The sequence below is a fragment of the Pelobates fuscus genome, chromosome 9, assembly GCF_036172605.1.
Source record: "Pelobates fuscus isolate aPelFus1 chromosome 9, aPelFus1.pri, whole genome shotgun sequence".
Classification (NCBI taxonomy): domain Eukaryota; kingdom Metazoa; phylum Chordata; class Amphibia; order Anura; family Pelobatidae; genus Pelobates; species Pelobates fuscus.
Genome location: NC_086325.1, coordinates 76,359,121 through 76,503,299, shown reverse-complemented (window position 1 = coordinate 76,503,299; position 144,179 = coordinate 76,359,121). Strand labels below are relative to the sequence as shown.

At 40.5% G+C, this 144,179-nt stretch overlaps 3 protein-coding genes across 5 annotated transcripts; 1 reads left to right on the top strand and 2 right to left on the bottom strand.

Annotated features, from left to right (window-relative positions):
• Positions 1-8,854: 8,854 nt before the first annotated feature.
• On the bottom strand, positions 8,855-41,830 carry LAMP2 (lysosomal associated membrane protein 2). Of its 3 annotated transcripts, none has more exons than XM_063432093.1 (9): positions 41,722-41,830; positions 27,789-27,907; positions 24,801-25,014; positions 23,792-23,947; positions 19,502-19,686; positions 17,488-17,610; positions 16,668-16,722; positions 14,473-14,640; positions 8,855-9,269 (listed from the first exon to the last, which is right to left on the bottom strand). In XM_063432093.1, exons 1-9 carry the CDS (start codon positions 41,765-41,767, stop codon positions 9,127-9,129), a joined length of 1,209 nt encoding a protein of 402 aa, XP_063288163.1. In that variant the 5' UTR covers positions 41,768-41,830; the 3' UTR covers positions 8,855-9,126. The 3 variants fall into 3 exon arrangements, with proteins under 3 accessions (XP_063288163.1, XP_063288165.1, XP_063288164.1); XM_063432095.1 differs by lacking the exon at positions 8,855-9,269 and adding an exon at positions 10,906-11,334; XM_063432094.1 differs by lacking the exon at positions 8,855-9,269 and adding an exon at positions 12,242-13,758.
• Positions 41,831-83,208: 41,378 nt separating this feature from the next.
• Positions 83,209-125,809, bottom strand: LOC134572847 (cullin-4B). Its single transcript, XM_063432092.1, has 21 exons — positions 125,670-125,809; positions 123,396-123,791; positions 112,244-112,359; positions 108,526-108,629; positions 107,703-107,772; positions 105,813-105,886; positions 101,068-101,230; positions 100,168-100,257; positions 98,895-98,977; positions 98,041-98,108; positions 96,582-96,700; positions 95,450-95,642; positions 94,841-94,945; positions 94,539-94,649; positions 93,712-93,797; positions 92,818-92,925; positions 92,248-92,361; positions 89,822-89,927; positions 86,354-86,526; positions 85,371-85,523; positions 83,209-83,401 (listed from the first exon to the last, which is right to left on the bottom strand). Exons 1-21 carry the CDS (start codon positions 125,719-125,721, stop codon positions 83,306-83,308), a joined length of 2,580 nt encoding a protein of 859 aa, XP_063288162.1. The 5' UTR covers positions 125,722-125,809; the 3' UTR covers positions 83,209-83,305.
• Positions 125,810-129,156: 3,347 nt separating this feature from the next.
• On the top strand, positions 129,157-143,803 carry MCTS1 (MCTS1 re-initiation and release factor). The gene is made up of 6 exons (XM_063430978.1): positions 129,157-129,303; positions 130,763-130,915; positions 133,271-133,368; positions 139,743-139,876; positions 141,972-142,039; positions 143,619-143,803. The coding sequence occupies exons 1-6, from the start codon at positions 129,293-129,295 to the stop codon at positions 143,698-143,700; spliced, it is 546 nt and encodes a 181-aa protein (XP_063287048.1). The 5' UTR covers positions 129,157-129,292; the 3' UTR covers positions 143,701-143,803.
• The last annotated feature ends 376 nt before the right edge of the window (positions 143,804-144,179 follow it).

The window sequence follows — 144,179 nt, the reverse complement described above, 5'->3', positions numbered from 1 at the left end:
GATGAGGATAATCAAAACTAAATAATATATATCAAATTAAAGGGTAAGGGAACTTCTTATTAATGAATAGCATTTCAATGCCAAGTGAATCAATAAATCAAACAGTGAGAACATATTAAATTCATTATTATATCGTGGAATTTATAGTCTAATTTATAGACTGTGTCGCTAAAGTCTCATACTGAGAGCAGCTCTTCTGCTAACATATAGTGTATCAAATTCCATTCTATATATTATTGCATGCTCCAAGTGCAAAATATGTATGTTATTATAACCTAAGTGTGTTTCCCCATCCTAAGTAAAAGTGAAACAATTCTTATAATGTGTGATCATTAAAGGGGGGTTAAATCTCATGTTATTATAACCTACTAAAAAATGCTAAGTGTGTTTCCACATCCTCAATAGAAGTGAAACAATTCTTATAGTGTGTTATCATTCAAGAGGGGTTATGTATCATTCAATACACACCTTCTTGTATAGTGTACCCTAGGGCTTCAAAAGTGGTATGTAAGAACATTAGAAAGAAATTAATAAAAAATAAAAAATAAAAAATAAAAAATACAAAAATAAAAAAGAAGGATATTTTTGCAGCCCCTATATACCCTACTATCTTTATATACAGCCTTTGGTGAGTGTTAATTTGCCTATTTTGACCGATTATCAATGCATCAACTGAATTTATCGCTAAATCATAAAAGCAATTTTGACTTAAAATTACAGAGGCAGTTTCTCCATGGGTTCCCAGTAGGGAATTGTTTTCCCTATTAAGGTTCCCATGCGAAAAACCATTTCCTCAATCTCCAATATGTTCGAGGGTTATAACAATATGATCTTGATTATGAAGTTATAAGAATGATACAAAGGAACATTTTTCATTCAGGCCTTTAGGGGCCACAGTGTCCAACTCCACTATCCAATAGGTTTCTCTCTGCAAGAGAAGCTTTCCTCTATTTCCCCCTCTTGCTGCCAATGGAATATGGTCGAACGCCACGCATCGTAGAGCAGAAAGAGGATGTTGCTTTTCCAAGAAATGTCTGGCCACAGGTTTGTCCGATCTGCCATCACGGTAGGCAAGACGGATACTTGACCTGTGGCCTCTAATTCTCTCGCACAGGGCTGTCTCTGTCTTTCCTATATAACTCAGTCCACAAGGACATGTGAGTTTATATATGACAAATTCTGTGCGACAGTGTATCCTATGCGCAATCTTGTATGATTTACCCGTATGTGGGTGAGAAATTGTCTTGGATGGAATAATATGCCCACAGGTTACACACCCTAGGCATCTAATACATCCATTATTGATCTTCCCTTTTAAAGAGGGACTATAGCAGTGGATGGGGTCAGTCTTCACTAATAGATCCCTTAGGTTCCGATTTCTCTTATAACAAAACATCGGTTTGGATATCAATTATTTTGGAAGCGTCGAATCTTGTTGTATCATGTTCCAATTTCGGCTGATAGACTCCTTTATTTCCTGGCTGGCAGAGTGTAGTTTCATAGGGAATACCACTCTGTTATTTGTTTCTTTTGGAGGGATCCTTTCCTTGTTGAGATATTGTTGTTTTGCTTGGCATAAAGCTTTTTCCAGTATAGGACGTCTGTATCCCCTCTTGACAAATTTGGCATACATCATTCTCAATTGTTCTTCCCTTTGTTCTTCTTGAGAGTTGTTCCTATATACTCTTATAAATTGGGAGAACGGTAATGATTTCTTTAAATGTGGCGGGTGGAAGCTTTCGGCATGCAGGATGGTGTTCCGGTCCGTGGGTTTGGTGTATAGTTTGTATTCAAGTTTGCGATTAATGACAGAAAGTTCTATATCAAGAAATTGAACATTTTTAGAATCGATATGAGAGGTCACTTTAATCGGTGTTGGTAAGTTATTGATATATTCAATCAATGTGTCTGCTTCTTCATGTGTTCCATTCCAGAGTATTAAAATATCATCGATGAATCGATAATATCGTATTATTTGGTTCTGGTATTGTGCCAAAATGTATTTCTGCTCAAAATTAAACATGAACGAATTGGCATACATGGGGGCCATCGCTGCCCCCATAGACGTGCCTGAGACTTGTAAGAACCATTGGGTTTCAAATCTGAAATAGTTATTCCGTAATGCCAATGACAACAATTCCATTGTAAACTCTATAGGGGGTCCACAGTACTGTGCAGAACTGGTCAAGAGTTCCCTCATAGCCTCGATGCCCTCTTCGTGCGGGATAACAGTATACAAACTGTTAACGTCCATAGTAATGAATAGCCCATCAAACTCTTCAATTTGTCTCAGATTTTGTATGAGACTGTTAGTGTCCTTAATGCAGGTTGGAATCGCAGTGACAGGTTGTTTAAAAAGATGGTCAAGGTACTTGGCTATGGGCTCCAAGATGCCGTCTATTGCGGACACAATTGGCCTGCCTGGTGGGTTAGATGGGTTTTTATGGATCTTTGGAAGTGTATATAGCACAGGAGTACGGGGATGGGTTTTCTGTAGATATTCAAATAACTCTATTCCAATAAAGCCCGCCCTTAATCCGAATTGGAGTGTTTCCTCAATTTTTTGTGCAATATCATTAGTTGGATCTTTTTCTAATAGTTGGTAAGTTGTTTCTACTGCCAGTTGTTTGTGGATCTCACTCGCATATTGAGCATAATTGAGTACCACTATGCCCCCACCCTTATCTGCGGGTCGGATAATGATTGTTGGATCTGATGCCAATCGGCGGACCAAAGAATGCTGTTCCTTTGTAAAATTCCAATATAGTGGTTTATGTTTCTTCAGAGCGTCCGAGGTCTCGTTCTTCACCGTGGATAGGAAAGTCCTGATCGTGGGTTGGTTAGTAGGAGGGTCAAATTGGCTCGGTTTCCTAAATAGTTGTTGGTTAAATGTCAAATTTCGGTCCTCTGGCTTTCGATTTTTATTGAAAAAGTCTTTCAATCGCAGTGTACGGCCAAATTTATATAGCTCCACATTCCACTGAAATTGATTCGGAGCCTTGGTGGGTATGAATGATAGCCCCTTATTGAGGATATCTAGCTCCTGGTGGTCGAGTGGTCTATCTGATAAATTAAAGACGGGTATTATTTCCGCACTGGTGGCCTCCCTCTGAGTCCAGTGGGCCCGTCCTTTTTGTCCCCTTCTAGTGGCAAATCTTTTTCGTTTTTGTTTTTGTTCCGTGTGGAGACTCTTTGTGGTAGTGTATTCTCCGAATGTGCCTCCATTTCTAAAAAATCCCTCGGTTGAGATAAATGACGTCCTTCATTTTCTGACCCTGATTCACCTGAGGTGACATCTATTGTCGTCACATTGGGTTTGATGATCCGTTTTCTAAATCGTCTTGGTCGAGTCCGTTGTTCTCCCGACAACCATCTGTGGATTTTTTTTGGATTTTTTTTTTTTTGGATTTTTATATATATATATATATATATATATATATATATATATATGTATATATGTATATATGACTAGGTGCTCCTTTTATGTTTGTGTTTTTTTGTTTTTTTTAAAAGGAGTTTCTGTTCCGTGAGAGTTGTGGAGAGGAACTCAGCAGAAATGCTGTCAGGGACATTACCAGGAAATAACATTTTGCTCATTTTACAAGGGGATCAAAAAATGCTAAAACAGTGCTGTGAACAAACAGCTCGACACATTTCTTTTAATTTGAATACAGTTATTTGTAGAATTAAACGGAACAAAAAAAATAAAAAAATACATTAGATGTGACATGTGTAGCATCCCTACACAACCAGAGACATGCACAATTACGTGCATGTGCATATACATGCACATACTCCTTCACATAGATTGGTTTAGACCTTCTCCAGCTTACCTATGTCTGCACCAGGGTTGAGGAGAAAGCAGGAGACTGAAGCTGTCCATTTCCTAGTGGTGGATAAACAAGAGCTGTGCACGGGCTCTTACCCGCCTTCCTGCTCAGAATCAGCAGACACAACATATCACCAACAACTTGCTTTGATGTTGGTGCACACACACCGGCTGCAAGGAATCTTTAGTAATACCCAATTATAAGTTCTTCTATGAAGTCTATCATTCATTAAGTTTCATATGGACAATTTACTCTTAAATTATTTGAACTAATAATGTATTTTAGGCGATAGATATATTGTGTTTCATCCTTTAAGGTCAGTGAGATGGAGGGTAAATGAGCAATTTGCCAAACTCTGGTCAGGGAGGAGTAAATCAAAATAAAATTTAAAAAAAAAGTAAAGCTGTATTTAATTAAAAACAGTCATCATTTTGTTATTAATCAAACTAAAAGCTTGTATGCTTGTGTTAAGGCCTATTTCAGTTATTTTGTAATGAATGAACAGAACCCAATACTTCCTTTTAGTGGATTATGCTTCTTGTTGTACTCTATGGGGGAGGCCATCTTTAATTCCTTTTTGGTCAGAACCAGCACTTATTCTTTGAGACATAATTGGGCACAATTTGAACAGCTAAAACCATTCATATCACATTGTTAAGATGTTAACTGGATTGATGAACACACACAAGCTCTTGATTGCCTCTTAAAGATGGCTGTGCTCATTAAATAACTAACCCTGAATATGCAATGAAAAGTAGTTAAATATTTACATATATGCATTAGAAATTGCACACAGACATCATATATGCAATATTTTATCTTAAATAAAACAAAGCAATGGTTAAGATCCAAAAAGTGTTCCTTTAAAAAACCCACTAAGTCACAAGATCTTTGACTCTGGCTTGGTCCTAAGGACAGATTAGATTAATTACAAAACCTGTTTTTGTTTAGTTTTTAGTTTTTTTGTAGCTGTCTAATATTCTACATAAAATGAAAGCTCAAATTTATCAATATGTACTTTCAGTAATATGTAACCATAGTCAAAATATTCTTCAGTTGTTAAACAAAAAATTCCTGAGAATTCACATTTTAGTGTATTAAATAAGCCTTGTGACTTGTTTTCCTTCTTTTTTTAAATTAGATCGATATCTATCTCATATCCAAAAGCAGGACCCAGACCAGAATCTGTCCCCCACTGAAGCAGAACCTCTACTTTTTGACCTTTTATAGCTCAGATACAGATGCCTTAAAAACTAAAAACAAGTCAGACGTTTTTCTAAAGATTTTTATTTCACACTTGATGTACATTTAGAATTTAGACAGGAAGATTTGCATCTTGTTAATGTAAATGCAACATTTTAAGTTCTTTGATTCCCCATTCCAGTAAATGGTGGCAAGTACGGGGATCCTCCCAAACACAATTGTATTCATTCAAAAACAGTTTAACAAGACATGACACATGGGGCTTGAAAGGCACTCGTGGGCTTGCATTACAAAAAACACTATATAGTGTTCCTCTGCCCCCTGCACCCCCACCCCAGCAATGAAATGATAAAAACCTTACTTTTTTTACCCCCCACTTACCTTATTCCAGCGCTGAGGTCTCCACACCTTTTCTGACATCAATGCGATAGGAACCTAATGTGCAAGTTTAATCAAGGACGCGCCTCTAGTGGTTAACTGAAAGACACCCACTAGAGGCAGTCTTACACTGCAATGTAAATATTGCAGTTTCTCTTAAACGACAATGTTTCACATTGCAGGGTTAAGGGGACAGAAACACTGCATCCAACCACTTCAATGAGATGTTGTGGTCTGATTGCCTATAGTGTCTAACACCTTAATGCACATACAATTCATACAACAGCATAACTCACTACTAAGGGGTCCATTCACTAAACAGTGAATTATGGCATAAAGCATCTGAATTGCATATTCTTAATTTGATATTCAATATATCAAATACATATTGTTTACTCGAGAGACACTTTAAGTTAGTTCGCAAAGTTTAAGTCCGCAAAGGTGAGTTAACATTTGGCTCTTTTTTTATAGTGTGCCTATGCAATAAAATTTGGATAATACAACAGGCTTGCCAAATATTGAAAACCGTCAAATTATTAAAGTGGGCCTGTCACCAGTATAGTAACAACTTTTAAGATATTAACCCTGGAGTAGGTTAAATAAATAAAAAACAAGTCTTCTACCAGCCAAAAGACTGGGGAAACCTAAAACCCTATCCCCTAGTTAAGAAGGGGGTCACCTGGCTGTATTAGTATAACAAGGGGTAACCCTAAATCACTAGAAATAGAAAGAAAGAAAAATATCCCAGACGTCCCTCCAATGGAGATGGTGTATAGGAATTAGTACAACCTGAAATAGATTAGTAGCCAAAAACCAAAAAATAAAAACCTTTAAATCTAAAAGCGTAGAGCTAATTTATCTAATATAGGGTCCTAAATAGGAAACAAATGTCTGCATATCGGGTAATGGGGTATCAGCCCTACAGTGATTATGATAATCGTTTTGGGAGTCTTTTTGTTTCTCTTATATTCATTTTCTAATCTCCAATTGGCTGATATCCAGGAGTTCTTTTTGGATGAGATACAGATTATCCCTCTGTGTTCCCCAATCACCACTTATTAGGTTCAGCTTCATAGCAGGGTATCCCCCTTAAGTGGAATGCTTCATGTGCCCCTTATCTGTCTCGTAGGGCTAATACCCCATTACCCGGTATGCAGACATTTGTTTCCTATTTAGGACCCTCTATTACCGGGGTCCTCAGCCAGAACAACATCTGGGGGGCTGGAGTTTGAGGACCCCTGCTCGATTAGATAAAGTAGCTCTACACTTTTAGATTTAAAGGTTTTTTTATTTTTTTGGCTACTGATCTATTTCAGGTTGTACTAATTCCTATACACCCATCTCCATTTGAGTGGACGCCTGGGATATTTTTCTCTCTCTGTATTTATCTGTCACCAGTATAGCTTTTAATGTAATTAAAATATAAATAACTGCCTATATCTTGTAATTTCAGTTTTCAATCTAGGAACATTATTTAACCCCTTAAGGACCAAACTTCTGGAATAAAAAGGAATCATGACATGTCACACATGTCATGTGTCCTTAAGGGGTTAAAGAGAAACTATATATAGTGCCAGGAAAACAAACTTTCCTCTGATGTTCTCATGAAATGACATGGGACCCTCATTTGAATAGCTTAACTGAACTACAAATGACTGTCAGGTAAATGTCCATTTGAAACTTTAAAAAAAATTATTATCTAGCAAATGACCCCATTAAAGGGACATTTCAGGCATCATTTTTTTCTACTTTAATGCATTTCATAGGTTTTGGCCTCATCAATATGTGGTTTTGTTTTTTCATGCTCAAATCTTTATAATTTTTGCATAAAATATAGGTTTTGCAGTAAACACTTTTTTGTGCAAAGCTATAGGAGGTTTGAGCATGAGAAAAAAAAAAAAAAATTATATATATTTTTTTTTAAACCGCATATTTATGAGCAAAAATCTATCAATTGCAAGTTGTAATGGTGCCCGGAGTATCCCTTTAAAGATGTGTGAAATTTTACACAAAAATAGCAATTAACGTTTTGGCCTCATGTTCATGCTGTATTTTAATACATACACAAATATCTAATTTTGCTAATATTTTATGTGACATTGTTACATTGCCTCCTTAATCACACCTCAACAGCTTAGACATACTCCACTCAGCCAATAACCGATCAATCTAAGCTGAGCTACTGATAATTCTATGCCCCACAGCCAATCACTGCTCTTATCAGCCTTACACCAGACTGAAATACTACACGGATGATAAAAGTGCCATTATTGGCTGTTAGGAGTCAAGTAAGCAGCTAAGACCACACTGATCTGTTATAAGCTGTGCTATACAGTGTACCTTTCAACCACGAAGTTGGCTACAGAAAGCAGCACAATTTTCTCTTTGTTGTGTGTAAATATATATATATATATATATATATATATATATATATATATATATATATATAATTTTTTAACATGGAGAAAAAACACAGCATGAATATGATGCCAATACATACCAAATACACTTCAGTTGTTGGTTCCCAGAGTGTTCCTTTTAACATGTAATCTCACCTCAACATTTGCAGTGACAAAACAGCTGTCTTATTCAGGGCGCTATCCATTAAACCCCCACCCCAATTCCCACCCCCGTCCAAAAAAAAACAAAACACACACACACACACAACAGAAAACATCCCATCAACCTTAGATACTTCAAAAATGACATTAAAGTAAGACTTCAAGCACCACTACAACTCTGTAGTGGTTTAGGTGCCAGATGTGCTTTGCACCCTCCCTCCTCCCCCCCCCCCCATTTTTTGTAAGGCATCATACAGTTCTTGATGGGTTTGACTCCTTAGCTTGGATTCACTAGGAGCCGCTTCCAGTCTCCACTGTCATCGCTGAAAGTTTCCAAGTGTCCTCTTGTGTTACAGACAGACTGTTTTGGACAGTGATGCCAAAAAAAAATAAAAAAATCCAGCGCTCTAGCAATGGTAGCAGAGCCGGGGGAAACAGCATCTGGTGGACCCCAAGAATGTTCTTTAAGAAACGGCTTTCAACCAGGATATGGCAATAGGCCTTTAATCATACAAGTAATCCAACCATTATTAAAAATGATTTCAAAGTTTGCCTTTAATGATCCCAACTTATAACCTCTCAACTATATCAGACGTAAGTGCATCTTCCCTAATGTTTCATATATTCAGGATTTAAAAAAAAAAAAGTTTGAATTCTAACTTGAGTGAATAACTCTGATCATATCTGAGTAAATCTCAAACTTAAGGTCAAAATAGAAAACTTGGAACCTATGCCTTCCATTTCACTATACTCTAGCCTTAACTTTGAATTCTCACTTCAGTAAATAACCTGCCAGTGTTTTGTATTTAAAAGAGTTCATTAAAATAGTTTGATAAAGAAATGTCAAAACCTTTTAAACCCCAGCATAGGTAGGGGTATAGTCTAGTGTTAGGAATACAAACCTGCATTCACAGCACTAAAGTGTTCCTTTAACAGGTTTTTGCAGCACCAGACAAAAGCCCAGTGTCCATCACCACTGTAAGACTTACAAAATAAAATGTCCTACAACCAGGAACAAAGTCATTGTATTGTGCACAAACTTTTTGTTCAGAGAGTTAAACGTTTTAATTTCACGGTATATGGAGCAACCAGTGCTGTACAAGAATTTGTTTTAAGCGGAGATCGTAGAAAGGTAATATAGAATAGTTAAGATGTTAAACAGATTGATAGCCCGTGCGACTCTTTTTTCGTCCAATTAAATAGGAGATAAGAACAAGTATTATAAGAAATAAAAGCACCGCCCCAACTGCGATGGGAATTAGAAAGTTGAGATCAGAGTCAGCAAAGCATTCTTCAGCTGTTTAGAGAGAGGGGAAAAAAAAAAAAGCAAGAAAACCATGAAGAGAGCAAGCCATCAACATTCAGTAAATGTACAGTAAGTTATGTAAAGAACATTTCTTTCCCATGCGCACTATACATCCAAATTCCTTCTGAGTGGCAGGCAGCACTATTTGCAGTTTATTCACTTTATCAGGCAAGTTTCAATAAATGTAATGCAATGTATAAAATAAAATGGTGATTTGTGGTAACTTGTGCATTTCATCTTCCTCCTTACCATAGCGGCTTTCCATTCCATCCATTAAGTCCCTATCCCCCCCCCCCCCCCTCCTCACATTCCCAGTCACCTAGAACACTTTATAACGTTCTTAACCCCACAATAAATAGCCATCATATGTACCCAGAGGAAAAAAAAAAAAAAAAAAAAACGTCCTGTGTGTATCCTTGTCCTAGGTCTCTGAAAAATTCAACTTATCTGCACATAAAACAAGCCTTTGTTTCCTGCTTTTCAATAACATGGTGTTTTACTGCATTACAGGAGATACGTTAAAGTAACACTATCAAAAAAATAAAATTGAAATTACAAAGCTGCAATAAAAGATTTAAGCACCCATCTCCCCGCTGCAGCCTGGCCCCTTACGGAAGAAGGTATACATGCTTTGCACATACAAGCACAGCAATACGCCAATCGAATGCTTAGCACATAAAAGCGTTTAATCCACTGCTTTGGTGTCCATCGCTATGCTAATCTGGTTTGAATATCAACCACCATGACAACTTCAATGATCTGAAAGTGTCATGAGTATGTATGTGCAACAAAAAAAAAACTGCACCTTCCAGAGATACAACCAAGTTTGTGCCGGGGCTAGTTGCACGAGACTTGGGCAGCCTAGAATTCTCTTCTGAGCTGTCAAATATGAATTCAGTGCAAAACTTAAGTCAATGCTCTGGCAACAGATGCCATGTTTTTTATTCCAAAGAGGTCAAGGTAAATAAGTATAATCCAGAGCAAAACCACTCACAGTATTATGTAACATAGTCTGCTCCTCTGTAATGTAGGGGAGGCAGTCTGGCACTTCTGTTGGCTGCAGACCATAAGTAGCAGTTTTCCTAGCACGGGATAATCAGAGCAATGCCGCAGATTACCAAAGTCCCTGAGCTTGCAAGACAGTTACGCATGGTCTGTACCCAGTGGAGGGGCAGACCAGATTCAGACCAGCATGCCCCTCTCCCAACTAGGTAACAGGAAAGGAGGAATGAATATGAATATTTGTTTTTAAAACATTAATTTAAGAAATCCCCAATACAATAACTACACTCCTAAGCGCACACACACACTATACATGTATGACGGTGGGGCGGGGGCGATGTGAAGGTTTTTTGCACAGGGCACCTAAAGCCGGCACTGCATGCCACCATTGTATTGTATTGGACTGTATACACACAAAAAAAAAAAAAAAAAAAAAAAGAATCCTTTCAAAATCTGCCTTCATAGAAAACAGTTGGTGGTGGTGGTGGTGGTGGTGGTGGGGGGGGGGTTATCAAAGTGCTCTGCTGAGATTGGAGATTGTGGATTATACTAGATAATGGAACAAATAGAGTGCTGTAGAAATCAAGAAAGTCAAAACAATTCATAAAATAAAAACCACACCAACTTTCATAAAGTAGAAGAATGGTGATTTTATTTTTTCCCCTCAATGCGGTTTTAAGATAAAACATTAAAATGTATAAATGGGTTAGATTTACTTTATATAGCAGGTTGATACAAGTTAAAATTTTAGATCTCAAGTCAACATGTGAAATGTAATCAGGACCATTCAAAAGATACTAGATTAAATACATTTTAAAATATTTAAAAAAAAAAAAAAGTTTAAATATGCAATTACTTTGCAAATTTTTCTTTTTATTGCACAAAAATATTTCAAACTCCGTAGGACAAATTTCTTAAAAATGTTCATATCCAGCTGACTGTCGTCTCTTGCGACCAATGAAATAGGCCACCGTCACTATGATTATTAATGCTCCCAATGCGGCTCCCACGACTATTGGTACAGTGAAGTCCTGATCTACAAAGCAATCTTCAGCTACAAGTGGAGATAAAAATAAAAAAGGGGGAGAAAAAAACAAAAACAAAAAAAACAAAGTGGCAACAAAATAAAATTTATAAAATTACTCTGCAAGCCTATATAAAAACGGAGAAGGGAATGGAGTTCCACAGGAAAGGTGCAGCTCTAGAGAAGCTTTGAAGGCAAGCATCAGAGGTGGTAGTGCAGACAGTGGATATAAGTAGGTCTTCAACAGAGTGTAGGGGCTTAGATTGAACATACTTTTATATTAGTGAGGACAGATTGGAGCAGCATTATGTAGACACTTGTAAACAAGTACCATAAGCTTACATTTAATCCTATCTGAAGCCAATGTAAGGACTAACACAGGAGTGAAAGGTGCGGACAGAAAGGAAAATGAGCCTTGCTGCCACATTCATTATAGACTATAACGGGGCAAGTTGAGGCCACATAAAACCACTGAGAAGCGGACTGCAGTAGTCAAGGCAAGAGAGGACAACGGCATGGACCAGCACATTAGCCGCGTCCAGAATTAAATAGAGTTGGATACGTGCTATGTATTTGAGATAGAAGTGGCAAGATTTGGCTATCGACTGGACATGAGGGGGTAAAGGAGAGGTCTAAGTCAAATAGAACACCAACCTGACAAATGGGGACAAAAAAAAAAAAAAATGAAAAAAAAGCAAAAACCCACAAACAAGTTTTTCAAAACAAAATAAGCAGATTATTTATGTAAGAGTGCAGACGGAAACTAAAGACGCAAGTTGTGCAGTGTTTTTTTTGTAAATTTGCAGCAGTTTCTAAAATGTAGAATTTTAGCTTAATTTGGGGTTTGAGAAATAAGAGGGTAGAAAAAGAAAAACCTGGAATTGGATAAAACAGGACACCATATTTGGCTCCAATTGATTTATTTAGATAATTTGATTAAAAAAAATTGAATGTTTAATCAGTCCACAAAAAGAAAACATACAAAACCAAAGAGATTTAAATATGAGGGTAAACAATGGATTTTAGTTTTTCCCACCTCAACAAGCATTCACTGTGTTAAACACCTTGCCCACTTTCGTATTCGTGCAAAACTTTCAAAATGCATTGCTAGAAATTTGCCCAGTAGTCTTAAAACTAGAGTGCCACAACATGCTTTCCTGGCATTCACATGGCTAATGCACATTGGGAAAGCAAAAAAAACCTTAAAAACTATCAGACGGGCACTGTATTCTAGAGGAACTACTCAAGCAGACTTTGTATTGCTTTACTGGTGATAACTAAATTATACAAAGTCCAAGGTAAAGTTGCCACTGGATTAAGAAACATACCAGACTATACTGCTTTAAAGTGGTGTAGCTATCAAATCAATATGGAAGGATAGTACGGGTTTCAGTGTATGGAGTGTGATAGACCAATCAAAACTAACCTTCAGTCCAAGCTTTCAAAACCCAAATTGCAACAGTAGCAATATTACCCCTTTGTACTAGAGTGAATGTGCAGCCTAGTGGCAGTAACCACTTTGCTAGGAAAAGTTATTAAAAATTCCTTTACAAGTGATAAATTAATTTTAATAACTATTCTATATGGCAAAGTACGGTTTACACTGCATGTACACAAACCGTCACTGCAAATGCCATCATGACAACATTAGAAGCAATACTTTAAGTATTCATGTTCCTGACCAGTTATTTATAACAGGGTTGCCCAAAAGGTAGAGGTTTTAGAACTGCAACTCCCATGAGTCTTTGCATGCTTTAGAATGGCCAAGCATCATTGAAGCTAAAGTTTTAAACACATCTGGAGGGAGAGGGAAAGAATCTTCCTTTTGGACACCCCTGATCTAAAAAGCTTTAGTGTAGCCCTAGCAGATTTTGCTTGTCCTGACAGAGTTGCAGTTACACTCCCTTACATTTTAGGTCGCTGAAAAGTCTGTGCTAAATATCTGATGGTGGCAGCAATTAAGTGTCCATTCCCTTTTAATATGTCAGAACTCTAGCAGCATTGGTGTTGAAAAATTACTAAAAGTTAACAAAATGAAAAAGACTAAAACCAAGGATTAAAGATCACCAGTATATAGTATTTTACCATTTGGTCACATAACAGTCTTGTGGGCAGTTTCTCTCAACCCTCTCTCAAAATGTTTTTTTTTTTTTTTAAATACATATAAACCAAGCTTCCAGAACAATTGAAAATGACAGACTAAACATAAAACACACAAAAGAATGAGCTGATGAAATTTCAATGAAAAAAAACAAAAACAAAACAAAACAGGATTTTAAATAACAAGTGCAAATTAGTTCAAAATGGAGGCCCATTATAGTGTTTGATATCCAGCATAGCTTTTTCTTCTACCAATTAAGTATGCAATCACAATAATGACAATTAAGCCTGCAAGTGCAGCACCAACTACGATTGGAATTAGAAGGGAGTCACCGTCGAGTGAGCATTCATCAGCTGTAGGTGAAGACAAATAATATATATATATAAAAATAAATTTAAAAAAGTGAAGGAATAAAATAAATTTAGAAAGAAAAAAAAATAATGAAATCTCTACAAAGAATTTGTACACATTTAAAATAACTTCTTCAAATGTATGAAGTCATTTACCGATTCTTAAACTGATTTCGGATTAATATTTTGGACATTTTAAAAGGAATACATTTCCAACTCCCTATAGTTGGGACAGTGTAAGTAACAATCAGCTGTTATGTGCTCTTTTAACAGATGTAAAGACTTGCTGTACAGAGTCAAGTCATTTAAAGGGGCACTACTGGCACCCAAATCCCCTCAGCTCAGTGATGTGTTCTGGGTGCCAAGTACCGCTCGTTTAAACCCTGAAGTATAAAACATTGTTTGCGTTTAAGGGTTTAATGCCTCTAGTGCAAGGCTGCACAATCGGTAGATCCCCAGACATTGTAGAACTACAACTCCCATGATGCTTTAGAATGCCAAGGCATCATGGAAGTTGTAGTTCTACAACATCCTGGGGATCTACCTATTGGGCGCCCTGCCCGAGTGGTTGTTACTCTGACAGATGTGGTCAAGAACAGCAGATGAACTCACTTTAACTCATGCCATTTTGAAATTATAAGCAAAATAAATGCTGTATAGAGATTGCTGGCTGCATAAGAGTTGAATAAGTTGTGCACGAAGCAGAAGGAGTCTTACCTGTTGCATATGTTCCATTATGTACTCCAAAAGGCTGGACCCTCACATCAAACATGTTAATATGCAGGTTTCCCGACACGGAAATTACTTGCTCTTTGTGGCACAAATATGAACTTCCTACAGAAGCCTCCCAGAAACTCTGATTTTGTATCGCTCCCGACAATGCTCCTGAAACAATACGCAAAGCCATCAAAAGCTGAAACAATGTATTGTGCTATGCAGTAAAGTGGCAGTCACAAAATAATTTATTTTATTTTTTTTAATTAAAGCTATGGACTACTTTGCCTTACATTTTTTCCTACTCTTGACAAAGGGGTCAAACGATCGCTGTAAAGCCCTCAGCTGTCACTAGTGACAGCTGAAGAGAAAATGGCTGTCTATTGAGGTTCCTACACCATTAGAATGACAAAGCATCATCTTGTGGCATCCTCCATAGACATCAGTTTTGTGCTCTGGCACGTGGGAGAGTAGAGTGCTGATGTCTGCTCATGGCAAATGAAGAGCCAGAAGCTGAAGAGGACCTCACAGACAGTAGTGGGTTAGAGGGACAGATTTTGAAAAAGTAACCCAAAGACCACATTGTTATGGGCAAATGCAAATATTACAAGTTTTAGAATGAAATGTTGTATTTCTTAAACTGTGTACTTTGTCTTTAAGAGATATTGAAAACTGACAAGGTGTTAGAAATGGAACATATTGTTTTTCATAACTGTTTCTTTAAGCAATAACCTCAGTGCATAATATGTTTGCGCCATTTTGTCCCAGACGAATTATAATAACAATAATGCATAAACAAGCTTCAAGGCTATACTACGACTCTTTCAGTACACAATATACTGTGGTAACCCCAAGTTAATGGAACTTCCCCAAATCCGGGAATCTCCCACGACTGTGCACTTACGTCTTAGTAGAAACAACAGATAAGCTATTCAGACTTTAAGATGCCATCTTGAACTAAGTCAGGAAAATTTCCATGACGTATGCACCCTTTAGTTATTACCTTGTATGTTTGCCAAATTAAGGGAGGTCCTAAATTGATTTAAAGTAGACAAGTTACTTTTTCATATATGAACTATGGTGACTCTAAAATGACGACACTTAAGGTATAAATAAGTGTACTTTTAAATGTTAACACACAGAGGAGAGACTTGGAGACAGACGCTGCTCCATCTTAAAATGACTGAGAGGCTGACATGATGACATGTTCAGAAGGGTATGTTAACCTATTAATGATATTTGCAAGCATTTAATTTCATCTTATAAACTCTGCTATAATGGATTTTATATTTATATTTTTATATAATAAATATCCAAAAAGACAAAACTATTGCTTCCAAGACAATCCTTATTTTATATAGTATTCTCAATTATTTACATATGTTAAATAGAGGATCTCTTACTAACTATATAAAATTATGGCTAAGATATCTGTATGGTTAGCCCTACTAAGTTCTATGCTTTAAGACATTATAGTGGTAAAGTGTTGCGGTTACAACATTACTCGGGCCACTGATCCCAGGAGACAGTGGCATTTAGCTTAACGGATCTGCAACAAGAAATGACACTCCAGGAGATATGTCTATTGTACCATTGTGCCCAACCACCATATTTTTTCAAAATGCTCTATTTGCACCTTAAAGGTGAGCTATGACTTATCAAATATATAACTGTGGATAATTCGAAATACTGTGGGATGAACAAGAACATTAAATGTATAAATATACACCTCTATTCTGCAACCGAGTGCCCATCAGTAAGTGTTACAAGTCATACTTTGACTACTAAAAAATAAAAAAATTTAAATGTACACATACACACACCATGTGTATGGAAAGTGCAATTACCAAGATCTACTTTTACATGAGAAGATCGTAATATCCACACTACAACTAATACAATGCACTGTATATGTGCTTTTTGTAAATCATTTTTTTTTTTTAAATTAACTTTCTGAATTTCCAAGTCCAGTGAGCATGCTTGTAATTGTTAGATATACTTTGGCTGGAGTGCAGCACATGGCAAGTACCTCTGGTGATATTGGGTGCAATATTTAAAGCACTCTAAATGGGTATTTTGCTCCAGAAGTGCAGCAGCATGGATCTCTATAAAAATTTATTTTTAATACATACACACTGCTTGTGTCTGTTAGCATATAATCAAGGATTATCACTTCATGAACACAACATGAAACTCACCAAGCTCATTTTCCAGCGTGAGATTAACTTCTTGCAGGTAAAAATTGTTCTTTTTCTGTTGAAACCATACAAGAGAACACTTAGCAAACAAAACCAGATGACAACAATCACTAAAGTTATCGGATTTTAAAATGTTAATAGAATTCTGGAGACCATGTGCTTTATACACTTTAGCCTGCCTTTTACAGAGAAAATAACACCCGTGCATCTTGCTGTTCATTTTCGATCGTTAATTCTGTTACCTAGATTAAACGGAACATTCCAAGAACCATAACCTCTACATCCCAATGTCGTGTTTATAGTGCCATGAGTGTCCTGGCACCCTCCTAGAGTAAGCAGTCAAACTGCTCAACTTACCTCGGTCCCCAACTCCACTTCCGACCTAGGGAGCAAGTAGCTTCCATTAGTTCTACTGACCTGCTGGCTCATTGACAGAGTGGTCCAGCAACAAAGGTAGGGGAGGGCATTTGCTGTACCAGAGACAAGTTGTTAAACCAAACTATTTACTACATACGCTGAGGGAGCCAGGGTGCTCCTTTCAAAAACATTTAGGGCTGCAGTGCTTAAAAAGAGTTCCTTTAAAGAGGTCACTGAATATATATATTGTTGATAAAGGAAGACAGGGCGATTTGTACCATAACTTATGCAAAAAAGGAGCCAGTTAGTGTGTCCTGGATTCCTTTTCAAGTACAGTTTAGTATACAAGTCAAGAATACGTCCGCTTTTTGTATGCTAAATGTTTTATTCAGCAGCCTAAATAACCAATAATATATAACATACATATTCTACAAAAAGAGTTGGACCAATTGTAGTTACTCACAATTGCAAAATCAAATTCAATTGCGACCTTGGTATCGTTGAGTCTTAGAGTAGCAGTATCGTTACCACAGGTTCCAGTGCTGCTTGTAGTGTTTGGGTTCATGTTATACAACACAGATACATTCTACAGAGGAGGGGAAAAGGGCAAATAATTAAAATACAAAAATACCACTCTGATAAAAAAAATAAAAAAAAATAAGTAAGATTTGTCAGGAATTCAAAGAGACCAACATTTTAGACCAATTCTCTCTAGTCAAGCTACAATCTGATCTTGTTTTAGTTTAAGTTTGAAAAGTCCCTAACTAAATGAGGGAATCTTATGACAAAAGAGCCACCCAATACTTGAGGTTCATGACATTTTAGAAGCAACTAATAAGATATGTACCCCATTCACTCCTTTTCTTAATGAGAAGTAACAGACAGGGCGTAAGCTCTGGTGTAAGGTGTAATGTCCAGGTTTACTTGGACATTAAGCAGGGGGGCACAAAGTTTTTGGGTGCACGGAGTGGCCCATTAAGAGGAATAAATGGCTGTTGATAATGAGAAACTGCCCACTAAACTTGTGCTTAATATTAACACAAAGATAAAGCACCGCACTTACAGCAGCAGCTTAGTATCCAACAGCTTAAAATTCATAGTAAACAAAGAGAACGTTACCTGCGCTCTGGCCTAAGTCCCCATGTGCATTTAAACAAAATGGAGGCTCTTTAGTTTTATTCCAATGGCCATTTGAATATATAAGCTCACCAGCCACGTCAAGGCAAGCCTCAATAGGTGAGTTCCTACACTAGCCATTAGATATGCTGATATCAGCCAAGAATCTCCAGTGAGACAGGAAGGGGTATTTTATAAACCCTTTATAGGGCTTCTACACATACAATAAACTTTGCTGGTATCAGACAAAGTTTAAACATCTCTAATGAGACATGAAGGGGTGTTTTATAAACCCCTACATACTTAACCCTGAATAGGGCTATAACACATACAAATCACCTTGCTGGTATCAGCTAAAAGGCAAATTTCTCTGATGAGACAGGAAGGGGTGCTGCCCCTACATACTTATAAACTCTTAAGAAGACAAATGTGGGGAGGCTGGCAACAATGTAACATAGCTGTGTGATACAAAATTCATATACAAACACAAAGATAAAGCACCGCGCTTACAGCAGCAGTAGCTTAGTATCCAGCTATGTTACATTGCTGCCAGCCTCCCCACATTTGTCTTTTAGCGGATACCAGCAAGGTGATTTGTATGTGTTATAGCCCTATTCAGGGTTAAGAATGTAGGAGGTTTATAAAACACCCCTTCATGTCTCAGAGAGGTTTACACTTTGTCTGATACTAGCAAAGTTTATTGCATGTGTAGAAGCCCTATAAAAGGATTAAATGTGAAAGGGTATATAAAATACCCCTTCCTGTCTTACTGGAGATTCTTGGCTGATGTCAGCATATCTAATGGATAGTGTAGGAACTCGCCTATTAAGGCTTGCCTTGACGTGGCTGGTGAGCTTATATATTCAAATGGCCATTGGAATATGTAACGGATCCTTACAAGTTCCTGATGTCTGTTAGAAAATTCAAGGGAATTACAGTTTATATCCACTGTTCGGTAGAAAGACTTAAACTATGGGGATTCAAGCGACCACCGAGATTCGACTGGATGGCACGAATTTCATATCTTTTCACCGTACGAACGGAGACCGACCGCAAGGCCAAAACTTATGGAACTATTTTCGGCTAGTTGGTCTGTGCGGTCGGTCAAAACTTTGGAACCTTATAACTCCCGAACCATTTGTCCGAATAGACTGATTTTGGGATATGTTGGTTAGTTAATACATACTTTGAAACTGTATTAAGCATTTCTCAAAAACACTGTTAGGACTAGATTGAAATCACATTGTGGAACATCAAGAGTTCATTGGAAGGGGGTAGGGGGTAACTCTTGCTCCGTTTTCACATACCAGGTCTTTGAACAGAACAAACATGGAATATTCCAAAATACTGACAAAACCTACCTTGCCTTCTACGGTCAGGGACGCGTTGACCTGCAGACCCAGAGAAGCCAGGAGACATTTCCCAGTGTCGTCAGAAACAACATAATTACCAACTGATGGTTTATCCACTGGTTTCAGGGTTGGTGCAGGCGGGGTTGGTGCTGGTGTGGTAGGTACTACTGGTTTATCAGCATCACATATGACCTCTGGAACAAACAAACAAAAAAACAAAAACCACACCCCATTAACTCAGGCAGTACCATCACACAGAAGTGTGCAAAAGGCTTGGAAAGGGATTAAAAGAAAAACATTCAGCAACCACACATACTTTACAACCAGCCAGGGCAAGGAATTTTGACTACACAGACGAAGATGCATTTTGCTACCCTCTCCCCGCAAAAAAAAAAAAAAAATAAATAAAAAAAAACAGACATTTTTACTAATAAAACCATCTTCACCTGTGTGTGTCTTCTAACCCACCTTTTGACTAACTTACCCTCTTTAGTGTTTTATATCCCATCTTTAGGTCTCTCCAGCCCCTTTGTGCATCCTTCTCCCTCCCCCCCCAGCCCCTTTGTGCATCCTTCTCCCTCCCCCCCCCCCCAGCCCCTTTGTGCATCCTTCTCCCTCCCCCCCCAGCCCCTTTGTGCATCCTTCTCCCTCCCCCCCCCAGCCCCTTTGTGCATCCTTCTCCCTCCCCCCCAGCCCCTTTGTGCATCCTTCTCCCTCCCCCCCCAGCCCCTTTGTGCATCCTTCTCCCTCCCCCCCCAGCCCCTTTGTGCATCCTTCTCCCTCCCTCCCCCCCAGCCCCTTTGTGCATCCTTCTCCCTCCCTCCCCCCCAGCCCCTTTGTGCATCCTTCTCCCTCCCTCCCCCCCAGCCCCTTTGTGCATCCTTCTCCCTCCCTCCCCCCCAGCCCCTTTGTGCATCCTTCTCCCTCCCTCCCCCCCAGCCCCTTTGTGCATCCTTCTCCCTCCCTCCCCCCCAGCCCCTTTGTGCATCCTTCTCCCTCCCCCCCAGCCCCTTTGTGCATCCTTCTCCCTCCCCCCCCAGCCCCTTTGTGCATCCTTCTCCCTCCCCCCCCCAGCCCCTTTGTGCATCCTTCTCCCTCCCCCCCCAGCCCCTTTGTGCATCCTTCTCCCTCCCCCCCAGCCCCCCAGCCCCTTTGTGCATCCTTCTCCCTCCCTCCCCCCCAGCCCCTTTGTGCATCCTTCTCCCTCCCCCCCCAGCCCCTTTGTGCATCCTTCTCCCTCCCCCCCCCCCAGCCCCTTTGTGCATCCTTCTCCCTCCCCCCCCCCCCAGCCCCTTTGTGCATCCTTCTCCCTCCCCCCCCCCAGCCCCTTTGTGCATCCTTCTCCCTCCCCCCCAGCCCCTTTGTGCATCCTTCTCCCTCCCCCCCAGCCCCTTTGTGCATCCTTCTCCCTCCCCCCCCAGCCCCTTTGTGCATCCTTCTCCCTCCCTCCCCCCCAGCCCCTTTGTGCATCCTTCTCCCTCCCTCCCCCCCAGCCCCTTTGTGCATCCTTCTCCCTCCCTCCCCCCCAGCCCCTTTGTGCATCCTTCTCCCTCCCTCCCCCCCCAGCCCCTTTGTGCATCCTTCTCCCTCCCCCCCCAGCCCCTTTGTGCATCCTTCTCCCTCCCCCCCCAGCCCCTTTGTGCATCCTTCTCCCTCCCCCCCAGCCCCTTTGTGCATCCTTCTCCCTCCCCCCCAGCCCCCCAGCCCCTTTGTGCGTCCTTCTCCCTCCCCCCCAGCCCCTTTGTGCGTCCTTCTCCCTCCCCCCCAGCCCCTTTGTGCATCCTTCTCCCTCCCCCCCCAGCCCCTTTGTGCATCCTTCTCCCTCCCCCCCAGCCCCTTTGTGCATCCTTCTCCCTCCCCCCCAGCCCCTTTGTGCATCCTTCTCCCTCCCCCCCAGCCCCTTTGTGCATCCTTCTCCCTCCCCCCCAGCCCCTTTGTGCATCCTTCTCCCTCCCCCCCAGCCCCTTTGTGCATCCTTCTCCCTCCCCCTCGACCCCCTGTATGTCTTTGTGCCACCCAGCCCTCCTGTGCTTTTTATTTCCCCCCTCCTGTAGCTTTTATGGTCTCACCTCCTGAACCTTCCATAGTCCCTTTCCCTCCTGTGCCTTACAATGTCCCCTTCTGTCCATTTCATTGTCCCCCCTCCTGTATCTTTCATAAACCCCCTAATATGTTAATTTTGTCTCCCTCTCCCCACTCATGTACCTTTTATTGTACCCCTACCCTCCTATACCCTTTATTGTGCGCCCTCCTCTCCTGTATCTTTTATTGCCCCCTCCCGTACATTTTGTTGTCGTCTGTGTCCACGGCAAAGGATCTGGTTTCCTGTTGTGGTCTGACAGGAAGCAGTTTGTTGCATTTCCTGTCAGACAGTGAGTAGCGTTCCGCCCGTTCGGCCAAGCTCCACGTAGTGACCGACAGGAGGGGAGCGATGCTTATGGCAATCTCCTCCTTCCGGTCACCAGAGATCACGCCCCCCTGAGCTGGTGCGCTCTAAGGCAGCCGCCTGACTGTAGCGCCTGCCCTGCAACCGGCTTAAAAAGGAACACCTCCAAAAACAATAATTCCTGTGTCATCTGTACAGCACTGCTCAACATGTTGGTGCTTTATAAATTGTGTTATGACATTTACTTCTACACAGGGTGGATAGCATTTAAAGCACTTTTAAACCTAAAAACACAGTTTTTTGCTGGTTGCTATAATTTTATATTCGAAATACAAAATGTTCATCTGGTTAGAAATATTGACTCTCAGAACGGATTTTGTTACATCATTAGAAATACATAGATAATGAAATGTTTGCAATAGCTAGTTTAATCACTCATATTTAGAGAGCAACTTAAATAGTTTCAATTAACTAAAAAAAAAAAAAAAAAAAGTTCATGCATTTGCTTGAATCAATGTATGTGAGCCAAGATGGTTAAAGGTATACTATAGGCATCAAGATAGCTTTAGCTGAATGACGCAATTTAGGTATATACACATCATGTCCCTGCAGTCCCACAGCTCAATTCTCTGCCATTTAGGAGTTAAAATAAAAATCAATCACTTTTGTCCATGCAGCCCTAGTCAGTCACAAATAGGTGGGACCTTGCTTTAGAAGAAGTTTTATCTCCCACTCTGTACATTGAACTTTAATACCACAGGAGGCTCCTGTAGGGTCTAGAAGGCTATTAAAAGAACATGAGATTGAGTTTAAATTAAACTGAATTTGCAATAAAGGAAGCGTAAATATTAGATGACTCTTTACAGGAAGTGTTAAACAATACTGTGCAAGTCTCATGCAAGGAAATGTCACAAAGTGAATTAACTCCCAGATGGCAGAGAACTAAACAGTGAGACTGCAGGGGCATGATCTATACACCAAAACTGCTTCATTAAGCTAGTGTTTTAGTGCCTAGTGTCCCACACACCTCCAGTAACATTTCCGCCACATACAACTGATCAGGAAGTCAGTGCAAGATTCAAGGCAGCTCAAAATTAGTCTTTATCCTTCTATAAAATTTACTTTGGACAATAATTGCAACCAACTGTTAGCTGGAAAATTAACATCACATAAAAGATAATGTATGTTTAAACTGTGCTAAGAACATTAGATTACAAACTTTTCAGGAGAAAAAAATAAAAATAAAATAAAAACAATGCTCAACACTGAGGCCTATGCCATGGACTGAGTGACAAGAGGAACAAAAGAGCTTACTAAAGATTATGCTCTTCCTCAATCACAGCAACTACAGTGCACACATTGTACCTGCGAGGATTGCTTTTTCTCAAGCAAGCACGCCTTGTTCTTGCTAGAGAAGTATGGTGATAGAGTTACAGATCATTCAGATGAGATGCATAAAGCCATTTTATATAATCGTTCTGATAATTAGCTGTTCAATGTTAACTTGCCACGACAGGTTCACTTTAAAGCCCAATAAATTGTAACAGAACTGGATACAAGTGAGCCATACATAATAAACCTAAAACAATATAAGTAATAAAATAAAATGTATTTCTAGGCTACTAAATGGTAGTTTAAAGGAAATGAGTTGATGGATGTGACTGTGCAGAAGCCAATATTTCCACCTACATAATGCCAATTTAAGCACTGAAAATCATATACCCAGCATTTATAATGCCTTTTCAGTACGAGAGTAACATTTTGCAGTAGTACATATATGGATGTATGCAGCCAACTTTTCCTAACAAAATAAATACATACAAAATTGATCAGGGTAGAAGGAGAGAAATAGAATATCTACAGCAACATGCCATTACAACCACCATATAGCATCACTCTTTAAATACACATACCTTGGCCAAGTGTGTCATTCTGTACATACGCTTGTAGTGTTACATTCCAGATAACTTGGATGACATTTTCGGACCTTAAAATCTCATTGTGCATACATTTGTAAGTACGGTTTAAGAGAACTGGATCAAGGAACTTTGTGAGGGAACTTTTTAAACCTGAAAAGAAAGGGGATGTTATGGTTTTCCCTAGAATCAAAGAGGGGAGGATTATTATTAAACATGGGAGCCCTGTAATATATTACAAAATATGCATTAGACAAACAAGAACGTGTGTTTGAACACCACCATTTTTTTTTTTAAATTATAATTTTTTTAAAATACGTGTAAAAGACTAATTTGATCGTTATTAGTTCAAAGTTTAAATTTATGCACCAATTCGTTCGCTAACATGCGATCTTCGGAAAAGTCTGCCCGGGGCACAGCATTAACAAGAAATCACGTTTCCCCTACAACCCTCCTACATGGTCAGCGAGCAGTGACAGCCAACATGTTTCAAACAACTCATGCTTTTTGTTTAAAAGAATAGTTGTGCCGTTAAGGAGGCCTCAACAAACGTAGGATGTAGTGATCCCAAATAACCAATGACCTGAAACGAACCAAGGATTGTACAGTTTTGACTGTTTGGATCTTGTCAGCAAGATACTGGTTAAAGTAAGAATTCTACGGAATGCAAAGTGAATTTTAAAATTTAAAGGTCAAAAAAGTCAAATTGAAAAAATAATTCTCCAAGTTTTCAGTTTGGCTACTTTATCTTAAGTTTTAAAATCACTAATAATTTAACAATTCTCACTTAAACGAAGAACACGTCGCATATAGCCAAGTACTAATTAAGTTGAGGAAAACCAAACAGGATATAAAACAGGTTTATGCAGATAACCTACTCTTGTGCACACGATACACGCATGTTGCAGGATAGAGATACAATGTTGCTTGCCAAGTTAATTATATTGATGCAGCTTCATTTAGGTCTAATACAGCACACCACAGTAGACAAATACGAAGAAAATACCTTGTTTAAGTGCATCTGGGAAGAATGTGGAATCGTTTGTGTTGTAAGTAAAATTGAGTATATCCCCACTATACATTGTGATGTTCTTGGTAAAGTTTAAACTCCACGAGTTACCGTTCCCAAAGTGTACTAGTAGTAAAGGTGATCCACCATTTTCCCCACAATGGCTTCCGTTTATGGTTACGTTACTCGGTGCTGAAAAAGTAGAGTTTTTCTGCAAGACAAAGTTAGTTTAATATAAAACACATGATCTGATAAATAAGACCCTGTTTGTTTTTTTAAATGTTGAAGTAGGGTCAAAAAGTTAAATGTATCTCGATACCAATAAAATAAGACCTTTTTGCCAAGGAGGACAGAGGGAGAAAAAAAATAAAATAAAAAAACTTTAAAGTCACATGGTCATTGTAACAAGGGCTACACTTTCCGGTCATCAAAAATAAATACAAATTTGCCCATCTTTCTGAAAGTGTTGTATTAGATCTGCAATAAAACCATTTGTATACATACAGTTTCCCTACTACCCAGTAGTGGAAAAATTAAGTGTGTATACTCCCTTCTGGAACATTAGACAGATGCTCAAACAGTAAAATTAAGAAGAGAGCTGTCACTTCTGTAGACATTACACAATAAAACAATGTAAAATAAAAAAAAACCAGAGATAAATGGTGTTAACCTTTTTCATACCCAATGAGATACTCAATTTCCTTTTAAATCTTATATTACAGATTTAGCAAATTACATCATAGTCCAGCTCAGAAAGGGCAAAAATCGCTAATGAAAAGGAGAACGAGAAACATGGGGGACTATATAAGAATATGGCAAATGTGCAAGGGAGGGGGAATTGGATAATCTTCGTGCAGCTTTACAGATACCGCCCTGTGGATAAGTATGCTAGGACAAAGCGGTTTTCCTGGCACTGTAGAATCCAGCAGTGTCCCCATCCCTCACGGGCCACCTCTCCCCCCCACCCTCCTTTAAGTCAGCTGATGTCCCTCACCGCTGGTCAGGCTCGGCCCACACTCCTCCCCTGCCAATGTCAGCCAGCAGTGGAGACCTAATGCGCAGCAATGGCCACACTCTCATAAGGAGGGGGGGAAATCCAACACTGAGGTCCTCATGCATAGTGTGAGGATGTCCAGCATCAGATAACAGACCAAAAGTCCTTTTCAATTCTGGTAGACAGCCACTAGAGGAAGAGTTAATCCTCAGAGGTAATTATTGCAGTTTATAAAAAAAACAGCAATAATTACCACTGTAGGGTAAAGGGTGATAGGAGTTTGCACCCAGACCATTTCAATGTGCTGAAGTGGTCAGAGTGCCTACAGTGTCCCTTTAATCTTTCATAGGTAGTTATGCATACATATTTCCTATATGCTTTATTGCACAATGCTTGTTTCCAAGATTAGTTTGGTTTCAAAGAAAGGTAGATATAGGTAAATAAAACAGACCAAAAGGTGTGTTTAACAAACAATTTAAATTAAAATGTCTGTTCAGTCACCAGTGAACACACTATTCAATGTATTTGTTAGAATCAAGATTTCTAAAAATAGTTTGAGAAAACACTTTTATTAAACTCGGCAAACAGGACAATAGGTAGATGGAACACACACACACGAAAGAGCTACGGCCACTATATTTTTAAAAATATTGTTCATAAATACATTGAATAGTCTACTGTGCAGTTAGGCATATACTAACAAATTATGGATTGTATTTATTCCCCAAACTGGAAATTGAGGCGAACCGACATGAGAATTTCATATTTAAAAAGATCTCATGCACAAGAACTGGAAAAATATGTAGTTTGGGAATTGCTGAAAATTGACAAAAAGAAACTAAAAAACAGTTTAGTCAAAGACATTATATTCACATATAAATTGGTAAACCAGGTGAATAGCTATGGGCAAAATACAAACATTTGGATCCGCAGGGATATCACATTTCTTCATTTAGTGCTCTTTAAAGGGAAACTCCAGTGCCAGGAAAACAATCCGTTTTCCTGGCACTGCAGGGCCCCTCTCCCTCCCACCAACCAATCCCCAGTTGCTGAAGGGGTGAAAACCCCTTCAGTAACTTACCAGAAGCAGCGACGATGTCCCATGTCGCTTCTTCCTCTGCCGCCGCTCCTCCCAGTGATTGCGTCGGCCAGTAGGCGAGACTGATCCCGCCCACCGGGGAGACCTAAAGCGCATGCCGCGCATTAGAGCTCCCCATAGGAAAGCATTGAAAATGCTTTTCAATTTTTTCCTATGGGGAAATGAGCGACGCTGGAGGTCCTCACACAGCGTGAGAACGTCCAGCAACGCTCTAGCACAGTTTTCCTGTGCTAGGGACACGGAAGTGCCCTCTAGTGGCTCTAGGTGGAGTTAACCCGGCAAGGTAATTATTGCAGTTTATAAAAAAAAATCAATAATTACACTTGCAGGGTTAAGAGTAGTGGGAGTTGGCACCCAGACCACTCCAATGAGCAGAAGTGGACTGGGTGCCTGGAGTGCCCCTTTAACAGATTTTAATCTTTATACAGGTGTATTTAAAAAAAAAAAAAAAAAGAAAAAAAGAAAAAAAAAAAGAAATGAAGCCAAGAGGAATAAACTAAAGTTGCTGGGCAAAGCGAGGGGGGTTAATAACTTGAACTGTTCAAGCCCTTGAGGTCAACACAGGGGACCTACTGACATCATAACTTTATTGTGATGAAGTTATGTCATCCAGAGTGTCCCTTTACAAATCACTAAGGATCTAATTCAAAGCTTGTTTCAGCTTTAAAACTTTGCATTTATAAATTACTGATAAACATCAAAAACAGTAGATCATTCTTCTGTTAAAGGATTATTTGCACTTGTTTGAGCAGACTGTCAGAGTGAATGAATTTTTACCCAATAGCAGCTAAAAAGGCAGAGACGGGACATAGAGCCTGCAAAACAACTCACAAAGCCCACTTTGAACATTGTGTGGGCTACATGACTGGCATTCAAGGACAAATTGACTTACAGAAAATGTGGAGTTTACTTCATACTGTACTGTGAAGTTCACCATCAGGCTGGCATGTATACAAGTATGATTTGAAGAATCCTTTACTTCTATGTCAAAAGCTTTGGACTGCATGAACCCTGTTAGAAGGTAAAAAAATAAATTTTAAAAAAAAAGTGTAATAATTAAACCAATTAGTGCAAAAGGATAATATATTAAAAAGACACATGTGTACAAATGTTGAATACATGTTCCCCAGACACACAACCAACAAGCATGAGAGGAAAGGGGAGGGAAGCATCTTTGCAAGAGGATCATGTGAATGACTAGCAGTATGTTACTCAAAAATAAAAAGCCAGAAATAATTTGTCAAAACAAAGTTTTAAAACAACTATGCTACGGAAAATAAAATCAGATACAAAATAATGGCAGAACCCCAAGTAATCTCGATAAATGTTGGAACGGTCAACCAAAACAGCCGTAAATAAATGTGCAACAAACCAGGATTATAGCATAGGAGCTTTGTTATAGAATACCATTGAATAAGCTCATTCCAACTACCAAAACCAATTAATTAAATCGTATTGAAGTGATGTTGGTGCAAAAGGCCCTGTCACTGCAGCTTATTTTTAAGTACACACTTCAGTTTATGGAGGCAGGAATGTTCTGGCATGTTAAAGGTCAGTAATCAAAATATTTGTCAGCCTTTTAAAGAACTTACCTGGGGTCTTCCAGACACTGGCCACTTCCTTCATTGAGAGTTGAAAGCACCTGCACATTACCGGTTTTCATTAGCACTTGCTTATGTTATGATCACTAAAAGCATCAATGAGCAAAGTAGATAATTTCTGGCTCTCATTGAGTGGGTGATTGGCCCAGTGGACCCCAGTTAAATGGGCAAAGTGTTACAAGACTGACTAAGTGTGCACAAATCACTTTCAGCTGCATTGAATCAAAATGCTGGTCTATGTAGGAACTCATTTATTAGCTTGGCGAGATTAAAAAAAAAATATAACACCTATTCTTTTATCCATAGATTAACCGGCACTAGATAAATTCAACAAAGCTGAAAGGGATTTCATAGTTGGAGAGGACCAGAGCATTTCGGGAACCATAACCACAACAGCATGGTATAGTGGTTATGGTGCTCAGCCTGTGCCTTAAAAATGAAAAAAAAAAAAAAAAAGTTAACTCCAACTAATAACTAACTATGTTTAAACACTGTTTTTGGTCAGCGTAAAACTTGCTTGGCATGGTCACCTCTTCATAAAATGGGTAGGCTACCTTACTCTTTCCAGACTGGCCAGTGACACAGAGATGGAGTTAGCATTAGGCATCTTTAAGTGCAGCATTTCAAACCATAAGGCTGCCAATACAGACTTTAAGCACCATCTGCACTCCAGTGACCTGATGTTGTCATGGTGTTTGCCATGGCAGCTAGTGGGATTCAGCATAAGCTCTGGATTAAAGTTGCTATACCCGTCCTGATAACCTGTCAATGAGGAAGGTTGTTAAAATCCCTCGCTGCTTTTACAGCAATATTTACAGAAGCAGGGCATTTAAAATATTGTTCAGACAAATCTTGTGCTCTTGCTTTAAATAAACACTATAGGGACAGAAATACAGACATGTCCTGTCACTGTAATCACGTGTTAGCCCCATTGTAACCTATATAAAAAAGGCATGTTTACACACCTTTGTTCCAGCGCTGTGTGGGTCCACCAGTGATGGATTCGGCCCAATCCGCCTCCTTGGCAGAGATCATCAAAATTGACACTCATAGGAAAACAGAAGCTATTGCGCATGCGCAGCAAAAATGCTGTGCTTGCTAATCAGCATCTCCCCAGAGAGGCATCTCTATGGTGAATGTTCAGCATCTCCATGCAGCACTGACACAGGAAGCACCTGTAGTTCTGGTGACTATATTGTTCCTTTTAAAGGGTTACTCTAAGCCCCATGACTACTTCAGTGATTTGATATTTCTCTCACTCAATGTCAAACCAACTGTAAAGCCCATAAAGTTGGCCATCAGAAGTGTATGTCCTCTGCATTGGGCAATAGAAATCCCAATACCCAACTGTGGAAGACACTTTATTCATTTATAAACACAATGCTAAAAATAAAGTTACAATAAAATGTATTGCTTTGTAGATTGTGTAACTGGTTTTGAGTAAACACTGAGCTGTAGACATAATCAGAAGCACTAGGTGGTGCTACACACTATTTAGTGAGCAGTTCAGCTGGGTGAACTCATGTGATCTAAAACAAAATAAATAAAATAAAAATAAAAATTCCAAAAAAAAAAAAATCAGGCTGGAATAGGCTCCGCTGCAAATGGAGAGATTGAGGACTGTTTCCTCAGGCTAGATCTAGCGTACGGAGGAACTAGGTAGCACAGTTAGGGGATTAACTGGCACATATGATAGCTACTTATTTTTGGCCCAATTGCCTGAGTATTAGGTTCTAGGTTCTGACCCACGTTTACACTGTTAACGAGGACTAAGGTCTCCGTATGAGGGTTTGTAATTTACTTGGCCTCCTTTTTAGCCTAACATCGATTGTTTAATTGTCGAGTCGAATGTAAAATTATGTAAATACTAGCAAGGGGTACTGAGAAATTAAAATTTACAAAATACCTCCATGGCCGGCAGGCGCCATCGGTTTTGATAAGAGAGCTGAGGCTCATAATATTGTGATTGTCACGCTGTATTATGCCACAATGTCGATAAAGTTGGCTTCTGCGTAAGCCCATAAGCTGATGTGCACTGGTACATGCTACTGAGTGGAAAAAATAAAGAATTATTTAAAAAAAAAAAAAAAAAAAAAAAAAAAAAAAAAAACTAAACGTAACTACAGCTTAAAAAAAAATAAAAATCAGCCAGATGCCCATCATCAAGGGACCATAATAGCTGAGGTTTACTTCAGTACCGTAATTACAGGACTCCTGCTACATGATCTACAAAGTAACATATTACACCATTATTTTAGCAACAAATATGTACAAGGAAAAGATATTTATAATAAGCAGTGGATCACATGGGGGACAGTATGGATTGCAGTAGCTATAGCATCTCTAACCCCTTAAGGACGGAGGACGGTTCAGGACCGTCATCGGCATTTTTGCGTTGCCGACCGGTGACGGTCCTGAACCGTCCAATGTACTTACCCGATCGCCGTCGTTCCCCCGGCGGCGGTGCTCCCGGTGTGGGTAGACTGCCTGCAGCCCAGACAGACAGTCTCCCCATGGCGGTTTAGGACCCATGCGGCCATGTGATCGCCCAACAGGGCGACCACATGGTCACAATAGGTGTCCTAGTCTCTGCCTGCAGGGGGACTGTCTGTGCTGACAGGCAGTCTCCCTGCAAGTGTAAAATCAGAAAAAAAATTTAAAGTGAAAGTTAATAAAAAAAAATATTATGATATATGTGTCTATATATCATATATATATATATATATATATATATACACACACACACCGTATTTATCGGCGTATAACACGCCCCGGCGTATAACACGCACCTCATTTCCAGAAGGAAATTCCAGGAAATTTCCACCCCTCCCATAGTGTTCCCCCCCCCTTTCCATAGTATTCTCCCCCCCCAGTGCCCCCCCCCCTTTCCATAGTATTCTCCCCCCCCCCATAGTGTCCCCCCCCTTTCCATAGTATTCTTCCCCCCCCTCCCATACTATTCTCCACCCCCCATAGTGTGTGTCCCCCCACTCCCATAGTGTCCCCTAGTGCACTTTCCCTCTGTCCCATATTTACTTACCTGTCTTGAAGCGTGGGCCGGCTTCACAGCGCGCACCGCGGAACTGGAACTGGAACTTAAATTTCAGGTTCTGGTTTCCGGCGGGACTGAAAGGAAGTGTGCACACAATAGTGCACACAATAGTGCACACTTCCTTTCAGTCCCGCCGGAAACCGGAACCTGAAATTTAAGTTCCAGTTCCGCGGTGCGCGCTGTGAAGCCGGCCCACGCTTCAAGACAGGTAAGTAAATGTGGGATATCGGCGTATAACACGCACCCATGATTTTCTCCCTATTTTCAGGGAGAAAAAGTGCGTGTTATACGCCGATAAATACGGTATATATATAGTCATGCTAAGTGTATTTTTTTATTAATATGTACATATATTAATATAAAAATACACTTATAATTAATTTACACACGTATATATATAATATATAATAACTATATATATATATTATTATAAAATACGAATAATAAATAATTTAAAAAAATTAAAAATAATAAAAAATTATATATCTATACGAAATTTAATTCTAACTATTTTGATATTTATATCAAAATACACTTAGAATGAAATTGTATATATATATCTATGTATATATAAATAAATAAAAAGAATGCAAACTATTCATATGTCCATATACAAAATTACATAAATAATTATATAAATATACATACACGTAGACTTCAAATATATAAATATGTTTAAGGGCAATTTAAGGGACCTGCCTGCCAACCCAGGCCGAAAGTCCAGAGAATTTAATTTGCTATCACTGTATTTTTACCCTGTAACGTTCTACGACACCCTAAAACCTGTACATGGGGGGTACTGTTTTACTCGGGAGACTTCGCTGAACACAAATATTAGTGATTCAAAACAGTAAAACATATCACAGCGATGATATTGTCAGTGAAAGTGAATTTTTTTGCATTTTTCACACACAAACAGCACTTTTACTGATGATATAATTGTTGTGATACATTTTCCAGTTTTGAAACACTAATATTTGTGTTCAGCAAAGTCTCCTGAGTAGAACAGGACCCCCCATGTACAGGTTTTATAGCGTTTTTGAAAGTTACAGGGTCAAATATTTTTACATTGAAAATGGCCAGGTTGGTTACGTTGCCTTTGAGAGCGTATGGTAGCCCAGGAATGAGAATTACCCCCATGATGGCATACCATTTGCAAAAGAAGACAACCCAAGGTATTGCAAATGGGGTATGTCCAGTCTTTTTTAGTAACCACTTAGTCACAAACACTGGCCAAAATTAGCGTTCAATTTAGTTTACTTTTTTCACACACAAACAAATATGAACGCTAACTTTGGCCAGTGTTTGCGACTAAGTGGCTACTAAAAAAGTCTGGACATACCCCATATTGAATACCCTGGGTTGTCAACTTTTAAAAAAATATGTACATGTGGGGTGTTATTTAGCAATTTATGACAGATAATAGTGTTACAATGTCACTATTGATACATTTTAAAAATGTATGTTTTGAAACCGCAATATCCTACTTGTACTTATAGCCCTATAACATGCAAAAAGCATGTAAACACTGGGTATTTTTGAACTTAGGACGACATTTTGAATCTATTTAGCAGTTTTTTTCATTCGCTTTTGTAGATGAGTAAAATATTTTTCACATAAAATTCAAAAAACGTGTATTTTTTTCAATTTTCCATCATATTTTCTCATTTTTTAAAAATTAAATTACATGAGATTATATAAATAATGGTATGTAAAGAAAGCCCCTTTTGTCCTGAAAAAAAACCAATATATCATTTGTATGGGAACAGTAAATGAGAGAGCGGAAAATTACAGCTAAACACAAACACCACAAAAGTGTCAAAAAGATGCCTGGTAGCAAATGTACAACATCGCAAAAAAAGTCCGGTCCTTAAGGGGTTAAACTGATACAGCAGGCATCAAAACAACTTTAGCTTAACCCCTTAAGGAGCGGCCTGTTTTTGCGATGTTTGTACGTTAAGGACCAGAGCAGTTTTAACACTTTTGTGGTGTTTGTGTTTAGCTGTAATTTTCCGCTCTCTCATTTACGGTTCCCATACAAATTATATATTGTTTTTTTCACGACAAGAAGGGCTTTCTTTACATACCATTATTTGTATTATGTCATATTGTATTTTTAAAAAAATAAAATATGGTGAAAAATTTAAACAAAAAAAAACAAAAAAAAAACAAAACATGTTTTTGGACTTTTACTTGAAAAATCTTTTACTTATCTACAAAAGCTAATGAAAAAAACTGCTAAATAGATTCAAAATTTTGTCCCGAGTGTTTACATGCTTTATTGCAAGTTATAGGCCTATAATTACAAGTAGGAAATTGCTGTTTCAATATATATATATTTTAAATGTATCAATAGTGACATTGTAACACCGTTATCTGTCATAAATCCCGTTATCTGTCATAAATCCCCGAAACACACCTAACATGTACATATTTTTTTTAAAGTAGACAACCCAGGGTATTCAAAATGGGGTATGTCCAGTCTTTTTTAGTAGCCACCTAGTCACAAACACTGGCCAAAGTTAGCATTTATATTTGTTTGTGTGTTAAAAATGCAAAAAACGCTAACTTTGGCCGGTGTTTGTGACTAAGTGGCTACTAAAAAAGGCTGAACATACCCCATTTGCAATACCTTGGGTTGTCTTCTTTTGCAAATGGTATGCCATCATGGGGCTAATTCTCATTCCTTGGCTACCATATGCTCTCAAAGGCAACCTAACCAATCTGACAAATTTCAATAAAAAAAAAAAAAAATAAATAAAGTAAAATCAAGCCTTATATATATTTGACCCTGTAACTTTCACAAACACTATAAAACCTCTACATGAGGGGTACTGTTATACTCAGGAGACTTCGCTGAACACAAATATTAGTGTATCAGAACAGTAAAATATATCACAGCAATAATATCCTCAGTGAAAGAGCTGTTTGTGTTTGAAAAATGCAAAAAACTTCACTTTCACTGACAATATCATCGCTGTGATATGTTTTACTGTTTTGAAACACTAATATTTGTGTTCAGCGAAGTCTCCCGAGTAAAACAGTACCCCCATGTACAGGATTTAGGGTGTCATAGAAAGTTACAGGGTTAAACACAGTGCTAGCAAATTAAATGATCTGGACTTTCGGCCTGGGTTGGCAGGCAGGTCCCTCAAATTGCAATCATTAAAATTACTTAATTAAATAAATACGCATGTATAATTTTAATATGTATACATATTTATATATTTTACGTCTACGTGTATATTTATGAAATTATTTATGTAATTATGTATGTGGACATATGTATATTTCGTATTATTTTTATTTATACATAGATATATATATCATTACATTCCAAGTGTATTTTGATATAAATATATATATCAATATCAAAATACTGTTAGAATAAAATTGCATATATATAATTTTTAATTATTAAAAGTTATTTTTATTTTTTGTTATTTATTTTTATTAACATATTATTTGTATTTTATAATAATATATATATATATATATATACACACACACACACACACACCATATATAGTTAATATATATATATATATATATATATATATATATATATATATATATTCGTGTGTAATTTAACCCCTTAAGACCGCAGGACGTACTATGCCGTACTTATTTTGGTGGCTCTAAAAGCCGCAGGACGACATAGTACGTCCTGCGATCTTATGTACTTACCCGGTCGCCGGCGATCCCACGCCGGCGATCGCGGTATGGGGGGGACTTACCTGGGAGCCCAGGGAGTCCCCCTGCGTCCTCTTTAGCCGCCCAGGGCCATGTGATCGCGAGGTCCTTGCGAGGACCCCGCGATCACATGGACGGCATAGCCGTCCAAGGCATTGCCAGCAGGGGGAGTGCCTGTAATGACAGGTACTCCCCCTGCTGTCTGAAAAAAAAAAAAAAAAATGTTAAAACAGTGTAAAAATAAATTTTATATATATATATATATATATATATATATATATATATATATATATATATATATACACACACACACACACACATGCATACACTGTCTACGTGTATTTTAATATTAATATATACATTATATATATATATATTAATATCGAAATACACGTACAATGATATTGATTAAATATATATATATATAATTTTCATTATATATATTTATATATAATAAAAAATAAATAAATATATAAATACGTTAAAAAAAAAATAAAAAATATATTAACATGCGTAATTTCGTTCTAACTGTATTTTAAAATTAATATATATATTGATATCAAAATACATGTAGAACGAAATATATATATCTATATACATAAGTATATACGTATATATCACTATGTATATACCTATATATAAATAAAAATAATAAAAAAAATTATATATATACACACACACACACACACACACACACACACACATATATATATATATATAATAATTCTACGCATATATTTATGTAATAATTTTACATAATTAGGTCATTTTATTAATTACAATTTGCAGGACCTGCCTGCCAACCCAGGCCAAAAGTTCAGGGAATTACATTGTCTAGCACTATATTTAACTCTGTAACTTTCCAAGACACCATGAAACCTGTACATGGGGGGTACTGTTTTACTCGGAAGACTTCGCTGAACACAAATATTAGTGTTTCAAAACAGTAAAATATATTACAACGACGATATCGTCAGTGACAGTGACATTTTTTGCATTTTTCACACACAAATGGCGCTTACACTGACGATATAATTGTTGTGATACGTTTTACTGTTTTGAAACACTAATATTTGTGTTCAGCGAAGTCTCCTGAGTATAACAGTACCCCTCATGTACAGGTTTTATGGTGTTTTCAAAAGTTACAGAGTCAAATATAAGGTTTGCGTTTCAGTTTTTTCACATTAAAATTCGCCAGGTTGCCTTTGAGACCGTATGGTAGCCCAGGAATGAAAATTATCCCCATGATGGCATACCATTTGCAATAGTAGACAACCCAGGGTATTGCAAATAGGGTATGTTCAGTTTTTTAGTAGCCACTTAGTCACAAACACTGCCCAAAATTTGCGTTCAAATTCGTTTTTTGCATTTTCAAATATTAACACTAACTTTGGCCAGTGTTTGTGACCAAGTGGCTACTAAAAAAGACTGGACATACTCAATTTGCAATACCTTAGGTTGTCTACTTTTGCAAATGGTATGCCATCATGGGGGTAATTCTTATTTCTGGGCTACCATATGGTCTCAAAGGCAACGTAACCAATCTGGCGAATTTCAATGTAAAAAAACTGAAATATGTAACATGCTATATTTGACCCTGTAACTTCCCAAAACACCATAAAACCTGTACATAGGGGGTACTGTTTTACACGCGAGACATCGCTGAATACAAATATGTGTATTGTATTGCAGTAAAAGCAAACAGTATTATGACATTCACAGTTAGAATGTCACGTAGAACTAAAAAAAATTTAAAAAAATTCTTATTTTCTCCCATTTTTTAAATATTTTTTTCATATTAAATTATGTTCCATACCTAAATATTTGATGTTAAACGAAAGCCCCGTTTCCCCTGAATAAAATTATATATAATAATGGGGGGTGCATTTAATATGAAAGAGGTGAATTATGGTTGGACAGACATATAGCGCAAATGCCAGGTTTTGTTTACGTTTTTTTTGATCACAACTTGTACATTTGGCTGCGGTCTTAAGGGGTTAAATATAAGTGTATTTTTATATTAATATACGTATATATAAATATAAAAATACACTTAGTATGACATGATATATATACATATATTATATATAGGTACATATAGATATAATACATACATATACATACACACACACACATATATATATTTTTTTTACACGGATTGTTTTTTTTTCCCACTTTGTTTTTTTCCACTTGCAGGGAGACTGCCTGTCAGCACAGACAGTCCCCCTGCAGGCAGACACATGGACCCCTATTGCGGTCATGTGATCGAGTGATCACATGGCCGTGGGGTCCTGATCTGCCGAGGGGGGACTGCCCGGGCAGACAGGCAGTCCCCCTGGACCGGGAGGAGAGCTGATCGCCGCCGTGGGACCGACGGCGATCAGGTAAGTAGCTCCAGACCGTTATGACGGTTCAGGACCGTCAGCGGTCCAAACGCACGTTTTACCGCTGACGGTCCTGAACCGTCAGCGGTCCTGAAAGGGTTAATGAAGCAGTTTTGATGTATAGATCATGCCCTGTTCAATTCTCTGCCATTTAAGAGTTCAGTTACTTTGTTTACACAGCCTTAGTCACACCTCACTGCATGTGATTTACACAGCCTTCCAATGTAGAGTCATCTAATGTTTACACTTCCTTTATTGCAAATTCTGTTTAATTTAGAATTTCTTATTCCTTGAACTTTTAATAGCTTGCTAGACCTTGCAAGAGCCTCATGTATTTAGTTCAAGTTCAATTTAAAGAGCAGGAGATAACTTTTAAAGTTAAGACCTAGTTGAAAATATAAGCATTTTGTTTCCATGCAGGCTGTGTCAGTCACAGTCAGGAGAGGTGTGCCTAGGGCTACACAAACAGATACAAAAAAAGTGATTTGACCCCTGAAGGGTGGCAGGTGTTTTATGCAGTCCTTAGGAGGTGGCATAGAACATCCCTGCCATCAAGGAAACTTAAGTGGAAACACCAATCCCCCACCGGCAGTCTCCCTCCGACCAATCAGGCCCTACAAGGCCAAGTGATCATGGGGTCCTCGCGATCACATGGCCGGTATAGCCGGCTTGTGGAGTGCTGAGCTATATTTAACACTGTACTGTTCTACTCGGTAGATATCACTAAACAAAATTGCAACATCATAACGGTTTTGAGCTCTGGAGCCTCCGGAGGACTGCCTAAAAGCCCAGGCAGTACTTCCACGGCAAATCAGGCCCCCGGGGCCCATATGATCAGTCTCAAAGAGCGATCACATGGCAGACAGCTACCTGCAAGGGCACTGCTTGGGCTGGTAGGCAGTCACCCTACTCATGAATTAAAATGTATATATACACACACAACTTTATAATATATCTATATCTGCTTCAGATGTAATTACAAAATTATGTTAGTCCAATAAAAAAGGTATTACAAGATACACATTTTCTCTCTCTCAATGAAGGTGCACTCACAGGACTTTATAGATAAATCTTGAAGTTTTATTGTGCAATTATACACCAGAAAATGTGTAGACATTTCAGTTCTCCATGGGACTTTTCTGGTCTTGAGACATATGAGGTCAGCCAAGCAGGCAGATCAGGGGCACAGCCAGCACGAGTAGACTGGTGCTAGATGGTTTTTCAACACTATAGGGTCAGGAATACGTGTTTGTGTTCCGGACTCTATAATTTTCCTTTAAGCTAAAGTTGTGTTGATGGCTATAGTGTCCTATTAAGCATCCTTAACGGTGCAATATTCTTGTAGGAGTTAGAATTACCAGTAGGTTACCCCACCCCCCTCACCTCCAATTTAGACACTAGATGATTTTATTTACAGCTCAGATGTACCCATTACTGTTGAATTTCATATGTTGTGGTCCAAGCAACACTCAAGTAAGCCAGCTTTTTCAGGTGCATGCAGCCCAGCACAAGACATTTAAAAAAAAAAAAAAATCACAACTTAACTAGGACCAGGAAAACCTGCTTATTTCACAATATCATTAAGGCAAAAAGACTGATTCAGATCTAAGAATTGCAATGAGGAAGAATAGTTTAGAGTCAGAACGAGCTGAAACCTGCATTATGTTACCATCAGATAAATCAGTTTGACTTACAGTAAAATCCGATACTACAAGGTCCTGAAAGGGTTATTATTCCAACCAAAAGCAGTGCTTTAAAAAGGAACACTATAGGGTCAGGAATTCCTGACCCTATAGCATTAAAAACTGTATATGTGGCTGGCCAGTTGGCCTGCCGCCCCTTGAATAGGATTTAAAAACAAAAAAGAAATAAAAATAAAAACACACACACCTTTATTCTTCGCCAGCACTGCCCCCAATCCTCGCCCTTGGCTGAGATCATCAAAATTGATAGTCAGTTCTGATGATCTCAGTCAAGGGGGCGAGCGAGGCGTTAACTCAAGTACTGCGCTGGTCAATCAGCATGTCCTCATAGAGATGCATTAATTCAAGAGAGAGAATAAGAGGGTGCCAAACGCTTTAGGTACACCTCTGAGAGGAACCATTTAATGTTTTACTAATACCTTTATTAAAAAGGTCACTTCAAGCATCATAAAATCACTACAGCCTGCTGTAGTTGATATGATGTTAGGTGTACCCTGGCACCAGTGTAACTGGGCAAACCATTTTGCAGTGATTTGCACTATTTCCAGGTCCCGCTGTAATAGCAACATAATCGCTTCTCCAAAAGCTGCAGAAATTGGGTACCAATAATGCTGCTCATTCATTGGATGACTGGGTCTGTTAAAATGCTCTCAGCCAATAATGCACTGAGCACAGAATTGTCGTTACCCAGCCGGATCTTTTTCTTCGAGCTGGCTATTGATGCTACTAGAGGTGAAGTCACAAGCGGAAACACTGTATATACCAGCTCCTTACATTATGACCAAACCATATAAAAGTGACAGTATTCTTATAAGTTAGAAAGTTTTATGGATGTTACCTGACTATCAAATTCATACTAGCAAGGCACGTGCGCAATAAATGGCATCTCAAAGGAAGCACAGCCAGGGTGGAGGTTTCAATTATGGTTTTTCACACTTTAAACTGAAAACACATTTTATCTTGAAAGATAAGAAGCCTAGGTACCATTATTTTAGCATCACAAGCAGATGTAATGTGAACCTGGCCATTTGTTATGCAACAGCACAGGATAGGTAGGAGGGGACAAAGAATATGAGACATGATAAGTGAGCGAACAGCTTGCATTTCGGCCACAGCTTTAGCTCAAACATTGGCCTTCATCCAAAAACCCACTTTTAATATTCAACCACCCACAAAGTTTAGGTTAGTCATGTTTTTAAATTTGCTTTGCAGCCTTATGGAAAAGTGACAGTCAAGCATTACATTAAACGCTTAGCAAAGCACATCTTGGGAAGATCTCCATTTGCATTAGGTGACAAGTAACCGACAGGTTATTCACTGTGAGATTCAAAGATGAATTCAAACTGGATTTAAAGTTTAAGGACAAAATGGTTGAACAGGAAAAATTCTGTAAGTCTTTTATGCTTTCCATTCACCAAAAAAAAAAAAAAAAATATCACTTCGTATTCTCACTTCAGTAAATAACCCTGTAAATGAAGTTTTTGTATAGAAAGTTTGAATAGGGTTATAAGTTAAGACAATCACACCCACTATTAGTCAGGAAAATATCCAAACTAAAATACCATTATTTCTCCATCTTTGATATAAATTCCTGAAACATTGAAAGCAAGATAACCCCCGCACATTTAGGGTAGGCTACCAGCTGATTGAACATCTTGAGAAATGTCACCCATAAAAGCTTGACATCTGTTCAGATAGTAAATGTTACATATAAACATACGTAGGTGTAATCCTACTAAGGGAGAGAGAAAGGGCACATCATAGTGGAAACTGTATATAGATATAGTGAGGCATATATTTATCTACTCGCACGTATTGTGCCACAAAAGAGCTTTCAGATGGTATCTTCCCAATTCCTCAGCCTTAGTGTCCTATATGGCACATTATTTTGTAGTTGTGATTGTCACTGTATATATACAGATGGTAAACTTTGTTGGGGAGTCTGGTGTATTTCTACATAAAGGCTTTCAAACTAGAGCAAACAGCAAAATCATTCCACTCTGGCTCTAAAGTAAGAGACCCACATTTTCAAGATGTGTCCCAGTACCCACCCCCCCCCCCCCCCCTCCTTCTATAGGACTACCACTCCCATGATGCTTTGCCATCATGGGCACTGTAACTCTACAGTGGTCAACATAACCTGATTGCCATCAAATAGGAAGTAGCCTTAACCATAACAACCCCAACCCATACCTTCCTATCAACAAATAGCCATTGAAACTATTTATTTACTATGTGGGCCCTCATGCAAAAACAACCGACCTCACCCAGCAATTACACCTCAGCCTATCTGCTCATTGTTCGGATACAATGCCTGGGCCCAGCTTCCCTTCCCCCCCCCCCCTCCAAGCCAGTATCTCCATCCTTCACGGCCAGAAGCATCCTAACTCACCCAGGCTCAGCAGGCACAGAGCGAACAGCGATACATAGCGTTCCATGACCGAACACTACGGAGCAAACTCCAACACTGACTGCAGAGACCCACTGCTCTGTCACATGATAGCACTTGGCCACTCCCCCAATCATCCAAGCTGCGACGTCACCATTGTTCTTCTGTGTTAGCTCCATTCTACCTACAATAAACACGAGGGAGGGCGGTTTTTTTTCCTTTTTTTGCCAGGCTATGCATAGTATTTGTAATATTTTTTTATCACTATTAATAGTACTTAGTAGTTCAATTAATGGTAAACCTGGCTTAATGAGATGTAATATGCCAGAGGAAACAGTATTAAAACAAAGAAGAGGTTTTAACATGTAACTATGAGGGCCTAACCCAATACTCTATGTGGGTTATTTATAAATAATAATATTGTGGGAAAATCTACAAGTTGGATGGAGTTGTTCTATATATGTCTGTGCTTTTATTATTAGGTGAAGTATTAGACATATGCTGCTTAATCACTCACCTGAATACCTTACCAATGAATTGCACACTATATGTCAAAATATCTTAGCTGGAAAAGATGAAGAATGCTTTCAAAGTAGATATTTCAGCCCCAAATTTAAAATTCTCTAAGAAATTCCCAATAATTCCTGGTTCAGTTGATAATTCTGTCAGTGTTGTTGATAACAATTGTGCAGTTAATGTCAAATTTTGAAGTGACAAGCGTAGTATAACTCACACTCAAGCACGTTGTATTTCAAACTATCTTTGCAAGCGTAGTATAACTCACACTCAAGCACATTGTATTTCAAACTATCTTTGTATTTGATATATAATTTACTGTCAGTCTAGATAGTATACCCTTGGGTCAATCTTTATGACATACTTAGTCTAGACCTGTAACTCAAACTTAGAAGAGAATCTTCCATTATAAAAAAAGAAAAAGTGCACTGTATACAAAGCCGCTCTGTTGTTCACCATTGTTTTATGATATGATTGCACCAGCTATTGTGGCTGTGCAAATCTGTTTGTTAATCCATGCACAACTTAAATAAAGAAAATTAACATTAACACTACAGTGCCAGGAAAACGAGTTTATTTTCCTGGCACTATAGTGGTCCTTTAAGGACACTGCAGCAGACCAGTCTTTTAGTCAAAAGACTATGACTAAAACTAAATTGAAATTTGCTGCCACAATTAACACTGTTTAACACTTGTAATAACTAGAATGATGTTTGTTGTTTGAGGATGCTGGTAAATATAATCCACTAACATGTAAAAAAAAAAAAAAAAAAAACATTTTTTTTTTGAAGTGAGTGGTTTATTCAGTTAAACTTCGAATGGCAGAGAATTGAAATCTGGAAAATATGGTCTAACATGGTTATAGTCAAAGCTTAGATATTTTAGCCTACATTTTGCCACTCGATCATCAGTTTGCTATAATTCCATATCTCAGTTTAGTAAATAATCCCCAAATTGTGTTAGATTATTACTATTATTTTTATATATAGCACCAACTTTTTCCGCAGCGCTTTACAAAATTATTAAAAAGGGGGAAATTTTACAATAAATGAGACAATTACAAAATGTTACAGAAACAATAGATTGATGAACTCAAATGAGCTTACAGTCTAGAAAGGTTTGATTACTTTATCATGGTATATTTTAGTTGTACGTTATCACTACATACACCAATAACATTTTTAATTAGACGCCCTTGGCTTTTTTCTGCATATTATCCTCAGTTTCCATTCATGCGCATAGAACCGAACACTAGTTCCCTGGTGGCCGTTCGCATGGACCAAAACCGCAAATAGACTTCAGGGGGACTTGCCCTGGAACTTTTTTCGTCATGAAGACTTCGCGGCTCATGGTCGGTCCTCAGCGGCACTTAGCCGCCATTCTCTGGAATTGTTTTGGGCATGGGAAATTCCTGAATCCCTCAACTGATCTGGGTGATTTTTGAATATGTTGGATATGTTTGATTTGTGGGGATTTTGTGTGTTTTAAGGTATTTTCGGGGTTTTGTAAAAATCAGTGTTTTTTTGTGCCTGGAGTTTAACACAGTGCTTGACTCAATTATCTCCCAGGCATAGGGAAGGGATTGACCGTATTGACGTATTAGCCGCGAGGCAAACAAGGCGTTGCCTTGGGCGGCACTTTCCAGAGGGCGGCAAAAAAAGCAGCCCCCAAATGCCCAAGTGCGAGGGAGCACTGATTACTGATTGACGTCATATTCCGGCTCCCGGCATCACTCTGCGACGCGCGAAGGAAGCTGAACAGGAGGATCAGTGCTCCCTCGCCGCCTGCAGTCACCGGCCGGCAGCCCAGCAGCCCCACTGGAACCCAGGGAAAGGGAGAACCCCCTACCCCCAGCATTCCCAAAGGTAAGGAGGCTGGGGGGATTGAATTTTTTTTTTAAATGTTAGTGTGTTAACGTGTGTGTGTGTGTCTGTTAGTGAGTGTGTGTGTCTGTTAGTGAGTGTGTGTGTGTGTGTCTGTTAGTGAGTGTGTGTGCGTCTGTGAGTGAGTGTGTGTGTGTCTGTTAGTGTGTGTGTGTTAGTGAGAGTGAATGCGTGTCTGTTAGTGAATGTATGTGTCTGTTAGCTAGTGTATGTGTGTCTTTCAGTGAATGTGTTGTGTGTGTATTTAGAAGGTGGGGAAGGGGGGATGGCGTAGGAAGAGGGGGGGCTGGGTGGAGGGGTTGCCTGAGTTTTGTCATGCCTAGGGCAGCACAAAACCAGGATACACCACTGGTCCTGGACCTGAGAGCTAATGTAATCGAATATATGTTTTTACTGTAGTCCAGAGGGAGTGCCCTAAACAAAGTGCCATTAAACAGACTTTGCTTCCAAGGTTTTGTGTATTACCCAGATCACTATTTAGTGAACATTCCCTTATAGCAATCCTGTTTATATGGACTTAGCAGCCATTACTATGGTTGATTTAAGTCCCAATTGAGTATGGCTGCAGTTGTTGGCCGCTAAACAAGGATTGTGTGGTTGTAATATACATAACAATTATATCTGCTTCCCAGCATAAGTTCCATTTGTATCATTTTTTTCTCTCGTTTTTACCTAATAAAGTACTTTATTTATTAGATACTTAGGCATATATATATATATAGCTGAGGATATTTGTGATTATCTCCCCACAAATCTTAACTCTACGCTAGTTATTATAGTTGCAGTTTGAATTTCCCTTCTTTAAAATCCAGTATTGAGTCCCCTCTTGATTGGGGTGTATTCACTTTTTATCATCAAACAGATTCGTTTTACCCTTCATGAAGTCTAGGCTCATGTTTGGGGGATTGGAGAGCTATATTCACTCTGGGGATTGCTATAATCACTATACTCCCTTGGATCACAACGATTGCTCTTGTTAGAGCAGCCTGCTTTTGTCTCTGGACTAGGAGAGGTCTACCCATTGGAAGCTGGATCCTGGTCTTGGGTCAATGGTGGGTGGAGGACAGCGAGAGCCCAAGCTGTGGTGGTTTATAGGGTTTAGGGTGGTTATGGTGCCCGGTGCATTGCTTATGGTACTCAAGGATTACTAGGAAGCAGCGAATGACGGAGGTACCCAGTCGGGGTGCCAGACGGTCCATCACACCCCTTCTAAGCTCAAACTCCAAGTTAAAATCTGTAATTGCTATTCATCTCATTTTTACTTCAGATGCGACAGTATGTTATTGCTTAACTCAGCCACTATAACCACTACAGTGGTTGTGGTGCCTGCAGTGTCCCTTTAAACATCGTAGTCTGATGTCTTTCATGTATCTATATTCTTTCCAAACTATACAATAAAAAGAAAATTGAAAAAGGACACACTTTGAGAAATAAAGACATTTAAAAAAAAAATTTACATTTAAAATTCACTATACTAATTTTGTGATCACTTCTGCATGTCTTCTTGTATAGTTTGCAATCCAGGTTTACAGAAGGGAGTGAACTACAAACAAACTATTAAAACAATTAATAGTTAATGCTGAGTCAAAGGTGCTTGTGATTAGGTTCAAGAGTACATTTCTTTCACTCAGTCTAGAATATTATCTTGACGGAGTGCAACATCATTTCTTTATCAAATAGAGAAGTGCTTGCCTACTAGTTCCATTCTAGCTAAAACATAACATTTAATATATTGATTAAACCAAAAGAAAATGAAAAAATATATATTTCAATAATATAAAGCAAAAGGTATAAAGAGAAAACTATACCTGATTATCCAAAACATATGAGATAATAGGGGTTTATAAAAAGAAAATATGTATGTAAGTGTGACGGATCCCCCATGACTATGGCTCTGTGGAAAAAGAAATACTGTTTGTGCCCTTTTTTTGAACTGGTACTTTAACAAATCGAACTCCTAAAGTATATTGAAGTGGTCGCCAATCGAACACGTGGTGGCGACCATCTTGTTTAGTTGAACTCATCCAGCGGTGTTTAGTCATTGAGTGCATGGAACTCAAATCGGACACTCGATGGCATGAACACCGCTAAAACTTTACCTTCCATGGAGGTTCGGCTATTTGAACAGGAGTCGAGCAGCCACCCGGGATAACCGGCAACATCACCGGCAAATCGTGCTGGTAGACGGGCAATCGGCCCATGGACTTAGAGACACAGGAGCTACCCTGACTTTGGTACAGCACCAACTGATACGAGACAAAGAACACACTGGACAAACTGTGGCCGTCCGGGTAGCTGGGGGACCTGCCCGTGTTCATCTAGATTGGGGAGCAGTATCCGGCACCGTAAATGTGGGGGTTATGAAACCTGCAACACGTGTCAGCGAGTAAGAAAAGGGGGTGATCACCCTAAAGCTCGACTGCTGTCGATGCCTATCATTGAGGAGCCTTTTAGCAGGATAGCAGTGGACCTAGTGGGTCCCTAGCCAGGCCCAGTCCATATGGTAAGAAGTACATCCTTACCGTGGTGGACTATCCTACCCGCTACCCCAAAGCAATTGCTCTATCAAATATCCATGCAAAGACGGTTGCTGAGGCTCTAGTTTGGATATTGTCTAGAGTGGGGTTCCCCAAGGAAATCATTTCCGATCAAGGAACCCAATTCACCGCAGAACTACCCAAACAAATTTGGAAAGTCTGTGGTATCAAGCCGATATATAGTTCATCTTACCACCCCCAGACTAACGGTCTTTGTGAGAGGTTACGGACCTTTACAGATCCTTGCATAGACTGGGAGAAGTTCCTGCCTCATCTCTTGTTTGCTTACTGAGAGGTGCCGCAGGAATCTACTGGGTTTTTCCCTTTAGAGTTACTTTATGGGAGAAGGGTGCAAGGCCCCCTGGATCTCATCAGGGAACACTGGGAAGGGGAAACAGAACACGAAAGGACCCCCATCGTGCCATATGTCCTGGAACTTCGGGACCGCATGGAACAGTTGGCTAGGTTGGTAAAGAACAATCTCCAGGCGGCCCAGGGGCGACAGAAGGTTTGGCACAATCGGGGTGCACGCCAGCGTACATTCCAGGTGGGGCAAAAAGTTCTGGTATTAAAGCCTACCCAGCAGGACAAGCTTCGAGCAGCCTGGCAAGGTGGTGGAACAGCTCTGTGACACCACTTATATTGTCGCCTGCTGTACCAATGAGAGTATACGACGATCCTTTCATGTTAATATGTTAAAGCAGTGCCAAGAGAGGCAGGAAGACATAGCCGCTGTATGTGCCCCAGTTACAGATGACCCTGACAGTCTCCCCCTCCCCGATCTGCTAGAAAAAGATGAGCAAACCAACCAGTCAGGTGAAGTTAGGAGAGATGTTGACAGAAACAGAGAAGCGACAGGCCCATTAGTTACAACGTTAGCCCTCCACAAAGTGGAAACCCTGGGGCAAGCACCCCTTAGACAACCTCCTTACCGTATCCCTAAAGCAATCCGAGAAGGAATGCGGTAGGAGATACAGGAGATGTTGCAATTAGGCGTCATCGAATCCTCTAACAGTCCGTGGGCCTCTCCGGTAGTCCTCGTACCTAAGAAAGAAGGGACCGCCCAGTTCTGCGTGGACTACTGGCGACTAAACAACCGGACTATTACAGACGCATACCCGATGCCCAGAATTGATGAACTGTTAGATCGCATCGCTAGAGGACGCTATCTGACCACCATAGACCTTTGCAAAGGCTACTGGAAGATACCCCTGGCCGAGGAAGCTATCCCCAAGTCGGCCTTCATCACCCCGCTTGGCTTGAACCAGTTTAGAGTCATGCCATTCAGGAACGCAAGGAAGTCCTATTCTGTGACCCAGACTTTGGCAAGTATTCTGGCTATTCTTTGGTACGTTAAGTCCGGCCATTTTAAGGCCCGGTAAGACGTTACATTTTAGTCCTAGGTGTGATACAATTCTACGTTCTGGATCAACTAGTAATCCTGACATTATGTTGCCTTTGAGAGCGTATGGTAGCCCAGGAATGAGAATTACTCCCCATTTTTTTTTTTTTTTAGCCATTTAGTCATAAACACTATTTTTTTAAAACACAAACAAATATAAATGCACAGTGTTTGTGACTAAGTGGCTACTAAGAAAGACTGGACATAAATCATATTGAATACCCTGGGTTGTCTACTTTTAAAAAATATGTACATCTGAGGTGTGATTCAGAGATTTATGACAGATAACAGTGTTACAATGTCACTACTTGTACTTATAGCCCTATAACTGTCAGGGTACCTGCGGTCTCTACCTCCGAAAGAGGTAGAGACTTAGCTGTTCCTCCATCCAGACGGCCTGATGGCTCCCTTTCCCACGGTCTATCCGGGCATGCAAGGCCGGCCGCGAGGGAGTGACTGCCTTTTACAGCATCTAGGCAGGAAGTGGTCATCAGGACACTCCTCCGGAACGACCTGTCACTCAATTGCTGCAGGACCAATCAGGACGCCTCGGAGGCGTGGTTACTGCTCTGAACAGGGTATTTAACAGAGCTTCTTTCATTAGCTCATTGCCCTGTCGTGGTTCTAGCTTGTTCTAGTCACGCAGTGCTTGTGTATTCTATTATCCCTTTTGGTTTTGACCCGGCTTGTTTACCTTACTCTGCTTATCTCTGTTACCCTTGATTCGGCTTGTCTCTCGCTTACCTGTCTTCTGTTACCCTCGACCTCGGCTTGTCTTTGACCATTCTATACTGTACTACTTACGTTAGTCCGGCCATTCTAAGGTCCGGTATACGTATCTGGCTACTGTTTGTACTCTGCGTGTTGGATCCCTGTCCCGATCCTGACATTACGACAGGGCCAATGGATCCTGCGAGTACAAACAGTCAGCTTGCCTCTCCTGATCCTAGGTTTGAAGCCATGGATCACAGAATGGATCAGATGGCGCTTGCGCTACAGGCTCTATTATCTCGTGCCAATAACCCACCAGAGGAGATACGTAATACCCCTGTTTCTCCTGTCGGTTCAGGTCTAGAGGTAGCCACAGTGGGTGCTTCTTCTCGCATTACCCCCCCAGTACGCTATGGTGGGGCTCCTGAGAAGTGTCGTGGTTTCTTAAACCAAATTAGTATCCATTTTGAATTGCAACCTCGCTCTTATCCTACAGATAGGGCAAAGGTAGGATTTATTATCACCCTACTTATTGAGAAAGCTCTGAGATGGGCCAACCCATTATGGGAGAACGATAACCCATTAGTTTATAACTATAACGCCTTTGTAGCTGCTTTTAGAAGAACATTTGACCCTCCAGGTAGAAAGGTTAATGCAGCCAGATTACTGTTGCGTCTGAGACAGGAGAACCAAACACTGGTGGATTATGCACTAGAGTTCAGGTCTCTGGTGTCAGAGGTCAAGTGGAATGAGCAGGCGTATATGGATGTATTTTTGAATGGCTTATCTGAAGTAATCCTTGATGAGGTTGCTACCAGAGAACTCCCTGAGAATTTAGAGGATTTAATTTCGTTCATCTCTCGTATAGATGAACGTTTAAGAGAGAGACAGAACACTCGAGAGAGGAACCGGAGACCTTCTTTTAGGTTAGCCCCCGCTTTTCCAAGTCCTGACTCCACGGTATCTTTGCTTCCTAAACCTATGCAGATAGGGTATACCCACCTCTCTGAGGAGGAAAGACAGTACAGGAGAAGAGAGGGTTTGTGTATGTATTGTGGAGCTAAGGGTCATTTACTCTCGAACTGTTCTAACCGCCCGGGAAACGCTCGCACCTAAGTCTCTCTAGGGGACAGGCCTTGGGTGTTTCTATTTTGTCCTCTACTCCTAATTATAAAGATCACAGGCTTCTGCTACCAGTTTTCTTAACTTGCGGGAGGGAAGTAGTAAGGGCTATGGCTTTGCTAGATTCCGGTGCTGCTGAGAATTTTATCGACCAAGCCTTTGCTAGTAAAAACAATTTCCCATCCCAGCTAAGGGAGACACCCTTGGCCGTTGAGGCCATAGATGGTAGACCACTACTAGACCCTGTTATCTTTCGTGAGACCATACCCATTGAGTTAAATGTTGGTATCCTACACGTGGAGAATTTATCTCTTCTGCTCATTTCGTCTCCTTCCGTTCCCATAGTTCTGGGGTACCCATGGTTGAAAGAACATAACCCTATTATTGATTGGGAGTTAGGGGAGATACTCTCGTGGGGTCAGGGCTGCCAGGATCGGTGTTTGGGCAAGGTTTCTCCATTAGCTAATATTAACATACAGGAGAATCCTACTCAGTCCACAGAAAGACAAATACCAGACCTTTACCTAGACTTAAGGGCAGTGTTTGACAAGAAGAATGCCGATTCTTTGCCGCCACACAGGTCATTTGACTGTAAAATTAAGCTTCTACCCGGGACTATGCCTCCGAGGGGCCATGTATATCCTTTGTCTGTTCAGGAAAACTCGGTTCTAGAGGAATATATTCAGGAGAATTTAGAAAAGGGATTCATTAGGAGGTCTTCTTCTCCGGCCGGGGCGGGGTTCTTTTTCATTAAGAAGAAGGATGGCACGCTGAGACCTTGTATCGATTACCGAGGCTTGAATAAAATAACTGTCAGAAATGCCTATCCTATCCCACTGATTACCGAGTTATTTGATCGTCTTAAGGGCTCCAAAATCTTCACCAAGTTAGATCTCAGAGGGGCTTACAATTTGGTGAGAATCCAGCAAGGTCACGAGTGGATGACGGCATTCAATACCCGGTATGGCCATTACGAATACACTGTTATGCCATTTGGACTATGCAATGCTCCTGCAGTATTTCAAGAGTTGATTAATGAGGTACTTAGGGAGTTTCAGCATGACTGTGTTATTGTTTACCTGGACGACATACTAATACACTCTAAGGAGATTGAGGCTCACCATAGACAGGTCAGAAAGGTGTTACACAAACTTCTGCAACATGGTCTATACTGCAAATTGGAAAAGTGCAGTTTTGATCAGTCTCAGGTAGACTTTCTTGGGTACGTGATTTCTGGGGAAGGTTTTAAAATGGATCCTGGTAAACTCCAATCTATTTTAGACTGGCCTTTGCCCAAAGGACTCAAGGCTATCCAAAGGTTTATTGGTTTTTCCAACTACTATAGGCGCTTCATTAAGGGTTACTCCTCTATCATTGCGCCTATTACCAATATGACCAAACAAGGGGCTGATACTAAGTTCTGGTCTGAGGAAGCTCTTGGTGCTTTTAAGACTCTCAAGGAACTTTTTGCCTCAGCTCCCATTCTAGTTCATCCTGATACGACTCTCCCTTTCTTGCTCGAGGTCGATGCTTCTGAGACAGGAGTTGGGGCTGTTCTGTCTCAAAGGTTAGGGGTGGATAAACCGTTACACCCTTGTGGTTTCTTCTCTAAAAAAATTTCTGGGCCTGAGAGCAGATATGACATCGGGGAGAGGGAACTGTTAGCGGTCATTAAGGCTTTAAAGGAGTGGAGACATTTACTGGAAGGGACACTACACCCTGTTACTATCCTAACGGATCATAAGAACTTGTCTTATATTGGGGAGGCTAAGCGCTTGTCCGCCAGGCAGGCTCGCTGGGCTTTGTTCCTCACTCACTTTAATTATGTACTTACGTATAGACCTGGTTCTAAGAACTCTAAAGCCGATGCTTTGTCTCGTCAATATGAACCATCCACTATAACTGAACCACTTCTGTCCTCCATAGTTCCTAATGGGAATATCATCACGAACACGAATCTCAGGATTCACTCTCCATTGCTTTCTGAGATCATGAAGTTTCAGCATTTGGCACCCAAACAGACTCCTGGGGATCAACACTTCGTTCCTGCCGCTCTCCAACTGGAGGTGCTACGCTGTCTCCATAACAGCAAGGTGGCTGGGCATCCTGGCATCCGCAAGACTTATGCGCTGGTCTCTAAAGATTTTTGGTGGCCTGACTTACGCAAGGATATTAAAGAATTCATCGGGGCATGTGAAGTTTGTACCAAGACCAAGCTACCCCATTCGCTTCCATGCGGATTTCTGCACCCTTTAGAGGTTCCTGAAAAGCCTTGGTCCTGCCTGGCAATGGACTTCATTGTTGATTTGCCTATCTCTAAAAAGCAGACTGTCATCCTCACTGTGGTAGACAGATTTACTAAAATGGCTCACTTCATTCCCTTACCTAAACTCCCATCTTCGCCCGAATTAGCGGAGATATTCGCCAGGGAGATTTTCCGTTTGCATGGGATACCTTCCCAAATTGTCTCTGACAGAGGCTCCCAATTTGTTTCCCGTTTTTGGAGATCATTCTGCTCCCAACTAGGCATCAAATTGAATTTCTCCTCTGCCTATCATCCTCAGTCCAATGGAGCTGCTGAACGCACTAACCAAAAAGTTGAACAATATTTACGTTGTTTCGTTTCAGAACACCAGGACGATTGGGTCGGTTTGATTCCTTGGGCGGAGTTTGCACATAACAATCTCATTTGTGATTCTACGCATTCTAGCCCTTTTTTCTTGAATTATGGCTTTCATCCTTCCATCCTTCCTTCGGAGTCTTCTTCTCAAGGGATACCGTCGGTGGATGTTCATGTTGCCAATTTAAGAGAGTTGTGGGATCAAACTCGACAAATCCTTTTGCACAATTCTACGCTGGTTAAAAAACACGCTGACAAACGTAGAAGGGCAGCACCGGTGTTTGTTCCAGGCGATAGAGTATGGTTAAGTACTAGAAACATTCGGTTAAAAGTGCCGTCCATGAAGTTTGCTCCTCGATATATTGGACCTTACAGGGTACTGTCTCAAATTAACCCAGTTGCGTATTGTTTAGCGTTGCCTAATGCCTTACGCATTCCTAATTCATTTCATGTTTCCTTGCTAAAACCATTAATATGTAACAGGTTCTCCTCCACGATCGCCCCTCCCCGCTCAGTTCAGGTGGAGGGTCAGGAAGAGTATGAGGTCAATTCCATCGTTGATTCTCGAATCTCCCGGGGGAAACTGCAATATCTGGTCGATTGGAAGGGTTATGGTCCTGAGGAGAGAAGTTGGGTACCTCAGGAGGAGGTGCATGCCCCCCGTCTCCGCAGGGCGTTTCACTCTCGATTCCCTTCTCGCCCTGGTGTATTCCGCCCGGTGGGCGTATCTGAGAGGGGGGGTACTGTCAGGGTACCTGCGGTCTCTACCTCCGAAAGAGGTAGAGACTTAGCTGTTCCTCCATCCAGACGGCCTGATGGCTCCCTTTCCCACGGCATGCAAGGCCGGCCGCGAGGGAGTGACTGCCTTTTACAGCATCTAGGCAGGAAGTGGTCATCAGGACACTCCTCCGGAACGACCTGTCACTCAATTGCTGCAGGACCAATCAGGACGCCTCGGAGGCGTGGTTACTGCTCTGAACAGGGTATTTAACAGAGCTTCTTTCATTAGCTCATTGCCCTGTCGTGGTTCTAGCTTGTTCTAGTCACTCAGTGCTTGTGTATTCTATTATCCCTTTTGGTTTTGACCCGGCTTGTTTACCTTACTCTACTTATCTCTGTTACCCTTGATTCGGCTTGTCTCTCGCTTACCTGTCTTCTGTTACCCTCGACCTCGGCTTGTCTTTGACCATTCTATACTGTACTACTTACGTTAGTCCGGCCATTCTAAGGTCCGGTATACGTATCTGGCTACTGTTTGTACTCTGCGTGTTGGATCCCTGTCCCGATCCTGACAATAACTTGCAAAAAAAAACCCAACTAAGAACATGTTAACATTGGGTATTTCTAAACTCAGGACAAAATGTAGAAACTATTTAGCACGCGTGTTTTTTAGCGGTTGTGGGTCAAAGTTCGAAAAAGTTTTTTTTTTAAAGTTTTTTTAATCATATTTAATAATAAATATTTAATAATTTTATAATTGTTTTTAAAGTAAATTATATGATATGATGAAAATAATGGAATATTTAGAAAGACCATTTAATGTCGAGAAAAACTGTATATAATATGTGTGGGTACAGTAAATAAGTAAGAGGAAAATTACAGCTAAACACAAACACCACAGAAATGTAAAAACAACCCTGGACCTTAACAGTAAGAAAATTGAAAAACGGTCTGGTCACTACGGGGTTAATATAATGAATGAGGTTGTATATAATACTGACGTACTATTGCACTGTTTAACAGTGCCTAAGATGAGCATAAGATTCGCTACGTCTCGCTGCGTTATCTTATGATCGCGGTAGATTTTAGATGATTGAAGCGTGTTGTTGCACTGTTTTACAGTATCTTAAATTAACATAAAATTTATTGTATCTAGCTACATTGTTCTCATGATTGCGGTAGTCTTATTAAATCTTGGTATCGTATATCCATAATGCTACACCGCAATCATATCTCCATCATGATACACAGCAATCATGTCTAAATAATGGTTGCTGTGTACCATTATGGATATTTGAACCTTGGGTACCATTCATAGTGATATAATGCTATGTACCATTAAGGATATATGATTGCTATGTTAGAATTTCCTAATATGTACTTAACCCGTCACAACGGTCTCATCCACCTTGAAGAGCCGCCTGACCGGCAAAACATGCGTCGGGGCTCTGCACTAACCTCTGGCAATTACTATTTGAAGATTTCCTGTTTAGAAATTAGACCTTGGACATGATGTTTTACAAGAGTTGTAAAGGCAGGGCACCTTCATAATTTATTCCTCATGGTGCTTACTTCAGATTAGTAGATAGCTTTTTGACATAGAATAGGTGCCCTCGAAGGCACAGCATGATAGTTTAGAGCACCATTTAGGGGTTTAAGTTATCTACTCAGTGATTTAACTTTTTTTGCTGGTACTAGAAGGGACAACGTTGGCTGAGTTCTTTCTGTTAGAGTTAAGAACCTTAGAATAGTGATTCAAACAGTTCAAGGAAAATCGCAACAACTGTATCTTACAGACTGATAGCATTGTTATATATACTTAACTCAACACTTTGTGTCTCCTAGGATCGCCTGTTTTCGCTTTACTGGCATCTCTTAAGAAACACTACAGATTTTTATATCTGGGCTCAGCCTGCAATTCCAGCAATATACCAATTGATTATTAATCTATTTTCTTTTTATAAACACCTATCATCTTATAAGTTTTTGGATAATCAGGTATAGTTTTCTCTTATACCTTTTGCTTTATATTATTGATATTTTTATTATCGAATTTTCTTTTGGTTTATGTTTTAATAGCTCTATGTTCTAATAGCAATATTTTTAATCAATATATTAAATGTTATGTTTTAGCTAAAATGACACTAGTAGGCAAGCACTTCTCTATTTGTAATTCTGTACCTAGGGATACCCCCTTTCTCTTGCCTTAGAATCTAAGACCTTCCTTGTTCCTAAGACCCTTCCACCACAAAAGATGAAAATGTATTCATACTTACCGTAATTTTCCTTTCCTGGTCATAGGCCATGGCAGCACAACAATGGGTTAGCTCCTCCCTATCCCTAATTAGACAGGAACAGAATTAAAATCAGGGGTATAAATACCCCCTCCCACCAATGATCCCTTAGTCTTGTTAGCAGCAATATCCCAGGGCGGGATCTAAGTGCTGCCATGGCCTATGACCAGGAAAGGAAAATTACGGTAAGTATGAATACATTTTCATCTTTCCTGGCCATATCCATGGCAGCACAACAATGGGTAATACCCAAGCAATAAAGGGAGGGAATAAAGAAAAAACACAGACTCAAATTTTTTTTTAAAATGCTGGTGTATTAGAGATCACACGTGCAATAGAAAGCAATCAAGAAGAGTTGACTGCAGATAAGACTGATTTGCCAAAAGAGTCTGATTGGCTGGCTTTAACGTCAATCTGGTAATGCTTTATAAACGTGTTTGGAGAAGACCAAGTGGCTGCTTTGCAAATCAGTTCAGGTGACAAATTAGCTGCTGCTGCCCAAGATGAGGAAAGGGACCTCGTGGAGTGAGCCTTGAGCCCATCAGGAATTTTCATCTTTGAAGCTTGGTAAGCCTGAATGATGGTGGCAACAATCCATCTACTGATGGTCATCTTGGAAGCCTGAAGCCCTCTTCTGGGACCGTTGGGGATGACGAATAGCCTTTGAGAGATCCGCCAGGCTGAAGATCTTTGTAGGTAGACGGACAGACATCGAACAAGATATAACGGAGAAGGCAGAGGTTCAACATCCTCAGTAGAAGACTCCGAATGAAAACCCGGGAGTACTATTTCTTCGTTGATGTGAAAAGCTGACACCACTTTAGGACGAAATTCGGGAACAGTCCGTAAAATAACTCTGTCCTTATGAAAAACTGTAAAGGGCTCTTTAGTTGATAAGGCATGGAGTTCAGACACTCGTCTACCTGAGGCTAAGGCCACCAATAGAACTGTCTTAATGGTGAGTAACTGAGGAGAGATGGATTCAAGAGGCTCAAAAGGAGAATTGCTCAGAGCTTTTAACACCAAGGGAAGATCCCATGGTGGGGCGAAGGGCTTGATAGGAGGCTTGATTTTCAAAACTGCTGCCATAAATCTGATCACGTCCGTGTTCAAGGCCCATCTTTGATCCATAAGGGCCGAAAGAGCTGAAATATGTACCTTCAGGGTATTGTAGCTTAAACCCTTATCAAGACCGGATTGTAGAAATTCAAGGATCTCCTTGGTGGAGATAAACTGAATATTCCTGTGGTTGGATGCAGCCCAGGAGGAAAAAACGTCCCAGATTCGTTAGTAAGTGGAAGATGTAGAGCGTTTCCTTGCTTGCAGTAGAGTTGACAGAGTTGACAATGACAGAATGAGAAAATCCCTTGCAGTTCAATCTTTCCCTTTCAATTTCCATGCCATCAGCTTGAGGGAGGCAGGGTCTGGGTGGAGGACAGGACCCTGATGTAGAAGGGAAGGAATATTTGGAATCTGCCAGCAAAGGCTCAACAACAGAGGAAACCATGGCCTGCAAGGCCAAAATGGGGCTATGAGGATGATGGATACCTTCTCCTGCCTCAATCGTCTCAGAAGAGGAAAGATGAGGGGTGTAGGAAGAAATGTGTAACCTAGGTGAAATTTCCAATCGATTGAAAGAGCATCCCTTCCTGATGCTTGGGGATCGATGTTTTTTGAAAAGAAGCGCTTCACCTTCCTGTTCTTGTGTGTTGCCATAAGGTCGACTTGTGGCATGCCCCATACTTGAGAGATGTCTTTGAACACCTTGTTTGACAGACTCCATTCCCCTGGATCTAATTCCACTCTGCTCAGGTAATCTGCTATGGAATTCTGGACTCCCGGAAGATGAATCGCTGATAGGCCCACTAGATGCTTCTGGGAGAAGGACATTAGAGGCCTCATAATGGACATCATTTTTCGACTCCTTGTTCCCCCTTGATGGTTTATGTAGGCAACTACAGTGGAATTGTCTGATCTGATCTTGATCCACTTGAAGCGTATGAGGGGAAGGAGAACTTCTAGAGCTTTTAGAACTGCCAAAAGCTCTAATTGGTTGGAGGGAGTCTCTGTTACTGGAAAGGACCATTTCCCTTGGATAAACTGATCTTGTAGGTGAGCACCCGATCCCCACTGGCTTGTGTCTGTGGTAATAACTGTCCATGTGACGTTCCCCAATGGAAACCCTCGGAACAGGGATTTCTTCTGTAACCACCAAATCAGAGATTGATGGACCTGAGGGGGAATTTTGATAGGCTGAAGTGGATTTCTCGTTCTGAATTGTAGGGTGAAATTCTTCTGGAAAATCCTCATCCTCCATTGGGCCCATCTTGTCAGTCCGATGGTGGAGGACATTGTTCCTAACAGGCTCATGCATATTTCTGCTGAGGTCACATTGGATGCCAACATGTCTTTGACCTTGTTCATCAACTTCGTACCTCTTTCTGGAGACAGTCGCACTGTGCCTGCTAGTGTGTTGAATATGGCCCCCAAATATTTCATCTCCTGAGCCGGCTGTAATTGGCTCTTGTTCTCGTTTATCTTCCAACCATGCTGGCGTAGGAAACGTAGACAAACCTGCCCATGGGTCTGAAGGGTATTTGAGTCTTCTGCCAAGATGAGGATGTCGTCTAAGTAATGGTAAATGGCTATGCCCATTTTCCTGAGCTCCGCGATTAAAACAACCAAGACCTTGGAGAATGTTCTTGGAGCTGTGCTGAGACCGAACGTCAGGGCTCGGAATTGAAAATGCCCTTGTTCCAACGCAAACCGAAGGAATTTCTGATGTTCTGGAGCAATGGGGATGTGGAAATAAGCGTCTGCCAAGTTTATAGAAATCATCCATTGGTGTGGAAAAACGACCTTTATGATGGATTGAATAGACTCCATCTTGAACTTCCGGATGAGGAGATGCTGATTTAGTCTGCTTAAGTCTAAGATAGGTCTCCAACCACCTGAAGCTTTTCTGGTGAGAAACAGGTAAGAGTAAAACCCTTGACCTTGCTGTCGCTGAGGAACTGGAATGATGACATTTCCTTCCTGGAGTGTTGAGATGAAATCTTTTAAGGCCTGTCTTTTTTCTGCTTCTCCTGGCCATTTGGTCGTTTGAAAGGAGTAAGCTGGAGGGGGTCTGAAGAATTCTAAACGATATCCTCTTCTTATGATATCCAACACCCATTTGTCTGTGGTGGATAGTTCCCATACGTCTTGGAAGAGTAACAGACGTGCCCCCACACCTGTTGACTGGGGGGGGGGGACCAGTCATAAAGATCTGGGGTTCTTGTGGAAAGAGGCGCCTCTAGATTTACCGCCTCTGGTAGATGACTGTCCACCTCTCCAAGGCTGGGATCTTCCATGCTCTCTTCCTGGCTTGTAAGATCTGGCATCTCGAAAGGAAAAATAGTCTGGATATCGTTTGGATCGAAAGGAACCTCTGGGTTTACGATCCTGCGGGAGAAAAGCTCTTTTGCCTTCGGCTGCTCTTTTAATACATTCATCCAAGTTTTTCCCAAACAACATGTCGCCGTGGAAAGGTAAGGCACATAAACTAGATTTAGAAGAGGTATCTGCTATCCAGGACCTTAACCATAAGGCCCTTCTGGCTGAAACAGAGAGGGCCATATTTCTGGCAAAGGCCTTAACCAAATCCACCGAAGCGTCAGAAGTAAAGTCTACTGCAAGCTTTATATCTTTTAGACTGTCCAGAAGACTGGATCTGCTCATGCCTCTTTGGATGTCTGCTTCTAGATTTTCCATCCAGATCTTTAAAGCTCTGGAAACTGAAGTGAGAGCGACTGCTGGATGGAGGCCTGTGCCAGCAGCCACGTAAGCCTTGGCGAGGTTCAGATCCATTTTTCTGTCCATGGGATCTCTAAATGAGCCTGCGTCGTCAACCGGTAGAGTAGTGTGTTTGGCCAGTCTTACTACGGCCGCATCTACCTTAGGAGCCGAATCCCAACAGCTGGAGTCTTTTCTGTCGAATGGATAAAGACAAGCAACTCTGCCTTGAGATGTCAGTTTTCTACGAGTATTAGACCATTCGTCTTGAATCAGCTCCTTGATTGTCTCATGAGCTGGAAATGTGGCTCTCTTTTTCTTCAGATCAGCGAAATATCTACTGGAAGTAGAAGGTTGCTCCGAGGATATTTCCTTGAGACTCAAGGATTTGCGAACTCTGGATATTAAATGATCAACTTGAGCAGGCTCCATGAATTCCGGGTCATAAGATTCTTCTTCTGAAGAGGACAGCCCGTCCCTGTAGGAATCCATGGACTCATCTGAGGATTCCTCCTGAGAAAACCCGAAGGGTTCAGCGAATCTGGGCCTCTTGTGGGACTTCCCAGCTTCTCTGATGCCCTGGGAGACCGCCTGCTTAATAAACTCCATCATATCTGGAGTAGGGGCAGCAGTAGAAGCGCCAGCGGCTGTAGACAGGCATTCTGCGCAGAGACGTTTGCCTTCTAGTGGTTTATTGCTGCAGGCTTCGCATCTCTTCTCCATAGGCGACTTGCTTTTGGAAGTTCTGGATGCTTTAATTCCCGTAGAGCTGTCATAATAGGGAAATATAATTAAACCAGGCACTCTTTTGTTTGGTATAGATAGAGAGAGAGGAAAAAAAAATAATGGCTTACCTATAACCTTTGGATTGTGACCTTTGTTTATGAACGGATGCCTCAGAGTCTGATGAGAAAGATTTGTCCATCTTCCTTGCTATAATATAGGAAGGAATTGAAATATTTATACCCAAAAAAGTATAAAAATTCAATTTGTGAAAAAGGGGATGTGCCTTTAAGAAATAAAACCATACCTGAGTTACAGAAAACTGGAGGCTTGAAAAGAAACGAACAAAACTGGAACAAAAGATGCTGCAAGAGCTCCCCGGTGTCCAGGCAACCTGAAACAGGTAAAGAAATTCAAATTTGGCGCCTTTTTAAAGGCGGCGAATGACGTCACCGATGATGTCACCGCGAACCCGGAAGAATGCCCCGCGCATGCGTGCAATTACTCCGCGCATGCGCGGAAGTCCGCATGACGCGCCCCCTGATCCGCGCATGCGCAGAAACGTCTACAGACGCAGCCACCGGTCCGCGCATCCGCGGAAGAAGCCATGATGCGGCTGCCGGACCGCGTATGCGTGGGTACCGGGAATCGCAGGCGTAGAGCACCAAGAGGACGCCGCCAAGATGGCGGCAACCTGGAAAAAAGCCCGGTAAAATTAAAATCTTTAAAGGGAAAGGGGAAAGAATAAAAAATAAAAAATAAATACAAAATCCATATTTGGAAGGAGACTAAATGGCACATACACAAAGAGGTGGAAGGGGGAAACCTGACAGCCATTAGTAATTTAATACATAAAAAATGCATTTAAACTTACTGTGCCTGCCAGGTAGAGGTAAGAAGAATTTTCTAAAGATGAGGTTCTTCTGCCACTTCCTGCTACCGCTTGGTTACTGCAGGGAATGTTCCTTATTGGCAATTTTTTCCTTGCTACCCCTAGGGTGACTGCAAGTGGCTCCCGGTCACTAAAGGAGCATCTCCAGGGGGTTATCCTTTGCGCAGGGCCACGTACTGGAGACTTTCCAAGGAAGAGAGGCTGAACTCCCTTGAGACCGAAGGTAAAGACCCTCAGGTAAGCCAAAGAAAAAAAAGTAAGTTCACAGTCTATAATGACTGGAGTCCTATAGGGATAGGACAGGAAAAAAAAAGACTAAGGGATCATTGGTGGGAGGGGGTATTTATACCCCTGATTTTAATTCTGTTCCTGTCTAATTAGGGATAGGGAGGAGCTAACCCATTGTTGTGCTGCCATGGATATGGCCAGGAAATATAATTTCTTTATCTGATATCTTTATTTAAAAAAATTAGCAGGAGCTTTTGAAAGCATACTGGGTTTTAATTTCGATCATTATACAACTATTTGCTAAAATGTAAATTATTGGGTATTCAAAGTAAATTCAAAGTAAATTTCAAAGTTTAGGCAAAAATAGATTCAGTTTCGGCAATTTGGGCCTAAAATTTGAAACAGAGAAAGAAGTGCTATAAATTCACACTTCGGTAGATAGCGCTGAACTATTTTACTAGATTTGGACACCCCTAACCTTAACCATCAACAAAAAAACCAACATGTTCCTTGGCTGTTTTGGTGAATTAATGGTTATTAATTACCTAAGCTCTTTTACATTTTTATCATTTATATAGCACTAGTATTTTCTGCCTCTCTGTACAGTGAGGGTGTCATGTTGCTCTAAAACATAGATAATAGGTGTGCTAACATCTTCACCCCTTGTTCTCCTGAAAGACCTTGACAGAAAAACCTGTTAACCGGTCATATACAATAATCCTTTTTTACAAATGCTATTCGAAAATTCCTGTGCCAACAGCCCTGTTTTTGTAATCTTCCATTCACTTGTATGATCACATACCTCCCAAGTGTCCCTATTTAGAAGTGTCAGTCCCTATTTATTGAGCCTAAATCCATCCATCCCACTGTTCTATTCTAATGTCTTTCTTTTCTGGAAGCTCTATATTGTCATTGTGTCTGATGTGTATATTAGAGCTCAACAGCAATGACACTAACAGTATTAAACAGTATCTATCTTTATACTACAGTAAGCACGTCAAACTCAAAGTCTAGCACGGGCCAAATAAACAAGGTTTAAGTTTACATTGGCCGCAAAAAAACAACAACTTTAATTTTCATAGAAATGTAGGTTTATTTTGAAAAGTACAGTATAAAAGAAAAAAAAAAACAGCATTCCCCTCTACCACAGCACCCCCCTCTACTAAATTACCGTCCTCCCCCTCTACTAAATCCCAGTCCAGCCCCTATACTAAATCCCAGTCCTCCCCCCTCTAGCCAACAAGCAGACTCCACTCACATTGCCGCTGCCAGTATGCGACTCCGGAGACCGGCCTCTGGTATACCCCAAATGGCGCTGTCTGCACCATGTGCCAAAGTGGATCCTCCCGCTACTTCTTGAAACCCTGTGAAGGTGGAGCATGTCGAAGTCACGTCGGAATGTGATGTGGCGTTGCGTGCCTCCGTGCACCTCCAGGTACTTAACTGTCCAGCCGCGGCCATCGCAACACTGACCGACACACACACTAACATACACACACACTCACTGACAGACACACTGACAAGCACACAGACAGACACACTCACTGACAGAAACACACACACACACATTTACACATTCTTGCACACACTCACATCATTTCCTGGGGTCCAGTGGGGATCTTCTATCTGGAGCTTAGCCTTCCTGCTCCTCAATGCTGCCTCGCGTGCAGTTTAGTAATGCTGGGTGCCGGAATATGATGTCATATTCTGGCACCTGGCATCACTTCAGACGGCGTGCTCAAGGGAGCAGTGAGGAGTAGGAAGGCTGAGCTCCCTCGCTGCACCCACCTTCCTCTCTTCCCCGGCCGGGTAAAGTATAGCAGAGTAGGCACCTGCAAGTTGGAGAAAGCAGGTGGCTACTCTGCCTTAACATGAAGCATGTACATGCGGCTCGCCGGGCTGCAAAGAGGTCCATTGCGGGCCGCGAGTTTGACATGCTTGTACTACAGTAACTATGTTTAGTAATCAGTATGTCAAAATAAGATACATTGTTCCTGTTCTAAATCACAGTTTTCCATGTATTTTAATTGGTAAGTCACCTAAGCCCGCCCCTAATTAGATCCTACTTTACGTACATCCCTAAAATTAAAGTGTCCATTTAAAAAGTTGGTAGGTGCGCATGAGTGTAATTGATTGATATGTTTCTCTAACTGAAAATTTTAAATTGCAGTTGCGTTGCATTGTCCTGCTATAATCCAAATTTGTTTAAATCACTCTACCATAACTTCCTACTAAAACATTTGCAATACTGTTCAGAATAACAAGGAGCAAGGGGAACATGCCAAGCCAATGTTCCTACATGGTTTTTACTGAAGTGGAAATTGCTGGTACTTCAAAGGGAATTCAGGGAAAATTTAAAGTTTAAGGCCAGAGTAGCCAAATTGTAAGCATAACTTGACTTGGAGGATTTTTCTAGTTTGGCTATTTTCTCCTTCAGTTGTAAATTGAGTTTGAAATCCCAATCATTCTTACTTTGGTAAATTATTTTAGAATCCTTGACCATGGTTTCTGAAAGTGAATCTGTCATGGATACATAACTTGAAGCCTTATTCATGAGTAAAACTCACTCATACAACATGCAAACAGAATTGCTTGCAAATTAAATCATTTTCTTACAAAATGGGGAGAAGTCTTGAGGTAGCAGCATCTGTCAAGGCTTACAGAAACTTAAATAGCACAGCAATTGAGTGTGATAGCACTTTGGCAGGAATGGGACATGTGTCCAACAGGACCAGGAGTGGCTGTGTGTGTCCAGCAAATCATTGGAAATATGCACCAATTACTCTATAAAACATTAATTGCAGCTTTTTGTAGAAATATTCTGTATGTGGGGTAATTGCCTGTTTCCCATAGTGAGAAATAAGTATTGTGGCCTCACTGAACAGGCACAGAGTAAGTGACCTCTTGTAGGATGTCAGAGGGAGAGAATTTAGATGTAGTACAAGGGAAATGTCACCTTCTCAGTCTGCACCAACATATGTATCCATTGTTAACAGTGTTTGCTACCTATTCTGGGATACATGTGGAATTCCTTAAAGGGTTATTCACTAAACAACAGATTTCATCCAGATGGACACAATTTGGTTAAACTGACCAGATTATGACCAAAATTGCAACTCTCACATTAACAAAACCCAAATTTGGTCAAAATGTAATCATTTTGACCAAATCAGCACTAGCTGGATGCATTTGGTGTCAGATTTAAAAATCAGTGTATTTTGTAAGTGAATGGGCATGATGACACAGAATGTCAAGACTTTTAATTATTTAAAGTCTTCAGGAAATGCCTGTAGCGGGTGTCTGAGTGACAATGACTAAAGGCATACTGACTTACGAATGTAAACATCGTCATTTCCCAGAAAAGGAAATACTTACATTTGTCACACTATAAAGACAGGAACTATGCAGTAAAACAATGTTAGTGGTTTTGGTGGTTAGTGTCACTCAGAGTTCCTACTATGACTATAAAATAATTAATATTCTTGCTGTGCCATCAACTCACCTGGATAGTGACTCACTATTTTACACACATTTGTCTTACCACCTATCCTGTCGTCTCCCATCTTCACCATGTCACATACCATCCACCACACTTTCCACTCACACACACAGCCATATACCTATCTCACCACCCACCAGTCACTGACTATCCACAATATAACATACCCCTGACCTCCCTTTCACATTTCTTACACCAACCATGTGACAAGCTCACTCATCTTTACCTCTCATTAACACAGATCCAAAGCCACACTTACCTCCCCACCCACCCTGTACTTACCCACAACTCAACACCCTTTCATTAACACCCACCATGTACATACCATCAACTTAACTACCATTTATCTAAACCCATTTACGCTGTCACATCCACACAGATATGACATATTCTCACCTAGTCACACATTGTTTTAAGAATTTGCAGGAAACATAGTTCCATCTTGCCTTTTGTGTTCTGGCTGGGGTTGGTGATATAATGTTTCATGAAATATATTTGACCCTTGTTAGGCTCTTTAATAGGCTCTTTAAACTGAGCATTGATTTAAATCCTGCAGCCTGAGTATTGTTGTTGACCATGTGTTTCTCTTTATACCAGTAGTATCTTCTGATAGCTACTTCTAGAAGGAAAACACACTGTCACAAAGCACGTCAGCACGCAGGTTCCTCAACCATGACAATGAGTTCAGCGTTCACCAATGGCCTCCAAAATAACCTGGTCTCGGTTTAATAAAGCACTTTTGGCATGGTAGATTCACATTATGAATGCGCAGCTGACAGACTTGCAGTAACTGTGTAATGCTGTTACATCAAGGTGGAACAGACTCTCTAAGGAATATTTCCAAACTATGCGGCATCCATTTCACAAACATTAAAGCCACAATTCTCAGATAAGCTAGGATGCCGAACAAGGAAAACTTAATCTCTTCCACATTTGAAAAACGATGTCTTCCAAGCTGCTTTCACCTACATTGGTGGTTCCATACAATTAGAAAATTACAGGGGGGCCGGGCCGCCGAGCTGAGCGGTTGCAGGGAAATTCAGCTCCTGCAAAAACAACTTATTAAGCCTGTAAAAACACGATTTTGCTTACTCACTTCACCCATAACTGCGACCCTCGATGGGAAAGGGCTGCCTATAACCAGCGGGAACCTCCTGGCAGTGAGTGGAGAGGACAGCCGCCGATCCGCTATCCCGTCAAACGGAGCCCGACAACCACACTGCATCTGTGCAGACTCGGTCCCGGTCCCCCCCTACGGTCCTCACCCCACAGCCACACCCGGAGGCCATATCACACCAGGCTGCGGCGTAGGCCAAAACCCAAATCCAAGATGGCGGAAGCTACGAGTGGAAGAGCTGACCCACAGCGCCCGAAACAGACCACTGATCCGAGCCGCCCAGACACACGAGAGAATGGGCAGCAAATAAGCACCACAGGGCCCCAAATGGACAACTACCATCAGAGACCGATGGGAGAAGAGGAGGGGAGACGCAAAATAAACGGCGGCACCTCAAACAGCGCTACCGGCGCCATGCACCAAGCTACCTACCTAACGAAAGGGCTGAGAGGCTGGAGCCCGAGGCACAACGCCGCGTCCCCCACCAACACACCAAACCACACCTCCCACCCAACTGTGTCTCAGAAACAACACCCTGAGATTACGGACATGCAACAGTACTGTGAAATCCCTATGGAAGGCACGGAACGAGCCGCAGCACAAGGAGAAGACGAGCAGACACACCGCACCCGCACTGATTTACAACAATGTCAAATAGACTTACGAGAACTACATATTATAAACGACCCAATCTCACGGAATCTATTCATTATGAGGCAGCACACCGGCCCATTAATTAGGACTCTCTCAGGTCTAGCCGAGGCCGCGAGGCCATATATACTGACACCAACTGTCTTGGGCCGGTTCAGAGACACTCAGAGAAGCTAGATATACTTGATCAACTACAGTGTTCGGGTGTCCCTCGATGTGCCTGTGTCACTGAACGTTTGGGGGCTATTATTATTTTAATTGCTATTATTTTCACTGTTACCTTCCCTACTACCTTCTTTAACACTCCTCATACCACCGACAACCACTACTATACCCTCAAGCAACAGACATGTCCGCGCAAACACACACAGACTGGAGGGCACAGCTCACATTAAACAACTACACGAGACTCTGTACAGACACGTCACAGCAGACTACCAGACAGCTCAATCTTATACACGTGCAGGGGCTCCTACTTCTGATGGCCTGGGATGACTGACTTAAGCCACTGACCCACTCTACCTGAAAACAACACGTTTATACAACGACGCCTAATCGACTGTTATTCCTGACATAATAAAAATGTGCATAGTATCGTGTTTACCCAAGCTTGATATAAAAATACAAAAATGTGCGAATTTTCATGCCACCGCCTAACTATTGTAAATCTTGAAACACGCTGTTGTGGCATATACCAATACCCGGTAACCGCCTGCACATCAAAAATAAAGAATTAAAAAAAAAACCAATTACAATGCAGCACGGACTAAACATTGGAGGGAACCAGCAGGCTTTAATATTGACATTAAGAATTAAAGGGAAACGAATGCCCCCTCTCATTATTACTTAGGGCCCCCACCCATCACTAATAGGTGGGGTCTAGGGGTAACAATAGGATTCCTCCCTATTGTTACTGAGAGCCCCCACCTGCTGCTAATGGGTGGGGGCCGGGAGGAACCAATTTTGTTCTTTCATCTTTTTAGTAGATAGCTCCCTAATAATTGTGGAATTTAGGGGCCATCTACTAAACAACTGTGAGATGCAGACGCGGCCCGGATCGGAATATAATTTCATTGCCCTAATTAAATTCCGCACTGAACAAATGGGCTATCTGAAACTAAAATATTGTCACAGATTTTGTCTGAAAACTAATGAGGCAATGGACGAGATTAATTTTGGACGAAACTAAATTTCTCCCGTGCCCAAGCCACTCCTATGTTTTCCAGATTTCTCATCAGTTTTGAATGCAAGGCCATCAGTTTTCCAGTTGCATTGCTTTATCTTATCTTCTCAGCCCTCTTGCCTTTAAATGTTTCCAACCAGTGGACTTCTGACGGATGAAAAAAAAGCTATCCTAACTCGTTAAAGCCATTATTAACCAACTGTAAGTCAGCTCTAACACCTGCTACTAGATGTAGAATTTGAGTAATTTTAATTTTTTTGGTTCTTTTTTTCTAAACCGGACAGTATTATCTATACTATGAGACTTGAGCTTCATAATATGTTTTACTGCTCAGTTTTACTATATTACACAAGTGAATTGGATTACACATTTATTTCATATGATCAGCACATTAAATCACATACATTCTTACAGCTTATTTTCGGACATAGATAGCATTAATTACGGCACATAGTATATTGTAGCTTTCACGCATTTTTTTATTAGCCTTTCCAATAAAGGTTGTTTTAACTCACAGTTAAAGTTTGCACTCTTCTAGCATTTCTAGAATGTGGGGATGGGCAGACACACCACCTATTAAAGGCATGTTATTTTGGCAGCTACGGGTATCCAGTAGCATTTTGGGACAAAGGTATATTCTAAAGCATGCTCTGTTGTTAATTAAGAGGCATGGCACTAATTTTATGGAATGGCAAAAATTAAGGATATATTAGGACATCAGTTGTCTCTTGCTGTGCCTTGGTTTAATGGGGAACAAGAGCTGACACTCAAGACATGCTCTGTATAGGGCTTCTCACCTGGCCTTCCCTTTTGCCTCACTTTCAGCCATCCAGTGCTCCAAATCTGTTCCCAGTGGAGACTCACCAGATCCTTGACCTGGCAGGTTTAATCGGAGTGGGTGGGAGTCGTATTTGTCGCAGAGGTTAGCGGCTGAGAGTGCGGCTGAGAAGGTTTGCATCCACGCCGAATACTTCTATAGCCCCGTTTACAAACCCTCTGGACCAATGGGGGTGATCCCGGTCCACTTCTTCTTGGAGGCTCGACACCACTACGACGTTGCAACACAGTGCTGATCTACAGCTACACAAAGCCAGCTAGCTACTCTAATGGCAGACACCACTTGCTCTCAAGATCACTGCCATGAACTAGTGGATATACGTAAGGTAGAGATTAAAAACAGGTTGTGCCAAATGTTGGTGTAGAGAAGTTAAACAACACTAATAATAAGTAGCAAAATAGAAAACGCACTCACAAACAAGGAGCTATGTATTAGCTCTGTTCTTCCGTATTTATTCCATATACATATAGTAAAACTAGAAATACAAAAAATAGTGGTCTCTGAAGTGGAAATTTAGCTTAAACATTTCAATGAAATGTACTTACATTTAAAGCAGCATACACATCTGCTCGGTGGTATATTTTTGGTAATTCTTTCCTTTTCAGGAGAAGATTATATGCCCGCTTACTTTCTCCTCAGCAATGGGAAATGCAGAATGAAGTGACCCAGAGCTTACTGTCTATTCTCATGGAGGAGTGTGCTGTTTCATCTTGCGTGCAGGCCCAAAAATGACGGCTGAAATAAACGCGCCCATGGAGGTCACAGGCTGGATCATCCAAATCTCTGGGCTTAGGTCCTTGCGGACCATACTTGGGACTCCAGTACCTGGAACATCAGAAGGGCTATCTCCTGAGCTGAAGGGTCTACTATACCGCATCAACTTTGCATTGCAGGGGAACCCTCCCAAGCTTGGTGCTACAGACAGTTAGGGGTGGGAGATCTAACATAGTATTTCACACCACAATGAAATTGGGCCTAACACACCCACATCCATTGTGTTCTTGGGTTGACTGTTTTACAAATTAACCTGGTTCCAACCCCTTGGTTTTCAGTCAGACAACCAGTCCTATTACTGCCTGGTTTGGTTAGTTCAGTGGTGCTAAACTCAATAGGCAGCAACTGCCCAGAGCATCTGCCTTGCAAAAACATATGACTCATTGAACTGCATTGGGAAGGTTGTATAAGGAAAGGGTTGGTAAAGGCAGCAAATAAGAGAACTGCAGCTTTTTGCCAGCTGTTTTAAGATATATCCCCAATGTAAAATAGCATAATTAGGGGGGCGTGGCTTGGACGCAGAGTGTAATGGCCGCTTGAGCCGAGCGCTCTGTGCTTGGCATTTAGATATATGACCAGCAAAAACTGCACCTGAAACCTGGTCAATTGGCCTTCGATCTCCTGGCGATATAGGAAGACCCCAAGAGGGCACGGGAACTGATGTCCTCCCTGAAACAGCACCACAAACACTAGGCCTGCAGCCAGTCTGTTGAGGCCAGCATGTCACAATCTAATAGACACTAGTAACCCATGGTTGAAAGAGAGGCTCTTTAAAGTAGAGTCAAAAATCAATGGGGGGGGGGGGGGGGGGAGGAGCAAGGGCTGACACTCATGGCATGAAGACATGCAAAAAGCTTCTCACCTGGCCTTCCCTTTTGCCTCGCTTTCAGACATCCAATGCTCCAAATCTGTTCCTAGTGGAGACTCACCAGATCCTTGACCTGGCAGGAACACACTTCACCAGAGAATTATTACAATCTCTGACTGAGGTAAAGACTTACCTGGCAGGGGAGTAAGAGAGATCTGCAAGGGAGGACATGGCGCAAATCCAAGCTGTGGGGACCCACAATGACATATTAGAAAGATGCATGGAATCTGTGGTCATCACTCATAATGGAACTGCTACACTCACCAACACCTTACTAAGAGATGACAGTTAGAGATATATCAAATCGTTGGAGGAACAAACTGAGGATATGGGGCCTACCTGAAACGGTCCCAGACACAGATCTTACACAGGTGCTCCTAGGGTGCTTTAAGGCAGCTTTACCAGATATCACTGAGCGCTTTACAGTGTGTATAGAGCCCTGCACGCAAAGGACCCCAAAGTCAGACCCCTAAGGGATGTCAATACTACTCTTCCACCACTATACCACAAAGGACTAAAACATTGCAGAGATAACCCCTACACAGATGCAGGGATGATGCTACAATTGCAACATAGCACCAACCATGTTACTGCATAGGAGGGAAATGGAAGCCCATAATGAACTTCGTTAAAGTCAACATTCTTAAGTATGTATGGGGTTTCCCCCTCAGGATAATGGTCTTCAAGAGGCCACATCCATCTATACTAGTACCACAAACCTATCAACTCACATCCGTAACAGGTCAGGGAATAGAGGTAGAGGGGCCTGAGGGATTTGACTCCGGACAGAGGACCTAGAGGACTGGGTATGAATGCTGAGGCAGGAGCAACACCAATGAAGACGCCTCATGAAGGATCCCTACAATCATATAGCAGGAGGCAAAACTAAGTCTCTGCTGCAGATTGCAGTTCAGATCATTTGACTTAACTGTTTCGAGGACTAATTCTATGTTCTGATGTTTTTTTTGGTGGTGTCTGGTTCCAGGAAAGACCATGGATGGATATGGCAAGTAATGCAATGAGTGTACTAAAAGATAATAAAAAAAAATAAAAAAAATTCCTCACTAAGAGGCATCCTCCACAGTTGGGCTAATACTTTTATATGGCACTCTTATGCTCACTGTGGCGGTATACCCATGAGTAGCTGGGTTACTACCGCTTTAGTGTTCCCTTCCCTTAGTGTTGAAGCTCTAAAGTTACTAAGCTCTCTTGCAGAGGGTATATCGGTCTCACCCAAACACTAGCCGAGACTTCGTGAATGGTGAAAGTGAACTGATTTTATTGAGCAAAGGCACAGGAATATATACCCTGAGATAATTGAGTCAGCTCTCTGTTAAATTGTCTCTTGGATACAGACAGCGCAATACAAAATTACCCGAAACACATCATATAACAGAGCACACCCACAAGTCCTATATCCTCGGAAAGGTCTCTCTCGAGCTCCCATAACCCTGAAAAGGCTTCTCTGGAGCGTCCATATCCCCAAAAAAGGTCTCGGATGTAGCTAGCCCGAATTAAATGGAAGTGCAAAGTTCAGAGGGACGCGGCTAGCCTCCGATCCGGCGCAGAGTTCCAGAGTGCTGGGTTGAGTTCCCCGGTCACCTAAAAACACAGCACTTTCCATGAGTGCATGGAGCTACTCCACTGGGGTCATTCGATGCCTTGCCACCTCCTCCGTAAACCCTCCAAAAAGCACCCTGATTAATGGTCCTGGGACTGAGAGCGCTTTTATTTGAGATTAAAGTGCTTTAAGTGACTCTGTGGTCTGCTTTAGAGTTCCAGAGAAGATAAGTGTTATTCCCAGTCAGGCACGCCATGCCTCAGTGGCCCCCTGGCTGGTGAAAGGTGACTCCAGGGCTGATGGAAAGGGACGCTCTGCTGGGGGGGTTAACATATAGTGAGAGAGGGGTGGTGGTTGGTGAGACATGTATTCTGCTTAGGTGACCTGAGGGTTCATTACACCCATATCAGAGATACGTCAAGGCCCCTATCACAAGGGGTATACCTGCATGGGGCATAGGGTGGTTGGGGGGACACAGCCCTAGGTTACAGCTTGTAACAAACTGCATGCCATCTGATACGCTAATGTGCCTAGTATACACCTTGTGATTGGAAAGTGAAACACTTCATACCCTAACATATATAGAAAAAACAATATATGACAAATCTATTATGACAAGGGTAACTACAAATCTATTTCTGAATCAGTGTATATGAACCTTTATTGAGGTATGAAAATCATTGCAGAGATAACACATTTTCTTAAAAGAGTTTTGTGGATTGTTGGGCACAACAGTCCTTAGGATGCAGGGATGTATTTATAGAAGCTGGAATTGTATTGTGGGAATTGTCCTTGGGTGGACTACCGGGCCCCTCGGGAAGGTTATCCTGGGGGATATTGAGCCAGGGAAGGCAGGGTTGATAGCACATATGCTTAGCCTTGCACCCAGGATGGTCGGGGATACACATCTGGATTAGACAGCAATAAGAGAGGAAGGACCTGACATCTCTATAACCCCCTAAAAGTTTGTAATCACAAAAGGCTCATCGAAAATTACCAGAAGGAACAAAAACATGTTTCCACAAAATAGGTGTTAGAGGCGGGAGAGGGTTGGGGGGATAGAGGTTGAACCAGGATCATAAGAGGTTATTAGGCAATATATTGCAAAGATGAATTTTGTGTTACCGGAAGCTTTAAGAAGGGGAAGGTGAAAACTTCATATCTTGGGCGCAGCCCTCAGGGGCTGGGTATGCTCCAGTTGTAGGTCTGGAAGGGCGGGTCCCATTTCCCAAATGATCCAGCAGGGACGTGGTTTGATATGTTTCTTATGGTGTGTGCGCTTTTTTTCTTCTTCATATTTATACTCTTTTCACCGTATATCTTTCACTTTCCTGTCTTCACTTGCTTGCTGACGCACACTGCGCCTGGACATAAGCTAAAATACTGAGCCAAAGTCACGTCTAATTCTGATTCGGTTACTTTCTCAAGGAGGTCAGAGTGAATCAGGGTGGGCTAAATGTGAGTCCCATGTCATGCCCTCACAACACAAATTTGCATCATGACACAAGATAAAATCCCTAAATGCTAATGGACTAAATGTACCCAACAAACACAGATTACTACGAATAGAACTAAAAAGGCAGAGGACAGACAGTCTTCTTTCAGAAGACGCACTTACCCCTGTCCTCTAAGATACATTTAACAGATCACGTGTATGATAGGTTGTTTATTTATGATAGATGTTTAAGAGAAACAAAGTAGTCTTCCACAAGAACTGTTCCAAATGCAAAGTACTACAAGACGCAGAAGACCGATACAGAGCAGTATCAAGAACGATAGACTCCACATTGTATCAACTAGTTATCATATATGCCTTTCAGATGCATCAACCCATGCCTATTGGCAGGACCTCAAGAAACTCCTTGCCTCCTTAAGGAGTTAAGAGGGATAATTTTGCTAGGGGTGGAATTCAACACAGTGCAGTTTCTGCAGTTGACCACAGTGGCAGACAGGGCTTACCCAGATCACAAGTTCGAGGGTGACAGGACAAATGCAAGCCAAAAGGATTGATTGAAACTTTGAGGGCACAACATCAGGGCGTAATAGATTACATATTTTATTCTGCATCACAAAATTTATACTTCCTGTACAGATTTATTTTCCACCAACACAACACTGGGAATGCAGTGGGTCAGATCATCAGAGATCAATTTGATATTCTGGTCAGACCATGCTGACATTGCCATCCACTTTACATGTCACAACAGTAGACCAGCCTGGAATTGGAGGCGTAATACTTACCTTGTTCTGCAACAATCCAGAACCAAATAAAAAGCCAGATTATAGACTACTTCCAAACGATTGATACCCCGGATATATCATCAACTGTAATATAGGCGGGCCTCAGTCATCCGAGGTACATTGATAAAAAATAGCCACACACATTAACAAAAGAAAGGCAGAAGGGCTTTTGGAACTCCAGAAGACTCTTCGTAAGGCAGAAGCACAACACAAACAGAACCCAACTCCCCAGAAATTGAAGGAGCTGAGGGTCATCAGACACTTACTGAATGACACCATAGGCGTGCGCAGCCTATTGCATTAGGGTGTGCACCCTAAAGCACAAGCACACGCGGCGTGTGTATATATATATATATATATATATATATATATATACACACACACACATATATACACACACACAGACACAAAGCTGTGTGTGTGCTGTGTGAGGGTGCTGTTAGTGTGATGTGTGTGTGAGGGTGCTGGTAGTGTACTATGTGGGTGAGGATGTTTGTGTGTGCGTGCTTGTGAGGGTGCTGTGAATGTACTGTGTGTCAGGGTGCTGTTTGTGTGTGTGCACTTGTGAGGGTGCTGTAAATGTACTGTGTGTGAGGGTGATGTTTGTGTGTGAGGGTACTGGTAGTGTGCTGTGTGTGTTTGTTAGGGTCCTGTTTGTGTTTGTGAGGGTACTGTTAGTGTGCTGTGAGGGTACTGTTAGTGTGCTGTGAGAGTGCTGTTTGTGTAATGTGTGTGAGAGTGCTGTGTGTTTGTGTGGGTGCTGTATGTGTGTAGGTGCTGAATGTGTGTGGGTGCTGTGTATGTGTGTGGGTGCTGTATGTGTGTGGGTGCTGTATGTGTGTGGGTGCTGTGTATGTGTGTGGGTGCTGTGTATGTGTGTGGGTGCTGTGTGTGTGTGGGTGCTGTGTGTGTGGGTGCTGTGTATGTGTGTGGGTGCTGTGTATGTGTGTGGGTGCTGTGTATGTGTGTGGGTGCTGTGTATGTGTGTGGGTGCTGTGTATGTGTGTGGGTGCTGTGTATGTGTGTGGGTGCTGTGTATGTGTGTGGGTGCTGTGTATGTGTGGGTGCTGTGTATGTGTGTGGGTGCTGTGTATGTGTGTGGGTGCTGTGTATGTGTGTGGGTGCTGTGTATGTGTGTGGGTGCTGTGTATGTGTGTGGGTGCTGTGTATGTGTGTGCTGTGTGTGTGGGTGCTGTGTATGTGTGTGGGTGCTGTGTATGTCTGTGGGTGATGTATGTGTGTCTATGGGTGCTGTGTGTGGGTGCTGTGTGTGGGTGCTGTATGTGTGTTGGTGCTGTGTATGTGTGTGTGTGTGTGTGTGATTGTGGGGGGGTGGAGGTGGGGGTACATTACTTAATATCCCCCCTCCCTTCTTACTTTATGTAGGGAGGGGGGGATCTTTCCTTGCTGCTTTCCCTGGTGGTCCAGTGGAGGTGGGGGCAGATCAGTTATCCCCCCTCCCTTCTTATGCCTGGGAGGGGGGATCCTGCTGCTGTCATCCATCCCTGGTGGTCCAGTGGAGAGTGAACTCTAGCCCCGCAGGGCTAGAGTTCACTCACGCGAGATCTGAGCGTTGCCGCGGCAACGCTCAGATCTCGCGAGAGGAACCCGGCGGAGCTGCTGGCAAGAGCTCCGCCGGTCCTCTCCTGCCTCCCTCACTGCCTGTGAGCCGGTGAGGGGAGGCTGAGAGCAGAGCCGGCGCTCGGATAGCGCCGGCTCTGCATGAGCCAGCAGGGGAGATCCTGAGATCTCCCCTGCCGGTCTCAATACATAGCGAGTGCCACGGGGATTAGGGTGTGCCCAGGCACACCCGGCACACCCCGTGCGCACGCCTATGAATGACACAGCCTTAGAGGAAGTGAATAGGGATATCATTCGATCCAGAAATTTTCTATGAAAAGTATAACAAAATGGATAACTTGCTAGCGAGAGACTCAAGCATACACAGAAGATGAAATTAATCACAGCCATAAAAAAGAGGCATATGGTTACCTCTGTATTGGAAAAGTCTTCAAGATTATAATATTTTCTAAAGATTTATAATCACTCCCCTCACCTAACTCACGACAATGCAGGATATGTGGGAGGAATATTATATAAAGACCTGTTACAGTCTCCAGAGATGAAATCGATCTAGCTATATCCAGCCCCAAGGGAAACAAGGTCTCATGTGCCAGTTTATTTAGAATCTAGGTTTAGTGATTTTATGGAAGGAACACCACCACATCCTGGACATGCAACTAGCCAACATAATCCAACTCCCAAAACTCAGAAGACACAAAACCAAAGCTGCAAACTATAGATACATTTCACTAATCAATTTTGATAGGAAAATCTACGCAAAACTTCTAACCTCTAGACTCAATCCGGCATGGTCTACTATGACTATGACTGACCCGGATCAGGTGGGGTTTATCAACAGACAACTGTGTGAAAACACTCACAAGAAAGCAGTTTTGAATTGGTGGGCACACAAAAAGGGAAAGTCTTCTCTGTCGAATCATTGGATGCAAAGAAAGCGTTTGACAGGGTACTTTGGCCATATAGGTTTAGACTTCAAGAACACATGAGCTTCCTGCCTCCTTCATACGTGCTGTCAAGGCATTTTACGCTACTCCCAAGGAACTGCTTTTCAACTGTTTTCCCTAAATAATAATACCCGGCATAGGGCCCCCTCTCTCATCATCATCATCATCAAATGATGTTATGTTATGTTCACGCCTTCAGATCCAGTTGTATCACTAGATAACTTACTACTTATCTTAAACACCTTTAGCCACATTTCAAGTTATAAAATAAATCTGGACAAGTCTACTGCAATGCCGCTGAACGTGTCGGCTGCGGACGTGGAACTGTTGGGGGTCATACATGGGCTCAGGGTTACACAAATGTCTTTCAAATACCTAGGCGTAGTCCTAACAGCAGACCCTGACAAACGTTATCGACGCAATTACACCACTCTAATAAAGACCCTCTTCAATGATCTAGACCTGGGGTAGGCAACCTTCGGCACTCCAGATGTTCAGGACTACATCTTCCATAATGCTCTGACAGCCATAATACTGAAAGAGCTTCATGGGAAGTGTAGTCTAAAACATCTGTAGTGCCGAAGGTCGCCTACCTCTGACCTAGACACATGACACAAGAAACCTATCTTGTGGATAGGAAGGCTATCCACTCATTCAAAAAAAACTACAGCAAATAAATCCACTGACCACAGGCGACTTTTGCGGATATCTGCAACTGAAAGACTTTGCTAAATCTGATGTTTAAAAAAAAAAAAAAAAAAAGGCAGCCACTGGTCTGCCAACGATCTTTGAAAGGTTTTCTACTACAAACAAACACTCAGCAAAAGGGCTTCATCACAGCTATGTACACACACATTAGCGCTCCGGGAGAGGACCGAGATCTACCAAGAAATATTACACAATGGGAAGAGGACTTATAGCACACTTTAGAAGTGGGGGAGTGGGAAGACATATGGGAAGCAACAAAAACAAACCCTTGTATGTGTAAACCTACAAGAACAATCATAAGAACATGATGTGGTACACTATTCCTGTGAAATTGCATTTGTTGGGCAAATCCCCAACGGATGAATGCTTGAGGGGATGTGGACAAAAGGGCACCCATGTGGTGTATATGTCTTAAGGTACAACAGTATTGGAAGATGGTAAAAAGGCTCTCACTAGACATTCTCCACGGTCATGTGGATGTTGAACCTTGGTCCTTCCTCCACATCCATTGAGGGTATCCCCAGCAATGCCCAAAGATTATCCAACAAGATCCTGTTAGCAGCATGCAGTGCCCTGGCGCAGAGGTTGCTAGCTACTGAAATCTTCAATAAGGAGCACATCATATTAAAATTCAAAGACAACTATCTAATGGTCCAGGTGTGCAACGCCTTTTCTAAATTCAATAAGGTCGGCAGTTGTGGGAGGACTATGAAGAGACTGAAAGCTAAGAGGGTGTGGCAAGAGGGACTGGTTTGGATTTTATTCTCCTATATCTGGTTTGATTGAATTCTCTTCACTGTCTACATTGAGAGAAATAACTTGAGATTTAGACACAGGAAGTGCCAGACAGCATTAAGACAGAGTATGATGCACACAACCATAAAACATTATGTCTAATCAGATCTGTGCTCTTAAAATAAAACATTAAATACATTTATATTTTCAATGGGAGTATATACACTAAACACTGATTTATTTTGTAGTTGTGTCCCTTTACGTTAAATGAGTCACAGGGCTTTTGTGCCTCTGTTAATAGAGATTTTGTTTACCACAGACATTTTTTCCTGGATCAGCTCACTGCAAAGGGCTCACAGAAAGAAGAGTAGCAAGCACACTGAAAGCTGTCAAACCAAAAGTATGAGTCCTGGAGATATCAAATCATTTTTTGTACAGTATGAGGAAAAAAAAAAGGGATTTTGGTTTCATATGTAAAAAACGATCATGTCCAACAGATTGCTTTCCAGTAAACTGTGAGTAATCTGAGAGAAAGTGTTGTAACTACTGCCTGGTGTGTTCAGAATTTAGATCTGCAGAAATTACCTTGGCTAAGTGAAACATTTTTGGCACATTTCATAACACATTTCTCAATAGGGTAAAAATAATAATCAATAAACTTAGATTTGAAAATGTAAATGGATAGACAGAAATTATTTAGCAACACAAAAACAGTTTAATATTTATTAAATGACACAAAATACCTAGATAACAGATTCACTCTTCTTTGAAAGGACACATATTTACATTATTTATCAACTTAGAAAGACCTGGTGCCCTTGTTATACTTGTTTTATGAAACAATAAAAAGGTTTCACCTTTGTCGTAAAAGGATGTGATGACATCACAAATCCTTTCAAATCACATTAAATGTTTGATACAGTGAACATACACATTTTTTTCAAATCTACAGTTTCAGTGGAACTGCGCCCTTGTGGAATAGGGTGACATTTTCACTGTACATACTGAACAATTGTCATATGAAAAGTATATTACATTTCTGAATGCTGCTGTACTCTTCAAAGCGCAAACTCTCCCCATCAGCTTTAAACTCCTGTGACGCAAAAAAAAATATAGAAAAAACAAACAAAAAAAAAAACAATATGCACAATGGTACACGTTTTGTTCTAGCAAAAGGAAAAAACTAACAAAAAAACACTGTTAGAAATAATATTGTGCCGATGTTGAACTCTGATTGCAAATTGCAACATACCACTACACATCTGTCTATTTTGCAGTCAAGATACATAATGCATTGATCGCCACTAAATCTCAAATACGAGGGGAGTGTGTTATATTCAGGTGGAAATATTTTAATTTTTAACTCCTTTCTCAGATGAGTGGTCATGTTAATTTTGGTTGCAGTGCCTGTGGCAGTTGTTTGCTTCTACTCACAAAATACTAAATAGTGCCAAAGAAAGCCTGAATTAGTATAAGTAATGTCAACATATTACAAAGCCTTCAAGAACTAGGTCTACTCATACCAGAAACAGCAAGTTGTCTGGCACTCATGTTGCTGGAAATAATAGCATTTCAGATGATCTAGAGGCTATAATAGGTGGGTGCACAAAACATGACCTAGAGTGCAGTAATATTGGACTTCTTGTCACCATAACGACCAACAATGCAGAGCTGGTATGGTAGCTAAACCTACTTCTGCCAGTTTAGCAGTAGCTCTTTCACAGTGATTGTAGCAATACCAATCGATCTGGCTATATGTGTAGTTTGCAAATGGTGTATTAAACTCCCCCTATACAGGGTAAAAAAGCTCTCCCAAGAGGAGAATTTACACAGGTGCTCAATTTGTTTATTTTATCAAAGTAGGCCCCGAAATGTGAGTGGGGAATGGGTATGTCATTCAGTGACTAATGGGTGCCATGGTGTTGGTTGATGGTTTTTGAGTGGCATGGGTGTCATGGTAAGGGAAAGGACTAACCATACAATGTAGACAGGTTTCAAAATATTTGGGCTGGATGCAGATCCAGTGGTGTGTGTGTGTGTGTATGTATGTGTATGTGTGTGTGTGTGTGTGTGTGTTGGGCCTTGAGCATAACCATTTACTAAAGCAGAAAAAACAAAATAAAAAAGGTAAATGACCCTTATTACTCCATCAAACACTCTGACTAGCATACCATCCCTAATTCTCAGGCAAATAAAACAAATAAAAAAATTATGAAGGTAGTGCAGAAAATGCAAATATACCTTCATAAAACAAGGTTATCCAGACTAAAATATTTTTTTTTACTAAATGTGATCCCATTCATAAATATATATTTTTTTTATGTGCTGTACTTTGGCATCTTTGCGTAAACTATATAAAAACCCACATTATACAATTTTATGACTTCAAAGCATTGATATCAGCCAAAGGAAAACAAGATCGAGCAATAAGCTTTAAAAAAAAAAAAAAAAACCCTCAAATTAAAATAGCATTGGTTACCATTGTGGAAGGCTAGTAAAAGAATAACGCAAGGTTGGAAATGTTCTAATTTCAGCAAGAAAATTCACGATAAAAACAATTAGACTGAAAACCAATTATAGTGAATCCTTTCTTCTTTATCCTGAGGCTGACCAGGATTACAGTTACACATCTAAAACATCATTGTTGCCTTTCTGTCAGAGGCAATTTAAATAGTCTATGCAGGCACAAAATTACACATTCTGCTAGTTCATTTTCTAAAGCAGTGGTTCTTAAGCCCTATGAGTCAGGGTGCAAAAATGGGTCCACATCATATTTTAACAGGTACCCACAAGTAGCAATAGGCATCTCTTGACAATAGGTCTCCTGGAGTAGCATTGCAGCAATGCAAACATCTTTGCAGGTAATTATAGGACATGAAGAATGTGCCACTGCAAAATTTTCATTTGAAGAATGGGATGTCAAGTTACTATGTACTTAATGTATGCCCTGTCAAAAAGGGATAAGAACGACTGATTTAAAACCTTTCGTTCGTGTTCTGTAAAGACTATACTGAAAAAAGAAAAACAAATCTTTCTACTTCAGCAGACCAATAAGTAACTTAATGTAGCCACAACCAGAGGGATTTTCAAGGGTTATTGGAACAAGGATTTTAAGGGGACACTATAGGCACCAAAACAACTTTTTAATGAAATAATTTCTGTGTATAGATTATGCCACTGCAAACTCACTGCTCAATTATCTGTTATTTAGGAGTTAACTCACTTTGTTTATGCATCTCTAGCCATGCCACCTCTGCATGTGAGGTACACTGTCTCCCTAAACATTTACTGTAAATAATGATTTAATGTTTAAACTTTATTGCACAGTCAGTTAATTTTAGAAGTTTGTAGCTCTGTTAATAGCATTTTAGAATCCACAGGAGTCTGTGTTTGTTTTTACAGACCTTGTCACACCTCAATGCATGTGATTTGCAGTTTTTCTAAACACAAGCTGAAAAAGAACCTAGATAGTCTAGGTTCCTGTATTGCACAGTTTGTTTAATGTAGAATTATTTTTATTTTTTTAGCTCTTGCTCTGTTAATAGCCTCCTAGACCTTGCAGGAGCCACCTGTGTGTGATTAAGGTTCAATTTATAGAGGAAACAAAAAAACTGAAGCAAAGTTAACATCTGATTGAAAATGAAACTTTTTTTTCCTGCAGGCTGTCTGAGTCACAGCCGGCTAGGCTAGGGGCATGATTTATACACAAACTGATTCATTCAGCTAAAGTTGTTTTGATGCCTATAGTGTCCCTTTAATGTTAAGCAGCAAAGGGCATTTTTCATGAGTATAAACAAAAAAAAGTTTTAACACATTAAATGAACGAAATGGTATTATTCCCGTGCTGAATTTTACAAGTGTGAAAAGTGAAAGTGATCTCTCATGTTGTAATTAGTACAGCATATCATCCGGATTTTCAATCAGAAAATAGTCTCAGACAGAACCTCACCCCATTACTTTAACGCCACATTTTGCGAAAGGAATAATACAACTTTGCAAAAAAAATTAAAAATTTAAAATAAAGAAGGCAACACTGGTAACCCTGTAACATAATTGCATTTGCTTCTGGCTCTATAAGAGCAATACAAAGGTACATCTCCTGCAAAACATACTGGGGACCAGAAGCAAATACAATGAACAGTTAAGTTATGCTTCTAGTTGATAGCTGACCTGCTTCATTCCATTTAGGTTCATAAAATGACAAAACAGAACATGTTTCCCTAATTTCTCTTTCGTTTGTTATGAAAGTTCAAATGAAAAGACAAATATGTGTCCATAACATGTAAATCCATTTTAGTCTTTGATAAAAGGCACAGAAATATGTAGAATCACCTATTATAGTGTATAATTGTCATTCTCTATAACGCCTGAGAACCTACCTACTTCATTCTAAAACCAAAACGGTCTTATTAAAAAGCCATTTAGTGGTGACCAACAAACATGTTTTAGAGTCCAGTTAATTATGTTTTAATACCAGTTTGCTCCTGAGCCCAAAAAGCATCACTGAACGACTGGCACAAATACATCAAAAGTCCCAATAAGAAGCTATACCAATTTCTAATTTAACTCCTTCAGCTGTCTTTATGCTATGTGGCTGTACCAAACCCCTACATATTTAGGATACAGCATCCATAACTCCATTTGTTATTCTGAAGCAATGCATCCAATCATCAGTCAGAAGCCAAAAAGCTAAGAAGAGCTATGGAGAATCCCTTTATGAATTCCCAGTTAATGCCAACTTGGTTAACACTAATTAGTAGCCTCCTCAAACAAACGAGAGATCATTTACGCAGTAAAAACTTGAATGTGAGAGCACACGTTGGCATTTCATCAAAAAAAAAAAAAAATTTTATATATATATATATATATATATATATATATATATATATATATATTTTTTTTTTTATTATTTATTTCAATGCCTTCTGTTTTGTTTGGATATAAGTGCCAAAAATGTCCATACTGCAGTTTCATAGCTTATTTGAGAAACACGTTGACACAAGCGAGTCTCTGATCGCATCGTTAAGATAGTTAATTTTGAAGAACAGTTTGCATGCAGCCCAAAGGCGCAGTGGGGAAATGAATTTGTCTCACCAAATGTGCCATATTCCTGTTTAAATAGTCTTCACTTTGTAAAGTGGATAAAAACATGGAAAATAATACTCTGGCAGGTGCTGTGCACACCATTCAAAACATGCAGAGTTCAACAGCATTCTTTTAAAATGTAAAATGTACTCTTTAAATGGGCGTATGAAATCATTGAATTAATCTGCTCATGTATTTCTTCTTTAGGCAGTTTGCATTCTGTTATGTTCGATGTATCGATGTAAAAACAAAAGAAAAAACAAAAAGGAAAAATGTTAACTTAATGGGACCAGAAGGCTATTTTATTATCCACTAGTAACCCAGTGAGCTGGAGCCCATAAAATAAGATAAAACGAAAAAAAAAAAAGCTGATATTTCTATGCCACATAATTGTACTGATTTGGATTTTCTTTGTCTCTTTCCATGTAGTCCCTGTCTATTAAGGATTCTATTCTTTTCTTCAAATCCGCAGGCTATAAAAAGAAGAGGAAAAAAAAAAAAAGTTCAAATATTCACTATTTATTGACAAGCCTGCACTCCCCCCCACCCAAACAAATTAACACATTTAAATCCTAGGTACTTTCATCACTGCATGACGGGTATCCAACAATATTATTAAGGAATTCGGCACTGAAAGGGTTTATTAATATTGGTTACATAAGATACCCCGAACAAAGCTGGATAATATCCAGTTCAACACTTATCCAGTCAGACTATATTACTAGGGTATACATATCAAATAGATCCAAGATATCTTTGTTCAACACCTTTCGTCGGTTTTATTACTTATCCTGTCACAATCTGGTCATAATGATATACAGAATTTTCATTACAGTACTAGATTTTTATTGACACTCATAGAGACACTTGACACCAGCTATCAATTCGTCATAAGATAAAGTACAATGCTTTTAGGCACGCTAAGTGTTAATAGACATTGGCAATGACGTCAGAACTATAGCAGCGTGATTGGTAGATACTGCTAAGCTCATTAGCATAATGAGCGTTCAGCAGTCTGGCGCCCAAAGTGATTATCACGCTCGCTTCTGATAGATCCAACCTTAATAAGTAGCTAGCTGCACACATATAAATCGAGACCAGAGGTCAGTCTCCCTTCAGCCCCTGACGAAGGTGCATCATTGTAAGCACCGAAACGCGCGTCGGGCTCCTTTCCGCTTTTCATTCTTTTCACTTGGGCACTCTGTCACTATGTGCAGGTAACCAACAACCTAAGTATGGTTCTGCACATTAGTACACTTTAATGTCTTATTATCTGTCCACCTCTATAACTGGTCATCACTTCTATGTGAAGGTTAATTTACTTTTCAGGCTGAAGCTACATAGTTCTGCAAACAATATAACCTTATTTTAGATTGCTACAGTCAGATACACTGCAACTGTGAGGGATGTAATTAATCCCAATTAGGTGTTCTTACTGAACGTTATATAGATGTCTGTAGCAGCTATGGTAACTACAAGCCTGTTACGCTACCTATAATAGTTGAACATTGGTTTTCTGAGGACGTCTAGGCTCAGTCTTATACTTCTATAAGAGACACAGCTAGCCACTCAGGAATATATCAACTTTTCATGTCTAGTTCAGTGACCAGCCGCCTAGTTCTTTAAGACAATTAGTGCCGTATATCAAGATACTGTATTCTCTGAGCTTCTAGACTTGACCCTATTTTATAACATTAAAGTCTGTAGTCTGTCGCAATTCAGAGACTCAGTAGTTAGCACTTCAATTACTAGGATATTTAGAGGTGTGCCATTTTTGTTTTTTTTTGTTTTTTACCACTACCATTGGATATCTATGCTGTACTATTATTTACTCTTTATTAATTTAAGATTATTTTGAAGATCCTATTTAAATAGTCCAGGTCATACTCCCTACATCTGGTTATTTTATCCAGATGGTCCGAGTAATTTTTTAATTTACCTTTAAAGAGTTACTCATCACCGGAATCCTGGCAAGTTCATGACATTTCTAATTCAGTTACTAGGAGTGAATTTCTACTCATCAGGGTCAGATTTTCACTAGCCAGTGGATAGTGGAGAGTGGAGAGTGGAAATTTTGAGCTCAGTTTCTATGAAACACATTTGTATTTATAGTGAAGAGGAGGACTTGGTGACTTGGGAGTAGCGCCTTAATAAAGTTTCTGATGGTATACTATACAAAGACAGGAGGACAAGGAAAACCAATATAGTATAGTATGTAAAAACTCTTGAATCAGAATATTCATAATACACTATATTAGTTTTCCTTGCCCTCTGGTCTTCTTGTTACATATACTATCCAAACTCCTCCCTCTTCACTACCTGATTCTTCTTCCGGACAGAGACACTCCAGACTGGGTTGTCTGAGCTGCCTTACCGATACTTCCAATATCTTTTCAAGGGCTGAACCCCACTCTTTGCTGTTTTCTACATATGTATTTATACCTTCACTGGGAACTTAAGCTGGTTGTACACCTCCGAAACCAGGAGATTGTGAGTAAGGGTCTTCCTCATCTTCATTATTCGAACAATTGCAGCATCAATTTGGTACTGCCTATCTTGAAATACTCTCTCTGTAGTGCTTGCTTGCTCCTCCACCTTAAACAAAAACACACCGAAAGAGAAAAGGTAGGAAATAGTCATGAAATGGTTTAAGGCATTTCAATGTCAAAAAGGGATAAAATATAAATTGAGAAATGAATTCAGGCATCTTGGATCAATCCTTTAGATAATTCACTTTGAATTGGTCTTCTTCAATTCAATGCAAAATTGCATGATACCAACACATAGATATAAAGATATCAAAAGAGCTATTTTGTTTAAAAATTATTTTCCGTTATTACCAATTGTGTGAGGTCCCATATAATTATGTTTATATAAAGGCAACATATATTGCAGCATACATTTAAATATATGATATAGTCTGATATACTGAAAAAAATGTAAAGTAGACTCTACAAATTTAAAGTCTAATGGAAGTAAGGAGATGGCCAAGTCAATATGCACATTGTTCCATGCATGTACTCTTTTTGTGGGCTACTAGAATAAGATGTAGAGAATTAAAGAAATTGTTATATGTTGTTTTGTAATATTATGAAAATATGAAATTAAAATGAAATAAGAATCAAAAAAGGTAAATTTAATTTCTCAGTGAAGAGTAATTACTTTCATTACAACGTGGAAAAAGCATTTTGGTGAAATACATGTAGATGGCTGCAAAGAGGATGAATGGTATTCTATTTACTTTTACAATTCCCTGAAATACCAGGCTTTAAGAGCTTTTCTTCAAACATCTCATATCACAAATGGGGATATGCCAACTCAGACATCAAAGAAAACAATGCTGCAATGTGTAAAACTCCCTCTCTCATGCATCATTGCTTGTTCAATGGCAATACACATGCTGATTTTTAAAAATAAAAACATACCGTTTCCTTCATCTGAATTTGATTAATTCTTATTCTGAAAAGCTGATGTCTGAAATCATCATTAAATGTGAATTTGTCTCCATCATCTACATCTTTACTTTTAGGGTACTTGACAAGAACTCTAGCTCTTCCACATGCCAAGGACTGAAGTGTTCTTCTTAATTCACTGTCCTCTGAGGAAAAGGAAACATGTTTCATAAAAGATTAGATTTAAAGATATACTTGCAACACCAAAACAACTTTACACACAAAAAACTGCTTCATTAAGCTATAGATCATGCCCCTGCTTTCTCCCTGTTCAATCACGCGTGTTTCGATTTATGCAGTCCTAGCCATACATCCTCTGGCAGTAACTGACACAGCTTGCATGAAAATAATGGTTTTATTTCAATCAGATGTTACTTACTTTAAAAGTTTTTACCTCCTGCTCGCTAAATTTACATTTATTTATATATAGAAGGCACCTGCAGGGTCTAGCAAGTTATTAACAGAGCAGGAGATAAGAAATTGTAAAATAAACAGAATTTGCAATAAAGGAAGTGTAAACATTAGATGTCTCTTTACAGGAAGTGTTTAGGAAGGCTGTGCAAGTCACATGCAGCAGTGAGGTGTGACCAGGGCTGCATGAACAAAGTGATTTAACTCCTTAATGACAGTGAATTGAGCAGAGAGACAGCAGTGGCATGATCTATACATCAAAACTGCTTCTTTAAGCTAAAGTTGTTTTGGTGACTATAATGTCTCTTTAATGAAGCAGTTTTGGTGTATAGATCAGGTCACTGCAGTCTAACTTTTCAATTATCTGTAATTTAGGAGATAAATCACTTTTGTTTTTGTTTATGCAACCCTAGCCACACCTCCCCTGGCTGTGACTCACACACTCTGCGTGAAAGAAAAGGTTTTCATTTTCAATCAGATGTTAACTTATTGTATACTTTTTTTTTTTTTTTTTTTTTAATTCTTTATTTTTGTTGTGTGAAGAGATGAACAATATGCTTGCAGCACCACGACAGCGCTAACAAGCAGTGCATTATCGTACAGAAATATACAGAGTCATGGTATGAGATAGTCACACACATTTTTTTTTTTTGAACAAGAGAGAACATGCTGATATATGGTTCACTTGTAACTTATAGAGAGGGCTCATTAGGTAATTACTGCATACATTTTTAAGTTAGCTTGTGTAGTCACAGGTTTCTTCAACGTGTCTTACGTAATAATACAACAGGCTTATCGGAACATGTCAGGAGTATATGAGGCGGTATCCTATACTATAAACTGTGGATGGTTATAACAAAATAAATAGAAGAAATAAACATGAGAATTAAACATGAGAATTGCCAGGCAGGCAGGTATGTCATCGTTATGTTAATAGGTGACAAGCTATTTGGGAGCATGGCTGATGCGTGCAGTAAGGCGCTATGCAAATGTGAGATGAATATTGTGAGATTGCTAAACAATTAACAAGGATAAACAGTGGATGTTTCGTGAAAGTTCTATGTAGTCGGAAAGTCTCTGTTCAGTGTGGTTAAGACAGTGTCTATTGTTTTAGAGGCTTTGGGCTTGTACCTCTATGTGTCCCAGTCAGTGAGTTCTCTGTCAGCCGATACCCAGCGCTTTAAAGGGTGTTGGAAGTGTTGGAGAGTCCTGCTGAGGCAAAGCAAGGTGATAATATTAACTAATAAAAATAATGTGATGTACAGGAAAGAATGTCGATATGACTTGTCAGTCAGCTGATATGTGTGCCACTGAAAACGAAGCCGGGGTGATTGATGCAGGCAGGGGGTAACGTAACTCCGTGATGCCAGGCAGCAAGGTTGTCCTTCAGCCTACACCTCGCAGCGGTTCTGGCGGCTTTGAAGGATAGTCCTTCCTTGAGGCAGACAGGGTGCCATAATCTTCCACCTCGGGACCCGACCGGAGACACAGGTACTCCTGACAGGTAGCTCGGTGTGGGGGTAGGTGCCGAGTTTCTTCTGCTGCTCGTGGAGCTCGGGCTATGGCTAGAGCCATCACGCTGCATCTGTGGGTCCCTCTGCTGTATGCGATAGGACTCGGGGCCTCCCCTTGGGTGCGGTGAGTGATCGGGAGTGGGTGGGGGCGGTTGGTACCTTGGTGCCCTCGTGGGGTCGTCCCTGTGGCTGCGGGTGTCTGGAGCGGGCCCTTGCTTGATTTCTGCAGTGGGATTGCGCTGTACGGGTGAGGTACACGCTTTCCTCTCCGGCGCCATTTTTTCTTTGTTGTGCGTTTCGCTGGCTCAGCTCCCCGCCGTGGAGGGTCAGGGGGTGACTGTCGAGGAGGATGGTTTGAGCTGGGTGGACGAGTATCGTTTAGTTGCAGTACCTGTTCGAGTTTCAACCAGAAGTCCATGAAGATGCGGTCCAGATTGGACTCAGAGACGGGCCTGGTCCCCTGATTGCCTGGGGAACTCGTGTTCTCCGCCATTGTGGGTGGGCCCTTCGTCTCTCCGGTCGTTCTCACCGGCATAAGCGCTGTGTTGGGGGGGACCCCCTGGGGTGGACCGGGATCACCCCCACCGGTCCAAGGGGGGGGGTTGCGGGGTGCCCGTTCGTAGCTTGTAGTCTCCGGATGGCTCCAGGTTGGGAGGTCGGCCGCCTCTCCCGCCCGGCACATACCAAGCCGCATGCCCTCGCGGGTATATTCTGTTGCCCAACGTCCTCTCACGGGCCGCTTTATCGGTTCACCGTGGGAACTTGGAGGTGGTAAGTCGCTTGGGGTCTCGTGTGGTGAGTTAAAGAGTGCCTTTGTAGCCATTTTTCCGATTTTCACCATTGTATACGTTTTTATCTCCTGCTCTGTAAATTAAACTCTCACACAGTAAGCTCCTGATGGCCCTAAAAGGCCATTAGAGCAGGAGATAAGAAATTCTAAATTAAACAAACTCTTTACAGGAAATGTGTAGGGAGACTGTAGGTCACATGCAGAGGTCGTGTGGCTAGAGTTGCATAAACAAAATGATTTAAGTCCTAAATGGCAGATAACTGAGCATTAAGGCTGCATAATCATGATCTATACACCAAGACCACTCCATTAAAAGGAACACTATAGTGTTTAACATACAAAAGTGTATCCCTAATGATATAGTGTCACTATGCACTAAACAAAAAAAATAAAATCTTTAATCACTTACTTACTCCTCCTCCGATGCCGGCAATCCAAGGAATCTAATGCAAAAGCACGGCGAGCACTATGCGCTCATTAGGCCTTTCCTATAGGAAAGCATTGAGTAATTGAGACAGCCAGTAGAAGCAGTCTTAACCCTTTAATGTAAACATTGCAATTTCTCTGAAACTGCAATGTTTACATTGCAGGGTTAAGGGGGCAGGGACACTGCATCCAGACCACTTCAATTAGATAAACTACTATGGGTGCCTATAGATCCCTTTAAGATAAAGTTATTTAGGTGCACATAGCATAAGATTAGCTTAACACAAACTCATCTCTTACCAATGCCAGTTGCTTGTCTAATCTCTTCAAAACTGAATTCTTCTCCCTCGTTAAACATAAGCAGCACAAGAGTTTGAAAGAGTGAAACTTGGAGTTCTTTTCTGCCCTAGATAAAAGAAGAATGAAGAAGTCAGGTGAAAAGCAACGTTGTGCTACAGTGTCATTTCACTATTTATACACTGTAGTAAAAAAAAATAATTCAAATCACATGCTGCATTCTTAAAATTAAATGGTGTAGCACAGGTCCCTTTAATGGTACAGGAATGAATGTGTGAAACATTTTATGTGTAAACAAAGACTGCATCACATGATCAAAAGATCGGACACCAGAGAGATAAGAATTTCATGTTTGTTATATGTCGATTTTGAAATTTTGTCTAAAAACTAATAATTTTAGGGAGGACAGCTTGTTCAAAGGGACACTACAAACTGCAAAAATACTGAAGAAGAAAATGTTAAAAGGACATTTGAAGGAACAGATCCACTAAAGCTCATTAAATAGTTTATGGTGCTAGGAATCTTTGGTGCTACAACTCATTTTCTGTAAAAGCACTTTAGACCAATTTGACAAAAACTGGTGCTCCTCCAGGTGCCCAAAGATCATAACGCTGACCTAATCTATAACAGCCCATCCAAAATTGGAAAGATTATGGAGGGTAATTCAGATATGTATCATATTTGTTGTGTTAACCTTACCAAGGTCAAATCAAGGAATAAAACAAAGCATATATAAGTTTATCTTCAGTGGAATAAGGAGACTTGGTAACATGAGAATCATCTAGACTGGAGTCTGTCAAAAATACTAATTATGTCCCTCTTTCGAAATAATAGACAGTTGTTGTATAGCAAGAGGCTGAAGGAACTGTAAAACCATTGTTAGATGGATTGAAAACAGGATACAAATGCAGACAAGATTTATTAGCATTATAACTGGCTTCCTTTCTGCACAGATTATCCACTTGTATACATCTGGCAAGGGCAGGTTACAATTCGAAAAAGCCAAATAATTATTTATTTTGCTTTAACATTCACTGCAATTGTCTCTAAAGACTGTGGAATGGACATCCTAGCAAAATAAAATATTGATTGGACCGTACCAAAGTCGGTAAAGAGAAAAAAAAATTCATATAATGCTTGTAAGAATAAAGAATTTACATTTCTCATCTTTTTTTTTTTTTTTTTTTAATTCTTTATTTTGGTTTGTGCATTGCAAAAGTGGTGAGCCACCATGGCTCATACAAGTGTAACCTGTGGCATACACCAAAATACAACTTGCAACGTATAACAGGCATCACGTATGAGCACATTTCAGTTTTGTGGAATATAAACAATAAAGAACAATTGCGTTTGTCAACACATCTCCGTATACCCTCAGCACAGTAGCTACAGTAGGATTATTTCGCTTTCTCCGGATCCCAACGCTAGCTGTGCCGTACCCTCCTACTTCCCTTACCACCTTAACCCTCCTACTTCCCGTTATGTTTGGAACATATAGCCATATTGCCCTCCAGGGAATCTAAGACCCATCCCTTGCGAGTTAGTCGGTTCCCTGGATACCTCACCAGGCTCATGCCTTGTTCGTATTGGTTAGAGCTCTTTTTTGGCTATAGTGTCCGGTTTGTAATCCTGCAAGTGACTGGGATGTGGTTTTTTAAGAAGGCCCTTGTGTGTTGGTGAGGAGGGAGATGTAGTACATTTCTCATCTTAAAAGCCTCAGCTTAACAGTTGGTAGAGTAGATGCATTTACTCCTTCAGTTTCACAAACCAGAACAGAGTTTTTAAACAAGCTTCTGTTCCTGCATTGCAGTCTGTATGTGTATTCCACCAAAATGACAGGCAGTTAGCCCAGTGCACAGTCTGTGAACCCCCACTGCTGAGAGGAAATAGATAATAAAATAACACGGAGGGTGGGGGTAATAGGAGTTGCTGCCAGTCTTAATAGAAAATGAAATAAAAATAGGTATGAAAATTATTTTTTTTACCTACAAGGTGTTTTCCAAAGAGGAGGTACATGTCACAAACTTAGATGACACAAAGCCCCATTTGGATCATAACATTTTTCAAAAATATGGGATAATGAATGCAGAAGGATTTAGCATATCAAAAATCAAAGCAACAAAATTGCAGGCTCCTGCTTTCTTTCCTCTAGGCTGATGACAAGTATCTATAGTATACTATGGCATGGACTTTGAATTTCCAGTCAGAAATCCTATGTTTTCATTATTTTAGAGCTTGCATTAAATGTCTACTAGAAGACCCATTTACTTTTGTATTTTAATACCCATTTAAAACTTGAAGAAAAACAAAAGGAACAGAATTTAGGTTAAGTGTGCTCATTATTGGTTTTTGATTCAGGGGTCACATAAGAGAAAAGCTGTATGAGAGCTAGTTGTTAGTATGCCCCTTCATTTTTACGAGGAACTTACCTCGTTAAACTCTGCTTTTAGAACACATTGTCCTAGTGTTGATTGCCACTGTAGCTTTCTTCCACTGTGCTTCCCCAGATAAAAAGTCTTAAATATTTCCTGGAATTTCACCATCTAAAATTATGAAGGATAGAAAGGGCATAGAGCTATTTTACAACATCGAAACCATTACTATATGATTATATGTGGCAAAAGGCAAATTATACAAACATGAAAGCAGCTTTACTGATTGCCAAACAATTCATTGGGTTGTATTTATAGACATTTGATGGAAACAGTGAGAAAGATCCTTTGTACTTTTCACAAAGATCACTTAAGCAGTACTTAACTTCTTGTTGATGAATATGCTTGATTCTCAATTCAATGTTTTCAGCCATTATTTCCCTTTCTCGCTTGATGCACACAAGGTAATTATTTTTAAAGATACAGTTTGGGATTTCAGCAGAGTTGTGTATTATACACACTTAATTATACAAGTTTATGACTTGGCTCAATAGGGTCTTTATGATTTTGAAAACGGAAAAGAAACACCTTTTTTCTGCAAGTGTTGATTTAAACACACACACTTACTTCAGCTGGTAGGTGAACTTCCATAGGCACATACGTTGGCCAGTAACCCATCGTAAGAATATTTACAGTCAGCTCCATGTTGCCAGGGACATTCTGGTTTTGCATATACTGAAAAAGAAACATTTAATTAAATGCACATCTTTTTGTATAGAATAAGTAAGGGATGTTCCCAAGCAGCTGGAGACACTTTGTTCTGCACGCTACAGATTCCACGTTTATCTGTTCACATTGAGTACAAAGATCATTTGCACACTGGGAAAATATATTTTATTTTAGCTTCAATTTGGAAGAATTCAATTACTATGTTGATGGTGTATATGGAATAAAGTGTTGAAGGTTTGGTCATTACTAAGGGCGTATTACCCACAAAGCCATATTTTTAAGTTCCATTTCCTTATGTTGACTTTTAGCTTTTATGTGGTGAGGAGGAAGGCAGAGGAACAGGTTAGTGTTAGGAATACATCTTTGCAGTGGCGAACTAATGGGGGCGGGGCACTATTTAACGATGCTGAGGAGCAAGAAGAAAGTGGAGACGCCCGGTGGCAGCGCATAACGCCACATCACGTGCTACTTCTGTCCACCTGGGAAGGGGATTTTGGAAAGTGGGGAAGAACATTCAAAAAAATGGTGGGTATTTTTTACATTTTAAAGTGTGTGTGTTGGGGTGAAGGGGGTGGTTTCTAAACACAGGATCTGCACCGTGTGTGCCAAATGCTCTAGATATGCCCATGCATCTTTGTATTTCTAACACGAAAGTGTTCCTTTAAGAATTTACATTGTGCCCTAATTTGCAATGCAATGGGGAAAATGAATGTTTGCTTTCGCCATTACAGCAGTTAGCACTACTTAATGAAAAGCAATATTTTGTATGAAATTCACAAATGAAAAATGTACCTGTTTAAAGTGAACCATAATGTCCTTTGATAGTTCCATGTCTTTAAACATTCCCTCGAGCTTGCTGGTAAAGGCAGCCCCACATTCTGGAAAACACATTTTGATTCTCAATTAAAATGGCACAACTAATATTCAACTAGAGACAGGTAAAATAAAGCATGTTTCTTGAAAATTTTTAATAGCATTTCACCATGTGTAATCTCCACATTGGCATACATAACTGTCAAAATCATGTGTCATGTAAAAATATATAGCCCCATATGCTTTTGTTAGGCACCTAGGTCTGTATAACACATGCCCAGAATCAAATAAAATTTGATGACAGATCTCAAAAAGGAATCAGAATATGTTCCTTTTTTCTTCTTGAGTTTGCACATCTCCACACTCGTGAGAGACATGGGAAAATAGTTTCCTGATAGAGCTGATTGTACACTAGTAGGAGCCGTTTGGTAAAATTTGCTCCTTAAAGTTCAACAACCCCCCTGTTAGTTCAAACATGTAAACAAAACTAAAACGTGCACAGTAATATCAAAGTACGCTTCACTTAATCTACACAATGCGTTTTGTGGATAACCGTTATTAGAGCAGTTGGACTTTATTCATTAAACCAAAGTTAGCACAAATAAATGTTAGAAAATCAGGTTTGTCATCTTATAACGGATTCACTGGATTAAAATTACATGATTTGACGTTCATTCATCAGGGTACAAATATGCCATAGTGCCAAGACTGGAAGTTTTATCACCAATTACTTGACCGTTAACATGCAATGTAATGTAAAAACTAAATCTGAAACACATTATACCACAAATTAAACTCATACATACCATGCTTGAGTTTGGAAAGCATAGATTTTTCAGCATCGACGGAAGCACTTTTTCCAACCAACAGTCGCTTTGCCAAGTCTTTTTTGTAGAACGCCTCAAATACATCTTTGCCTGCACAAATTACAAAATAAAAGTTGACCAAATACAGTTTTTAGAGTGCTCAATAAGGCTCAATGTATATTGGACATGAGTTACGGAAAAATATATCTCTTAAAAATTTTCACTTAATAAACTAATGTTAGTATGCATTATGGAACAGTACACATATCAGAACAGAAGTTTGTATTGTTGTCATCACATACCATAAATGAACCTAAAGATTATCATAATTTTATCCAGCATCTTCTCAAGCTCTTCATCTGTTGCTTCTTTGTTTCCCGTCCGAAGTTTTGAATCCACATATTTTGCTATATAAAAAAAAAAATAATATATATATTTTTTTTTATTAAAAAGTAAAAACAAATTGTACACTTTGAGTATGCATGCATATAACACACACACAAATAGAAATCTTGTAATTTCACTGTGTCAATCAATTAAAGGCATTTAAAAAAATTAAATGCATGTGCTGCAGCTATCCACAAAGACTAGGAAGTTCAAGGCAGGTATGTTAAATTTATGGATTTAATATATTTTGTAATATTTCAGCATGGGACTAACACCATTTATACAAAATGGAAGACAATCCTGTATAGTGAAAGGTTTTTGACCAATTGCTGGACCAGGAACTTGACGCCTAACAACCATCCCCATCCCCCCAAATAAAAATTACTGTTTAGCGAACAAGTTCTGTGGTTTAGATTAAAATTAAAATGCATAGCAGGTATAGGATGTGTGACTTCCAAGCAAAAATCTAATTTGTTAAACATGGTTGCAACAGAAAGTTCATTTATATATTTGTTTTAATTTACCTATGAGTTCAGCTGGTTTGTTTGGTCTTTTATTGATGAAGGTTTCAAATGCTTCTTTCATGGCATTAACAAACTTCTCATTCTTTATAAAGCAGACATCAATCACATGGTCAACTTTGTCTTTAAAATCTAGCAGCTCTTGAACCATTGTTTTGTCTTTTTCAGGATTAATCACAATAGTGCTGCCAAAAGCCTGTAAAATAATCAGAATTGCAGTTGAATCCACTGGAACAACGTTTCTGTTTGAAAATTCTACACATGGCACAAAAAAGCAACAAATAGAGAGTACAACACTGGAATTTCAAATCTGGCAAGGAGTAGTTTATTGAGGCATAAAAAGAGCAGAATTATGTCATCACCTAACAAATTCTTTACGGCTAGATACACTGATGCAATAATCAATGAAGATAAATATATATATTATATATGAATAAATTAAATTTGGCTGCACTCAGTCTTATGAATGGATAATTTCCTTAATTAAATGGTCATAATTTCCAAAGAGGAGAGATTGACATTTTTGTCCCCAACAGGGACATTCATCAGGATTAAAAAACAGCAAGAATACTTCCACAAATGAACCGGTTCACTCGCACCGCACCATGGGTAAGTCTATTCACGAATTATTTCTCGGTTATATATTTGTGGAAGTATTCTTGCTGTTTTTCAATCCTGATGAAAGTCCCTGTTAGGGACGGAAACATCAATCTCACCTCTTTAGAAATTATGGCCATTCAATAAAGGAAATAATCCATTCAAAAGACCGTGATTGTAGCCAAATTTTATTTTACTGCAAAAAAATAGCATTTTGCATTTCTTTTAAAAATACAAATATACCGTAATCTTTTACAGAAAGAAAGAAAAAACCCAAGAAACATTGCATTGATTGACACAGAACATCTGTTCAGTATATGCATATGGCATGTGTGAGCAGATCAATGAAGGTTCCATGGATTTTCCATAGACTCATTTTGTACTTTTGCACAATTCAATGAGATGAAGTGGTCTAGGTGCCTATAGTGTCCCTTTAACTTTAGTAATACATGAGGTTGAGTTTCTTCTACTATTAATATCATGTTCACTATGAATCCCTAATTTTCAAACAAACAAAAAAAAATAAAAAATAACATACCTTTATGTATTCAATCCAGTGCTGCAGAAGAACTTGCACACCCCCGCGGACTCGACTGAACAACTGGTATAACAATGAGAGGTCCTGAATTCGATTTTCGTCAAGAAGGTGATTTAACCCTTTGGAAACAAGAAGAAATAAGGATCTTGTTACTTTCAGGTTGATGTAGCAATAGGTGTCAAAAAAGAAGCACAATTCTAAAATAAATACCGTATATACTCTAGTATAAGTCAAGTTTTTCGGCACATTTTTTGTGCTGAAAACCCCCAACTCTACTTATACTCGAGTTAATGTCTGTTTTATGGCACTTTACATTGCCATAATACAGACAGGGGGCTGTGGGGGCTGCAAAGAGCGTTTACTTGCCTCTCCTGCAGCTCCTGTCAGCTCCCTCCTCCTCCGCGCCGGTCCGGTCAGCTCCCTCTGCAAGTCCCAGTGTAAGTCTCGCGAGAGCCGCGGGGTCATAGTGCGGCCGCGAGACTTACACTGGGAGCTGACCGGACCGGCGCGGAGGAGAAGGGAGCTGACAGGAGCGGTAAGTAAACGCTCTGCCAGCCCCCTCCTACACAGTGCACACCACTGGACCACCAGGGAGTGAGAGCCCCCCTCCCTGGACAGCTAACAAGCAGGGAGGAGGGACGAAAAAATTTATAAAAATTTAAATAATAAAATATTACTACTAATAAAAAAAATAATAAAATGAAAAAAATATTAATATAACAAAAAAAAAAAAAAATAATATTGAATTATAATTAAAAAAAAAAAAAAAAATGCCCACCCCCCACCAAGGCTCTGCATCACACTCTGCATCACACACACACACACACACACACACTGCATTCATTATATATACACACTGTAAATAAATATTCAATTAATATGATTTTGGGGGGATATATTTTATTTAGAAATTTACCAGTAGCTGCTGCATTTCCCACCCTAGTCTTATACTCGAGTCAATAAGTTTTCCCAGTTTTTTGGGGTAAAATTAGGGGCCTCGGCTTATATCCGGGTCGGCTTATACTCGAGTATATACGGTAGTCACTTTTACTGCCAGAACACCAAACACATATCATACATTTTGATTATGAACAAAACAATTACACCTATTTTATTTCTAAATTTTATTAGATACAGCAAATACCAAAACATTGTCATCAAAGCTGGTTAATGAAGCATTGCAATAACTGCAATATAATAAAAGTACAATGCCAAATTCAAAATTTCATTGTTTTGATTTAAGGCATTCAATTTTTATATTCCATTCAAATAATAATCATTCAAATAGGGTATCTATAAAGCACACACCAAAAAAACAAAACAACAAAAAAAAAAAATAGCAAGCATTCTTTTCATCTAATCCAAAAATAAGGTTTCAACCCAGGATTTTACATAGTATTATGGATACATAGGATGTATTATGCTATGGATTGTGATGAAAACATAAAAAAACAATTACCTTTTTGAAGAGTTGCAGTTAAATGTTCACCCAGTAGCTGCTTTTCTACTGTAGCAATTAATGGCTTCCTAACGCAACAAGACAAAAATAAAGTCATCCTTTTGTATAAAATTGAGCTCGGTGAGATCTAGCAAGCAGAAATACTACTTGTAATCAAAGTTACAAAAATTGTTACGATATGAATATAACACGAAAGAACCAAACTTTCAAAAGTTTAATATTTGCAGAGTCTGTTTTTTCTCCCCCATACTGTAGAGCAGCTCACTATTTCCTTATTGAGGCTGGCTGAAATTATTTTGTAGTTTTCTTAATAATAAAGTATACTTGGAATATAGCAGGTTCTGAAACTGTATTGCAGCTTTCCAATAACTAATATCGCTTTTGCCAAGTTTTGTGCCTCACCGACACTTCAGAGTCAACATAATCTTTCCCTTGCTGTACAATCCCAGTCACAAATTTTAAATTAATATATATTGTTTTTAAAATGAATTGGGTGTTATTTTCTCCATAATTATGTTGCTGTCGTAACCTTACAATGTAAACCTGCCAGGAGTTTAAATTCAAGCAGTGAATATTTGGGGTACATCTCTAAACCATCTTTTATTGTCTGTTTTCTGCACCAGTAACAAAATATGTTCTTCTTCAGAGACACATACCTCTATAGATATCAACAGTCAATTGCTAATGGTTTCTGGAATATATAAAATCTATTTTAAGTGAAGCTTGATCAATTGAATCTCTGGGATGGTTGCTTACATTTTTCTGCAGTTTATACTTAAAGAAAATATTGGTCCCCTTTTAACTTTACAAGCAATTCCTAAAATGTATATTAAACCCCCAAACAGAAAACTTACTGTGTGCTTTGATCTAAATATGTGATGACTCTATCTGCTTCCTCTTCTAAACGCTTGTTCACATGATGAAGATATTCTGGGACCTGTATCACATGAAAGTAAGAACAACCTTTACATTTGGAAATTAACTGCATATGATTACATAGTGTGTTACCAAACTAGAAATTGTTAAAGGGGCATGCATCACCCTATAGCGTTAAAACCACCATCTAGACCCCCTGGTCTCCTCTTGCCTCTCTAAATATAGTAAAATCTTACTTGTATTCATGTCTGCAGCTGCTGCCTCTGTCCCTGATCTGCCTGCTTGGCTGTCATCTTCTGAAGTGACTCTCTGAGCCAATCACAATGCTTTCCCATAGGATTGGCTGAGACGGTCAAGGAGGCAGATCCAGCACAAGCCAAACACAGCCCTGGTCAATCAGCATCTCCCTTTATAGTGTACAGCACTGCCCCCAGGAAGCACCTCTAGTAGCCATCTAAAGAGTGACCAGTGAAGGTAAACCTAGGCTGTAATGTAAATACTGCATTTTCTCTGAAAAGACAGTGTTTACTGCAAAAAGTATGAAGGGAATGATTCTACTCAGCAGAACAAATACAATACGCTGTAGTTGTTCTGGTGACTATAGTAGTTAACGTTTCCGTTCCCAATTGGAACTTTCCTCAGGACAACATCATGTTGTGAGCAAAGTTCCAATTGGGAACTGAAATATTAACTATTTTGGATACTCCTAAATAAAAGAAGATGTATTGGAAATCCTAGAGTGCAGGTATTTGTTTGGATGATGCATGTTTGTACGCAATATATATTTATTCATATTTTTACTTTTTTATAATTGGCATATCCAGCACTGCTGGCTATAGATTCCCTTTCAAGAGTTACTCAAACAGCAAAATAAATGATGTTTTCATATAACATGATTTTTGGTTAGAGTAAAGCTTACTGTGCTTGTCTGCCTCCCCGAATTAAAAAACTAAAGTCAAAAAACTTACCTTGGCTCCAACGGCGAGGCCATGTTCTCAGCTAGCCCAATGAAGAGAAGTAGGGGGAGGATGGTTTTAGAGGAGGACATGGGCGGCAGAAGAAGCATATATTACAACTGGTCTTTTAAAGAAATGTTACCAATGTTCTGGAAGTGTTGCTGGGCATAGGGTATGAAAGCCTGTGCATCTTTTCTACATCTAAAATTCTGATGCAGTATTAAAAAGGACTCCACAATTTACAAAAAAAAAAAAAAAGTGACACTGAAACTGAAAGGAGGATGGATTTACACACCTCTCTTTCTTGCATTAGTCTCTGGCCTTCAGCTGCATACAGGCGATTTGTCTCTTCTAGGAACCTGTGCTCAAATGAATCCTGATAAATCTGAGGGGAAAAACAAAAACATCCACACAAATTGCAGTGAAAAAGAGCATAGCTGCACATGAAAGCAAAATAAAGCTCTCCCTTTATATTATATCTCAGTGTCGTTAAGTTGTCCATCTGCATTTATACGATAAGTTGCACTATAAAAAGGAAGTGTCTAAAGAAGATAGGTTTTAACCAGTACCTTGCACCACAGGATTAAAGGACTTAGGGTGCCTCGTGATCTATTTGGCTAAACACACAATCAATAGGAAGAGGTATTTATTAACTGTATAAATCATTACAAAGGGAAGGGCAACTTCCAATTCTAGAATTTTCCATTTTACCGGTAAAACATCCGTATCATAATTGGATAAAACCTCTGATGGTCCCTACACCGCAGTGGGGACAAGCCTTTATTTTGGAACAAGCAGCAATTGAGTTGCTTCCATGTGCTGAAAGCTTAGCCATCTTCAGACTTAACGAAAATTCTATTGAGCCATTACTATAGAGCTGCCACTTCCTTATGAGGGAACACATGATCAAGGTTCCACTGAGAACTTAATAGTGTTCAATTTCCTCTTACTAATGGCAAGAGGGTGAGTGGAGATTAACTAGTCAAAACAACTTAAAAAAAAAAAAAAAAAAAAAAATATCTGTAGGGTAAACACTACCTTGAAGAAACAAAAAAAAATAAAAATTGTGAATTTATATAACATAATATTTTCTAGATTGGAAACAATACAGTTTATAGAGTGTTGAACCAGATGTAGGATACATTTCTAACTCAATACACATTAAAATAGTTAAGAAAAAGTAGGTCAAGCTTACTTGCAAATCAGATAGCATACTAAGGAGACTTCGTAACAAACTTCTATCAATGGCTTCTCCGTTTCTTTCCCTCTCAATCAATAGAAGAATTCCATCAATGGTCTTGGTTTGAACTTTTTGATCGCTGATTATATGGTTTCTGAACAGTTCTAGACCCATATCCCTACAAAAAAAAAAAAAAATTTTTTTTTTTAAACTCATTAGTGAAAGGACTGTAGCAAAAAATAAATACAAAAACAGCATTTATTTGTATAGCAGATTTGAAAAAAGCCATGGTCTGATGTTTGTGAGTGTTACACATATGCAACTCCCACTCCTTTGTCACACCTTACTCTTGCCCCTCTTTAATATGACTAGCCATGCTTGGGAACACTTCTACATGTATGGCAAGCCTCACCCATGACACGGTCTTCCCTGCTTTATTGCCAGAACAACAGCACTACAATGGGGGTAATTCCAGCAAGTACAGTGCATGCCTTATTTGTGAAGAATATATGAATATATGTCCTCTATTTTTCATTTTACAAACCAAAAAGTGCAGGTTTTAGTAGAAATTGGCACTTTTACACATTAACCTTGTTACATCCCATGGCTGTCAATCAGGCAGCAGCTTCTGTAACTTACTGGTTGTTTAGCTCAGCAGAGCTAAAGTCAAGAGACCATAACTTGCGCAGCAAGCTCAAGCACCTGCCTTGCAAAGGAGTTCTCATTGAGCTGCATTGGGAAGTCTGTGATTGGGATCTGCAGCTGTTGTAAGTGGCTTACAGATGTACGCCCAATGCATAAAAACGCATACATCTTTTTTATTAAGTGAATATCTACGCAGTGGAGTGTCCATTTAATACAACACTGTACAAAATACAAAAGTACTTTGACAAATGCAGAGTAATTAAAATCCCCCATAAGGATGTTGATGACCAGCTTACCAGGCACCATAACACATACCATTTCCTTTAATTTTGTTTGGAACATATTATATGCATTCTTTTTAAGTTAAATGGCTGTATGGGTGTTTTTTTTTTTTTTTTAATCAACTGCAATAATCTCTCCAAAGTACCATAGCAATTATGTTTACTTGTGGTTTATTTGAATCATAGTGGTAATTTTATTTTGCAAACTACGAACTATGAATTAGCTGTCTAAGAACATCATTATTTTTGTTCACCTAATAATGGTTCAAATTTCCCTGTATCCGACATGGATTCTGATAGGCAACTTCCTTCCATCATAGCTAAAGACACTCCATTAAATGCAAGTATTATCCAATTCACCAATTATACCCAGAAAGACTTATGGATAAATTGTAGAAATGCACATTTTTTGTAATCAGTTTTTTGAGTGCTGAATTCATGTGATTAAATAATTCAGGTTTCTTCTTCTCTGTCAAATTGGGAGACTTATAATGTATTCACATGATGCACAAGGTTAAAAGTCACTTTTTTTGTATTATTAAGGTTTATCAAAAAACAGAAAAGGGATGGGAGAATAATTAGAGTATCTCTGGGCTAAAGGGGTAGGGCATGCACCCAAATCGTGAATAAACGTTCGAGGAGAGAAATGGTTGAATAATAAAACTTAACTTTTAATATAGCAATATGTAAAAGGGTTATAGTATAACCACTAGGTGGTAGTAGAGTATGGCCACACAAGAAAAAAATGTAATAATTAGGCACAATGATACCGAGTGATCTATTAACAATATATACAGTGCTAGAAAAGCAAACTAAAATATTTGTACATGTATACATATATGCCAGTGGTAGCCAGAGCTGAGTGGCAAAACTATGGGTAATATGTGTCCTGTAATACACAAAGTATACTCTGTCGCTAATATCAAAAGAATACAACGTAATATCCTAGTTGCTATTCTGTGCCAGGGGGAACCCTTGGCTTAACAGTGCTCGGTCTCTGTCTAACAGCTTCTGGGATATATAAAGAAAAGTCCAAAGAAGGACTAATATTGCAAAATAACCAGTAAAAGACTAATACAATACAGTTAGCAAAGGTAATGGTGGTAGGAATGGTAAGCTGGCAATTCTAATCATTAAATGGATACTATAGGCATAAAAAGAAGTTAAGGTAATTGAAGCAGTTTTGTTGTATAGATCATGCCTCTGCAGTCTTACTGCTCAATTCTCTGCCAGTTAGGAGTTACTTCACTTTGTTTATACATCATGGCTTGACAAGTTTGTTTGGAATCTAGGAGCCAGCGAGAAAAGTTAGGAGTCAGAGAAATCAATGCCAAAAATACAATTCTTAAAGGGACACTGTAGTCACCAGAACCACTACAGCTTAATGTAGTTGTTCTGAAGTCTATATGCTGTCCCTGAACGCTTTTCAATGTAAACACAGAGTTTTCAGACAAAAGGCAGTGTTTACATTGCTGCCTGGTCACACCTCTAGCGACAGTCACAGAGACGGCCTCTAGAGGTGTGTCCTGGTTCAGTGCTTCGCACTGTGCAGCACCTACGTTATTGTTCCCTATTGGGATGCATTGATGCAATGCATCTCTATGAGAAGTTAAATTGGCGCAGTGGCATTTTGCCGTGCATGCGCAATAGTTTCGCAGTGCTTTCCTGTGGGTGAAGCATGGATTGGCTGAGATAGTCAAGATTGAGGATCTCAGCCATGGAGGTGGGGCCAGCTGTGGAGTCACCAGCACAGCATGGGAAAAATGGTGAGTAAAAACACTTTTCCTGTGTGATTGGAGGGAACACACACTCACTGACCGACACATAGACATACACACTCACAGACACACTCATTCACTCACAGATAACTACTCACAAATAACCACTCTTTATTTTCATTTAAATCCATCCAGTTTCCCTACCTCTCGGAGAGCTGGAGTGGATAGGCATTCCCTACGGTCCAGTGTGGTTGCTGTCATCTCCCTACTTAGTTCCCTCTCACGCACTGTTTAGTGAGCCGGGGAGTGACGTCATAACCCGGCTCCTGGCATCACTACAAGATGCACAAGGGGGCAAAGCAGGGAGATTACAGATCCTTTCCTCGCCGTGGCAACTCAGCTCTCCATTAGCCAGCAAGCCGTCCATCTCCCTACCTTAGATCTCAATGAGCCAGCCACCCCTCTCCCTTATTCAGCCGCCTGCCTCAGCCCTTCGTGATCTGATTGCCCGCCTCTGTTCACAGGCAGCCGGTCACTTTGGGGGCTGAACAGGCTCACAAATCTCAACCTGGGATTTGTCAGACCCTGTTATACATCCCTAGTCACACTTCCCTGCATGTAAATTGTACAGCTTTCCTAAACAAAAACTGAAAAAGAACCTTGATTTTCTAGGTGCCTGTAAAGCAAAGTTTATTTAATATAGAAACTGATCTCTTGCTCGGTTAATAGCCCTCAAGACCTTGCAAGGAGCAGCCTGTGTGTGATTAAGGCTCAATTTACAGAGCAGGAGATTAAAAAAGGCTACAGTCTACGTCTACAGTAAATTAGCATCTGATTGAAAGGCAGGCTGTGTGAGTCACGGAAAGGGGAGGTATGGCTAGAGCTGCAGCAAATGTAGAGAAGTCCCTGGTGCAAGAAAAAATATTTGGGCCCTTCCAGAACCAGGGCGGTCAAAAGACATCTGTTGTACATCTTCCACGATGCATTTTCAGCTGGGAATCTACCATTTGCACATTTTTGCAGGGATTTCATTTGTGAGCAGTTTTTGTCTGTTTGAATGTAAGCATGTTTATGTATGGAGTATGTGTGTCAACTTATAGGTCTATTTGTTGTGCTGGCATTTAAATGCAATTATGGGTTTGAATGTATTGTTGCCACTTGAAAGTAGTGGTGTTCTTGTGTGTAATGCGCTTAAATGCCAGCGTGTGTTTGTATGTAGAATTGTGTTTGAATTCTGAGACATGCATCAAAACACACAGATACAAACATATACCTACAAAGAGACAGATTTGTATGTCTCTTTGTAGGTATATGTTTGTATCTGTGTGTTTCCCAAACAGAGACACACACACAGATACAAACATATACATACACATGTTGCAATTTACCTATTGTTAACCACCCCTCTGCTTCCATACTTTCTGAGTCCAGGGGTGGCTGATTCAGAGGGAGTCTCAGGCTGTCCAGGCTCTCTGTTTGAAATGCTCTCCCTCCTACCAGTCCACGCAGACTGCAAGCTGGGAGGAAGTGACAGGTAATCGCTTCCTCCCAGCATAGACAGCAGATATTACAGAGGACCAGTCGTGCTGCCAAACTGCTGCAGCAAGCAACTGAGCCCGTGAGGAGACCTGCCTGCCTATCGGGTTTGTCCTAAGTGTATGGGCTACCTGATGGGCCCACAACACCTGCAGACCTCGGTACAGCTGCTACAGCGGTATTTCCGCCCATGGGTTGTATGGACAGAAACATAAGTAATTTAACTCCTAAATGGCATACAACTGAGCAGGGAGACCATAGGGACATGAACTATAAACCAAAACTGCAACATTAACAAAGTTGTCTTGATACCTATAGTATCCCTAAAATGGACAAAAAAGGTAAAATAAGCATCAATCAAACCAGCTAAGCATAAATCAAACCAGCTACACAGAGATATTATAAATGTATCATGACGTACAACATTGTTCATTAGAAGATAAGTAAGAGAGGTTTATTTTTTATCAGAATGTCTGTTTAGTTTAATCCTATACATGCACATATTTTAAATGGAGTGGTAAAAAAATAAAATAAAAATTTAAAAAAATAAGCCACTTTATTGCAATCAACCTTTACTCACCAAATTGATGGCAGCATTGAATTTTGCAAGACGTACGTTCGATCCAAAAATAAAAATATACTTCTAATCATAATCTTGAAGAAAGAAAAGAAAAAGGGAAAAGAGGTTTTTAATAAATAGAGGACATAACTGCATACACAACGCTTAAATGTGCTTTTTTTTTAAATTCGTACATGTATCATGATTCTGATATCACATGACTGCTACTATTCCATATCAACTGCATTGGATTAAAAAAAAGAGGCCTAAAACAAAGTCAAATATCAATGACTTGCTCATCAAGTAAATTGGTTAAGCATAAATAAGTATATCTACCCTCTGCTAAGCCTCCACATATCAAGCAGGGATGTCACTTTAGGGATCTTTGAAAAAATATACAAAGCGTACCCAAAAAGGTTTTGCCGCTTTTGCGTAATATGTGGCAATGTATGGAGCTGTACTTATCACATTCTGCCATTTACCAACAGGCAATGCGGATGTGCATGTTTGCACACAACCAGCAATAAATACATATGACATTTTAACTGTGGTTTTCCAAGACCATCTATAGACTTGTATATTACTCTGCCATTATATCTCTGTAACCACCCCAAGAGTGCTAACATACAAGGGAACATATCAAATTGTCAAAAAAAAAAAAAAAATGAAGAAACTCCATTAGTGACAGCATGGTTTTAACCCCTTAAGGATCAAACTTCTGGAATAAAAGGGAATCATGACATGTCACACATGTCATGTGTCCTTAAGGGGTTAAATAGGAAAATGTGGTAGGCTTTATGGAGATAAGATAAGATTTTAGTTTAAAATTTTTACTATATTATTATTAATAAAGCACATTTTTTTTTATCCTGGGTCTTACTGTACTGCTGCTTGCCTCCCAATACTTAATATCCTTCGTGTTGATAGACTTATACACCTAGGATTGAGCAAACTGTATTTACCTGTTTCCATGTAAGCTTTTAAAGCGGCACTGTCATGGCTGAATCCAGTTTTTTGTTTTTTTTAACCTCCCACCCGACTCCACTACATCTAACCGACTCCCTAGTCACACCCAAATGCCCCTAAGCCCCCCAATATTACCTATTTTTTCATCTTTATTTTGTGCCTGGACCTATGTTCTGGGTGCTGTGATCTTTGTGTGGGTAGAGGAAGTCCCTGTGGGACACATCATCTGCCCACACTAGATAGCTCTGTGAAATTCCCTCACATGCCTAGTTAAACACTTGGGCATGCGAACGGGAATTTCATCCATTCATTCGTCAGAAAGACAAATTAATAGAAATGTCAGACGAACAAACAAACGCTGAATATCGGTGTTCGTTTGTTCGTTCAGTTTATTACAAAGAGGGAGCTACTGGCGCGCAGCTACCTCCTTGTAAAATATAAAGATAGAAGCGTCAGGGAGTAGTGATAAGATTTAATACCTACTCTTTTCTCTCAGGGATGGAACTACCCACCACGGGCACAGTTAACTCTCGTCTACGCATTAGTCACATGACCCGATGGTAACTCCACTCTTAGGAATCTCAGACAGGCATTCTACTAAAACCAAAACGCTCATCTCACATATATACTTCGGTACTAAGCACAACAGCCCTTTCCTTCTCCTGCTTTTATATGTACAAGATGTTGAACACTTATTAATGCATTACTCTTTGTCATGTTATCCACTCAAATGTTTTCATCGAATGTGAAATCAGAAAAATAAAGATTTTTAAAAAAATATATATAACTGAACATTCATTGTTCTCATCACAACATAACCTGTTCACCAGCATTGAGAAAATGTTGAATACATATTCTGTTAATGTGTAGATGTGGCCAAGTTAACTGCACGTTAGCTTGTCCGAACGATCAAGGGCTTGTATTCTGCAAAGGCGTAACACTTACCATTTGCCTGCAGTGATCCTGCCAGCATTTGTCAATTTTCTTTAGGAAAAGAACACTATCCAATGAATCTGTGATTTCAGCATTAAGGTAAAACACAGTAACAACAGAATGGAGATTCTGATAAAATAAAGTAATATTTTGGTATTATACAAAAGGAACGTGTTAACATAATACTACAAAACATAGAAAGAGTCAGTTACCCTTTTAAATGATTTTGGAGGAGTCCCATTTGCTGACAGAAAAATAAAATAAAACATTTGAAGCTGCAGGGTCACACATTGCTCTTTAGAAATGATAATATCAAGTACAAGATCAGTGAAGTATTTGTACACCCCACAAGAAAAAATTAAAATTAAAAAGCACTGAACACATTGGTGCAAAGTGTGGCCATATTGTGTTAAATGTGGTCATTTTTGAGGGACGTAAAAACTGCTAGCAGGTTTTCCCTGAAAACCCAAAAATTTTATAAAAATTCTCTCCACTAAACCTGGCTGTCTCACCATTATGCACAGAGTATATTCCATAAAAAAAATGCAACAAGATCACAACAGGCTTTCATAGAAAGCTATGAGAAAACTTAAAAAAAAAATAAAAAATTTGGAAATTATATAGATGTGAGCACGGCTCATACATGTATGAGATGGAGGCAGAGCAGTTTTCCATCGATAGGGAGTGTTAACAGATAGCTGTAGTTTTTGTGCAAGGAGATCCCCTGTCTCTTTATGTACTCGTATAACGAATGTAAGAGCCACTGATTGTTATGGTACTTGTAGTTTCCCTTTCAACAATTGCTCTATTAAAAAGTTTACTATGCAAAGGATATTCTCTGAACTGATGGATTTGTGCTTTGATGTGGTCTTCGCATATCTGTCTTAGTTGTTTGTAGAGGTTTGCAGAGATCTTGTAAGAGCAGAGGTTTTCAACAGCCTAAACAAATACACAACACATAAGGGGGACATTTATGCAAAATCCTTTAATCATTTAATAAAATACATAAACGTTGGTCACAGCTTCAGAAGGTATTCATACACGAATACTGATGGACATGCAAACCTTTACCTTTGAAGGTAATCTTGCCCTACAGGTTTTGACTTTCCAACAGGTTTCCCAAAAATATAAAAAAGATGTGAAAAGCTCAAAGCAGCTGATAAACATGCGTTAAAATAAACTCCTTGGCCTACACTATAAACTGATTTTTGCAACAGTTCGATATTTTTTTGAATGTCAGCAGGCCAGGTATCAAGCAAAAGTTATCAAAGGGATCACAATACATAATGCACAACCCTTTTCTCTGCAAGCATCTTCCAATGTCGGAAAACAGAGTTAAACCCAGGACTAACATATATGATTTGTTAAGGCACCTCTAAAAGGTCATTTCAAGTATTGTGCGTGTGTATTTATTAAGATATCAAAGGGTTGTTACATAATTCACAGTTATTTTTTATGAAAAGGGGGAATTGGAAGTCAGCTGTTTTCAGTTTACCTATTCTGCATAAAAATATGAAATTCACAGGCTTTCCTGGTCCACTCAGTAGGCTTATTTCCAGACCTTTACCTGAGTATTAGTTCGGAATTACACGTTCCTGTACCTTCAACCGAAACAACTTTATAATGGTTTATTATATTTGCCTCCACGTAAATATGTGAGATTTGTTTTAACTTTGTGTACATAAAAATTATGGGTGGGGTGGGGGGGTAACAACAAACTTATCAACCTCAACAATTCACACTTTTATTAATGACCTGCGACTGCAACAGGAACTCCATAACGTGCAGTATGAGTGTGTCATTGTGCTTCTGCAGCAACACACACACACACACACACACACACTGAGGGATTTCACACCGGGTTGATACATTTACCTACAGGCACACTGGAATGTGACAACCTACTATCCACATTAGATGACCCACAGCTGGTACACAAACTCATAATGACCGAGGTGAACCAAGGGTTCTTGCTGGGCCCATTTCTTTCACCACCCTTCACTTCTTGGAGAACCAGTCCCATTGGGATTGTCACGGGGAAAAACTCACTTAAACCTAGACTGATCATTGATTTATCTGCACCACATTCCTCCACGGTCCCTAGCCTAAATTCACTCATACCTTCTGAAGAATTTTCACTACATTACGCCACTATCGACCATGCCATAGGTGCTATAATTAAAGCAGGCACAGGGGCGTGGTTAAGTAAAACGGATGTAGTAAATGCCTTCAAGTTACTTCCCATGCACCCTTCACTTTGGCACCTTCAGGGCATTAAATGGCAAGGATTATATTATTTCTTCACCCGTCTCACTTTTGGCTCCAAAAGCAGCCCACGTATTTTTGACACATTTGCAGAGGCTTTGTGTTGTTTATTACTTAATGTGTGTAAATGTCCTATGGTTATTCACTATCTACATGATTTCCTCACGATTGAGAACAACACACTTCCCCCAGGTTGTTTGAAACACATGTTGGCTTTGTTTGAATCCTTCACTATCCCAGTCTCCCCACACAGGACATTGGGGCCCGACACCCATATGCAGTTTTTGGGGATACAACTAGACACTGTACATATGCAGGCTAGCCTCCCTCAGGACAAAATTGAGCGCACCCTGGCAAGCATTGAACACTACCTACGGCAAGGGTGTTGCACCAGGAAAGAACTGCAATCACTGCTGGGATCGCTCAACTTTGCAATGAGGTTCATTCCCCAGGGCAGATCTTTTATTTCACACCTACTATCCCTATTTCCAAAATTCACCTCAGACACTTCAAGTATCACATTAGACGACCACGCAACCTCTGATTTACGTATGTGGGGAGTTTTTCTCACATCTTGGAACGGGCGAGCCATGTTTATACCACCCCACTCTGACACTTCACCTACACTGTGGACAGATGCTGCATCAAACACAGGTTTTGCAGCCATCTGGGGAGATCTATGGCTTTGGGGACCATGGCTGACCGAGGTCAAATCACTACCCAAATTCACAGAGACCTCAGCTTTATTTGAACTGTACCAAATCGTGGCGGCGGCCATTGCTGGGCACCACATTGGTCCGGTCACACGGTTAGGTGCTACTCGGATAATATGGCTACATGCCATATTGTCAATAAAGGCCGGTCAGCATCCTTGGTAATTATGAGACTCCTAAGACGACTCACATGGGTAGCGGCCACCTGTCAATCCTTTATCACATGTATTCACGTTCCAGGGTGCACAAACACCGGTGCTGATCACTTGTCTCGATTTCGTTTTCAGGATTTCTTCACGACACTACCCACCACCTCCAGACTGGCAACTCTTGCCCCACTTTTCCAAGACATGATAATGGATAAAAGCTTTGTTAGATCACGCATGTCACATTTCTCACCTCGTACTTTCAGTAAACACTAGAAACATACGATAGGGCTTTTCACATATTCAAGAAATTCATCACTGAATTCCACACCCACGACATGTTCACGTTAGAATCAATATTGGGTTTCACTTCCTTTTACATTAACCTTAAACTATCATTTAACACGATAAAACTGTACCTTACTGGCATTCAACGCCACATGCTTATCCAACAACCCAACGCTACAGGTTTCCTGTCCTCATATCAAATTAAGACAGTACTTAAAGGCATTCAAAAATTGGACGCACATGTCCCCTCACAGAGACTACCCATAGACAACAGCATATTCCATTCACTAATCAATTTATTAGATTCTTCTCCTTTCGAGCCCATAACTAATACCGTAATAAAGACAGCTATATATTTAGCTTTTTATGGGTTCCTCTGACCCAACGAATTCACGACTAAGACCATTACCACCCCCGACTACCTAAGAACTATGGACTTGAAAAAACATAACGACCATTACCTACTAATTTTAAAACAATCAAAAACCAGCACCATAGGTCATACTATTACAATCCCCTTGTATCCTACTCATAATAAATGGTGCCCTGTACAAGTTTTTGATGCTTATCTTTTTTTCACTCCACAAACAACCTTTACAACCTTTGCTCGAACTGCATGGTAACATTCTGACTACAACAAAGTTTATGCTTTATGTACATCTACTATTGACTAGGCTCGGCCTAAACCCCAATCATTTCTCAGGTCATTCTTTCCGAATCGGGGCAGCATCTACTAATCACATACCCCCGCACATTATCAAGACAATGGGACGCTGGAAATCCTCAGCTTACACACTCTACATACCTAATCCCGTTAAAGAATTAAGACAAGCTTTCTGTGACTTATCTAAATAAAGAAAGAAGTTGGTTACCATATTACGTCTTATGGTATTTTATTTTTGCCTACTTTTAAAACAGGCCTACTGCTTTGTCGGTTCCGGCACACCACAACCGACTGGTTCCAACTCATTGATGTTATGGTTATTATATGCTAGATTTCTGTATAAGGCTATATTGCCCCGACTACATATCTATCCATCTATCCACACACACATATATATATATATATATATATAAATTGTATTTTGTTTTCCAGTTATTTCACATAAAAAGGCATGCAGTACAAAGTTCATTTACTTACCTGGTATAGTTCTTCTAGGTTGTATTTTATTGAAGTGCTATTTTGAATGGCTTCCACTGCTCCTTTCAATTTTTGCCACGTTTCATCTGTGTAATTTTCAGGCAATTTGGGTTTATCTGCAAATAGAAATGTATGTATTACAAAAACACAGTAGTTGATTAAACAAGGATAATAGGAAAACATGTACCGATCATCTCATTGAAGGTAAAAATGGAATAATAAAACAATGCACAATGTAAACACCAACTGATTTTGTGCTTTAATCGTTGAAGGTCTGCAGCAATGTAAGAATTTAAATTGAATCAAGTCACTAAGAATAAGAAAACTAATAACAGAAATAGCTGTACTTTTGTGCTAGGTAACAGTTGCATATCCAGCACACGTGACTGGGTGCGGAACTCTGTTCCAGACTGCCTAATAAGAGTTCTGTGCAAATATATTTCCGTCAGCATGCACTGCACCCAGTGACCTTCTTCACTTGTAGTCAGTGCTGAGAGAGCAACTGCAACCTCCATTAATTCCCTTGCTCTATCTAGCTCCCTACCTCCTGTTCAGTCCTCTGTTACTCCCTCCCTCTCCTCCCAGAAGTTTGGTTAGTTGGTGGGCAGAATGTAGCAGCGAGATAAGCGGTCACCGCATGCCCAGTGTTGCATTCACGGTTTCTGATAGGATTCAATGCTTTTCCATCAAAAGAAGCACTGGCACCTTTGCCAAGCTCACTGTGTATGTCCACAAAGTCCAACAACGGAACAACATATAATTAGACCTTGTCCCGAAAGAGCAAGACACTGAGTGACAGTGGAGAAGGAGTGGACATTATCAGGGAGGATTTGGCCAGGCACAGACAGGCAAGTTAACTATTTCTGCATACTGTTTGTGTAAAAACAAGGGGAGACCTGGAAAAATATGCAAGAGATTTAAAGCATGAAAAGATAAAAGTATAAAATCTAGCTAGAGTAGCCCTTTAAACAGGGCACTAAAACACTATAATGGACACAAAGAGCACAACAGCGCACATGTTCTTAAAGGCCAATACAACAGAAAAATGATCTAAAAGTTAAGGAATGCTTATAGTTAGAGGGTTAGAAAGGCTTACAGAATATGTTGAGTCACAAGCTATGAAGTCTTAACCAAGATTACTCTCAGCCAGGTATGACACTCAATATCAAAACACCTTTAGCTTAATGAAGCAGCTTTGGTGTATGTTTGCTGTGTGAGTCACAGTCAGGGGGGTGTGGCTAGATAGGCAAAAGCAGAAACAAAAGGTATTACCGTATTTTTCGCTCCATAAGACGCACCACACCATAAGACGCACCTAGTTTTTAGAGATGGAAACCCAGAAAAAAAAATATTTTGAACATGTTTCTTACTATGGGAAAGTTTGTTCAGAATATCTTTTTTTTCTCCCCTGTCCCATAGTGTTCCTTACCACCCACACCCCTTTCATGTCCCATAGAGATCTTTTAAGCCCCCTCCCCATCTCCCATAGTGTTCTCCCCCTCCCATTGTCCCATAGTGTCCACCCCCTCCTCTTGTCCCATTATTACTTACATGTCTTGTAGCATGGGGGCAGCACAGCGCGCACCGCGGTACAGGAACTTCAATTTCAGGTTCCGGTTTCCGGCGGGACTGAAAGGAAGTGTGCACACTGAGTGCGCACTTCCTTTCAGTCCCGCCGGAAACAGGAACCTGAAATTGAAGTTCCTGTACCGCGGTGCGCGCTGTGCTGCCCCCACGCTACAAGACAGGTAAGTAATCCTTCACATTCGCTCCATAAGACGCACTCTTTTGAGGGGAAAAAAGTGTGTCTTATGGAACGAAAAATACGGTATATTTCTAAAACAGCATCAAATTGATCAGGGGCATAACCTACACACACAAAAATGCTTAATTGAGCTAAAGTTGTTTTGGTGCTTTGAGTATTCCTTTAAGATGCAGAAGTTAAAGGGGGCTGCCTATCCAACATAACCCTGGTTTTGGTCAAAGTGCTCAAAATGTTTTGATCCATTAAGGGGGATGGTATACAGCTAGTAGTATAACCACTACATTTACGAGCAATAATTAAAGTATACAGATTGCTCCTTTAAAGACCATGGTTTGGTTTAGTTTGTGATAACCCTTTTGGACGCTATCCCGTTAGTCCTAAGAACCCATCTAAGCATTGTCTCCTAATACTTAACACTGCCTTAACACTCTGCAATTGGCAAAAGGATTTTCGCAGATGGAGAAGCTATAGATGACATCACTAAACACAGAAGTTAAACTATGTCAATAGCTATAGATGTGCACAGCTTACAACTATAGAGAACCATGTATGCATCAAAAGGTCAGCATGGGGCTACTAAATTTAGCCAAAGTGACAGTGGGAAATACCAACTGGATACTTCAGTCATTGGAGGTTTACTTGCTTGAAGGTATGGATTGACATGTCGTAGTTAAGGTGTTACTACATCATTTTGTTAACGCATTTTACATTTTGTCTGTAGTAAGGCATGTCATAAGGTAAATGCAGAGTTTCCTTTGTCCAGAGTGTCAGTGTACTGCAGTTTGTGTTTGCTGTATATTGCCTTGTAAAACTGTGTGATGTATTTTTATTATCTGCCCATGGTAAGTGACATGTCACCAATAACATGTTGAAAAAGGTGCTCTGACAAATCCCTTCTGTGTAATTAAGCTCCCTGCCATAATCCTTGCATCACGAAATTTCCCCCTTTTTAAGTAGAAAACTGATAAATGAAGCAGGAATATAATGGTATATATCTCTATCTCTATATCTATATCTATATATCTCTCTATCTATCTATCCATCTCTTTAAAGGGACACTATAGTCACCAGAACAACTACAGCTTAATGCAATGGTTCTGGCGAGTATAGTCAGTCCCTGCAAACTTTTTTTTCCCTAGGGAGACCTCCTGTGCCAGTCACTTAGACAGCCACAAGAGGTGCTCTGCGTGGAGATGCTGATTGGCCAAAGCTATTCTGATGATGTCAGCTCATCAGATTATGACAGCCAAGGAAGCAGATAGGGGGCAGAGCCAGCACCGGTGGACACTCACAGCAATGGAATAAAGATAAGCAAAATACCTTTTAAAGGAGCATACAAAGAGGCCGGCCACACATGTTCCTAACCCTATAGTGTTCCTTTAGCTCTGCTAATTTGCCTTCTTCCTGCACTTTAACCTTTGCAGCTTTGTGTTAAACAAGATCAGGTCGGATACTATACCACCCACACCGTTTTGAACATAATATACAAATACACACACAAAAAAAAAAATTACAAAGAAGAATTCCAACCTTCTTCCAATCAGGTTCTCTTGTTTAGTACCGTCTACTCTAGTCAATCTGCCTAAAACTACAGGCAGAACCCTCATGCCGCAGGACTACATGCTCCAATCAGGAGCATCTTTACGTGGTCAATTTGTATCCCATAAACTCCTGTCCACCAGAGATTTGTGTGATAAGAAGTTTACAGTAAGGTAGTAGTTCCACTCATACTGTATGAGAAGCGAAACCGTTGTGTAAATGGATAGCAGCCATGCATGGTTGCCATCAGATAACACAGAGCGTGATTCACTGTTTAAGTGAGCTGTATTGTGTGCAGAGATAGGCAGAGCTGCAGGTTGTGGAGCAGTTCTTCTTTGTAGATATAACTGAACTCACTTTCCAAAACCAATATCAGGAAGCCAGAACTCTGCATTCTGGATGCATGATTGACAGATACAAGGGTGATGGCTAGATTTACTAATGCTTCTTAGGTGTTTCTCTTGAAATCGGCACTTTTATAACTCCAGACACATAAAGTACTTCAGCAAACTTAAATAATTTGTGTGTCTGAAGTATTTCTTTAAGGCAGAACAATGTTTCACCCCCTTCCAGAACAACCATGACTAAACAGCAGAAACCTAGCAATGACATAGGACACCTTCCTCTTCTTTGTCGCTAAATGAATTATGTACTTGCAACAAATTCCAGTTTACAAGACACTATTCAAACTCACATTTTGTAACACTATTCAGAGGAAAATAAAACCAGTTTGGTCATATCTTCTCATTTGAAATCAGAGTGCCTCTTTTTTGCCATTTCTGGTTTGGCCCATATTGTCCACAAAGATCTGTGATGAGTATATCAGCCTCGGCAGCAGTCAACAAGCAAACAAACCAAAGTAAAAAAACGAACAAACCTAAGCACAAGATAATTACTGCTGCTTTTAAGCCTTTATCTTCAAGGTGCTACCAAGAACATATTCCTGTACAATAAAAAATACACAAGTGGATTCCCAGGCAGTTAAATGTCACAAATGAGCTACAGGAAAGTCTGTTTCTTTATCTTTACATTTTAGATTAGTTTTGCCAGCACAAGCTAAACATCAATATAAAAGGGACTTTGGCATGACAAATTTTGTGGATGAGAGTCCCTTTAAGAGGTCACTAATATTTTTGTTCTTATAGATCACAGATTGACATATTGATTTGATTTATTATTTTGTATTAATCATTTTAGAGTATTAGCCAAAATACATTTGCTAGTCACACTTGAAGTTTGTGTTTCTACTAGTTTAGTCTAGGTATTAACAGAAACACTAGTCATTGGCTCTGCCCTTTCTGTTGGTATCAGCACCATTGTAAACCTGGAAAATACCTACGCAGAACAAGAGGATTGTGCCATATTGGTTCAATGCTGTATTTGGTGACCAAAAAAACAAAAAAAAAAAAAAAACCACCCACAAACAAAGAAAAAAAAAAAAAAAAACATGTACTCAAAGCACTCCTTAACCATCAGGTAATATGCTAGCTAGCCTGTAAAGAATCACATGTACAAGTTGCATTAATATATATATATATACACGGTATATATATATATATATATATTTTTATTTATTTTTTAAAGGCAGCACTGATCAGTTATATAATGCCGGTGATGTCACATGGCACGCCATGCAATGGTCATCACATTGTGACTCTGCATGGTCTATCTATAATATATTCAAGAATGCACAGCAGTTTTGGGTGGGATTGCATTGACATCAATGCAATCGCTTTTCCACTATAGTTCACTAATAGTTTCTACTGCTTTCTGTAGTCTATTTACTGTTGAAAATTGAAGAGGAGGCTAAATTTTACACTACTTACAACAGGATTCCCTATAGATGATCTTGTGCATGCACAATAAGATGCCATTTGATGAGAAATGCTAAGTTGTGGTGGCTGAATTTCTGCCCATTGCTACATTATAAATAAAGGCACAAGTTTAGGTTTATGATATTTTAGTTATATTTCATTAATATTTCAAGTATTTCATAAAAATATATTTATGAAAAATGTAAAGTTAGTAGTCAAACAGTTTAAGAACTCAGCAAAGACAGAGAGGCTCTCTGGCTGATGTAGTGGAGGCAGGTATCAGCACCTGGAAGACCCAGGTAAGATCTTACACCATTCTAAAATGGTTTGACCATTTGCTCTGGGAGGGAGTCATGACATCCAGGCACCACAGTTGTGGTTGTTATGGTGTTTGGACTGCTCCTCTAATTCATAGCAACAATAAAATGTACTGCCACTTAGGAGGTTAAATATAAGATGTGGGTTGTGGAATAATATATCTTGTTAGACGATAGGCTGGATCTGTTCGACCTCCATTAATATAGCAGTCTAGGTATCATAACCACTACCTGCGTGCCTATGTAGTGATCATGATGCCATTAGAATGCAAGTACCATATCTCAGTCAAACCATTTTTAGTGGTCTGACCTGACCCATAGCTGGGCTTTGTGCTCCACTACTGATGCTGCTGAACTTTTACATCCACACTAGCAATATCAAGCTCATCCAATTTTTAAACTCAATCATGGGAAAGGGTCAAGCATGCCGGTTCAATTATTAGATAAGGGTCTTACCGCCAAGTTTCCCTTCTTAATAGAGGGTCTAAGTGATCCAATTTTATTTTGTGTAACCATGTACATCGGACCTATCCAAATGAACTAAAATCAAAAATATTCCAGTGTTAATTCACTTTCTACTTAAAGGGACATAGTAGGCACCCAGACCACTTCAGCTCATTGAAGTGTTCTGGGTGCCAACTCCCATCACCCTTAACCCTGAGCATAAAATGACAGCCACTTGAGGGACTTCCAGGTTCTTAGACGACGCTGGACGTCCTCACGCTATGCATGAGGACCTCCAGAGTTGCCAGAATTCCCATAGGAAAGCATTGAATAATGCTTTCCTATGGGGAGATCCTAATGTGAGCCCGCGCATGTGCATTAGGTCTCCCACGCACCCCTTCTGCACCACAGGGGTGGGCCTTGACAGAAGGGAAAACTATAGTGCCAGGAGAACGAGTTTCTTTTCCTGGCACTATAGTTTCCCTTTAATGTCTAAATCCCTGTACTTTGGAGAAGGTAACAAAAAATAATAATACAGAGAGCAAAAAATAAAAATATTGCCTGTTTGATTTTATGTGGAGTACACTTTGTCTGCATTATCCAAATTGCTAGCAAATGTATGTATAGGTTAGCTTAATTTTAAATTAATGATATATTCCATTTTGACCTCTGCAGGTCATTGGTAGAGTAGTTTAATCTGCAAGGCATCTGAGAAGCCATCTCTAGAAAAGGAAGTGATAAATTAGGGATAGGCAAGCAAGCTGCTAAATGTATGTTTGCTAGTCATTTCATCAGCAAAACTGATTACATTTACAACCAACAGGATTATTCACTAAAGTGGAAATTCAAAGATAATTTCAAATCTAAGATCAAAATAGCTGCACAGGAAAAAAAAAAAAATCTATAATCCAGCAATACTTTCAGTTTAGCTACTTTGGCCTTAAATTTGAAATTCACTTTAGTGAATAATCCTGTAAGTGAGCTAACTAAGGTGAACTTCATATACACATATTTACAGGAAATAGGATTTCAACACTACCAGCCATATTTAAAAAAAAAAAAAAAAAAGTTTTACGTCCTGCATTCCTGAATCATTATGGAAATTAGATACTGGCTGTGTTAGCATTTATTTGATTAGGAAAAAACATTTTCTCTCATGCCACTTGTTAAATTTTACAGAGGATCCCACAGGTTCTTCTATAGAAGATGGAAACAAAATGTGCAAAGACACAGCAAGCGACAAGCTGCTCCAAAAGATTTTGATATGGCTACTAAAATTAGCTTTTTTTTTTTTACACTTTAATGTTGCCCTACATTAAATTTAAAGCCCTTCACTTAACCCTGTAACTTTCCAAAACACCATAAAACCTGTACATGGGGTGACTTGATTAAAGGTTGGAATTTTTTTTTTTTGTATAATATGTTCAAAGTGGTGGGGGTGGTATAGTATCTGACCTGATCTTGTTTAACACAAAGCTGCAAAGGTTAAACTGCACTGCTGTATTTGTGCTGCAAAAGCTAAGTGTTATGAAACACTGTTAAAATGCCACGCCGAACTAAGAAAATAACTACATTTCTTAATTTCTCACATTTGTTTAGTTTTTATTCCTATAAAATTAGGTTTCATATATAAATATTTGACGTTAAATGAAAACCCTGTTTCTCTTGAACAAAATGATATATAATAGGTGTGAATGCACTTAATATGAAAATGGTAAATTATGGATGAACAGACATATAGTCAAATTCAAAGGTTTGTTTTGAACAGCTTTTGTGTTGTTGTTTTTTTGTGATTGTGTTTTTCAGCTTTTCTTAAAAGCTCCTATAGACTATCAAGAGTTATTCACAAAACTCAGAATTTTAGATAATTAAAGAGCCTCTGTCTTTTTCAGTATTTCATAAACATATAATCTTTATGAAATACCAATGCTGACTGTTTTGGAATTAAAATTAAAATTCCAATGTAATTCAAATATCCCATAAGGCAAAGTAGTTGCCCTATGATATTGTATGTTGCCCGATCTTCCAACTATGGATCCTCCAAAAGCATATGTGTTGCATTATTGCATATGCTCAAGAGTAGAGCACTGATGCGGCTCCTGGCATATGAAGCACCAGGAGCTGAAGAGGGTTCCCTGGATGCAAATGGTGGTAGCTGCCACTGAACACTAAGCGGAGACATTTCTGCTTTAAATTGATCACTCCTGGCATCAAAACCATTTTATATCAATAGAGTGGTTACAGTGCTTGGATGTGCTTAAGCACTTTCCTAAAGCTTTACTTGCTATTGGGGCTATTGATAGGCTGAAACTGTCAGCTGATGCTCAAGCAAATACTATTGCATTTGCGAGCACTCAGAGGACAGGAAGACAAACCAACATCTGGGAGTCTATTTCAATGTTCAAAACTTTGAAAATGGCTTAACACTTTAGTGTAATAAGGCACTGGTGGACTCCGGGCACCATAACTATTGACATGAAGTTGTTTTGGTGCCCATAGTAGCCATTTAAATCCACATGTCAAAATACAGGATAGATAGAGTTGGAGATTTGTTTCCACATCAGCTTTATTGTCCTCGATTTTTCTATTGCTCCACCGGCACTGGCCCCACCCCCCGATCCACCTCCTTGCTGACAATCAGAATTTGGATTTCAGCCAGTCTAAGGCGGAAAGTATTGGCTGAAATCGACAAGGAGGCGGGCCGGGGAAGAGCCAAACGCCGGTTTGGCCAATCATCACCTCTTCATAGAGATGCATTGAATTAACGCATCTCTATGAGGAAAGTTCAGCTGAACGGCACTGCTCAACACTCTGAGTGGCCATCTGAGGAGTGGTATCCCTAGGGGGCAATGTAATAACTGTCTTTTCTTTGAAAAAGACAGTGTTTGCATGAAAATGCCTTCAGGTAATGAATATACTCACCAGAACAACTACAATAAGCTGTAGTTGTTCAAGTGACTATAGTGTCTCTTTAAAAAATGAATTTAACATTTATGGCCAAAATAGCCAGTCTAAACCATAGCAAACTTGGAGACTTTTTCCAGTTTGGATATTCACAATGATCCATGCATGGTGGACGTGTCCACCGATGCAACATTATTGGAACATGGTAATTGAGCTAAAACGTAGTACACATTTTTCAATAACAACCTCAATTAAAAAAAAATTAACTATATATATTCTCCGATGACATACCAAAACCTGAACTGAAACTCATATACCATATTTTCACTGCAGCTGCCCTACTGATATCCAGGAAATTGAAGCCGGCTTCTATCCCAACTGAGTTACTACAATAGATCTCTACCAATAGTGACTATGAACAGATGGTGCAGACCGAAATGCAAAAAGGTAAAGCCACTAGAGAAATGAACAAACTGTGGAATGAATACATCTCCAAATATTAAACTGAACCCCAATAATAATAATAATATAAAAAAAAAAACAACATTCTAAAATCGTACACTGTAACCATTATCCCTACAGACAAGTCACAAACCAGAAGCACTTCAGAACGATACACATCAATCTCCATAATGTAGGAGGCGGGGAGGAATAGAGACACAGAAAATGTTTTCTGTACACTACCACCAAACGCAGGTCAAGACATTTTGTTCGAAATATCCAGTTTATGCTTATATGTTTTATACTCTATAAAGTGTATATTTCTTAACATGTCCACACTCCTCACTGTTCTCATATGGCAACTACTACCTGCAACTTGACAGAGGCCAAACATTACAGTCAAGGGGGCACCAGTAAGGCATCATATTATGTGGATATGACTGTCATTAACTGTGAATAATCCCCATATCTGATGATATTGCAATATTAAACTTAATATTGGGAACAATGTAACTATCAATGTTGATGTTCAACCTCATGAGAATGTCTGTCTGTGCAACCTCATGCTGTTCAATCTAAAACAAATAAAAATCATTTTGACAATTCCCACCTCAGTAAATAGCCTTGTGTGTGTTGTAATTTAAAGGACCCGTTTGGGCATCATAACTTCATCAAAATAAAATGGGTAGGGTGCCAGGAAACCCCCAGGCACTGGCTCACCTATACAGGTTAAATGAATCACGAAAAAACTGACTCTCTCAAGCCGATTTGTGAATGGGGATCGAATAAGAGCGTTAGCTGACCGCTCACAGTCAGAAAATCTTCCGTTTCAAAGCTTCTCAGCAAACAGGAGGCCAGAGCGATCCAGCTCTGGAACACAAACTTTGGGGTTAAACCATACGTGAATGGTTTAAACCCTAAAGGTGAGCCAGTACCAGGGACATCCTGACACCTTAACTACTCCAATATGCTGACGTTGTTATGGTGCCTGAGTGTCACTTTAATAAAATGTCAACACAAACAAAAGAGAACACAAGACAAAACAAGGTGCTTGTTTGTCTTATGTAGTAGATGACTTTTGGCAAAATGTGGCAAAAATCAGAGCTCCAACCACCTTTTGCATGCATTCACTTTTTAAGATGTTAAAGTCCGAGGTTTGATCGTTCTTGGCAAAAGCCTGTCAAGGTTTGTCACTAGTAATGGCTGCTGGCATCAGGTTTCTTCTTGCAAGACATAGTCTATGGAGGTTCCTGCATGCGCAAGAGTACATCACTGACATGGTTCCTGAACAGGTATATAAATCATAATTAATTTGAGAATGGTATATGAAGCTATACAGATTCAGTGATGTGCAGTGCATCAAACAGTTTTTGAAATAGCCATGATTCTTTCCACACATTTGTGCAGCATTAATAAAACGTATTAGCATGGCACTACTAACTTTGCCATTTTCTTCTATTTTGATTGGATTCACTTGAGATAACATGTTAAAATGTCTTTGTTAGTATTTAATTTACCACTTCTATCTTTACCACTAGACTGGCATAACGTTTCATGATAATCCAACTATGCAGGATAGCACAAATGACAACGCTGTGCTTAATTTGTAAAAATTACAAACACCACCAGTAATAAGTCAATTGGCAAAGATTAGATTTTCCAAATTTAACATCGTGACTTTACTTACTACCTTATTTTAACATGTTAATCTATGAATACACAATGATTACAAATACAAACAGAATACAGGAAACCTAGGTGAATATGTGAATATTTGCACTTAACGGAAAAGCCAACATCCACATGGTTTTGAGAGGCATGCGAAAACTGCAGAAATGGCAACAAACCACACACTAGGCACCATAACATCCAATGGGTTTCCTGGTGCCAAACAAACTGGTGATGGCGCAAATCCCTTTTTAATTTACCTTTAAAGTTCTTGATTACTAACTTCTTGGCAGACCCTGGCTTGCTGTTGGCAAAACTAGAAACAGGGGAGGCTTTGGTGAGCCCATTGGCATGGTGCCCAGCTGACACCGGAGACAGAAGCAGGTTTTTACTTCTCAATGTCTGGGGTGTAGTGGAAGAGCAGGAAGATGAGGAGGGAGACTCCTCAGCCATCTTCACATCGAGTCCAATAAAGTCCAGGGTGTCCTCAAACCGGAGCTTCTTCTGGATGTGGTTGGAGGACGTGTTTGAGTGCTTGGGTGATGGGTGGGGATCAAAGTCTTCCTTTTCACTGCTGCTGTTCAACTTTCTCTTTTTGGAGGAGCTGTTACCCTCTGGCCTGACCTCAGGAGCTGAGGGGTTGGGGGATGATAAACCTGTGGGAAACATGAAAACAGCAGATCAGTCTTGGGTTCGGGAATCAGACAGGAGAGGGGTCTCCCTGGTAGTCGCAGCCTCTCATCAGGAGGACCCCTTCAGGCAGCCAGCCTCCACCAGCTCAATGAAAGTCCCAGCCTGGCTCAGCTCTACCTTCCAGCTCAGGGAAAGCCCCAACCTAATTCAGCTTCCCCCCCACAACTAAGTAAAGGCCCCAGCCTGGCTAGGCTCTCCCCCTCCATCTCAATAAAGACCACAGTCTGGCTCAGCTCTCCTTCCCCTCAGCTCAGTGAAGGTCCCAGTCTGGCTGAGCTCAACCCCCAGCTGAGTAAAGGTCCCAACCCAGCGAAGGCACCAGCTTGGCTCAGCCGTCCCCCAGCTCAGTGTATACCCAGCCTAGCTCAGCCGTCCCCCAGCTCAGTGTATACCCAGCCTAGCTCAGCCGTCCCCCAGCTCAGTGAATACCCAGCCTAGCGAATACCCAGCCTAGCTCAGCCGTCCCCCAGCTCAGTGTATACCCAGCCTAGCTCAGCCGTCCCCCAGCTCAGTGTATACCCAGCCTAGCTCAGCCGTCCCCCAGCTCAGTGAATACCCAGCCTAGCTCAGCCGTCCCCCAGCTCAGTGAATACCCAGCCTAGCTCAGCTGTCCCCCAGTTCAGTGAATACCCAGCCTAGCTCAGCCGTCCCCCAGCTCAGTGAATACCCAGCCTAGCTCAGCCGTCCCCCAGCACAGTGAATACCCAGCCTAGCTCAGCTGTCCCCCAGCACAGTGAATACCCAGCCTAGTTCAGCCGTCCCCCAGCTCAGTGAATGCCCAGCCTAGCTCTGCTGTCCCCCAGCTCAGTGAATACCCAGCCTGGCTCAGCTGTCCCCCAGCTCAATGTAGACCCCAGCTTGGCTCAGCTGTCCCCCAGCTCAATGTAGACCCCAGCTTGGCTCAGCTGTCCCCCAGCTCAGTGAATGCCCAGCCTAGCTCAGCTGTCCCCCAGCTCAGTGAATGCCCAGCCTAGCTCAGCTGTCCCCCAGCTCAGTGAATGCCCAGCCTAGCTCAGCTGTCCCCCAGCTCAGTGAATGCCCAGCCTAGCTCAGCTGTCCCCCAGCTCAGTGAATGCCCAGCCTAGCTCAGCTGTCCCCCAGCTCAGTGAATGCCCAGCCTAGCTCAGCTGTCCCCCAGCTCAGTGAATGCCCAGCCTAGCTCTGCTGTCCCCCAGCTCAGCGAATGCCCAGCCTAGCTCAGCGAATGCCCAGCCTAGCTCTCCCCCCCAGCCAGCCTAGCTCAGTTCTCTCTCTCTCCCTCCTCCCCCCCTCAGCCTAGCTCAGCTCTCTCTCTCTCTCTCCCCCCTCAGCCTAGCTCAGCTCTCTCTCTCTCTCTCCCCCCTCAGCCTAGCTCAGCTCTCTCTCTCTCTCTCTCCCCCTCAGCCTAGCTCAGCTCTCTCTCTCTCTCTCCCCCCCCCTCAGCCTAGCTCAGCTCTCTCTCCCCCTCAGCCTAGCTCAGCTCTCTCTCCCCCTCAGCCTAGCTCAGCTCTCTCTCTCTCCCCCCCCCCCTCAGCCTAGCTCAGCTCTCTCTCTCTCCCCCCCCCCCCTCAGCCTAGCTCAGCTCTCTCTCTCTCCCCAGTCTAGCTCAGCTCTCTCTCCCCCCCTCCAGCCTGGCTCAGCTCTCCCCCAGCTCAGGGAAGGCCCCGGCCTGGCTCAGCTCTCCCCCCCACTCTCTGATTGTTATTGTCAGAGCAGACGGAACCAAAGATGGCCTCACTTCCTCTCACTAAGCATCTCGGGAAAGGCGGCCTAACAAGCCACCGGCGGCGGCGCTCACCTTCCCCCTGCGTCCCGCGCCTACCCACGAGCCCCCTCCTCTTGTCACGGACCGTTACACCTACCGGAAGGGCTGGCGACGAGGTCTTTCATAATGCCCGACCGTGCGGGCCTCATCCGTTGGCTTTGCCTCCCCGAGCGGCGGCTCTGATTGGTCCCGGCTGAGGGGGGGAAATTCGGGCACTGGAAAGCAAGCGAGAGCGACGAAGAGTGGGCGGGGCTAAGCGAGAGTCCCGCCTACGTTCTAACGTCAGGGCGCGCGGAGCGAGCCGCTGGTTGGCTGCCTCGGCTGACGTTGGGCCGTCCTCGTGCCGCCTGGGCCCCGCCCCCTTTTTACCTCAGCAGTCCACGCTCCTCTCAGCTTTGTCTGTGGCAGCGCCTGGTTTAGCAGAGCCCGGGCTGCGAGCTCTGAGCGTGCCTCAATCTCCATAGGAACCAAGGGGATCTTACCAAGTCCCATTGGTTCTTATGGAAGTCATGGTCAGTCACTGAAATAAAAATAACTGGGAATTCACTGGGACTATCACAATTTGGGCCAAAATAACCAAATTTACATAAATTCTACAATTTATTTCTGTTTTAAATTTGGATCTTTTGGCCTTGCATTTGAAATTCACTTTGAGTTTCTGACAATTCCAACTTTATTGAATAGAAGTACACAAAATAACTTTCCTCTCAAATTGTACTAAAACATTGTTTTTTTTTATTTATTATCAATTGACCCAAACATGCTTTGCTTTGTTTAGAAAATAAAGGTATGGTTCATAAACTGCTTGTGTAAGTACAAAAACATGTACATTCCCCAACAGGGTTATTCACTTACACTCTGTATTTTCAAAAATTAAGCAAAACTAGCTGATTTGGAAAAATTCTCCAACTCTGTCATAGTCATATCTGGGTTATTTTCCTTTAAAATAGCCATTCGCAATGACTTTGCAAAAAAAATATGAGTTTAGTGTGTCGCCCTGTAAACTCTGACGTTTTGCAGATTAATTTGAATGACAAAAAAATGTTCTGGAAATATTAGAAACACTCCATTCTCGGCAGTGCCATGTTGTACTTATGCTGTGAAAAAAAAGGTATTATTTGCTAAAGATCTAAAAAAAATAGCAATAAAGTAAAAAAAAGTATTAAAAGTGTACTGAAAAGTCCAGAGCTTCCACATCAGTCCATTGTATAGCAAACTCACCAGGTCTTACTATACTAGTATGTAGCCAAATGTTGCAAAATACTGCCAACATTGTCTCACTACAAGAAACCATACAGTTATTATTTGCAACAAAGTTGCATTCAATAAATGAGGCAAACAGTGATCCTTCAACAACCAGTAAAATCCACTACATATCTGGAATGTATTTCTGATCCGTGCCACAGCTGCATCTTGTAACCATTTAGTAGATAACTCCCTGAATTGGTACCCTTGTGCGATAGCCATATTTCAGGGTACTAAATTAGGGAGCTTTTTACTTGATAGCTTCTTTTTGGTATGATTATGGCAATCCCACATGGATTAGCGAGCTATAAACTGAAAGACCAAAACTACAAAAAGCCCTTCTTTTTTTGGAACTAATACTAAGTAAATAGCTAAATACGTATTAAAAAAAAAAAGAGAGATTAAATCTTCCCCCCTGTCCTGACCTAACATGCGGTGATCAAATAATTAACTATTTTTAGGTGCCTTTAAAATAAATAGGGGACCTAGTGTCCTAACCTGCAGCCAGGCATGGGGGCTTTTCCTGCTCTGCAAGCTCAGTCTGCACGCAGCCCTAGGGGTGAAGATGGATTATTTTTTTTTGTCCTTTGGATTTTTCTTTAAGTGTGGTTTCTTTTTGCGACTTGACTTTATGGATTTTTATATGGCCTTTTTGGGGCTGAAGAAAGAAAACATCTAATGGTAATTATTCATCTTCCTATTTTACAGGTATTTAGTTTATTTGGGTGTAGGTAGAGTATTTTGGGGGGGGGGGGGAATGTGACTAGGCGCTTGGAGACCCGTAGTCACGGGAGGAGGTTTATTTTTATGGGGAGGGATAGGTCCACTCCCCTTAGTATTTATAGCCCCCACCTGCTGCCACAATAGATCCACCCCCACTTTAGTATTTAGGGTCCCCATCTGCCACCAATGGGTGGTGGCTGGGAGTGGAAAATATATAAATTAGGCCCTACACCTGCTGCCAATGGGTGTGCGCTGGGGGAGGAGACAATAGATCCACCTGACCTTATTATTTAGGGTTCCCACTTGTCGCCAATAAGTAGTGGCTGGGTGAGAAAGAAATGGCACCTGTCTCACTCTGCTACTTATCTCTGCCCCTTATTATTATTCGTTGTTTTTGGATGTGTAAAAATTATAATTAAAAATGTGAAACAAAGACATTTTGTACATTTTATACATACATAATATTATGTTAGGTATACCTATAGTATCCTATATTAAAGCCTTTCTCTCCTTAAAAAAAAAAAAACCAAAACATGTGATATAAATTGGGGTACTTAAAAAGAAACTCTTCAGTTACAGTGGAAAAAACCTACAGCTCAAATTCAAGTTTTCGTTTTGGTTCAGAAATTGTCTCCATCCTTAACAGGTTAAAGAAGAAAGCTAAACCAATAATTATGGAACCAATTCTGGGATAGTACTGATTTATTGCTGTGATCACAAAAGAAATCAAGACCTGCTAGGCCAGTCAAGAAGTGGATCTAGTATAGTTTGGAAATAAAGTGAAATTTGGTGCTGCAATTCCATATAAGAATTGAAATATCTAAAGTATATAACTAAACACAACTTAGCTTTACTATATACTTTTACAAATGCTAGGTCACTTTGGAGTTCAGGCAAATTTGAAGACTGCTATATTTCCCAATATAACACATTGTCCTAGCACAGCTTTATTTAAAATGTCTTTAACACTTATGGAGATAGGATTGGCACAAGAGTAAGGCAGCAAAGATGTCCACCTTAGTGCGCTCGAGGATTATCAACTACAGAAAATTGACAGGTCTGCTTTTTTTTTTTATAACTGTATTATGCCAGGGATCAAGATGTAAAATAATGGCGTACCGGAATACATTGTAATAACTTTTTTTTAAACATTTTTTTATAGGTATAACAGAAAATATTGAATATGAAGCTTTCAAAAATTGTTTATCAAATGCAAAAGCATGTACTAAAAAAACTTTTTTTTTCTGAAAATAATTTATCGTTACAGTTTAACTTCTACCATGGTTATCTGCCAAAGTATAAATTGTTGAGATATCAAAGTGAATTTTAGACTGACATAGTCAAACTGAAACCATATCTGACTTGGAGAATGTTTTCAATTCGGTTATTTTGATGTTAAATTTTAAATATACTTTACATTCCCCACCATTAACACTTCAGTGAACGGCCCTACATGTGTTGACAACCCAACAGCATTTTAATAGCTTCTGTATTGTTTATGACCCCGAAACCCTCACATTCTTATCAAAGAATGCTTCTTTAGCATTTAGCATGGAGCTTTACTTCCGCCAGCAATATCTTACATCCGCCAGCACTCCGTCACTTCCTGCGGATGACATCACTTCCCTTAGAAGGTGTAGTTGCCAGAACACCAGCGTGGTTGGATTACTGATGCTCCCTGTGACCCGGATGTGAAACAGTTCTCTCACCCCTTAAACCTTTAGAAGCCGCTGGGCCCTGCGAAGAGTCATCATGTTTAAAAAGTGAGTGAATCAATGACCTGTCTCGCACTCCATAACATGCAGGGGCCATGGCCTATTGTGCTGCAGTGAGCTGCAGCTCTCCAGTGACATCAGTACATGGGGGTTGTGTGTGTATAAGGAGTGATTCTGGTACACCCCATGTGTTTCCATGGAGATTGTTTCCCATGTACAGATAGACCCCATGCTCTCTGATAATGCTATATATGTATAATACACAATGAGCTTGTAACATTTGGTAATTGTTCACAGCATGGTCTATGGGTAATTCACCTCCAGGTGATTGAAGCCTGCGTGCTTTTTTTGCATTTCTTCTGTCTCCCCCACTCTTGTTCTGTGGGTAGAATGCTTTTTTTTTTTTTTTTTTTTTTTTAGTGCATAATATAAATCTCAGTTGGTTTTAAGGTTCACTTTAGCATTTGTAATGTCAGTCCAGAAAATGGTTTGTTATGGTCCTAGGTAAGTTACCTGATATGGCATTTTACTGGAAGGTATGTATTTATTATAAAATAGTGCAGTCATGTCTCAAAAATCATAATATGGAGAACTGTAAACATCTTATTCCAGACATAAGTTTGTACAACTCCCCTTGTTCTATACCCTCAGTATCAGGCATGTCAAACCACAATGGACCTAAAGGGACACAGTAGGCAAGTAGATCACTTCCTTTCATGGAAGTGGTTTGGGTGCAGTGTCCCAGGTCCCTTAACACTGCAGTGGTAATTATTGCAGTATTTGATAAAGTGCAATAATTACCAGCCAGGGTTAACTCCACTTCTAGGGGCTGTATACAATTTATATGGTTATTTACCAATGTTAGAACTGTTGGGTATTCAAAATGAATTTAGGCAAAAGTAGCTGTAATGGAAAAATTCTCCTAGTCAGTCACGCTTCCATTTTGTCCTTGAATTTAAAATGCACTTTGAATTCCTTAAATTGCTCATTTTAGTAAATAAGCTGATATTCCTTTAGAACCAGCACCGGTCCCCGTTTCAGTATTTACAAGATGATGTAGCCTTGTAGTAATTATATTTTAAGATTAAACATTTTTCATATCTAAACAGACAATAATGCATAGCATTATTTAGTTAAATACATTTGTTGGTACATGGTTACATATCTTTAATCTCAAGTTCAGTGAAATAGTTTAAAACCTTCATGATCAATTATTTCTTAAGAATAAACGTTGAATTATTATTAGTTTTTATCATGGAAAGTAGAGTTTAAAAATATGTTCAACACTGAGCGTAGCTTATATTGAGGTCCAAAAGCACAAAACAGGGGTTATCTATAATTCTACAGGAAGGGGGGGAGCCAATGGGCTGTACTTTTTTTTTCTCTTGCCCTCACCAGATCTGACCAAGAAAATCACAATGTCTCAGTTTTTACATAGTGACATGCTGTTTTTTTTCTAGTGCCACACAGAACTTTCCTCTGAAAATAAATTTTTTTTTTTCTGCAGATTTGATGAGAAAGAAAATGTTTCCAACTGCATTCAGTTAAAGACATCTGTGATAAAAGGCATAAAAAATCAGCTGAATGAACAGTTTCCTGGGATAGATCAATGGCTTAACCAGATAATGCCGAAAAAGGACCCAGTTAAGATTGTAAGATGGTAAGTGTCTAAGGGAAAACACTCTCACTGTACTACATCTTCCCAGCCTTTACAACAGCTGGATCAAGAAGAAAGTCTCAGCTTTTATAGGCCATCATGGATTGTGATGCAACATAAACTTTATCAGATTCCACGTGTAACTAAAACAGTTTAAATCCAGCTTGCGTGTTGGGGGTTCAGGGGAAGGAAGAATGAGAGAGAAAGAGAGGGGGTTTCTATATGTGCCTGCATTCCTGGATATATAGGGGCGGGTGGGGGGGACCTGCAAAGAACCGATGTAGTATTGGCCTGTAAAGAGCCGATATAGTAAATGGGTGTGAGGGGAAGAGAGAGAAAATAAAATAAAGAAGGGAAGGGATAAGGTAGCGCAAGCCGAGGCTTCTAATATTAAGAAACTGAAACCAAGAACCAATATGTACAAGTTCAATAATAGTTTTAGGACAAAGGTGTTGGCAGCATTGGAGTCAGAGGGACCGAACTAGTCGGCTCACTCGAGCCATGGTGCTGTAACTATTACACTCGGGTCAGGTGGGAAGCGCTGCCTAGTCACTCCAGACTACAAAAGAGTGGACCAAGGTGGTGGCAAACCGAATATTCAGGACACGGTTTGCGGCCTTGAGGAAGCTAGATAAAACCTTCACGTAGAGGAGACCCCACAGTGCCCTCCGACTCCCTCTACTCTGAAGTTCTATGGCCACAGGGCAATAAATACATGACAAACATCTATACATCCCCAAAGGGTCGTTGTAGAGGAAGTCCGCCACTTCCCACTGCTCCCTCCAGCTCTGAGCTTCCGATGAGACTATGGTGGCCAGTCTGAAACCTGTTGTAGCGGAGCTCCTGGTACCCCAGATGGGTACCTCCACCAAGGATCGCTTCCTAGCTGGAACAGGGGAAAACCTCGGTTGCCATGGCTTGACTGGATATCCTCCTGGAGCCTCTCTGTCCTGCAGACAGGATAGGGGACTAGCTCTATTCCCTCCCAGGGACTGGAAGACAGACAGTACTGTCAGCTGAAGTCCTTACAAGGAATCCTCCACAAGCTGGAACAAGGGGCTGAGCAGTGATTAGTCCTTTCTCCTACCGGTAACTAGACGACCTGTAGTTCTGGGAGTACAACTGATTTTAATAAGCCAAACTCTGCCTTTTATGCACAGACCCCAGCATGGGGTCTCCATTGTATTCAACACAAGCCCCTCCCAGGAATCTCTGGGCCTGGAAGATAATTGAGTTGAATACTGGTAATCTAATTATCTCACAGGAACAGAGGGCCAAACACAAACATATAAGTACCCCAAAACATAACATATAATACATCCCCAAATAGCCCTGATCTGAGCGTCCAAGTTGTCCAAATAGCCCTCAGATACATGCAGTGTAGGGAAAACGCCACCATGTTAAAGTTCTGACCGGCCGCACACGTGTTCCTATGCCAAAAATAGTTCCAGGGCATTTGGTGCTTTTGACAGTCAACTTTCGGGAGCACCTGCATCCGAAATACGGGGTGCTCCGCCCCGGCTCTCAGGTAGCGTTTGTTCCCCTTAATCTCAGGCACCTTCCCTCCGAAAAGCGCTCTCCTGGCAGGTTGCAAAGTGGTCCAAAACCCCGGACCAAGTTGTCCTGGACCCGAACGGTCACATCATGCCGTAAACTGCTCCATAACATTCACGGCTAAGTCCCGCTGAGGTGACTGGAAATCTACGAAGTCCTCATGCCGAAATTAGTTCCATAGTGGTCGCGGTTAAGTTCCACTGATGACCATTTGTGGGTTTGATTCATGCAAATGGCCGCCAGGGAGCTAGCATTCAGTTCCATTCGAATTAAGGTAAAGTGCTGAACCAGGGGCACGCAGGCGGCTGGGCGGGGTCTCAGACTTGGACCATAGTCGGTGGGCAGAAGGCCGGCTTCCACACTTCCCCAGCAGTCTGGCACAAACGTTTGTGGGAAGGAGCATTTGTCACACGAGTAATATGTGTGAATCTTCCCTCCCCCCTCCCAAATACCCCCCCAAAAATACATTTATCTTTAGTCCAGCCTTCAAACAACCTTCTATTCTAAGGCTGAACTGTCCACTCAAATGTAATCAAGCTACTTCCCATATCTTGATGATCATTGTCCAATCAAATGCTTTTTATTAGTAGTTGGGACATATGGCACATCAGCTGTTACCTATCCTGTTACCAATACTTATCTCCTAGAGAAACAATGAATCAGGCAGCAAGCAAGCACACAATCATTACTCAGATAAGTGCTGGCAAGGGACTTTACTGCTAACTGATGGGGCAAGAATAGTACTAATCATCATAGGCCATTTGTTAACATTATCTATACTTTGACTTGTTTCTGATTTAACAGCCATGAACATATAGAAATATTAACAGTAAATGGAGAGCTGCTATTCTTCAGGCAAAGGGAGGGACCATTCTATCCAACACTGAGATTACTACACAAATGTAAGTATTGGCTGCAAAATAAAAATGTGAATTGAAACATGCATACTTTCTTACTAGTAAAATATTTGCTTAATCTTTAGCAAATATTTGAAGCAAAGCTGTCTCATATCCGATAACTGTGATCACTACATCGTCAGTACCAGGCCCGGACTGGCCATCGGGCACACCGGGCAAGTGCCCGGTGGGCCGCGGTGGCCATGGGCCGAGGCCGGCAGGGGAAGGTCCCAGGATCTCCCCTGCCGGTCTTTGCAGGGCCGGCACTATCCGAGCGCCGGCCCCGCTGTTTGCCACGACGGGCCGGTGGGGAGATCAAAGATCTCCCTCACCGGCCCACTTTCATAGACCTGCGGCTGGGGAGGAAGGGAGGGAGAGAGAGGACCCGGCGGAGCTCTATCTTGCAGCTCCGCCGGGTTCCTCTCGCGAGATCTGGCGCGTTGCCATGGCAACGACCGGATCTCGCGAGAGTGAACTCTAGCCTGCAGGCTAGAGTTCACTCACCACGAGGACCACCAGGGATGCTGGGCGAGCGACTGAACCCCCTCCCAGATACCACCATGCCGGCCCCCCCCTCCCAGGCTAAAAGGTAAGAAGGGAGGGGGGGGACATAATGCCTGCTTAGATTTATTTATTTGTATATTTACCACAAAACACAATCCATAACATTTACACACAGCACTCACACACATCACCCTCAGCACTATCACACACATCACCCTCAGCACTATCACACACATCATCCACAGCACTATCACCCTCAGCACTCTCACACACATCATCCACAGCACTATCACCCTCAGCACTCTCACACACATCATCCACAGCACTATCACCCTCAGGACTCTCACACACATCATCCACAGCACTATCACCCTCAGCACTCTCAGACACATCATCCACAGCACTATCACCCTCAGCACTCTGACACATCATCCACAGCACTATCACACTCGGCACCCTCACACACATCACCCTCAGTACTCACACACATCATCCACAGCACTATCACACTCAGCACTATCACACACATCATACACAGCACTATCACACTCAGCACTCACACACACATCACACTCAGCACTATCACACACATCATACACAGCACTATCACACTCGGCACTCACACACACATCATACACAGCACTATCACACTCGGCACTCACACACACATCATACACAGCACTATCACACTCGGCACTCACACACACATCATACACAGCACTATCACACTCGGCACTCTCTCACACACATCAAACTCAGCACTATCACAAAACACATCACACACAGCACTATCACACTCGGCACCCTCACACACAGCACCCTCACACACAGCACCCTCACACCTCACACACATTATCCACAGCACTATCACACTCGGCACTCTCACTTACATCGCACTCACACACACATCATACACAGCACCCTCACACACATCACACACAGCATCCATCATACACACATGTTGCACCCCTCACATACACACAGAACCTCCCCAACACACTGCACCACACACATACACAATACTTCCAAACATATGTACATACATATATGTATACATACATATATATATATACACACACACACACACACACTACATTCCTGACATACACACTCTGGATCCCCTATACACACACTAGATTCCTTGTAAGCAAACACATACTACACCCCTAAACACACACTCTCTACAAACACTGCATCACCTATACACACACACACACACACACTTGCTACATCCCCTATACACACATTCTCTACAGCCCCTAGCCACATATGCATTACATTACACCACAAACACAACACGACTAAAACCGACCTTATTACATAATACCACACCACAATCGGCTCACTCTATACACACACACAATACCACAAGCAGGCTCCAAACACATGCACAATACTCTTTCCTGGCCTTTTTGTCTCCTGGTATCCATTTATAGAGACACCAGAGACAAGTTGCAAGGAAACACAGTGCAAGCATGTTATTAAATTTACTTGCACTGTGCAGAACTAATACAGGGATTTTTTCTCATGCTAGAGCTCTTTAGCAGAGCTCTGCGCATGGTCTGCCCTGGCCTGCACTTTGAGAGGGGGCGTGTTTGTCGTTAGTGATGACAAAACACACCCTCTCTGCCCCGCCCCCTTCTTAGTGGGCCGCTGTGATAAAAAAAATGCCCGGGCCGAATTTTTATCCCAGTCCGGCCCTGGTCAGTACCTAATGTGACAAAAGCATAACATTCATTAGAACAGTTTTTTTTTTAGGGATATCAGAGCTGCAGTAGTTCAGGCTATCCCTGCTGCTCGTGAATCTGCTCAGTTGATGACTGTTGTCAAAAAGAGGAAAAGGGAGTGATAAAAGAATACATGGCGAAAGACTCGACCAAAGCATTATTTTGGACAAAACAGCTATACTACAACAAGGCTAACAAAGCTGACACGTTACTCGCCCGCAGACTCAAACAACGAAACGAAAACAAACAGATACACAAAATAATCACCCCAAGAGGGGAAACCACAGAGGAACCCAGAGAGAGTCGCCAAAGTCTTTCAAGACTACTTCAGAACCCTATACGACCATAACCCAGAAACACGACAACACCCAACATCAGCCAAAACACTAATAGACCATTACCCTCTCTAACTACAGAAGCGGCACAGGTTTTAGCCAGCCCCATAACACCAGAAGAACTCGCGGGAAAGATAAACGCTCTAAAACCCAACAAAAGCCCGGGCCCAGACGGGTTCACTGGGCTATACTACAAGACATTCGCCCCCATCTTAATCCCACACCTTTGCACACTATACAACGCCATACTACAGGTAGACCAACCACTGAAAGAAATGCTACAAGCGAATGTATGTCTCCTCCCCAAACCTAACAAAACAAACCTCGAACCTGGACACTACCGACCAATCTCACTCCTAAATGTGGAATTAAATTATTCACCAAAATCCTCGCGGACCGCCTAAGCCCCAACCTAACCAAACTAATACACCCAGATCAAGTAGGCTTCATACCAACACGTCAGGCGAGCGATAACACAAGACGGACATACAACCTCATTTGGACAGCTCACACGAGACACATCCCAGCCCTCTTCCTATCACTGGACGCCGAAAAGGCATTTGACAGAAGACTGTTATGGCCCTTCCTATTCGCCACCCTAGAAAAATTCGGACTCCCACGAAGATTCATAAACGCCATACAGGTACTTTACGCCACACCACAAGCACACCTCCTCCCACTCACACACCCCCGACCTTCACAATCCATAACGGTACACGCCAGGGATGCCCACTATCCCCAGTGCTCTTCGCATTGTCCCTAGAACCACTCCTACAAACGCTCAGACTCAATAGGGACATAAAAGGAATAAAAATACGCGAGGAAGAATACAAAACGGCGGCATACGCAGATGACCTGCTCCTCACAATTACAGAACCAGCAACATCCCTACCACCACTCCTCAACGCTCTAGAAGCATACGCCAGGGTCTCGGGATACAAGCTCAACATCAACAAAACGGAAGCCCTCCCAATACATATAGACCCCGCCACCAAGACAGCCATACACGACATATACCCATTCGACCTCACACTCACCCATATAAAATATCTGGGCATATCCATCCTGGCAGACCTTTCCCTCTGCTACGACCTGAACTACACACCTACAATCCAAAATATCACCCGCGACATAGACAGATGGCATAACATGCCGATATCATGGCTAGGACGGCTGGCATCTGTCAAAATGAACGCCTTACCGCGACTTTTATACCTGTTCCAAACCCTCCCGATCCCAATACGCAGCACAGATTTCAAACAGCTGCAAACCAAGATTGATAAATTTATATGGGCCAACAGACGCGCCAGAATAAAAAGACAAACCTTATACGTACCCAACAAACAAGGTGGTCTAGGCCTACCACACCTCACCCACTATTATCAGGCTGCACAACTAACGCAAGCACAGAACTGGCACATTACGCCAGGGGCGAAGAGATGGGTCGACCTAGAGCATGACATTTTTGGCAGGGACTTCCCCCTCCATGTACATATGGCTGCCTGGGCCAGCGAGACCCCCCCTACCCCAACATCCTCCGCAATCCTAAACACCATCAAGGTATGGGATAAAATAACGCGCAAAAGTGGGCTCACAACTCAACCATCACCGCTAACCCCCATACTCCGGATCTCACAATTCCCCACCCGGGCATGACACCCAAAGATTTCACCCGCTTCGAAGATAATGACCTCACTAGGCTATACCACTTCTGCAAAGATGGCCAACCGGTCCCATTCACAGAACTCCCACAAACCACCCTTTTTCGCACCTTTGACATGTTCCGACACTTACAAATAAAAAGCTTTCTGGAAACACCGACAATGTCATGGGGGGGGACCAGAGCGAAGACGCTTTTTGAAAAACAATGCCTACAAACAACGCACGCAAAGGCCAAATTTCAGAGATATACTCACACATAATACAACATGTTAAAGACGAAGCACTCACATACGTGTCGGCTTGGGAGAGGGACATAGGTCCTGCGGAGGACCCATCAGACTGGGCCGATATATTGGAAGCCACAGCCACCATCTCAATATGCGTTAACCATAAAGAACAAGCTTACAAGACGCGCATGAGGTGGTACCTCACCCCTCTAAAACTCAAACAGATGGGCAGGTCAGACAACGACTCATGCTGGAAGGGCTGCGGACAGAAGGAAACGTACCTCCACATGTGGTGGGAGTGTCCCCACACAGCGCAGCTATGGCACCAAATAGCATCTATGGTATCACAGGTCTTACATACAAACATACCACTTGACCCATGGATATGGCTCTTGTCCAAACCCCTGGCAGGCACTCCAAGGGCCCAAAACAAACTTATTGCCAAAATTGCTCTAGCCACAAGAAGAGCAATTGCAGAAAAATGGGGAAGCCCAGACATGCCAGCATTAGACAAGTGGAAAATCAAAGACACAATTAAAATGGACGAAATGTCCGCCCTAATTCACGACACAACTAAACACTTCAATAAGATTTGGGACCCTTGGTTCTACGAATTCCCAAACCTACCTTAAATAACAAAGGGGGACAAACCTCACACGAGGGCGCAACATACAAACCTACCGCACGACAATGGCCACCTCAAAACACACCCCTCAAAGAACAACCTAACCCACAAATCACCCCCACAGAGGGAGATTAACTAATCACAACCGACACCCGAAAACACGCAGAAAATAACAAGGGGTAAACTCACTTCAGGACTATGGTAACAAAAGGGTGAGAAGATGAACTCATGGAAAAGATCACACAGTGAACACAGACAACAGCCACCCACTAACCGAAAGGGATCGGGCAACACGGCCTATCCCACAGGACACACACAGAAATAACAACACACTCTAGATCGAAACTCCAATACAAGCTAACACCCACACACACGACTAAACAACACCACAGATGACTACACACACACACCAATCAAAATGCTACACAATCTTACAAGCGACGAAGGGACAAACAAACATCATGCACACGCCAACAACCCAAACCACCAACCCGCATATTCACACAACCGAAAGGTACACGACAAACCTGACCCAAAGCCTAGTAAGACGATACTACACCAGAATAACCACAAAAGGGCAATTCAACAGGGCATCCTTCCCCTTTTCTTTCTGTATCCCACCCCAACCAGTAGACTACTGAACTACCCTGCAGAATAAAAAGAAAGCACTTGGTAAATAAACAAATAACGCAAACACCTAGAAAAAATGATGTAACCAAATGTATTGAAAAATGGTACGAAAGGAAAAGCAAATGCTGTATGAACTAAATCGTAACTGTCTACTTCCTGTTTCTCTTCTGTACCCTTAGCCCCTAAAAATCAAAATCTTTATAAATAAAGAATTTATAAAAAAAAAAAAAAAAAAAAACAGAGGAAAAGGGCAAGGTCTCTTCCTGATTTTTTTTTTTTTCTGATCAGGTTTTTATATTTTTTAAATACAAATTTACATTTTTCAGCTAACTTTTAGTTGGCAACCAAGTTGTTCAATAACCTCAGATGTGAAAGTTCAAATTTTTAGGCATTTCTATTAGTTTGTGTGTAATTCACCCAGAGTTGTGAATTCCATTGTCATAAGGTTAAAATAATTAAATTGGTTTTCGGCTCCAATTAAAGGTATTAAATGATTAAAGCAACATGTATATTTTTGTTATGTTTTTTTTGCTTTTTCTTGTCCTCTTATTGTGCTTCTTGATATGCTATAGACTTTCAAACTATTAACAGAAACGTATCAGCTGTTAAGCATTTAAAATGTTTATTGATATGTTAATACACTAATACAATCCTTTTTCATCTTTTACAGTTCCCTTTATTCTTCCACATCAACAAGTTGATAAAGGAGCAATTAAATTTGTTCTCAGCGGAGCAAACATTATGTGCCCGGGCCTCACATCTCCTGGAGCCAAGCTTTACACTGCAGCAGCTGATAAGGTTGTTGTATCCTTGTTTTTGAGCAAACGTTTGTAATGGCACTTAAACAGTGAACAAACTTAGACTGATTCCTTTCTACTATTGTTTAACCCCTTAAGGACACATGACATGTATGACATGTCATGATTCCCTTTTATTTCAGAAGTTTGGTCCTTAAGGGGTTAAGGGATATCTATTTGGTGGTAATATCGGTATACCAACTTAGAATGTTTTGTCTAGGTATTTATTCACTGTCCCAAAACAAAGCACTATGAGGTGACTCTCCTGGGAGAATTTACCATCTTTACTTTTTGATCTAATGCATTCACGTGAATGGTTTCCATTATTCTATTTCCAGAATCAAAAAGGAAGTGCATGATTTGGTGTGCTCTCTCTCTTCCACTTGAAGAAAAACTCTGTCCTAAATGCATTTGTATTCATAACATTGCAAAGATGACATTAAAAAAAAACGATTACAAAAATTTGCACAAATATTTTGTAAGTCCTGGAAATGTATATTTCATTTGCTGCAGAACTGGCCATTGCAGCAAATTAAAGGAACACTAAAGCATTGGGAATATTAACCGGTATTCGTAGCGCTCTATTGTCCCTGTCCCTAGTTATATAGGTCAACCCACCGTGTGTGTCTCATTAAAGGGACACTCCAGGCACCCAGACCACTTCTGCCCTTTGGAGTGGTCTGGGTGCCAACTCCCACTACCCTTAACCCTGCAAGTGTAATTATTACTAGACAGCCACTAGAGGGCACTTCCATGTGTATAGCACACATTCCGTGTGCTATAGCGTCGCTGGACGTCCTCCCGCTATGTGAGAACCTCCAGCGTCGCTGAAATTCCCTATGGCATGTGCATTAGGTCTCCCCCGCCGGCTGCCGTGCATGCGCAATAGGTCTCCCCTGCTGGATGACGTCGGTGGGGGGAGGAGCGTGGGCGGACCCTGAACCAGCGCCGAGGGACATCACCGCTGGATACAGTTAAGTCACTAAAGGGGTTTTAACCCCTTCTGCAACTTGGGATGGGGGGTAGGAAGGAAAATGGTTTGTTTTCTTGGCACCGGAGAGTCTCTTTAAGATATTTTTAGAAAGCTTTTTTTACTTTTTCAGCCATTTTTTCAGGGCCAATGCTCCAATTGCACTGCTCTCCTCTCCAGCAAAGTAATGGAACAGGCATGGTCTCAGGTGTGGTCCAATCCAGTGCTTCTCATAGAGTGCTGCGTGCGTATCCAATCTTCTACTCAATCAGTGTAGCAGAAACACCTCCATTGACTGTTATACTCTTCAAGGTAAATATGGCTATTTCTGCAGTATTTGCATGGTTCAATTGACAGAACCATTAGAAGTTAGAGAGGTAAATTGCCTGAAAGCCAGGCAACATTATCTTTGACACTATGGTAAAACTTACTCAGCCAGGGGCATCTGGAACTAGAATGCTGTGTGTGCTGACACACAGCATGCAAAAGTTGTACATACATATAATGCCAGTAAGAAAGAGAGTATTCCAGGCCCACCCATAGCAAAAAAGGTATGTATGTTTGGAATTAAATATTTTTTAAAAGAATAGATGCGGAACGTTGTCTTTCCACCATAACCACTTCAATAAGATGAAGAGGTTATGTTGCTTAAAGGGATACCTTTTAATAAAAGAGAAACATCAAAGCATAATGTTTACTTAAAGCTTTGTTCTTCCCTTCTGGTGTCTTAGCATTTTGTCTTAGAACTGGGAAACGAGAAGAAAGGGGAAGTGTTAGAAAAATGTATTATAGTAAAACAAAAAAAAAGTTTTTATTTATATATATTTTTTTTTCTGGTATGGTCTTTCCCCGATGTTTTTTTGCTCATCAGGTGCCTGTTATATAAGTTTCTAAATCCTAAATTACCCTTTTTACGTAAACTGTCCTATGAGATTGTTCAGTTGGCTAGAGCTTCGGCTTTAGTATGTGTATAGCTACACAACTGAATTCTAAATCAGCTGCCAGTTAAATTCAGTCTTCATTCTTCTAATGGTTATAAAGTAATATAGATATCCAATGACACCTGGTAAACAAAAATTTGATATTTAAAATTGATCCGTGTGCTCATCTTTTCCTAAACCATAATATTAAGGCTATAATGGCAGAAGGAAAGCAGCATGCCCTGTGTGTTGGAGTTATGAAGATGTCTGCAGATGATATGTAAGTCTATAAGCAACAGCTACTGTTTATGTTCATAAACGATTCCATGTTTGGATGGTGTTACCAATCTACACATTATAGCGGGAAGTGCTAAGGGCAAGTTCTTCTTTTGCAGCAAAATTCCAAACTTTGGGCTTGATAAATTTTATATGGAAAAACGTTTCCCTGCGTAGCTGTTGAGAAATCCGATTCATTGCAAACTGTGAAGTGGTCCTTTTGCCTATGTGTAATTCTGATGGTGCTCTGCTGTCACATTGGGGTTGGTTTAATCAATTTTCTGCCCCAAACATACAATGAAAAATGTTTGCACTGTGTGGATGGGAAGAGGGTGTTGTTTGTAAATTCTACACAAATAAGAGCATTTTTGTTTGGGGTTATATCTAAAAACCGTTTGCAAAAGCTGCAGTTCCCTTCTCTGCAGCCTTTACAAGCCAGCCCCATCTAAACCCATCCAGACCTTCTGTGGCTGTCCAATAACACACTTCCCAATGCAGCTCAAAGAGAAGTCTTTGCAAGGCAGATGCCCTGGGCAATTGGCTACCTCTTAAATTTAGTTATACTGAGCTAAACAACCAGGAAGCAACAGGACCAGTTGTCTGACAGCTGTGGCATGTAGCAGAATTAATTCATAAAATTGCCAATTTCTATTGAAATCTGCACTTTTTGTAAAAGTTCATACTCTACACCATGCTTAAGTAGCTTTAGGGGTCCTGAGTGTCCCTTTAAGTTTTATAGTAGCATACTTTTAAAGGGACATTCTAGTTACCACATCTAGTATAGCTCCATGTAGTGGTTCTAGGGTAAGGAGATCGTTTGTCAGACTGAGCAGTATAAACGCTCCTTGAGAAAAGGCAATATGTACATGTGGTAATATGTACATACACTCATACAGCTATTACAGAGGCTTGTTGATTACAGCCATGTAATAATGCATGCATGACAGACCTATATATGCAGTAAATGGGCTGAAATATTCCGTATTGATTGTTTCAACCAGTAAAGGGGCTCGCCTGCGGCAAGGCTTGCGCACCAGAAGAAAAACTATTTTGAGAATTAAAAGATAAAAATAGTCAACTATGCTTCCAGTCTGGCTACTCTGGCATTAGATTCGAAATTCACTTTGAATACTCAGTTTAGTATATAACCCGACAGTCTCTATGGTCTTACCTGCTTCTGTGCAGGGAAGACCATAGAGCTGGTCTGTTTTCAAACACTGTCCGAAGGTGCATGTGTATGTCTGAAGGATTCTGTCTTATACAAAAGGTTGGGATGAGTTTCTGTTTTTTATTTTTCTTTAAACATACTTTATTTATTTTTCAATACTTGATGAAAGGATTATATTAAAATGTATTTAAGTGACAGTTGTCCTTTAATACTAAATCATCTAACGCCCTTTATTATAGCTACCTTTTAATTCTTTGTATACCCATGTTTATACTATGAATATGGTGTTAAATGCCTATATTTACATATTGAGAGGTTTGTGATTAGGCATCTGTAAGCTATTGTATTTGGAAGAATATTTCTCAGTTTGCACCTAAGTTTATTATGTAAATGTCCTTTTTTTATTCTCCACCAGTACAAAAGTCAATAAAGGAATCGGCATTGAAAATATTCACTATTTAAATGATGGCTTGTGGCACATGAAGACTTACAAGTGAAGCTCTTGGAACAAATGCAGATTGCTTGAAAAAAATGTTTTTATGGATGTTATTGAATGTAAAACACATTTTGTGCTGTAATTCTGCTTAATAAAATAAGTATAATGTTAAACATTTTATGATTCATACAAACAGTGCATTGATCCTCTTAATAGTTTGTAGATCGGGGAGCAGTCTTTAATTGTGAACTATTAATAGAATTATTTGATTTGTTTTAGTATATATTAAACTAGGCTTTCCAGATGTTGTGGACTACATCTCTCCTGATGCTTTGCCTGCTTTATGGGAGATGTAGTCCACAGAATCTGGTGTGCCCTGTATTAATCCCTAAAATGCAGGCCACGTAAAGCATACCAGTCAATAACCAGCACAACCTGTCTTAAAGAGCTCTACATGTCATTTATATATTGTGCTAGCAAATGTTTAAATTTAACGCATTTAAAAGAAGAAAAAAAGTACGTTCCACACCTGTCATTCAA

What these genes read in the sequence shown, in the direction of transcription:
- LAMP2 (XM_063432093.1), bottom strand. Translation starts at nt 41,767, where the DNA reads ATGGAACGCTATGTATCGCTGTTCGCTCTGTGCCTGCTGAGCCTGG. An exon ending in CCCAGATGCACTTAAACAAG is followed by an intron (nt 23,948 to 24,800) that starts GTATTTTCTTCG and finishes CTTTCTTTTCAG; the next exon opens with GTTTAAAAAGTTCCCTCACA. An exon ending in CCCTGACCGTAGAAGGCAAG is followed by an intron (nt 17,611 to 19,501) that starts GTAGGTTTTGTC and finishes CCTCCTCTGTAG; the next exon opens with AATGTATCTGTGTTGTATAA.
- LOC134572847 (XM_063432092.1), bottom strand. Translation starts at nt 125,721, where the DNA reads ATGAGGCCCGCACGGTCGGGCATTATGAAAGACCTCGTCGCCAGCCCT. An exon ending in ACTGGATTGAATACATAAAG is followed by an intron (nt 95,643 to 96,581) that starts GTATGTTATTTT and finishes ATTATTTTACAG; the next exon opens with GCTTTTGGCAGCACTATTGT. An exon ending in AATCTTTAGGTTCATTTATG is followed by an intron (nt 94,650 to 94,840) that starts GTATGTGATGAC and finishes TAATTTGTGCAG; the next exon opens with GCAAAGATGTATTTGAGGCG.
- MCTS1 (XM_063430978.1), top strand. An exon ending in ACTGAGATTACTACACAAAT is followed by an intron (nt 133,369 to 139,742) that starts GTAAGTATTGGC and finishes CATCTTTTACAG; the next exon opens with TTCCCTTTATTCTTCCACAT. An exon ending in AAGATGTCTGCAGATGATAT is followed by an intron (nt 142,040 to 143,618) that starts GTAAGTCTATAA and finishes ATTCTCCACCAG; the next exon opens with TACAAAAGTCAATAAAGGAA.